We start from the raw sequence: 144,179 nt of genomic DNA, 5'->3' as shown, positions 1-144,179 counted from the left end.
TAAACATAAAAAATCCTCCACATTTTCTTACCATAGCTTTAAGAAGTAGATCAAATTCAAAGAGAAGGGAAGAACTTGGATGCATGCTCAGGCCCTCCTCAGTCAAAGTGTGCCCTGTAAAGATAAGAAGGAAGTCACATGTCAGGAATGATAAAGTCAAAACAGCAACAAAAGAATCACAGAAACAGTAACAAACGCAAAGAGACATCCTGGAAAAACCCAACAAGCTGTTCTACTTCACAGAACAAGTCATCCCTGAAAGGCACTGGAGAAAGATAAGAAACTGGAAAGGATGAGGAATAATTCCTCAACCGAACTGTTTGCTGGGAGGCTAGGTGTGCCAGATGCAGTGTATTTAGCATCCAGCTGCCTGGGGGGGGGGGGGGGGGGGGGGGGGGGGGTAAGCTGCTCCCTGGACTTCCAGTCAAAGTCAGCCAAATGGTGCCCTCACCACTGGGGTCAAGAAGAGGAACCTTCCAGGTCCCTGCCTCTCAACCCTGGTTATCTGTACCCCGGGTTTATTTGCAGACCAGAGAGAGTAAGCAGCCACATGAGAGAGGACAGATTTTTTAGGACTGTCTACTTTAAAAATGTCAACAAAACTGATAATGTCACTTTGATAACAAATGTTAAGGTAGTAAGCAAGAGAGAGCCAGTTTTACTTGAAATTTTAAGAGAACACACGCATTTAAGGAAACGTCATGATTTGGGTGGGCTGGACTTTGTTCCCAGACGCCCAGAGATCCATGACCTTCGGTGGGAAATAGTGAGGCATTCAATGCAGGTTGTCTAATACTTGTGTCAGATGAACTACCCATCTCCCACTCTCAAATCAGTCTTAACCACCATTAACTGACTTTCATCCTAGGCTAGATATCCTGCCAGGCTGTTTGAAGATTAAGAAGACGGTCCATGTAGCAGGCCCTCAGATATGTCCGCAATAACCGTAACATCATGTGTTCATTACGCTAGAGTGGAGGCCTGTGGAAAGAGTAATGGGTACTCGGAGGAGGAGTGATTAATTTTACCTGGGAGAGGAGCCATCATGGAAGACTTTGCAAAGAAGCTGAGGGGGAAGGACTCTGCTTTGGGGCTGTTGCTCATTCCTGGCAGCGGAAGCAGGGAGCCCTGGGAAGTGTGTGGTAGATTCGGGCAGCAGGGACTTCACTGCAGCTGAGTGTAAGGAACGTGGTGGTGAGTATGGTAAATTACTAGATTCCGATCACAGAGGCCTCGAATGCCTCTGGGCATTCAGAATTGGTGAGAAATACTATCAAATTGGTGTTCTAGAACATTAATGGAGTTGGGGATTGGCTTGGAGGGAAAAGGTCTTGCAGTTCAGGTTTCTGGAGCCAACTATTGATGTCTATCCTGAAACCAGCCACTAGAGTAGCCATTCCTGTCACATTCTAAGGACAGAGATTCAACACATTTCTGGAACCCAATAACAGAGATTACACCCATTTATGGTATAATCTCCCCATAGGATAAATGCATATATTGCTAGATAACAATTTTGGGTAGCTTTTTAAAAAATTTTTTTAATGTTTATTTATTTTTGAGAGAGAGAGAGCAAGTGAGCAGGGGAGGGGCAGAGAGAGGGAGACACAGAATCCAAAGCAGGTTCCAGGCTCTGAGCTGTCAGCACAGAGCCCTACACAGGGCTCCAACCCACTAATTGCCAGATCATGACCCGAGCCAAAGTCGGACGCTTAACCAACTGAGTCACCCAGGTGTCCCTTGGGTACCGTTTTGATAAATGCATTTTAATATAATTGGTTTCCTCTCTGTACTCCTCTGTGTTTTCTTTTATGCACTTAAAAATATTATCCTGGGAAAGACTCCTTGGACTTCATCAAACCACCAAAGGGGTTTACAGATTAAAGCCCTCAAACATTTGAAGGTGTTAGTGGGCCAGCCATCTTTCCATTCTCTGCGTGTAGTGACTTTCCAATTGAGTGAGCATTTTAACCAAAACTTCACACACACTCTGGGCTGTGTCAGAGGCTGTTCTCTGGGGATCTGGAACCAGGCTGCCTGGGCTGGAATTCCTTGAACCTCCCAGTTTCCTCCTCCGTAAAATGAGGACAGTAATGGCGCTTATTTCATGCAGTTGTTGTGAGAATGAAATCAGTTCATGTGCAGGAAGTGTCAGCACAGCGTCCAGCTCCCTGTGCCCATGGGTCCAGACTGCTGTGTGTTTAGAGTATAATTAGGGAGGCGTGATAAGCTCAGGTAAGACTACTTGAGAAGAGAACCACAATTTGGTACAACTCTTTCTAGTGGTTACTTTTCTCTGAGTCGTCTGCAGGATGACCCAGAAAATTCTGCTAAAAAGTAGTAATATAGTCCCTTTTAAGTCCATACTTACCTAAAATTTCAATAGATGTTTTAGTTGGACTCTCCCAAAAAGTGGACCCTGAAGCAAAGGATTTGGGGCAAGTAGTATATTTGGGAAGTGACCTGGGAAGCAAGAAAGTGGGGAAGGGAGCTGGTGAAGGGAGAAAAGCCAACTGCCCAGGTTTCCTCGGAGGGCAGCTGGGCCTCCATCCTGCTGGGTCCCCTCTGTGAGGCTGTAAGGAACACACCTCAGGTGCTCGACAAAGGCTGGGGGCCCTGAGGGATTTATCTTCAACTTTTGAGGGGAGTCCTGAGGGCACTACTCCCTGGCATTCCTGGCTCGCCTTGCTTGTGGGCCCAGCATGCTGCCAAAAGCCTGAAGGAATGGAGACACGGGTGCCTAAGGCAGAGAGCCAGTGTGCTGAAGGATTGTCTTCTAACAGCATCTGCTTCAGTAGGGTAGGTGAGTGAAACACACCTGGCCACAGTAAGCAAAGAGACAGGAAGCAGATGACTTTATTTGATTAAAGATGTGATTGAAAGGGGCACCTGAGTGTGGCTCATTGGTTAAGCTCCGGCTCTTGACTTTGGCTAAGGTCATGATCTCATGGGTTCGTGAGTTCAAGCCCCTTGTCGGGCTCTGCGCTGACAGCATGGAGCCTGTTTGGGATTCTCTCTCTCTCCCTCTCTCTGCCCCTCTCCCACTCTCTCTCTCTCTCTCTCTCAAAATACATAAACTTTAAGTAAAAATAAAAATGTGATTGAAAGAGGTTCAACCCCAGCCTGGATCTTCCAAATTCTACCCCTCCCACCCCCACTTGTCACAATCTGTGATTTTCACGGGTGGTTTTCCTTTAGCAACTTATGTGTGATTCAGTCTTTAAGGGTGTGTTTATCAGAAATTCTCACCACCTACTCTTTTAAAGTCCACATATTATTATGGGTAAACTTTTCAGTGATTTGAGAGGGGGCAGTGTCAGAAGATATTCATTATTTTGGTATCTGCTTATTAGCCAAGAAAATTGAGTTCCTGGAGTGTTTGTCTTTAGCTATTGTCTGTTAATCAAAAAACACCGTAACTTGCACTGCAAAATCTTAGGACCATGGGATGTTAGATTCATCTGGTTAGATTTCAGTGTAAGCACAGCCATTAAGAGCTTGCACTTCTTTGAATACATGAAGAGCTGTCACAGTGTTAAATTCCATAAAAAGCTGTTACATCTGCTCAGTTTCCAGGTGAGAGAGTGTGGATTCTGGAGAGTAAATTTACCATCGTTTAGAAAATGTATTTGATGGTGGGGCACCTGGGTGGCTCAGTCGGTTGAGCGTCTTACTTCAGCTCAGGTCATGATCTAGCAGTTTGTGAGTTCAAGCCCCACATTAGGCCTGTGTTGAGAGCTCAGAGCCTGGGGTCAGCTTTGGATTCTGTGTCTTCCTCTCTGCCCCTCCCCTGCTTGTACTCTCACTCACTCTTCTCTCTCTCTCAAAAATAAATAAACATTAAAAGATTTTTAAATACTTTAATTTATAAAAAAAAGAAAATGTATTTGATGGTAAAGAAAATGTAGAATGCTACATCTTTGTCTGCACAATGAGTACAATAATGTATAAATTATGGAAATTTATAGGCAAGAACAGGAAGGTAAAATGGGGAAATGAATACTGTTTTGCCAGTACAATTTTCTTTAAAAACGGAAGAGAAATCGGCAGTGTCCTATACTCAAATCCCAGTGTGACATGAAATTTTTAGCATGCTTTTAATTTGCTTTTGCAACTTTTCTAGGCTCAGACCACGTTACAGAGGAATTGTCCCCAAATTTCCTACCACCAATTTGTGTTTCCTCTAAAAGTAGGCAAAAAAAAGGGCATTTTAGTAACAGTAGCACTATGAACATGGATGAACCTCAAAAACAGTATGCTAAGGAAGCCAGACACAAGACATTCATTCTATTGTATGATCCCATTTATATGAAATTTGTAGAGCCTCACTGGCTCAGTTGGAAGAGCATGTGACTCTTTTTTTTTTTTTTTAATGTTTTATTTATTTTTGAGAGCAAAAGAGACAGAGCATGAGCTGGGGAAGGGCATAGATTAAGGGGAAGACACAGAATCTGAAGCAGGCTCCAGGCTCCGAGCTGCCGGCACAGAGCCTGATGCAGGGCTCGAACTCACAAACCACGATATCATGACCTGAACAAAAGTTGGCCGCTTAACTGACTGAACCACCCAGACTCCCTTCATGTGACTCTTGATCCCAAGATCATGAGTTTGAGCCCCACATGAGGTGTAGAGATTACTTAATTAAATAAAACTTAAAAAAAAAAAAAAGAAATTTCTTTTTAAAAAAAGGCAAAGCTACATATACAGAAAGGAGATCAGTGGTTACCGAGTTATGGCTGGGAATAGGGATTGACTGTAAATGGGCATAAGAAAAATGTTCAGGGTGATGGAATTGTCCTGAAACGGAATTATGGTCATGATTGCATAACTGTGTAAATGTAGTAAAACTCAAACTGTGAGTTTCATGAGATGTAAATTATACAGTAAAACTGTTAGATGCACTGCCACACTGTTTCTAAAATACAAGGAAATGTTGGAAAAAGGATTTCTGGTTACTGTGGGATGGAAAAGCTCCTTCCCTCGCATATAACCTCCAGCAGCCCCCACAATTAAACCTCCCCAAATATGCACTGTAGGGGAAAACAGCACTCGCTTGTTTCAAGGCAAGCCTCCTGGCCTCCCTTCTAACAGAGTGCCCCCTAGCACCTCACCCCCACCACAGACAGGCCAGACCAGCACTGTCCAGCAGAAATACAATGGGAGCCACGCACCTGTACTTGTGAGTTTTCTAGTGGACACGTTAAAATGTGAACAGAAACAGGTGAAATTAATTTAAATATTTCCTGTACCTCAGTGTGCCAAATATTATCATTTCAGCATATAATTAATATAAAAAATTTACTAATGAGATGCTTAACATGCTAAACCTTCAAAATCTGGTGTGATTCTTACACTTAACAGCGCATCTCAGTTGAGAGCAGCTACGTTTTCAAGGGCTCCGTAGCCACAGGTGGACAGCACAGGCCTAGGGGCATCTAGCTTACTGACTGTAATCCAGACTTCAGATAATCTGTAAGGAGGGAAGCATGCTTTCATGCAAGTAGCCACTGCTAATTAAAAAACCAAACATGTAAAGGTATATGTTGAGTTGTTCTGTGAAAGCACACTCATCTCTGTGCACCTTACTTTTTAAAAAAATTTTTATTTTCTTGAGTGTTTATTAGTGTAGAAACCTCTGTTGAAATCCCTCCACCTCCTTTTATCTGGTTTATTTTATTTATTTTTTTTTTTGAATTACATCCAAGTTAGTTAGCATTCAGTGCAATAATGTTTTCAGGAATAGGTTCCAGTGATTCATCCCCCATGTATATGATACTCAGGGCTCATCCCAGCAAATGCCCTCCGTAATGCCCCTCACCCCTGTAGCCCATCAACCCACTTCATAACCCCTCCAGCATCCCTCAACTCGTTCTCTGTATTTAAGAATCTCTTCTGTTTTGTCCCCCTCCCTGTTTTTACATAATTTTTGCTTCTCTTCCCTTATGTTCCCTTTGTATGTGAGTGAAGTCATATGATATTTGTCTTTCTCTCACAGACTTACTTCATTTAGCATAATACCCTCTAGTTCCATCCACATTGTTGCAAATAGCAAGATTTCATTCTTTTTGATTGCAGAGTAATATTCCATTGTGTGTGTGTGTGTGTGTGTGTATACACACATTTATATTTATAAATATATAAATATATAATATATAATAATAAATATATAATATATACATATATATACACATATACATATATATACCACATTTTTTTTATCCATTGTCTTTGTACCTTTGGGCTCTTTCCATGCTTTGACCATTGTCAATAGTGCTGCATGGGGTGCACATACCCCTTCAAAACAGCACACCTGTATCCCTTGGATAAATACCTAGTAGTGCAATTGCTGGGTCCTAGGGTAGTTATATTTTTAACTTTTTGAGGAACCTCCACACTGTTTTCCAGAGTGACTTCACCAGTTTGCATTCCCACCAGCTGTGCAAAAGAGGTCCTCTTCTTCTGCATCCTTGCCAACATCTGTTGTTGCCTGAGTTGTTAATTTTAGCCATTCTGACAGGTGTGAGGTGGTATCTTACTGTGGTTTTGATTTGTATTTCCCTGATGAAGAATGATATTGAGCACATTTTCATGTGTCTATTAGCTATCTGGATGTTGTCTTTGAAAAAGTCTCTATTCATGTTTTTTGCCCATTTCTTCACTGGGTTATTTGTTTTCTGGGTGTTGAGTTTGATAAGTTCTTTATAGATTTTGGATACTAACCCTTTATCTGATATGTCATTTGCAAATATCTTCTTGCATTCCATCAGTTGCTTTTTAGTTTTGCGGATTGCTTCCTTCACTGTGCAGAAGCTTTTTATCTTGATGAGGTCCCAATAGTTCACTTTTGCTTTTCCTTCCCTTGCCTTGGGAGACATGTCGAGTAAGAAGTTGCTGCAGCTGAGGCCAAAGAGGTTGTTTCCTGTTTTCTCCTCTAGGATTTTGCAGGCTTCCTATCTTATGTTTAGGTCTTTCATCCATTTTGAGTTTATTTTTGTGTATGGTGTAAGAAAGTGGCTGAGGTAAATTTTTCTACATGTCGCTGTCCAGTTTTCCCAGCGCCATTTACTGAAGAGACTGTCTTTACTACATTGAATATTCTTTCCTGCTTTGTCAAAGATTAGTTGGTCATATGTTTGGGAGTCCATTTCTGGTTCTCTATTCTGTTCCATTGATCTGAGTGTTTCTGTGCCAGTACCGTACTGTATGGATGATTGCAGCTTTGTAATACATCTTGAAGTCTGGGATTGTGATGCCACTAGCTTTGGTTTTCTTTTTCAGGGTTGCTTTAGCTATTCAGAGTATTTTCTGGTTCCATACAAATTTTAGGATTGTTTGTTCTAGCTCTGTGAAGAATCCTGGTGTTATTTTGATAGTGAATGCATTGAATATGTAGATTGCTTTGGGTAGTATTGACATTTTAACAATATTTGTTCTTCCATTCCATAAGCATGGGATATTTTCCCATTTTTTTGGTGACTTCTTCAATTTTTTTCATAAGATTTCTATAGTTCTCAGTATATAGATTTTTCACCTCTTTAGTTAGGTTTATTCCTAGGTATTTTACGGTTTTTGGTTCAATTATAAATGGGATCGATTCCTTGATTTCTCTTACTGCTGCTTCATTATTGGTGTATAGAAATGAAACCAATCTTTGTGCATTGATTTTATATCCTGCAACCTTGCTGAATTCATGGATCAGTTCTAGCGGTTTTTTGGTGTAATCTTTTGGGTTTTCCATATAGAGTATCATGTCATCTGCAAAGAGTGAAAGTTTGGATTTCCTCCTTGTCGATTTGGATGCATTTTATTCCTTTGTGTTGTCTGACTGCTGAGGCTAGGATTTCCAATACTATGTTGAATAACAGTGGTGAGAGTGGACATTCCTGTCATGTTCCTGACCTACGGGGGAAAGCTCTCAGTTTTTCCCCATTGAGGATGATATTAATGGTGAGTGTTTCATATATGGCTCTTATGATTTGAGGTATGATCCTTCTATCCCTACTTTCTTGAGGGTTTTTAATCAAGAAAGGATGCTGTATTTTGTCAGATGCTTTCTCTGCATCTATTGAGAGGATCACACAGTTCTTGTCCTTTCTTTTATTGATGTGATGTACCACATTGATTGTTTTGTGGATATTGAACGAGCCCTGCGTCCCAGGTATTAATCTCACTTGATTGTGGTGAATAATTATTTTAATGTATTGTTGGATTCATTGGCTAGTATCTTGTTGAGGAGTTTTGCATTTGTGTTCATCAGGGAAATTGGTCTATAGTTTTCCTTTTTAGCCAGGTACTGCTGGCTTCAGAGAATGAGTTTGGAAGTTTTCCTTCCATTTCTATTTTTTGGAACAGCTTCAAAAGAATAGGTGTTAACTCTTCTTTAAATGTTTGGTAGAATTCCCCTGGAAAGCCATCTGGCCCTGGGTTCTTATATTTTTGGAGATTTTTGATTACTAATTAAATTTCCTTACTGGTTATGGGTCAGTTCAAATTTTCTATTTCTTCTTGTTTCAGTTTTGGTAGTTTATATGTGTCTAGGAATTTGTCCATCTCTTCCAGATGGTCTCTTTTATTGGCATATAAGTTTATATATTCTCTTATTATTGTTTGTATTTCTGCCATGTTGGTTATGATCTCTCCTCTTTCATTTTTTATTTTATTTATTTGGGTCCTTTTTCTTTTTGATCATACTGACTAGAGGTTCAACAGTTTTGTTAATTCTTTGAAAGAACCAGCTCCTGGTTTCATTGATCTGTGCTACTGTGTGTGTGTGTGTGTGTGTGTGTTTTTAATTTCGATAGGATTGATTTCTGCTCTAATCTTTATTATTTCCCATCTTCTGCTGGTTTTGAGTTTTATTTGCTGTTCTTTTTCCAGCTCTTTAAGGTGTAAAGTTAGGTTGTGTATCTGAGACCTTTCTTCCTTCTTTAGGAAGGCCTGGATTGCTATATACTTCCCTCTTATGACCGCCTTTGCTGTGTCCCAGAGGTTTTGGGCTGTGGTGTTATCATTTTCATTGCTTCCATGGACTTTTTAATTTCCTCTTTAATTTCTTAGTTAGCCCATTCTTTCTTTAGTAGGATGTTCTTTAGTCTCCAAGTACTTGTTGTCTAAATTTTCTCTTGTGTTGATTATGAGTTTCATAGCATTGTGGTCTGAAAATATGCATGGTATGATCTCGATCTTTTTGTACTAGTTGAGGACAGATTTGTGTCCCAGTATGTGATCTATTCTGGAGAATGTTCCATGTGCACTTGAGAAGAATATGTATTCTGCTGCTTTAGGATGAAATATCCTGAATATATTACCTGTTAAGTCCCCTCTAGTCCAGTGTGCCACTCAAAGCCATTGTTCCCTTGTTGATTTTGTGTTTAGATGATTTGTCCATTGCTGTAAGTGGGGTGTGGAAGTCCTCTACTATTATGGTATTATTATCAGTGAGTTTCTGTATGTTTGTGATTAACTGATTTATATATTTGGGTTATTTCACATTGGGGGCATAGATGTTTACAATTGTTAGGTCTTTACTTTTTTTTTTTAATTTATTTTTGAGAGAGAGAGAGAAAACATGAGTGGGGGAGGAGGAGAGAGAGGGGGAGAGAGAGTCCCAAGCAGGCTGCATACTGTCAGTGCAGAGCCTGACCCAGGGCTTGATCCCATGAACTGTGAGATCATGGCCTATGCTGAAATCAAGAGTCAGACGCTTAACCTCAGCCACCCAGGTGCTCTGTGCCTCATTTTTTAAAAATTAATTTCTCATATGATCCTGAGGAATTTTTTACTGTACTCAATGGTTTTCATTTTTAGGTCTTGGTGGTTAAGTTCTATGGTCAGCACCTAGAGTGGTGTTTAAAATTTACATTGCAGAGCCATTTCAAGATTAGGAATTGAAACAAGACTTTGGTTTAGATGAAAGGTTATATGTTATATCAGGAAACTGGGTACTGTCCTCACCAAGGAACAGCTGTGATGATCTACAGTTCGTCTGGTTATCATAATTATTGAACTAAAGCTACCAGCAACCATTTAGAAATTATAGTGTCAAAGATAAAGACTTACAGCTTGGGGGAGTCTCGGGTGGGCTTGTTTGGTTGGGTCTGAGTGTAGGGTGGAGGTTGTCCAGTTTGAGATAATACAACCATTTGAAGTTCTGTCAAGATTCTTACCCTATAGATGCAGTGATGTGTTCTCATCTGCTGTCTCCATTATAGGCGAAATCTGGTTTATTCAACAGTATTCTGTGTTTCACTTTCACACTTGTAGCCTACCACGCAGCTTTCTTGTGGAACTAAAGTTGTTCTGCAGCTGTAGCACCTGGAAGAATATTTCTTTCCTCAGAAATCCTGCATTTTCTCAGTAGACCCACAAATCCAAATACAAAAGCACCTTCATAAGATCAGCAGGAAAGAAGGCAGGTGATTGTTTGATTTCTCAGTTCTTGTTCATTGTTCCTGGAAGTGCCTCTTTGCTCAAGGCGACCTTTCCTTTTATTCTTCCTTTCCTGTGGGTTAAAATCGTGCCCTTGGGACATGGGTATCTCTATTGGGCCCAGCTGCTTTTTACTCTGTCTCCTCTCCATTGCCATTTCTTTTCCTCCCGTGAAGATAGATTCGCAGCAAGTGAAGGTGTTGTTCTTAGAGCCAGGGGATTATTAGCGACATTGGTCCCTGGAGGATCTCACACAAAAGTTGGGATGGGACAGAAACTTTTACCTTGGCCTTCACCTTAGGTCCCTGCAATTAATCTAGATCACTTTCACTTCACAGTTCTGCTTTATCCACTTTGTCCTCTGACTCTGCAGCCTCAGTTCAGGCTCCCAGGCCTCCCCTCTCTGCTTTGAATATTTATTTGTCTTTGTCTCAACCCACAGTTTTTTCCCACTTACACATCTGCCTCCAGCCCCCCGCACTACAGAATCAGAAATACTTCCACACCCAGAAGCAGCCAGACTACTCCTCCTCCAGCCACCTGGCCTATGTTCACAGTTAACTTGAAGGCTTAGTTAGCCTTGCTACCAGTGGTCAGAACTGAGTTCCCACTTCTTGCGCTTCTAAGATAGCTTCCCTTTTTGCTCTTTAGCAAAGGAGCCCCTTTATTTCTGAATGTTAAAGAAAACTAACTCCCATCATCCTCCTTGATGTGTGTTTTACTTAAGGTTCTCTGTAAAACAAAACCTCAGATAGACGTGGTCTTGGGTCCAGGTAGCCATTTTGGGAGGGGAGTCTGGGATTCCAGAGTAAGGGATCGAGGAGGGTAAAAGGAGAAAAAAGCTAGTGAGGGATGTGTTAATCCACTGGTTATTGTTGTAGGCAACTGGGCTCACTTTTACTGGGGACCCTCTGAGGAAGTGATGGAAAATACCCTCTGAAGAACCAGAGACTGGGGTATTCTTCCACTGAATCTCTGTTCCTCCAGTGGTTGAGGGCTGCCCTGGGGGTGATAACTCTCCCTTGAACTTTGGGCTGCCTGTGTAAGGGCTAAGGGAACCACCAAAGCTTTAAACAAGACAAAACCCTGAGGAAAAGTTGAGGGACTCCACCAGTACCTGAGGTGGATACTGCCAGTGTGTGTGGAGGATGTCCACCCCGGCCACAGCTAGAATCCCAGAGGGGCCAGGGGATGCGAACACAGAAAGTATCAGCTGCTATTCATGAATGATAATCGAAAGCTATCCTCCTCATCCCCCTCAAAAAACAAAAACAAAATGTGCTGAAATGGAAACATCCCTGAGACCTGAAATAACCTCTACAGCTGTTTCTTCATATCAAGAAGATGGAAAACTCAAAGCCAGCCGGCTTCCATGTGGGCAGGTCAAGGCCAATGCAAGGGACCCTTTCACTCACCTTATTTTACAGAGCCTGTGTGCTTCTAGCTAGTGAGCTAAAGTCAGGTGAAGAAGGATCATCCCCAAGCCCTCTTGTCATTCTTCATCAGAGACATTTTTTTTTAATGTTTATTTATTTTTTGAGAGAGAGAGAGAGAGAGAGAGAGGAAGGGGCAGAGAGAGAGGGAAACACAGAATCCAAAGCGGGCTCCAGGCTCTGAGCTGTCAACACAGAGCCTGATACGGGGCTCAAACACACAAACTGCAAGATGATGACCTGAGCCTAAGTCAGACATTTAACCAACTGAGCCACCCAGGTGCCCCTCTTCATCAGAGTCTTTAGGGAGCCAACTCAGAAGTATGTTGGAGCTTGGGGATAGAACCTTTCCCCTCCTGTGCAATCTGAGGCTTTGAGATTAGGCTGCAAACTGCTAACTATGGGATTCACAAAGCATCAAGATCATTCTAAACAGACAGGCCGACAATCTGGTCAATGGAATAGGATAACCCAGGAGGTTTGGAAACCTATGTCCATGACATAGGCTGACCTTTTAAATAAGGATTTGTAGGGGCGCCTGGGTGGCTTAGTTGGTTAAGCGTCCGACTTTCGCTTAGGTCATGATCTCGCGGTTCGTGGGTTCGAGCCCCGCATCGGGCTTTGTGCTGACTGCCAGCTCAGAACCTGGAGCCTGTTTCAGTCTGTGATTCCCTCTCTCTCTGACCCTCCCCTGCTCACGCTGTCTCTCTCTCTCTCTCTCCTAGAAATAAATAAAAAATATTAAAAAAAAAGTTTTAAATAAGGATTTGTATCATAGAAAATTTATTCTTCATGATAATTACTATTTATTGTACTCAGAATAGGTATGCAGACCTTTATTTACATTAGCTTTTTCTAACTTTTAAAAGTTTACTTGTTTATTGAAAGAGAGTTGGGGGGGAGGGCAGAGAGAGAGGGAGAGAGAATCTCAAGCAGAGAGAAAAGAGGGCAGAGAGTCTCAATCTCTCCCTCCCAAGAGAGGGACAGAAAATCCCAATTCTCCCAAGAGAATTCCAAGATACAGAGCTCTATCCCACGAACCATGAGATCATGACCTGAGCTGAAACCAAGAGTCAGACACTTAACTGACGGAGTCACCAGGATACATTAGTTTTTTTTTCTTTTTTTGGTTTTGACAAATGTATATTTATTGACCCTTTGAATTATATATTATACATTATTGCTAAAATACATTAGCTTTTTCTAAAAAGTTTATTTATTTTGAGAGAGAAAGAGAGAGAGGCAGAGAGAATCCCAGGCAGGCTCCGTGCTGTCAGCGCAGAGCTGGACACGGGGCTTGATCCCACAAGGCCTGAACCGAAATCTAGAGCCAGAGGCTTACCAGAATGAGCCGCCCAGGTGCCCCTACATTAGCTTATTTAATACATAACAGAAAAGTAGATCTATTATTATCAGTTGACAAAGGCAGTCATGATTCAGAGGTTAAAGTCTCAGCTTTGCAAAGCTTCATAAGGTGCAGATCCTGGATTCTAACCTAGTTTGTGGACAAAGACAGAAATATGGCCCTGCGATGATTCTATACACACGTTTTTATAGATCCAGGAAGACAGGCAACCTAACAGGCCAGACTGTACCTCTATAAAATAGAATAGCGAGTGGTTCAGAGCTCAGATTTTGTGGTCAGATGATCTCTTTTGATGACTATCAGGGAACAGAATTAGATACAAAATTATCTCCATGTCTTCCTTACAGTCTGTGATTAAATAGACTTCAAAAAACATTTTTTTTCTAAATAACAGTAGATTCTATGTGCACGGTGTGTTTAGTCCTAGATATTAGTCATGAGAAACTCTACATTTTCCAGAAAAAGTAACACATTTTTTTAAACAAAAATGATAACTTGTATCCTTCTACAAGATGTATTTGTGCCCTGATTCCAAAAATCTGCTTATTCTTTGGGTCACACATTTATATTTGGCAGCAAAATTCAGAAGTTTGCATGAACAAGCTTCCTTGGGCAAGTGTGGAAGGAAGAGGGTGTGTGCACACCCAGCAGAAATGAAACTGCTGGCTTTATGGGTTTGGAGGTCTTCCTACAACTTGGAGAAAACATTTGAAAATCTACACTTGCCTCCCCATGCCTGCAAGCTTTCTTTCTCGATTTGTTTTTTCTTGAAGCTCTAAGCATGGATTTCTCTTGTGCTCAATCCAACTTCTGCGTGAGCCATCAGGAAGAAATTTCTCATCAGGAGTGCCATCAAGTAGCGAGCTGGCACATAGTAGATCCTTTGTGGAGTCAAAGATTCTCAGGATTGAAAGAGACTTTAAAGACCATGAGCCTGTAATGGACATCTGTAGTTTTGGTCCATTCATTTTGCAGCAAAACTTCTCAAAAAAGGTCTCTGTGTTTGTTGGGTCCACTTACCCACACCCGTGTCAAACCTGCCCAGCCATGTTCGGTATCCCCGCTTGCTGAAACTGCTCTAGCCAAGGTTTCATAAGGACCTCCTCTCACTCAATTGGGTGGTCATTTCTCTACTCATACCTCTTCCTCTGCCACCCAGAGGCATTCCACCCAGGGACTACAAGTCTGAAATATTCTTTTTTTTTTTTCTAGCTTTCATGAACCCACAGTCTCCTGGCTCCTGCCTCACCAGCCTCCTCCTTCTTCTTTTTTTTTTTTTTAATGTTTTATTTATTTCTAGGAGAGAGAGAGAGAGAGAGAGAGACAGCGTGAGCAGGGGAAGGTCAGAGAGAGAGGGAGTCACAGACTCTGAAACAGGCTCCAGGCTCTGAGCTGGCAGTCAGCACAGAGCCCGACCCGGGGCTCAAACCCACGAACCGCGAGATCATGACCTAAGCGAAAGTCGGACGCTCAACCGACTAAGCCACCCAGGCGCCCCTCATCAGCCTCCTTCTTAATCCCAGTTATTGAATTTTAGGTTTTGTCCATCCTGGGGCTCTCTCCACACCATCTCCCTGGTGTTATTCCCTTCCAGGCTTCTGGTGTTCAATACTGTCTTTTACTGATGATCCTCAGATTTATGTTCTGAACTCTGGACTCAAGTATTCAACTGCTTACTTAACATTGCCTTTTGGATGCCTGGCAAACATCTCAAACTTGCTATGTGCAAAACCCTCTCCTCCCTGGATCTTTCTCTTTTCAGTTAATGGGATCACCATGAACCCAGTTGCTCAGGCCTAAAGCTTATAAGTCATACTTGATTTCTCTTTTACTCATCTCCCTATGTGGTGGCTCAGCAAGTTCTACGGGCTTCCTCTCCTCAGTATATGTGCTGAATTCATCTACTTCTCTCGCCTTTCCACTTGTCCATCTTTCTATGGATGTCTGCCATAGCCTGCTCCCGGTCTCCCTGATTTCACCTCTATTCTCCTGTAACCCATTCCCAGAGCAGATCTTTTAAAAATGGAGGTCAGATAATGTGGCTCACTAGTTTAAAACCATCCAGTAGCTTCCCATCACTCAGAATGAAATTTAAATCCCTCAACAAGATTTATAAGGCACCTGTGACTTAGCCCTGGGGTCGGCAAACTTTTCTGTAAAGGCCTACATAGTAAATATTGTAGGCTTTGTGAGCCATATTGTCTGTGTTGCAACCACTCAGCTCTGCTGTTGTAACAATATAGTAGCCATAGACAATATGGTAAACAAATGGATGTGGCTGTGTTCCAATAAACCTTTATTTACAAAATCAGGCAATGGGCGGATTTGGCCTGTGGGTCACAGTTTGCTGACCACTATCTAAGTCCCTTTCTACCTTTCCAAATCCATCTCACACCACTCTGCCCTCCACTATGGTATCGCACTGGCTGGGAAAGATAGCCCTGAGGATGGCCACCCACCAGTTTCTTTGTCCTTATATACTAATGTCAGACGCCTTGAATATGCTGGCCCTATGACTCCTTTAGCCAATGGACTGTGGTAAAACTGATGTTCTAGGACTTCCAACGTGAGGCCTTGAGAAGATTGGCAACTTCTGCTTCCTGTCTTGGAATCCAGCCACCATGCTGTGAGAAAAAAGGCCACACAGAGAGTCCATGTGGAGGAGAACCGAGAAGTTCGGGGTCATAATCGAAGATGAGCCCCTGGCTTGCAGCATCGATGGCCAGCCATGTGAGTGAGCCATCTTGGAAATTCCAGCCTAGTCGAGCAGTCAGCTGGAATCACATGGAACAGAGAATTGTCTAGTTGAGTCCAGTCATTTCATAGAGCTGTGCAGGAGAAAATGGTTATGACCTTAAGCCATTAAGTTTTGGTGCTTGGTTTTACAGCAATAGGTAACTGAAAAACTAGTCTTCTTTCTGTTCCTCACACCTACTTAGGTCATTTCTCCAGGAGCGTCACCTACTCTCTCTGTCTGGAATACTCCTCCCCACAGATCTTCACTTGGCTAGTCCTCCTCCTCATTCAGGTTGGCCTGTAGCAACTCAGTATTTTTGTCTGGTGTTTTGTTTTTTTGTTTTTGTTTTTGTTTTTGTTTTATTTGGAAAGCTACCCTTGCTTTACTTTAGGCTGTGTGGCTTATCACCTTACCTCACCCCTTCTCATTCCACCCTTATCTTTACTCCAGGACCAACCTGTAATGAAGGCCAAGCCATTCGGTAATTCTATTCCTCTCCACCCCCAACACACCCAGCCTCGGTGATGGATTCAAGGATGGACATGGGACTCACGTCAGTTTAGTCAGAGTAAGTCCCAGGAATTATTGGTGAGGAGAGACTCTTGGTCAGGGTTGTTAAGCTGGGTTAACCCACTCCTGGAGCTGCTGGTGCCCAACTGTCCACCACAAGGGCTGGCCTGTCTGGAAGTAGAGCCCACCCAGAGGAGGGCAAGGAGGAGGGATGGAGAGAGAGAGACTCCTGGATCCAGGCATACTTGAAGCCAGAATTTCCCTGGACTTTTAAGTTACATAAATCAATACATCTCCCACTTTACTCTCACCCCTCTCTTCCTCTCTTTAAGCCAGTTTGAGTTGTATTTCTGTCACTTGCTCTTAAAGTACCATCAATGGCTTGACTCACCCTCCACCATTTTCACCAAAGAACAGGTTGAGCCGTATGAAATTGCTATTCTTATAGGTCAAAAATAACTGAATATCAGTAATTTTAAATGACTAACTTATTTGAACACCTCCAGAGACAGGAAGCTCACTCTCTATTGTGCCAATTCAATTAAAAATTAGACATACTTAACAAACAAAATTATTTTTCTAAAAACTAAAATTTGTATTTCTGATCTTTTCATAGTCCTGGACACTCTCCTCTGAACATATTTTATATCTGATGTAGACCTTGACTGAGAAACTCCAGGACAGTCTCCCTTAGTTAGAGAAAAGTGGCATTATCACCTCTTCATTCTAGACACAATACTTTTGGTAATGCAGCCTAAAACATCTAAATCTTTTGTAAAACCGTGATGTCTTAAGCCATGTCTTCTCTATCTTGTTCTAGTGTATTTCAAACTAAGTTCAGGACTTTATATGTAGCCCCAGTGAATTTCATTATGTTCTATTTGACTTGCTGACCCTTTCTTTAAATGCCAAGCTTCTGCCCCTGCCCATCCAGTCAAAGTCTTTGTCAACTATTTTCTGCATGATTGTCATGATACAGCAACATGATGAAAATTTAGTGCCAAAGTCAGGATTGTGCACTCCAGCGTACCCCTTCCAGGACCATGTTTTATGCAAATTTGGGAAGCGTGCCTTCTCTGTATTCATCTGAGTCATTACTATAGATGTTGGAAAGGATCAAGCCCAAAGGAATGTGTATGGTTGGGCAGTGACTCATTAGCCTTTAGTTTGGGTTGTCTGGTTGGTCACTGCTTCTCTGAATCTGGCGTGGGCTAACAACCACCCGTGTTTCTCAACTTGTCCATAAGAGCTTGCAGGATACCAGCTAAGGGTGTGGCTGAAACGTATAAGGGGCTCCTCATTACTGGGTATTCATTATCCTTTTCTTGAAGTTAGGTGGAGCAGGGTGCTATTTAAGAATAGGCGACCCACAATAACAAATAGACCCAAGGGTTAAATGGCTAAGTACAGTGGAATTTTATCTGTAGCTTAGATAACAGTTCAGAGTGCTCAGGTTGGCGGGAGCATTCCCCTCCATGCAGCCTCTCTCTCCTGAAGCCCTTCTCCAGGCACACTGCCCTCTGTTTCCAGCCACGGAAGAGGAGAGAGCGTAAAGAAGCACACATGGAACATTTTCTTGAGAGAGGCTTGAAAATGGCATAGCCCTGCTGCTCACTTAGTTAACAAAGCTGCACCTAGCCAACGATAGGTAGGAAAATGCTGTTGAGCCAAGCACTTTAAGAAATGGAACAGAGAGTCGTTCAACAGCCCACCGCCTCCTCTAAAGGCAACTACCATCACCATGTTACAGAAGTAATCCCTAAAAAATTGACTACACGGCACATCCCTTCCTTTTAATACCAAGCTTCTGCCCTTTCTTATTGGGTCAAAGTAGTTGTCCACTATTATCTCTCCAGTTGTCAGACTTCAACCACATAATGCAGATACAATGCAAATAACATAACAATTGATGGCAAAGTGAAACCATCAGCCTTGCAAGATAAGCAAGATTTCAGGAATAAGAAAGCAGTTTGGGGAAGTGCCCCGTCATTTGCAAAGCCATTGACAAATGAGGAAATGGCAATGTTAGATCAGAGGCAACGCAGGATGGTAAGGACCAAAAGGAAGTGAGAACGATTTGAACATCAGACGTACAAGAGGCACCCGGGACGATTAACAAACACGTCAGATATTTTTGTCAAATTATACTGTCTCTGATTTTGCTGCGAAAGTCAAATCTTAATTGAAGAATTTCATGTTATATGATCTTCAGTTGTATCAGTAAAATATGCCACAAGAGAAATCATCCTCAACAGTTGCCTGATGGTTTTTGTGGTGGTGGCTCTTCGAAGAATGAGCTGCTGGCGGGCCTCACCTGGGCCCTCCTGTGAGGCCTACCCTCTGAAGTGTTCACGTGCCCAGAGCCTCCTCCTGGGCCTCTTCCCTCCAGGGTCCCCCCCTTCCTAAGTGACCCATACAGTCCCTGGGCTTTAAGTATCATCCACCTGCAGCTGGCTGGTCCTGTGATGTATATCCTTCTGCCCACTCAACATCTCCACTTGAGGGTTTAGAACTTCTCTTGCTTACATGTTTAGAAACACACCTCTTGACTTCATACCTGCTCCTCAAGCCCTCCCTGCCTCGCTCAGTAAATGGCAGTGTCCTTCCGCCTCTTTTCAAGGCAAAATCTCGAGTCATTCCTGATGTCTCTGACCTGTATCCTCCCACGTCTAATGTAGTAACAAGAATGGCTGGGCAAACCTTCCCAGTACGTCTTGAATACGCTCCATGCCGACTCCTCACCACGCCACCACCTCTCACTGGAGACCCCCATGGCAGCCCCGTAATTGGTGTTGCTGTCCCTGCCTGCCCTTGCTTTCATGGCCATCCCATGTGGGGATGCCACATTGCATGTGGCAGGCACAGTCAGCCTTTAAACATATAGATTGGATCACATCATTCCACAGCTGAAATCCCTCCAATGGCTTCTCATCACATTTATAATAAAATCCAAACCCCTTCCCATGGCCTCTCTGGCCTCACATCATCAGATTGGTGCCCATATCTGGTACATCAATTTCAACACCCTGTCCTCCTTGCTCAGTCTCCAGCCACTGTGTCTGCTGTCCGGCGAGCTCCCTCCTCAGAGTTCCCTCTGTCTGGACATTCTTTCCTTTTTCCTGTCTGACACCTTGTCATCAAATCTCAGCTAGAAAGTCATGTCCCTAGAGGCCTTCTCTCCTTCCCTTCTAAGGCAGACCCACCCTCCAGCCGTCTTTATTTGGTTTTTTGACTTTTTCCCTCATAGCGCTGTCATTATTGCTAACTGCAACTATTTTGCTTATTTATGGATTTAAAACATTTTCTCTATCTTCCCTTAGACTATAAACCCCAACAAGGGCAGGGATTTTGTCTAATTTGTTCACTGCTATCTCTTCATTGCCAGAGACCTAATAGATGTTCAGTAAATATCTATAAACTAGTTTTTGGAATAGAAGAAAAAACATTTCATAATTTTAAGTTTCATTTTGCAGGGTAAAGTCCCAATAAAAACCTTTCTCATGATTTAATATGAATTCTTGGTTTCCTTTATAAGTGGATTTATTTAAGGGGCCTTTTCCTGTATCAATTCTCTTTGAACAATAAAGATCTCCTGTTTTGCGTATTTCCTTCCTTGCATAGACTACTAATAAACTCATGGAATAAGTAAAGGAGGGCAAGGCTGACATGATTTGTTCTCGGTTAACCCAAGCTGGGTCACAGTGATCAATCACTTTTCTTCCAGGGACACACGATTGCCTTTTCCCCTTAAAGTCCATTCTAGAATCATGCTGCAGTTTGCTCTGCTCACTGGTTCCCAGGATATGAAACACACTTTTTTCTTTTTAATGGAATACTTTTTCTGTCTCCAGGATTCTAGCATCGTTTAATTAATTAAATTATTTTTAATGTTTATTTATTTTTGAGAGAGACAGAGACAGGAGTGCGGGTGGAGAGGGGCAGAGAGAGAGGGAGACACAGAATCTGAAGCAGGCTCCAGGCTCTGAGCTGTCAGCACAGAGCCCGATGTGGGGCTTGAACTCACGAACTGGGAGATCATGACCTGAGCCAAAGTCGGATGCTTAACTGATTGAGCCACCCAGGTGCCCCAGCACCATTTTAAATATCTGCAGGTCCCCTAAGATCACAGATAAACACTGAAAGTCTCTTTCCTGGGTTCTGTAAATACTCTGGCCTGTAATTTATCTGAACCCAGAAGCTTGAGTGTAATTCGATTCAGGACACAAATAAACGTTCTCATTAGAGGGGAGTGGCCACAGTGCAAGACAATTTGGCAACACACTGATGTCATTGAGTCGCGGAATTAAACAGATGCCTTGTTAATGATGAAGCCCTGATACCTTTCCAAGAACTGGCTTCTGTAGCTCTTTGAGTTCTGACAACCAGTCATCTGGGGCCAAAAAGTAGTGCTGAAGGGTTTGGAAGCCTACTTTAAAATTTTCTTCCATCTTGCCACATGCCATAATCCTTTGGGGTCCATGGGGAGAGAAGAGGGAGTGGGAAGAAGGCAGAGGGAACCGCCTGCCCACCTGGCTGCTGGGGAGAGGTGGGGCTTCACCTGTGTGCAGCCTGCTGGTAGAAGCGAGGCTGCCAGTAGGATTCCGAGGTTCACTTGAGAGAACACACCTTTTTAAGAGGTCACCCACTCTTCGTGTCGCCTTCAGACTCTTGCCAAGCAGAGAAGTCTGAATTTTCATTTGTATTGCTTGAGTTTTAACTGTGGGCTCAAATATTTAAAGCACTGTGTCAGCCAGACCACACATGTCCTAGGGTCCGACCAGTAGCTCCCAGTTTGCAATCCTTGGCCAAAGGCACCATGTGGAGATTACAAGTTGGCCCAGAGAAGATGCTGATTGCCAGTGTCTTCAGTCATTGCTACCAGAATGTGGTGTGCTGTGAGTTCAGATTTGTTTCTTTTTTAACATTTTTAAATTTTTAAAATTATTTTTATTATTTTTAATTTTTAAAGCCTATTTATTTATTTTGAGAGAGACAGAGACAGTGTGAGTGGGTGACGGGAGAAAGAGAGAGACAGGGAGAGAGAGAAAATACCCCAAGCAGGCTCCATGCTGCCAGCACAGAGCCCGATGCAAAGCTCAAACCCATGAAACCATGAGAGATCATGACCTGAGCCAAAACCAAGAGTCAAATGCTTAACCAGGTGAGCTACGTAGGCACCCTGGAGATTCATTTCTTTTTAATTCAAGAGAGCAGTTTTCTATTTTATAGGGGTTAAGGAGCAGGTCCAAAGCATACGGGGGTGGAAGGAGGTGGAGAGAGAGAGGGAGAGAGAGAATCCTAAGCAGGCCCCGTGCCCAGCACAGAGCCCAATACAGGACTTGATTCCACAACTCAGGATCACGACCTGAGCTGAAATTAAGAGTCAGATGTCCAACTGACTTTGCCATCCAGATGCCCCTAGTTCAGAAGAGAAGTTTTCTATTTTATAGAGGTTAACAAGGAAGGGCAAAGCATTAAAAATAAAAATTGGTGTCGCAGGGAATTTTCCTTTAGTGGCACTAAAATCTGACAGAAAGTGCCTTAACTTCACACTGAGGGATTCATATGGTTGCACAATTTGGGGGCACAATTTTGGGGGGCTCTGTCTCCCCAGATAAGAAGACTCTATGACTTTATCATCTACATGTTTGGTACCTGGAATAGTGTATGTAGTAGGTGCTCAAAAACATAGTGAACTAATGTTGCTGACCACTTTAGCTTGCAAATTTCACTTTATTTTTTTTTAATATATACATTTTTTAATTTCTAGGAGAGAGAGAGAGAGAGACCGTGTGAGCAGAGGAGGGTCAGAGAGAGAGGGAGACACAGAATCTGAAGCAGGCTCCAGGCTCTGAGCTGGCCATCAGCACAGAGCCCGACATAGGGCTCGAACCCACAAACCGTGAGATCATGACCTGAGCCAAAGCTGGACATTTAACTGACTGAGCCACCCAGACGCCCCTGCAAATTTCACTTTAAAAAACATTTTAAAAGATCTGTGTAAATACCTGATTCCCTTAGGCTTGAGGCATGGGGCAGAGGAGGAGAACAAAGACAAGAGAATCATCATGAATTAAAGTTTTGTTATGTGCCTATAATTCTATAAATATCATTTCATCTAATCTTCATAATGTCTGACAGAGAGACACCAGTGTTATTATCTTTATCGGACAGGTCGGGATACTGAGGTTCAGAGAGAATAAACAACTTGTCCAAAGTCAGCTCATAAATGGTACAAGCTGGCATTTGAACCCAGTTCAAATATAATTCTTGTTCCCATAACCGTCTGTGAGCTTCACGAAAATGTCCCCCCACCCCAACCCTGTGCCTCTGCTTCCTGGAAGGCACCAACTGTCAGAAATACAACCTGCATAATCCTCAAAGAGCAGACGAGCTGTAACACACTGGCTAAGGCAGGGAGGTATATCGAGGTAATGAGAAAGAACTTCAGGTGAGTTTTGTTCAACCTCCAGATAACCTGGATCCCAATCACCAAATACAACAGAGAATCGGGCTTTCATGGTTTTTCTTTTCAAATCAGTGGGTTTAAAAAAAAACAAAAAAACAATTGGGTATCCTCCCAACCAAAGCCTTTATAGCATAGGTCCTAATTATGGTGTCATCCAATCACTCAAACCAGAAACTCTGGAATCATCTTGAACTCTTCTCCCTCCGGGTATTATTAGCCACCAACTTCCACACAGTCTCAAATTCATTCCTTCTTTCTAGCCCTTGATTCAGGGCTTCATCATCGCTCCCTGGTATTTTATGATCTATCCCTCACCCCCTCATGCCTGCATTCCCTATTTGATCCAGTTTCGATTCCATGGGCCGTCATTCAAGTTGTTACACCTGTAGTCGCCCTTGACCGCCATAAGCTTCTTTCCCGCCCCTCCCCCCATCATTGTAAGAACTTGGTTAAATAACCTCAACCCTGGTTAAACCTGGTGTTCCCACTACTTTCCACCTGTGTCCGGAAGCTGAGCTTTGGTGGGAAAAACCACCCATCCTTGCAGTCAGGTCGCACTGAGCATCCTAAACCACAGGTGGGTCCTTGGTACAGCCTGGAAATTATAACGTTTTATATTTATAACTATACAATTATAGTGCACCCACTTTCAGCTCCCCTGGACAGCTGTTTCCATGTCTCTCCACCAGCCTCCCGTGCTGTTCCAGGCTCACCCTTATTCTCAGCTGCTGACTGTGCTGGCAATTCTACTGGGAAAGGGAAGCAACCAGCGGGGGCGTCTCCCCACCCCCGCCATCACTAGACCATCAGCCTAACTCATCTCCTTGTGTCCCTAACATTAACCAGAGCGACTACATGTTGCTCACTCAGTGCAACCCAAGCTCCTTGCCAAGGCATGGCCTTCCTTGGTCTACCCACCTCCATGTCTCAGATTCTGTGTCCCTGGCTCGCTAGCACCTGAGGCACAGTTTCAGCCAGTGGGGTCTGCACATGCAGCTTCAGGGGGTGGAGTGCTCTCCCCGTGAAGGCATGCGGGGTTCACTTGGTCGTTTCTCCCCGGTCTTGGCTCAAAGAGGCCTTCCCTGTAACCACAAAAGCCCTCCACAGCTTGTCACCCTTGGTCATTCCCTGCTTCATCGCCTATGCGCTTACATACCTATATATATATATATATAGTAGTGCTGTGATTTATTTAACTTCAGAACGCTACTGGGATTAATGCTATGACTGGCCCAGGCCTCCTAAACATACAACAAAAAATGTTCTAGAGCAGTTTCCACATTTGTGGTGGCAGTTGGAATCACTCTATTGCTCTTAGATCTAAGCTTAAATAGGAATGTAATTTGGAGGTTGCTGTTTGGAACGGTAGGTTGGGGTCCAACCAATTGAGTCAGGACTGACCCCTTTTCTTGTTTTCAACCTCTGTCTCTCATTTCATTACAGCTAGGCTAGACCTGCTCAGTTACAGCTCAGTTCCAGGCCATCGGGAAAACAATGGCGGTTCTCTTGTCCCAAAATGACCCTCAATGGCCATCTTGTCCCTGCCTTCATCCATCCCTGGAAAATCAAAAGCAACTATGTTTTTAGCAAGGGGTTTTAGGACTTTACTCAAAGAATTGTTGCCTTTCTATTGATTTTAAGAACGATGAACAGGTCTGACTATCTTGGAACCCAGCCGCTGGCATGCACCTGGGTTACCTCCAGGACACGGAACCAATCTCCTTTCCCCGTGGACCGCAGTGCCAGCACTACATGCAGGCTGGCGCCAGCCCAAGGAGTCAGTCCCCCAACGTAGCTTCTCATGAAGCCATCATGAGCAGGCTTTCCAAAGGTGGCTTTAAAGATAGGCTCTCTGTAAGCTTTGTTCTCAAGCAAGTGTACCCTCCGAACTCACGGAGCTAACGGCCGTTAGCCTCTGTATAGAAAGTGTGCACATTCTGTGTTTTTGTTGTGAAGGAGACATGAGCAGTGGCCAGTGGCAATGTCCTTGCCTGCTTTGCTAAGGTCATCTGAACCTGTGCTCCCTTGACATCACAGTGGTCCTGACATTTCATAAAAGCACAGAAATGTCCCTTCCTTCTTTGGCTTCATGATGTTGGGTTTGCCAGGCAAACTCAGGCTCCCTACTTGTTCATAAATCCCTGGATGAAGTGTGTCCGTTATCAGGGGGTTCCACCTGCCGCCGCCTGGGGAAGGCCGTACCCACCCAGCCACATCCATGATCATCGCTGGATTTTCCGCGCTTGGTGGCTATTCAGGTAGGCCATTCCCACAACGGTGAGAGCACCGGTGTTTGGGGGATAGAGCTCTGCCAGCGGGGGCCGCCGAGCCTTTGGACGAGGAATCCATGCACGCACGTGCACCTAGCTTCCCCCTTTGTACTTTTGTGTCTACGTGAGCATGTGTTTCATTTCCCGTTTCGGGCGGAACCCTCGAGGACACACAATTCCCCGGGTTCACCCAATGGGAGAAACGTGCTGCGGAGGTATACAGGGATTCGAGCGAGTCTTGAAACGGGTCCAGGGTCACAAGCTTCCCGAAGTGACTTCAGACCATTGGAAATACCCCAAACTTTCCTTCCGTACAGTCAGTCGGCCTCGGCTGAGGAGGGAGGGAGCGCTCCCCCGAAAGCAGGCGGCCAACGATGCGTGCTCTGGGATATGCCGGGCTGCTAGGCTGACAAAGCGGGAAGGCTCTCCTATTTCACCACGCTGAAGGGGTTCAGGGAGCTGGGGTTTTTGTGACGGAGACCTGCGCGGCTGCGACTGGCGGCGGAACAGTCCGGCGCCGAGGGCGGCCCGCCGGGGCGAGGGCGGAGCGGGCGCCGCTGCGCTGACGGCCGCGGCAGAAAGGGGGCGGCCGCGCCCATTTCCTCCGCTCAGCCCCGGCCGGCGCGATCCGCAGCGGCGAGCGGCGCCTCCCTGCTGTCGGCCGCGGCGCCTCCGGACTGTGCGCGGCTGGGGCGAGTCGGCTCTGGCCGAGCCTGCGGCGACCGCCGCGCCTCCGGACGCCCCGAAGTCCCCCGCGGTTGGCGTTCCGGCTGCCTGCATGGACGCGGCGCTGAAGCGGAGCCGCTCCGAGGAGCCGGCTGAGCTGCCGCCGTCGGCCCGGGACTTGGAGGAGGAGGAGGAAGAAGGGATGGAACAGGGTCTGGAGGAGGAAGAAGAGGTGGACCCCCGGATCCAGGTAGGGCGCGCGGGGGGCGCCGCGGGGGTGGGCATCTACACTCGCACTCGCTTCGCAGCCCCCGGTGCCTGAGGGAATGGTGGCCACGTAGCTCCGGGGGCGAGAAGAGAGGGTCTGAATTCCCGGTTTTACCGGCTTCGTGGGGAGGCTGCGGTGCCCGCGTGGATGCGGCCTGATTGTATCGTGGGGATCCCCCGCAGACCCCCGGCAGGATCTGGGGGTCGCCGCAGCGTGCCCAGCGGTTCGGGCGGATGTACAACAAAGGGAAATAGGGGGCGGGGGCACCATGCGGGTGTCGGGGTCCCCGGGGCCAGGCTAGCGGCGGGTGTCGCGCGGCCTCGGGGCTGGGGGCGGAGGGGTCGCAGGTCCGCGTGGGCGCTGGGCGCCGTGGGCGTTGTCCGCCCCTGCAGCGTGGGCTGGCACCCGTGGCCGGGTCGCGAGTCCTCACCTGGCGGAGGTGCGCGGCCTGAGCCATCTTCCACCTCCTCTGATTCATTGTTAGCAAAGGGCTTATTGTCAGCACAGACTCAAACCTTCAAACCTCCGCTTGGCTTTGAAGGGTTGAAAACCCAGCTTTCCCTTGTTATGAGGTCGGGGTGTGAACAGAAATCAGGGACAACTGATGCGCAAAGCTGGCGCGGGGAAAGGGCGAGGGGATTGGCCTGGCTCTCTGTGCCTCCATTTCTGAGGGAGATGATTAAAAAACAATTTCCAAGCCAAGGTCTAGGAGTGACAGCTTAACCTCCTCACCCTATAGGCAAAAAACACAGCAAGTCCCTTTGCAAGACTGGTTTTTCTACCCTTTTCATAAATCATTTTATATATATATATTGCTTTTAACCATGCGCTACAATTTCTGGAGCCCTAACTGGGTTTTTTAGTGCACAGATCAGTTAAAAGCTCATTTAACTCAGCTGTTGCCATTAAATGACTTGTTTTGGCAGATTAGCAAGATAAAGATCAAGTGGAAAAATCTTTGCATTAGGGCTTCTATTAATTAAAATCACTAGTTTGAACTACTAAATCTTGTTTTCCTGGTACGGGGTTTCTGTTAACAAAATCCTTTGTTTGCAGAGTAAAATGAGTCCACTTGTGCTGGGTACTTTTTACAAAATGTCGGTTTATAAGTATTTTAAGGATCAGGATTAAAGCTATTTTTGTTTTGTTAAAAACAGCTAGGTAGCTTTAATAATTGGCAGTTGAAAAAGATTTTCATCTCTAGAAAAATAACCACTAATGAGTTAATGCCAGAATTCTACCCTTGACTTAAATCATTTCACTGGGTTTATAGTTTTGGCTTGGCGTTATTTTCCTTTATTGTCTTTCTGCAAAATTCTTGCTCCAAGGCAGAAGATCCTGTTTTGATTTGACTTCTGAACCATTTGTAACAGGTGGGCTTACCTGAAGGCACATATCTGCAATAAATACTTGACCTTCTAAGAAAAAAATTCCTAGGACCTTAAGACATTTTTGAAAGGGACATCGTTGAGAAAAAGGTTTCAGAAATACTGACATTCATTTGCTCTTCCATCCAAGGCTCAACTATTTTTCTGAGAATGAATACTGACTTGTCCCTCTTCCTACAAACTGTGCTGGAGTACTTTTGCAGAGAATGAGCTCAGTCCTACTGGAAACAAAAGACAGATCCCTTCAATCTTTAACCCCCCCTCTTTTCTTCACTAGGGAGAACTGGAGAAGTTAAATCAGTCCACGGATGACATCAACAGGCGAGAGACTGAACTTGAGGTACGGAAGGCTGGGTCCCTGTTCCTGGTGAGGTGGTGTCAGTCCTCCTGACGTGAGGCTGCTTGATTTTGTTTTAATAGCTGGAGGATGGTTGCTGGCGTCCCCTCCATGGAGTTGAGCAACAGCCCGCTGTCTGACAGAATAAAATACACTGCTGAGCCCAGCGTGTGGGTGGAACACATGTGGATCCTATTTCACATGTTTTTCATCATGGGAGCTCCATGGGGCCCAAACTAGGGGCTGTGTGGAGCCCTGAAGTTCATGTGTCTGTGGAAAAGCTTGAAAGGATTGAGGGGAGAATTAGCTGGAGAAGACCGAATGAGTTTGCAGAATCCCATAAATATTTTAGGGGGTTCCTTACGTTTGTACTTGGAAATGTTGTGTATTTCCTTAGACTTCTGCCGTTTTTGACTTTCTGTCCTAAAAATTCTCCCCTCCCTTCCCCTGCTCATTTCTTTATTGTCTGCTTGCATGTAGAATATAATTATCTTAATGGTAACGAAAAGCTGTTTAGACTAGAAGGGCTTTCCTGCTGGGAAGAATCTTGGGAGAGACTAGAACTTGATTTGAATTTCATGAGCATCTTCCAACGTGAGTGTAAACAGATGAGCATTCTTCACAGCTACCGATTAGTCCCCGGCCCTTTTTAGTAGTGGTTGGTTTTACCATCCATCAGCAAATTTGAACAAGCCCCGCATGTATCTGAGAGCCTGTGAATGATTCTGTCAGAGAGTGGAAGGGATGCAGGCAGCTGTTGGGAGGACCCTTTCTGTAGCAGGAGAAATAGCAGGGAAGGTCACCGGGAAGGGCAGGAAACATCTGGTCCCTAAGAATGAGGGTGGGGGAGATAGGAATCATCTACTGGGAATACACTGGCAGCCTTGATTTCTGACTGCATGGCTAGGTCCCTGAGGCACCAAGTCTGGGTGTGGCAAAGAAAAGAGATTAAAAGCTTGTTTTCTGAGTTGTGTGTGAAGGGTTATCTCCAACCCCTCTATTCTGATTGTATGTATCCATGAACCCTGACTGCCCTTCTCCCACAAATGAAGTAAAGCTGCATGTTTATTTGAAATGTTTTGACTTCTGATGAACCAAGGCTCTTTAGGCGATTGAAATCTCTCAGAATCTAACATTTCTAATAATATTCGGCGACAAAAACTACCATTTCTGTAGGGCTGGAGAGTTTACAAGTGTTTTTAGAAGCTGTATCTCCTGTTATGGCAGCCTAGCACAGTGCTGGCCAGCGTGGTAGGCACTGGCGTGTGTGGCTATTTAACTTTAAATTAATTAAAATGATAGAAGATTAAAAATTCAGTCCTCAGAGTAGCCGCTCCTCAAGAGCCTGGTAGCCACCATATTGGACAGAGCAGAGAACAGTTCCATCATCGTAGAAATTTCTGGAGAGCACAGTCCTGGAAGGTGGGGATCTACGTTTTCTCTGGATGAGGATGTGCAGGTACAGGGTCTCCCGGTTCAGTGATAGGACAGAGCCACTTCACTTTCACATGCCTTCTAGCTCTCCTGTTCTTCCATTCCGAGTTGTGAGTAGACAAGTTGGAAATAGCCTTTTTTGTTTTTTGCACAGAGGATTGCTTTCTTCAGAGACACATTTGTCTGCCTGTACTCCATTTTTTTGGGTCATGAAGAAGGAAGCCCCATATGGTGCTTACCTTCTGAGTGTAAAATTAGTTCACCTGATAAACTTTGAGCTCTGATTTCACAGTCGTCTTTCTGAATACACTTAAGTATTTGTGACAGGAAGCTGCAGGACAGGTGTTTCCTGCCTTGTTCTGGAGATCACTAGGCAGCGGTGAAGAGGTGGTCAGAGCTGGCTCGTGTTGCCGCCTGACCTTCTCTTGGTGGTGGTATAACTGAGATGGACTCACCAAAGTATAACGCCAGCTGTGTGAGGCATTAAAACTTCCCTACTGGCCACATTAGAAAGTAAAAAAAGGACTGAAATGAATTTTGATCTATGTTGTTTAGCCCAGAATGCCCAGCATCGACTTTCAATATCAAAACAAGTAATGAGATGCTTTACGTGTAGTTCTGTAGTAAGTCTTCAAATGCTCGTGCATATTTTCCACTTAGGGCATATCGCAACGTGAACTGCCCACATTCGCTTGCTTAATAGCTACATGTGGCCCAGATCTAATAGATGTTTCCTGTCGACTCACTAAGGAGCACTGAGATTTCACCCTCCGTGCAGGCACCCTGACATTTGTCACGCTGCCGGAGCCTGGAGGGAAGAGGATGTGTCTGGGGGGGGAGGGGGGGAGCGGGGGGGTGCGGTGAGGCTGTGTTCTATGTTCCTTCAGTCAAGAGCTGGGCACTAGCCTTGGGGTGGGCGCTCTGTTGGCCACTGCAGAGACGTGGGTGAACAAGACAAAGGCCTTGCCCTTGGGGAGTTTAATTTTAGCGGAGGGTGAGGAACGGAGAGGTAGATAATTGCTGATTGTAGTAACCGCAGTCAAAGAGGGGAGGAGTGGCTGGAAGACACCTGAGCCGGAGCCTGCAGTGCAGGAGAGTCCCTGTGCAGAGGGAAGCAGATGGAGTGAGCAGTGGGGGTGGTGAGGGGAGTGTGCCAAAAGAAGTGGGACAGATAACAGCCATTTTAGCATCGGGGTGGTTCTCATCTTCGTGCTGTTTTCTGTAAAGTCGCTGCGATCATTCACTTCCGTGAATACTGAACCACTGCTCCTAGTGAGGTGGGGCGGGTGCAGAGTGTCGTGACCAGAGATTTACAGGAACCTACCCCTGTGTTACGCTCCTGTGAGCCTCTGGTCGCAACGTTTTTTTGTCAGCCGATCAATATATTACCTTGTTTATGTGTGTTTCTGTTTAAAGACAGTCTGTTTAATGTACGTTGATTCATTAGTGTTGGACTCAGAGGCAACAGCACTGTGGCTCATGCCTGAACAAAGCTTGCCTAACACACGGATTTTCTCCGTAAGAGCCAGTTGCAGCCTTCTTAGTGTCAAGAATGCTCGCCAGCACTTCAGCACTGTGCTTGGGGGCATCTGACTCTCGAGTTTGGCTTCAGGTCATGATCTCACTGATCTCGAATCTGAGCCCTGAGTGGGGGACAGTGTGGAGACCGCTTGGGACTCTCTGTCTTCCTCTCTCTCTCTCAAAATAAATAAGTAAACTTTAAAATAGAAAAAAAAACCGCTGACTCCCCAACACAAAGTGCAAAGTGCAAAAAGTGTGGCACTAAACAGCCCGTGAGCGGACACTTGTTTGCAGCATGAGAGCTGAAACAAGGCAGAGCGGCACTTCGTTCAGCCTCCCTGGGCACATGCATGTTGGGCAACTGCAAGTCTGGCCTCTTTGCATGTCCATGAATGACTGCAAAGCTCCACCAGTATTGATTTTAGAATTACAAATTTTAATGAGTATGGAATCTGCAAATAATGAGGATTGATTGGACGTAATTTCAGAGCCTCTAGGGGAAGAGGATCTTTGGCTTCTGCATTTCCTTTCCCTCTGCTTTTTACTTATGGTCTGGAGCGCCCAGCACCCCTCCTGACTTTGACTCCGATAAGAGCAAAGTGGTGATGAGGTTTGTTAGCGGCTACTTCACTCAGAATGTGGCACCGTTGTCCCTGGGCAGCCGTGGGCTGAGGCGCGGGCCTGGATTCACCACCATATCCCGTCCCTTGTGCTGGTGGTTGAAATCGGAGAGTTCCAAAAGGCGTTTGGATGCCAGCCACCTGCCATGTTGTCACTTGGATATCTGCCTCTTCCTGCAACCACGGTTCACCTCTGACATTGTTTAAACAAAGTCGTATCCCCTTTGCGCTCTGATTTCTATCAAGAGGGCCGGTCCTTCCAGGCTGTTGATGGGAGTAACCTTTTAACCAGGGAAGCCCTTGGATATGGGCCTGATATTTCAAATTAAGAAGCTGTATTTTTTCCCAGACTTTTTCACTTAATGTTTGTTTCTTTTTGAGAGAAAGAGACACAGAGTGAGCAGGGGAGGGGGAGAGAGACAGAGACAGAGACAGAATCTGAAGCAGGCTCTAGGCGCTGAGTTGTCAGCACAGAGCCTGATGCAGGGCTTGAACTCACAAACTGTGAGATTATGACCTGAGCCAGAGTCAAGACGCTCAACTGACTGAGCCACCCAGGCACCCCCCTCAACGTGTTGATTAGTCAGCTTGAATCATTGAATACTTACTGAGCACCTACTGTGTGCTGAGAGCAGCTAAGGAGAGAGCAGTGGAGAGAATGGACAGAGAATTCCAGTTAAATGATGAAAATACACAGGTTTTATGGTGATACGCCCTGATCAGAAAATAAGGCAGGGAGGGTCCTGGCAGGGTGGGTATTTGGGAGCTCAGAGGATGCAGTGTTACATACAGGGGGTTTGAAAGGCTTCCCTGAAAGCATGTCTGGAGAGAATGCACCTCAGGGCCACGTGTGGGAAGAGCATTCCAGCTAGAGCTAAGCTGGGAGTTGGGCCTGGTCTGACAGAGCACCAGCAAGGGGGGCCCGGTGTCCTGGGGGTGGGGTGAGCCATGGATGCTGGAGTCAGGGAAATGCGTCATTCAGTGTGCAAATGTGCCGATGTACTTCTGCACCTCATGGTGTACAGAACTGTCTTTTTTCAAGTGTTTGTTAAAATGAGGATTTCTGAAGCATTGTCATCAAGATTTGCAGTATTCCACGACAGTCATTTATTTCGTACCGTGATGTGTGGGGTTTTCATGCTCTCCCTGCTTGTGGGCTGGTCTGGGGCTGGGAAATGGTGAGAGAGGAGGAGGAAGGACATGACCGGGGCAAGTTGGCCGTGGACAGCTTTTCTGGCTACAAGTAATCAAAAGCTGACTTTTTCAGCCTGCCCTTCCCCCAGGGAGGTAGAAGCAGTTAATTGTAAACGTTCAAGCTCTTTCTCTCACTGCTTGGGTTGGGTGCTTTGAAAAAGCATTTGATTCTGGCCAGCTGTGTTCCCCAAATTTGCATAAGGCCTGCACCTAGAATCTGCCTTTTTCCCCCTTCCAGAAACCAGCAGACACTTTCTCTTTAAAAATAAAACAAAAAAACCCAGCTGTTGTGTCCTTGGAAACACCAGGGTGGGAGAGGAAAGGCAGAGGTGAATTGGAAGCAGCCTGGCCTCTCTCTAATGAATTGTTCGCCCAAGTCAGGGGAAGAGAGAAGGTCTTTTCTGAAAGGACAGTGTTGTCACGTCTGAGCACTTTCTCCTTCAATGTGTGTGTGTGTGTGTGTGTGTGTCTGTGCGCGCGCACACGCGCGCGTGTGTGTGTGGAGAGAGATACATACATGAGTGAGTGCACGTGTGTACTGGGGAGAGCGCTATGAGACTCCATTTGTGCTTTGAAGAAGGTCCATGCCGGGACTTCTGTACCTCAGTGAGATCTGGTTTCGGTAGACACTCGTGTGACAGTACTGGGCACCCCCCCATCTGTGGGTTGAGTCCTGTGTGGGGCGCTCAACACAGCCTCACACACGCCCCCTGCCATCTCCCAGCTTGTGCAGTTACCTAGTAAAAGGCACATGGGTGGCCTTTGGGGAGCCAGGGGCAGCTTTGTTGGAGTGGAGGGACATCAGAGTTGAGGCCTGGAGACACCAAGTCCTCTGGGAGAGTCAGTTAACATCCCAGGGGCCTGGCCGCAGAGGAGAAAGAGAGCTGACCAGACGCACCTCAGCTTGGGCAGCACTGGGGAGGTGGGGTGGCTGCTTGTAAAGATAAACACACTTGAGGACTTCTCTGGGTGCCTCTGGGTGACTTGAGCTGGAGCAGCTGCTGTCCTCACAACTTTGGCTTGAAGTCTGGCCATCAGCCTGGTAGGATTTAGGGCTTCCTGCTTCAGTGACGGTTCCCCACACGGCTGCCGGGATGTCAAGGGACAGTAACTTTTGACCCAGCGATTGCACATGTAAGAATTTATCCTTAGGGAATAACTAGGCAAGGACACAGGTCCATTAATGTTCATTGCAGCATTGTTTAAAGATATTGGAAAATTATGAATCTAAATGACTATCAATAGGGGATCCGTAAAATGAATACAGCGCACAGGCAGTGGCTGATAGCCTAGGCCTTAAAACGATGACGTAGCTTGTCATTAACATGGTAAGAGGTTTGGATGGAAACAGGTTCTGAAAGAGCACAGTATGGTCCTATTCTAAAAATCATGTTTATAGGCATAAAAATGCCTGGAAAAGATCATACGCGTTTGAGAAATGAGCAACATTCACCGTCTCTATATTTTTCTTTCTATCTTTTCTTTTTTTTTTTTTTTTGTTTTAGTTATTTGCATTGAATTTGTATTACTTTATGGTCAGGAAAAAGTCCAAACCCAAAGTCCTGGGGAAGTTGCGGGCTGAAGGAAGACCGGTCTTGGTATCGGCTGACACGGGTAGAATCTGAGGTCTGGTGACATTTAGAGACACTTGGCTCATTGGAAACTGAGTCACCTCGTCTGTGAATTGAGGTAGTGATTCTTGCCCAAGTCACGGGGTGGCCTGGAGGGCAAGAGGGAGTGCTTTGATAGCCATGCGGCCTGCATGAAGGAGAGGCCTCGTGCATGTGGGACAGGCAGACCCCACTGGGTGCTGATGCAGAGATGTCTCTGACAGGATGTCCGTGGGAGCCAGGCCTGCCGCGGGCCCTCCTCTACGCTCGCCACCCCCCCCACCTCCCGGTGACATTTCTGTGTCAGAGGCTGGACAGAAGAGAGGGCCAGAGAGAGGACTTGTACAGGCAGGACGGACTTTGCTCACTGGAGCAACAGGGCTGTCCTCTGTGGCTGGTCCGCTGGGGTGTGGGGGTGAGTGTCCCGAGGGAGGCCTCCTCTGTTAGAGCATGTTCCCTCCTGGGATCTGTCTGGTACTACTTGTGGTGCCCAGTGGCTATTTGGGTGGGCGAATAACAATAGGTTGCCCCTTCATGGCTTTGGGCTAGTGACTTAATGTCTCTGGGCCTCAGTTTCCCCATCTCAACGATGGTGCATAGTAAGTCGCCAATGCATATTGTCGCTGCTGTTAATGAAGCAGGGCAGATGTGGGCTGTAGTGTGGTTCATTCGTATTTGCAGGGAAGACTTCGGTCCATCCTGGGCTCTCTTCCCTGCCTGTTTTTTGTCTCCTGACTGCTCTTCAGGAGGCACGACAGCTAACTAATCGTGCCAGGATGAGCCAGACTCTGTTCTAAGCACTTCAAACTCACTGAGTCCTCAGAACAACATGATGCAATAGACATTATCACCATTTTGCTGATAACAGAGTTCAAGTGTCTTCCTCTCGATTAATTGCCCTGTTGTCCACCAAGCATCTTCCAGACTTGAGAATGGTCCCAGAGGTGCGAAATGGCCCCTCGTTGTGAACCAGTGCCCTAGAGCCATGCCATCCAGGTGTGGCCCCTGTGCCAGCTGCCTGTGCCTGACAGAGGACATTGTTAGAGTTGCAGAGTTTTCGGCCCTATACAGACCTGGGGAATCAGAATTTCTGGGAGTTGGGCCCAGGAGCCTGTCTTAAGCTGTGCCTATCTTATACATATTCATCAGGCTGTATTCCCGGCATTTATTTACTTGTCTGGCACCCCCACTAATCTGGGCCCTGGGGGGAGGGGGCTGGGGTCCCATCTTTGTGCTTCAACATCTCCTGCAGTGGCAGAACGCAGGTACCATGAATGTCGGAATGGATGGATGTTAGTGTGTAGTTAGAATCAGAGGTCCTTGTGGACTGCTGGCTCTTTGACATTGTCACGCAATGCATCCTACAGAACCGCTCCCCTTTCCCTGGTGGCCACTCTGGAATTGCATTCGTCCCCTGGCTGTTCCTAGGCTGGGCCCAGTTTCAAAACTGGCAGAACACAGCCTGCGCTCTCTTCCCCTTCCTGAAGTCCCTCACTTAGCAAGGCCTTAGCTTGTGAAAGTTTACAATTCTGCCCTACTTGGAGATGCTAGGGGTTTGTTTGCTTTTATTTGAAGTACAATTGATGAATATTATCATTTCATCAATTGCTAGTTTTAGCTGTAAGATGCAAGGGTTTCAAGAGTGGCCTTTCACAGTAAGAGGGTGGCATGTGTGATTAGAGACAAGTGGCCATGATCGATTGAGTGGGGAAGAAATTCAGTAATAAAACTATACGTAGACCGTATGTCCAGTGACGTACACCTCCAGTAATGGAATCTGCATCTGAAAGAAAAAAGGTCTAGTGTGGTCCATAGACTGTGAACTGCTTGTTACCAATTAAGAGGAAGTAAATACAGAAATTGAGGGTAAGACTTTGGAAACTTTTTAAAAAATGCAGTTTGACATTGCTGTGACGGTCTCATAGCATTCCACTTTCCTAGTTTGTTTTTTATTCTACAGAAGCGTTGATTCCTGGTGGGTTGGGGGAAAACAAAGATCCATTCCCATGTAGTTTGAGAAGCCTGGCTCTAGAAAAATGTACCCCCAGATGTGACTAGTGGTTATTGCTAGTTGCTAAGAATGCCGATGATTTTTATTTTTCATTTCTTGGTATCTTCTCAATTATTTACAATGACCATATTTTATCACTTTCATAACCCTTCATAAGCAAGGGTTGGGGGTGGAGAATGAAGCAGGATTATAAAGAGATGTCTTTATGAGTCAAAGAAATGAATTTCTATGAAAGGAATCTTAGGAACTATGAAGGCTGGTGGGAAAAAATGTTGAGACTGGTAGTCCCTGCCCTTAATTGTAGATAAACCCTGATGTTGGTGGGTTTGTTGATGAATTACTGTATTGTTAAACTGTCATTGTGGTAATTCATGGAGGGGTGAAAAGTGCCATATAGGCATTTTAGGATTCTCTATAGCCAAGAAACCCTCATTTATACACTTACTGTAAAACACAAAAATCACCAAGATATCATGGTGGGAACCATTTCAAGTATTAAGAATGTTTAGATACTGAACCTTAGTTACTACATGAATTCGCGTCACTATATGAATTTTAAGTGGATGGGGACTGTGGGCACATGGAGGCTGCTTTGCCCCATCTCACTCCCTGGAGCCCCATTAGCAAACTGCTGTTCGCATGGGCTGCTGGCTAGAGTACAGAAATAGCTATCTAATACTGGGATGGACTCTATTGCCTTAAAAAAGATCTGCTCTGTCTTCCTTTGAAGCTGTAAAGACCGGTGAGTTGATACATAAACTTTGCTGGCCGCTCAGCTGGAACCCACCATAGGAACGTGGGCCCTTGTAACAAACGAACTTTTCCACAGTGACATGACTGTAACCTTAGGTTTTCCAGGACGCCATCCCTCTGCCCCTGAGCTGTCACAAAGTGTCTCCACTTCAAAAGAAGACAGGCTCTGGGGGTTGATGGATTTGTTGCTGTCCCAGTGGTCGATAGAGCTTCAGGTCCCCTCATCAGCAGAACAGTGGTCACCATGGACTGTCTGTCGCCTTTTCATATAGAGCTGTTATTTTCCCTTCTGAGCATTTATTTTAGGGATTTCTAACGTAGGGTGTGAGTGTGTGGGTGGCTGAATTAAACATCTATTGAACTTTATCCCTTGGCAAGTATCCCAGTTTTCTTTGCCTATCCCTCCTCTTTGAGGGTTACTTTATCTTGCCTGTCCTCACTTAGATGTTTCTAGCAGTAACAACTGTATGACTTTTATGCAGAGCATCCTCACCAAGGGTCTCATGATAATTTGCAAAGCATGTCTTTGAGACCTTGGAGAATCCCCACCCCCCCCTCTTCTTTCCTCACAACTAAGGGAGGGGCAGAGAGGGAGAGAGGGCATTCCAAGCTCTGACAAAGCCTGATGCGGGGCTTGAACTCCTGAACTGTGAGCTCATGACCTGCGCTGAAATCAAGAATCCGATGCTCAACTGACTGAGTGACCCAGGCACCCCGAGGATCCTCCTCTTTCACTTCCTTAAAAGAAGACGGAAAAACACTTTTTTCTATTCTTGCCTGATTTTTCCTTCACCATGTTCTGCTAGATTATTCAACAGATATTCAGGTTTGTTCTGACAGAAAGAAACTGCTAACGGGGAGACCACGAGAGGAACATCCACCGTTTCTTAGAACCGCAGACAAGCCCCCTTAATGTAAACACTTCCATTTTGGACATCAGGCTCCGCCGAGGCATGATGAATGGGGTTTGGTTGTCGTCGTCCACGCCACCCTTTCGGTGCCGGCCTGTGAGGGTCCTGCTTCCTTCTGAGAGATCTGAAGCCTGCAGACTGGACGGTCCCGTCCCCAGTTTTTGGCTTTACTGGAAGACAAGTATAATGGGGTGTTGTCCTTCTTCATTGTTCTGGTTACCATTTCCACCTAACAGATTCCCCCAGAGCTTCATTGCTTAGAACAACTGCTTTGTTTAGCCCATGACCGTGGGTCAGGGATTTGGAGAAGGCCCAGCTGGGCGGCTCTCACTCGAGGGCTCGCGTGCAGTTGCAGTCACCGATGCAGCTGGGGCTGTGGTCTTCTGAAGGCTTGACAGGACAGGACCTCTGAGGAGGCCGCTCCTGTGTCCGGTTGTGGACACTGGCTCGTGGCTGAGAGCTCAGCTGGGGTCATGAACCAGAGTGCTGAATGTGACCTTTCTGGCGTGATGTCTCAGGCACTCTGGCCTCCTGATGGTGTCTGGCTCCCCTGACGGTGAGCACCCCCCATAAGCGGTTGGCAGCATCCTGGCCTTTTCTGTCCAAGCCTTGGGAGTCCTGGTGCGGCACTTGTGTCACATTTCTAGGTCCCGGCAGTCGTGAGCTCACCCACAGGAGGAGGGAACAGATTCCATCTGTGGAGGGGAGAGTACCAAAGAATTCTGAACCATGTTTTAGGGGCACTTGTGTGGCTCAGTCAGTTAAGCATCTGACTGACTACGGTCATGATCTCATGGTTTGTGAGTTTGAGCCCTGTGTTGAGTTCTGTGCTGAGCTCAGAGCCTGCTTCAGATTCTCTGTCTCTCTGCCTCTCCCCTGCTCACATACTCTCAAAAATAAACATTTTTTAAATGAAGCAAAATACAAGGAATTTTGAACCACAGTTTAAACTGCCATGCTTCATGGGTTGCCTGGGTGGCTCAGTCAGTAAAGCGTCCAACTTCGGCTCAGGTCCTGATCTCACGGTTCTTGGGTTCGAGCCCCGCGTCGGGCTCTGTGCTGAGAGCTAGCTCAGAGCCTGGAGCCTGTTTCAGAGTCTGTGTCTCCCTCTCTCTCTGACCCTCCCCTGCTCATGCTGTCTGTCTCTCTCTCAAAAACAAAACATTAAAAATTTAAACTGCCACGCTCCCAGTGACGGTGCACAGGGACCCATGTCGAGGCCTGCAGGATGTCCATAGTTACTTCAGGAGCAACCACATTTCGTGGTGCCTCGTTGAGTTGCTCTAATGGTTAACCAGCAAAGCAGGGACTTTGGTTAGCATTCTCCGTGATCCTTAAACCAGCAACAATAAAAGCAAAAGGGTGCTGTGTTTGGCTGTACTATGGGTCTTGTTTTAGGGACAAGTTGCCACTTCGCACATAGTGCTGTCTTACACATTTTGTCTGAGAGAAAATTATGCTCTGCCTTCAATGCCTGTTAGAAACAACTAGTGGACCCTAACGCCAATTGTGCAGTACCGAGGCAGGCACTTTATAGGCTCAGGGGGAAGGTTCCAAAGCTTCTTGGGCAGCTCTTGACATGCTGCGCTCTTTCCTCGCCCCTAGTTTTGCTAGCATCCCCAGTGGGGGAAATAGAATCTTGGTATTGCATGCATTTGCTCGAAATTGGATCCAGTCCCCAGGTTGGAACTTGTTAAAACAAACCACACTTTAATGCTATAAAACGTAAGGTCAAAATGCGTAGGAGAACTTGTTGCAGAGCAAATAGATGCTTAAACAGCATAGCCTGGGATCGTGGAAAGCACGGGCTTTGCAGTTCTGGAAGGCTGGATTTGAATTCTCCCTTGGCCTCTTCATAAACTGTACATTCTTTTCTGGGTTGGGTTTTCTTCTTTCTAGAATGGGAAAGGCAGTACCTGTTGTGCAGGGCTGGTAAGGATTAAGTGGGGTGATGTTTATGAAGTGCCTGCATGGTACCTAGCACGTAATGTTCCACAAGTGTTGGTCCTTTCTACCTTTTGTCATTTATTGAGTAACAGTACCTACATAAAAAGCATTGTTTACAGAAACCTTATTATATGTTCAGTATTGTGTTAAGTGCTTTGTATGCTTCGTCCTGTCCTCACAACAGCTCTTGAGGACATTGATGACAAATGGAGGCCGTGAAAAGGTTGAGCCCTTCTCTAGGTCGCACGGCCAAGTGACCTGGTTGGGGAGCCGAGACTTGAATCCAGGAGTCTGAGGCTGGAGGCCATGCCCTTGCGGAGTTTGGGGATGTGTTATGGATGTGGAGGAGGTGTCTTCCGAGGTTCCTACCAAGACTACAGGTGGAAGAATGCTGGTCTAGGACTTAGGGGACCAGGTTTCCAACCTCTGCTCTGATACTTACCAGGTATACATCTTTGGGAGGGGAAGTATGCCTCCTGAGGCCTCAGTCACCTCGTCTGTGAAATGGGTGCATCTGAGCTTAATGATCGGCAGGGCCCTGAGATTTTGACTTTCATCTAGCCACATGCTGAATGGATTATGACTCCCCCTCCATCCTGATGACAGGGGAAATACAAAAGCTCTTTGGTCATTCTATGCTGCAGTAGACATAAAATTTTAGTTTTACTGAAGAGCGACATGCACGCAGTTAAGGAGAAGCCCCTGAGAAGTTTTACTGAGAATGTCTTCTGCCTCATTCCTTCCCACCCCCAGTTCTCCCCCCAAACAACCGCTTGTAATGTTTTTAGCCATTTCTCCTGGTGGATTCTTCTGGATGTCTGGTCATAGCAGTGGATTTTGACTTTGGTGTTTTTCATGCTGTTCTCTCCTTTCTTTGCATTCGGAGCAACTGTGGGCAGTGGGGAGGTTCTCCAAAGGTGGCAGGAGAGCCAGCTTGCCCAGAGCTCTGTGGTGGGTGGGGTCGCGCTTCCCGCAGAGGCTGCGTGACCTCCAGAGCTTTCCAAGGATACGTGAATTCACTATATTGCCCTAATTCTAAAACCCGTGTTCAGTACAGAACGGACCTTGTATTGTGTCCCAGCTTAGGCGGTGGCTGAAACATTAGCCCTGACACACATGCGCATCAATGGCATAGTGCGTCCAAAATGTAAGGTTTGTGAATTTTTGAAAAAAAAGTGTGTCTTGAGGTTGAGCAAATATGTGAAGGCTTTTGGTGTAAACATGGAAATAGTTCACTTGTGGTTGAACCCAGGAAAATGCCACAGTTTAAGCAAGTCTCTCTCCTCTTACACAAAGAATCCTGTGGGTTTAAAAACCCATGTGTGGCCATGAATGAAAAAGCACTGGGACCCATCAGTCTTTCTAGAGGTAGGGGGGTGTGTGTGTGTGTGTGTGTGTGTGTGTGTGTGTGTGTGTGTGTGTGTAGGGTTGTTATGTAACTTTAGTCTTTCCTCCAGGGCCTCCTAGGACTGATCCTTCTACCCCAAGATTTAAAGGGCTGTGTGGTTTTTTCCTTTGTGGTGTTTTGGACCTTGGGCTGTTTAAACATGCTTTTCTGGAATTGGTTACATTCCATTCCGGTGGCTCATGCACAAGTCACATCAACAAAAAAGATGAATTGAAAGTGAGTCGTTTCCAAATTGACATTCTACAAACTAACTGGCTCATATTATTCAAAAATATCAAGGCCACGGAAGACCAAAAAAGACTGCAGAACTGTTCCAGATTAAAGGAGGCTAGAGAAATATGACCACTAAGTGCGAGCTGGTGGTCCTGGCTTGGATCCTTAAAGATTTTGTTCTTTTACTATAAAAGACAATAGTGAGACAGTTGATGCTCTTTGAATGAAGTCCTAGACCAGATGCATTGGATTGTATCCATGTTGATTTTCAGATTTTCATCACTGTACTCTGGCTATGTAAGAGCGTGCCCTTATCTTTGGGAATGATGAGCTGAAGTATTCCAAGATCAAAGGACATCATGTCTTCATCTTCCCCTCTGTTTTTCCAAGTCTGAAATTATTTTAAGTTTACTTTTGAGACCGAGAGAGAGCAAGGGGAGAAGCAGAGAGAGAGACAGACAGGGAGGGAGGGAGAGAGAGAATCTCAAGCAGGCTCCATGCTGTCAGCGCAGAGCCTGATGCAGGCCTCGAACCCACAAACTCTGAGATCATGACCTGAGGTGAAATCGAGAGTCCGACGTTTAACCGACTAAGCCACCCCGGTGCCCCTGAAATTATTTTAAATTAAAAAGCTCCTCATTCCCAGATCTACCAACTGCCTTAACACACCCTCCAATGGCAGGGCCTGTGGGATTTTGACCTTGGCCGGAGCGTCAAGGGAAGTTGCACGGTTAAGGCTGGTGGGATAGCCGTGGAGGGCTGTGATGTCCTGGGCGAGGCGACGGGGTGCTTACCTGCATGTCTGGAAACAGTCTACACTGCCGTCAGCGCTCTGAAACAGAGCCTTTCTGGGTAGGAGGAACTTGGTTCCCGTTGGGCCTAAAGAAAGCTCTCAGACCTCTGTTAACCTCAGAAGAGAAGAACTTGCAGCAGGAAATCCTATTGACCACCTATTTTCTTACTTTCCTTTCTCCCCTCTTTTTTTTTTTTTTTTTTAATTTTTTTTTTAATGTTTTATTTATTTCTAGGAGAGAGAGAGACAGCGTGAGCAGGGGAGGGTCAGAGAGAGAGGGAGTCACAGACTGAAACAGGCTCCAGGCTCCGAGCTGGCAGTCAGCACAGAGCCCGACGCGGGGCTCGAACCCACAAACCGCGAGATCATGACCTAAGCGAAAGTCGGACGCCTAACCGACTAAGCCACGCAGGCGCCCCTCCTTTCTCCCCTCTTGGTGGAAGGAAGCTCTTGGTACTTCAGACCCAGGACAAGTGCGATGCTGTGAAAAGAGGAAACGGCACTTGGTCTTGTCACCGAGGCTGCGTAGGGCCTGCCCCTGGCTCGGGAGCTGGGCAGTGCCTGAACTGGGGTTAGAATGAATCCCTCACACTGTGTCCCACAACCACTCAAACAGCTTGAGTAAAAGGAATTTCTGCAAGGTTGGAATCTTTCCTGGAACCCAAGGGAGAGAAGAACCATGGGGCCTTAAGTATAGAGAGCCCAAAAGTCCCAGTTTGGCTGGACAGACTCACTTTATGCCTGTCGTTCCAGCATAATTATTAATAGTGCTCTACCTCACTGTCAGAAGAGCCTTGGTTTGCGTGATAAATTGTCTGGCCGTGTTCATTGCGGGATTAGTCAGGGACCCAGAGAATCTCTCACAAGCCTTCCTCTCCTGCCTCCTCATGTTCTCTCATGGGCTTTTGCTCACTGTCTGCCCTCTCTTTGTGTCGCCCTTTGGCTTCCTCTGTTCCCTGAGAGAGGCTCTTGTATCAGAAACGTGGCTGCAAGGTTCTACCGGATGCGGGGGTGGGGTGGGGTTGGGAGGGCGGACAGTCCCCACAGAAGGAACTAGTGGGATTGGCAGACACCTCACTAGGCCTCTGCTGCTCAAGTCCGGGCTCAAGGCGGAAAAGAAAAGGACTCAGAAGGGAGAGGAGTTAGGTACCTGGTCCTCAACAATGACTGGCTTCTTCCAACTTGAAGGCCCCTTTCTTCCCCTTTTCCATGCATGTTTCCATTCCATTGGAGCCATTTTAACCAGATTCTTCTGGTGGGATGAAACTCGCTGATGCAGGTTTGGGCCGGCACAGCGAGTGGATGGGGAGTATTGGCTAGAGCTTCCTGCTGCTCTTCTGCGCACCCCCCCCCCCCCCCCCCCCCCCCCCCCCCCCCCCCCCCCCCCCCCCCCCCCCTGCCCCAGCTCAAGCCTTGGCCTTGACAGTCTAGCTCTCTAGGTGCTGGCTCTACCCTGGAGCAGTCTTTCCAGTTCTGCCTCTGCTGCAAAATTCCTGAAGGAGAAATGAGATAGATCTTCCCGCTCCCCTCCTCACAGGCTCGTGAAAGCCACTCCCCATGGGAGTTGGGACTGAGGGACTGAGGGAAGGGAAACCAGACAGAGGCAAGGAAAGAAGGCCCCTGGAGGGCCCGAGGAGCCAGGTGTGGTCTCTCAGAGTGGGAGAGTGGAGTGAAATCCAGGGCCTGGAGCTAGGCCTGTGCAGTCCAGTGTAGCAACCACTAGCCACGTGTGGCTGTTCAAGTTATAATTTCAACATTAACATTTGATTAAGAATCCAGTTAGTTGTACTAGCCACACTGGAAGCTTTTATTGAGCCATAAGTGGCCGGTGGCTTCTGCACCGGACAGCACAGATACAGAACATTTTTATTCTTGCAGAAAGTTCTGTCAGACAGCCCTGAAGAGCACTTACCCTTTTCACCCAAGCACTATTTCAAGTGCTTTCTTTGTGTGTTTTAGTAGCTGCCACAAGTACTCTTAACGAACAGATTGGAGGGGGTGAAAAGAAAACATGGCATGTAGTAAACATAAAAACATTTCAGGTACCTTATAACAACTGGTCAGTAAGTCAGAATATTTCCAGTGGTCATGTAATTCTAGAATGTTCCTGCAAATGGACACTACATTTTTGACTTGTTACTCTTCTGCCACTGGCATAATTTTTCCCTTATCCTAGTTCTGTATGATTCACATTTTTACTTCACCGTGTTTGAAGTGGAGACTTCATGACTGTAAGTGAAAAGCTATCAAAAGGACATACTTTTTTTTGAGGGAGCACATGTGTGTGCATGTGCACGAGCAGGGGAGGGACAGAGAGAGAGAGAGGAGAGAGAATGAATCCCAAGCAGACTCCATGCCCTGCACAGAGCCCAGTGCAAGGCTCGCTCTCACGACTGTGAGATCATGACCTGAGCCAAAATCAAGAGGTGGATGCTTAACCAACTGAACTACCTAGTCTCCTTGGAAATGTGTTTTTTTTTTTTTTTAAAGCAAGCTTTCTATTAAGTTTTTAAATCCAATATAGTTAACATACAGTGTTATATTAGTTTCATGTGTACAACATAGTCATTCAACAATCCTATCCATTTCTCCGTGCTCTTCATAAGTGTACTCTTAAAGGAAGTTTTTTACTGAAGAATTTTCCATGTATGTGCAAGTGCCCAACTCGTAAGCCCAAACTCACAGCTTGGTGACTTTAAAGGCAGTGCTGTTTTATTTCCAGTGGATTTGTTTTGCTTATCACATTCTAGCGGATTCCCCTCTCTATGGAAGGCTCGGAGCTAGATTAGCTCCCCCTTTCTCAAAATGGAGATTAGCAAATGTAAAGATCTGTGAGGGTGCTGTGGAGACATGGGAGCACCCAACAGGGCTCTCTCCTTAGACAAAATCAGAAGTATTCAAGAAAGATCTGAGCAGGAACAACTGCTTCACTGTTACTGAGAATATATGGTGTTTCTAGTTTGTGAATGTCTGCAGGGCAGGCTCAGGGAGAAGAGTATGGCTTAGTCTACACACCAGACCTGATGCTTCTGGTCTCAGGTTTCCTTTACACTCTTTTTTTTTTTTTATGTTTTAATTTTTTTTAATGTTTGTTTATTTTGGGGGAGGGGGAGGGGCAAAGCAAGAGAGACACACAGAATCTGAAGCAGGTTCCAGGCTCTGAGCTGTCAACACAGAGCCCGATGCGGGGCTTGAACTCAGACCGGGAGATCATGACTGGAGCTGAAGTCAGACACCCACCCGACTGAGCCACCCTGGTGCCCCTCCCTTTACACTCATAGAATCACTGAGCACTCCAGAGAGCGCTGTGTTTGTGGGTAAGATCTATTTGCTGTATTGGAAAAGTTAACCTTGGTGGCTCAGTTAGTTAAGCGTCCGACTCTTGATTTCAGCTCAGGTCATGATCTCACAGTTTGTGGGTTTGAGCCCCACATCCGGCTGTCTGCTGTCAGTGCAGAGCCCCCTTCGGATCCTCCGTCTCCCTCTCTCTCTCTCTGCCCCTCTTCTGCTGCTCACGCTCTCTCCCCCCACTCAAAAATAAACATTAAAAAAAAGTTAAAAACTTGTATTAATTCATTAAAAATTACAATAATAAGCCTATTACATGTTGACATATATTTTGTGAGAAATAAGTATTTTCCCAAACCAAAAATAATTTGTAAAAGGAAGTTAATTATTTAATGGATTTTTGTTTTGTTTTTTTTTTGTTTTACAAGTCTCTTTCTAGTCTGGCTTCCTAGAGGAGCTGAGTTGTCTGCTTCTGCATTCCGTCTTCTACCGTGCCTCACACTGAGTAGTCTCTGGGAAACGCCGCTGAATACTCGTGAGAGAATGAATGTGAAAAGTTAAATAAGTTCAGTATGATTAGGAAAATGGTTTTGACCTTGCAGACTCCCAGTAAAGGCCCCAGGGACCCCTACGGTAGCCTGGTCCCCTGGGCCACACTTTGGGAACCTACAGGTGAAGTGAAAGCCACTGGATGAACAGATGAAAGGTGTGTGCTTCTGTCTGAAGTCTGACACACACTGGCATGTGACCACAGGCCCCACAGCGCTTCACCGGAGATCCCTGTAGGCTGGGGACTGTCATTCTTGCTCAGCCTGTCTTACAGGGTCATTGTGAGGCTCAGATAATGCCTGTGAGATCTTTCTTCAAGCAGCAGTGTATTTATAAATGGCATTACTAAGGCTCTTCTGAAGCATGGTGTCATCTTGAATTTGTAGGACAGTTATTTTTAAAAACCAATGTCCTGTCTTAATCTCTCTCGGTTCTGGGGACACGTTTGCGGAGGAGAAAGGCTGTCATTCTCAGCTTACAGGTGACATCATTGAGGCTTAGATGAACAGATTGGCCAGAAAACAGACTTGTCCCTAGTGGGGTGACTGACTCCTGGCACGCTGTCTCCAAGGCACATTGGTCCTGGCCGCTTTGGTTTCGCTGGAGTTCGTAGCTGATAGCGGCCTGTATTTTTGACACACCCGTTCAAAACAGGGAGTCTTTGCCACCCTCAGCAGTTCTTGGAATAAATTGCCCTCAGTCTGAGTCACCTAATGGAAATGACACAGTTTTCAGATTTGGCGATCTGAGGGATCCCAGCTGAGGGAACCCACCCCACCTGGTAAATGGCTTGTTTTTCTCAACTGTTAAAAGGTCTTGCAGGCTCTCCCAAGATAAGTTTATACAGAAGTGCAGCATGGAGTGTTTACTGTAGGGAAAATAGTCCACTTTCTCTCCTCCCTGGGCACTCCTGGAAGCAGCCCTCCGCTCTGATCTTGGCAAACATACCTGCCTGTCATTGTAGGAGATGGGACAATCACGATCATTATGTCCTTGATCTAGAGAATAAGGCAAAAAGCACAAGGTCAGTTGCAGCAAGCTGTCTGAAAGAGGTGGCCAACTGGCACTCATGTGGATTTAGAGAAATGCTTTGTACAGGTTATTTCCAGATTCTGTTCCATATAAACATGGCTTTGCTGTCCGGGGAAGAAGCCCCCACACTTAACCACATTTAATTACTAGTGCTTTGTCATAGTACAACTATAGACTGACCCTCTACTCCCTGTCTACATTAATTATGACTACCTTAGGGCATACTTGTCAGTCTTTTTCATGTAAAGGTTTCACTCAATTGCAAATAACAGAAATCCAATTCAGCTACCTTAAGCAAAACATAAAACAGCTGGGCGGGGGGTGTGTGTGTGCTGTTTTGGCTCTGGGGAAGGTGGAATATAGGGTGAGACTGTAAAGCATCACTACTTCCTACTTCCGGAAGCTCAAAGCGTTGCTGGCTGGGACTTCTTCCCTCTCTCAGGCTCTCCCCTCATGGTGCCAAGATGGCTACCATCTGCTCCAGGCTTTCATTCCATTTTTTCAGCCATCTCCCTGGAAAACAGTTCCTCTGACAATATCAGAAAAGTCCCAGAATGAAGTCTCATTGGTCCTGATGGGTCACATGCTCTTCCTCAACACTCACTGAAGCTAGATGTATCCAAATCTGATTGGCTAGACCTGGGTCACATGACCTCTTCTGGGACTTGGGTGAGGCCCAAGAAAGTCAGGGCTGTTCTTAACATTGGGCGGGCAGAAAAGATTGGGGTTTGTGGGCCCTCACACTCCAGTATTTGTGGAGAGTTGTTACTCCAGTGGCTCTGATTTTCTGTGGAATGGTAAAAGAACTGGGTCAGCTTTATCTTCTCAGGGAGAAGACTGGCTCTGTTCAGCCTTTAACGCATCTTGGATGAATAGGCTTGTTGGTGGTTGGACGTCAGCCAGCCATGCATCATCGTCCCCAGCAACACAGCCTCATTTATAGAGTAAAACGCTGATGTCAAATCAAGTCCTTTGGGTGCAATGCCCTTTGATGGCCACACACTTACCTGGGTTGGTGGTCCCAGGGTCTGCCCACCAGCCTCCCCTGAGAAGCCCTGTTCACTCTTTGGCAAAACCCACATCTGATCCGGTCATGCCTCTGCTTAAAAATTCACCATAGTATCTTACCACAATTTTTAAAAAGGCAAAAACAAAATACACCGGTACTAGCATCTGGTCCTTCTACCCCACGCCATTTTCCCCTCCCTTAAGGGCAGTTTGATCAGTTGAACGTATTTTAACTGATTAGCTATTAACTTCTATGACTTTAAATGGGGGGGCTTTGTGTGGCTGCTTGTTGATTTGTCAGTTTCAGTTACCATCTGCCAGCATCCCTCTCGGAAGAGGAGATTTTAATTTCTTTCCTCCCTCTGTCCCCCCAAACCACCTCCCTTTCTCACTTCCTTTCCTCCCAACAGAACCATCTTGTATGTCACTGCAACGTTGGAAGTGCTTCCCAGTGGAGCCTCCCAGTAAACTAGATTACTTTCCTTTTTGTGCAAGAATGCATTCTCTGGTCATTTCTGACAGGGGCTCATGGAAGTAAATTGTGATTTACATAAAAAGAAAAAAAGTCCCCCGATGTCTCCCCACTGTGCATGGGATAAAGTTCAAACGCCTTAAGGCAGCACTCACACCCTTTCTTGCTCCAGCCCCCACGGTCCCTCCCGCCTGCCATTCTTGGCTCAACCTTCTCCCTCTGCTTCTACTGCCCCTCTCTCCCTGTCTGGTGAAATCCCCTTTCTTCAGGGCCTGGCTGGGGTGACACTCGGGTGGCCTTCCCAGTTGTGTGTCTGCTGCGCAGGGTATATAGTAAGGTCTTCGTATTTATCACGGTGCATCGTACTTATTTATTTACTGCTTGAGTTTAAATCTTGGCTCTGCCTTTTCCCAGCTCCATGGCCTCAGACATGTTACCTTTGTGCCTCAGTTGTCCTCTTTGTAAAATGCAAATAACAGCAGTATAGAGCACCTGCCTGATGAGGTTGTTAGTGATTGCACAAGTTGATGGAATTAAAGCATTTATGACCGCGTCTGCCACATAGTAAACTGTCCATCTGTGCTCTGCGTCCCTCTCCCTCCCTCACAAAGGCAGACATGGTGGGCTATATTCACCAGTGCCCAGAATAGCTTTTGGCAAATTAGAAGTCTCCGGGGGCTGGGCTGGGCACCTAAATGAGCCATGCAGGCAGGCTGTGATTCAGCAAAGGGCAGGGGGGAATGGAAAGGGCAATCAGTCTCTTCCATCCGGGATGTCTCCTTCTCCACTTCTAGCCAGTGGTCGCCAGGTAGGAATGGGAGCCCAGTGTTGCTAGATTATCAGATTCTTTTTGTGAGACAATTGAGAATCTACCTTAAAAAACAAAACAAAACAGATTTTCCTGACATTTATGGACCAAAGGCACTAAGCCTACTGGCCCAGGGGCCACTGGTTTAGGGCCCAGTTCTCATTTTACAGAAGAGACCCAGAATGACGATGTGATCTGCCCTGGGTCACACACAGACTGACAATGCGATCTACCCTGGGTCACACGCGGACTGATGTCCCTGTTTTCTCACTTGTGGTCTGGACATCCTACTGGTGCTGCCTCTCAGGGGCGGGGACTTTGAGAATTCAGTCATGCTTGTGAGCTTATTTGCAAACCGTCTATCTACACACACGGTGTAACAGGTTGTTACTTCCGTCACGTCAGCTCCCCCTGCCTCAGAGAGACCTCCTTGGTGTTTTTAAAATAGGATCGTGGGTCTCTCTTTATGCTGGGTGGTGATGGGAGGTTGCGTGCATTTACTGAGCATGTGCTATGTATCCAGGAACTATTAGTTGTGTTACATTTGCGTTCTCCTTTATTCCTTTTTTAGAATTTTTAACATTTATTCATTTTTGAGAGAGAGAGAGAGAGAGAGAGAGAGCGTGCGAGCGAGCATGTGCAGAAGAGGGGCAGAGAGAGAGGGAGACACAGAATCTGAAACAGGCTCCAGGCTCTGAGCTGTCAGCACAGAGCCCGATGTGGGGCTCAAACTCAGGACCGTGAGATCACCACCTGGGCCAAAGACGGATGCTTACCCGACTGAGCCACCCAGGCACCGCACTCCTTTATTCCTTTTAACTGCCCTCCCTGTGAGAGTAACACCTAATTGGTAGGGAAAATAATTAGAAAAGAAGTTGCCTGATTAGGTCCTCACAGAGGTTTTTTGGAGATTGGATCCATTGGATCTGATTAAAAAAAAAAAAAAGAATCTTGGGCTTCAGACAACTCGCTGCCTCTGACATATTGGAAGTTCAGCCTGGCAGAAGCTCAGCGGGGCTAGTCCCCAGACCGCCTTGTGCACCCACGCCACTTCCTCTCGAAGACAAACCTAGTGTCGTTCTTGGTCTCCAGAAGCGGTAGCAGGGGACTGCAGGCCTGGCCAGAGTGAAGAGAAGGCAGGGATGATGATGATGATGATGATACAGGGCTAGCAGAAGGGACCAAGGCCAGTTTCAGGAGTAGGATGGGGCTCGGGAGCCGAGAAGCTCCCATGGGAGGCAGCGGCGGTACCCTCGTATGCTGGAGTGCTGGCATCATTTTCAACCCACCCAGCAAGCCCTGGTGCAGTAGGATAGAGGGGATGAAACAGAAGTGGGCAGAGGCTCTTTTACCCCCAGGAATGCCATTGGCCCGGGAGGCCCCTACAGTTCGATGCTTAGAGAAAGTCTTCAGGTAGTTACTCCTGAGGCGGGCCCTCTGCAGCCAGTGGAGCATATGTGTTTGTTTGTTTTTTAAATGTTTTTCATGTTTGTTTGTTTTTGAGAGAGAGCAGAGCAGGGGAGGGCCAGAGAGAGGAGGAAACGCAGAATCAGAAGCAGGTCCCAGGCTCTGAGCTGTTAGCACAGAGCCTGATGCAGGGCTCAAACTCACGAACCTTGTGATCATGACCTGAGCCAAAGTCAGCTGCTCGACTGACTGAGCCACCAAGGCGCCCCAGCACACGTGTTTTACCAGCAGGGTGGCTGCTGGGTCTTGGGGCAGCCCCACGGCTGGTGTTCATGCATTGTTCCTTCTTCTCTATCTGTTTCCCCTCTCAGTTGCTTGACCCCACCCCACCCCCACGCCTATGTGGCTGTTAGACAAATGCCTGAGGGAAAAGGAGTTGAGGGGTGTAGGGTCTGTGAAGTACTAACCCAACCCTCCAATATGTCATTCTAGACACTGGACCAAGTTTCTTCTTTTTAATTTTTATTTCCTTCTTGTGAAGTCCGTGGATCTGGGTTTCTTGAGTTTGACAATGTGGTTAAGCCTAGAACGGCCCACATGCCTCTTCGTTCCTTCCAAGCTCTGCGGAGAACCATGGTGCTTATAGCTGCCTCCAGGATGGGTGGCCACCCATCTGTTGCCATTTCCCGGCTTTCAGACTGCTAGATCCACTCAGACCATGTCTCCCCCCTCCCCTCTCGACTCAGTATGGTTCCTCTACCTGCTTGGGGTTTGGTATTCCCTCTCCCTCTTCCCCAAGTGACCATTCACGCTTCTGGCTTCTGTGTAGATACTGCCCCTCTGGATGTTCTCCAAGTCTCCTTCTCCTTACCCCCTCCCCCCTCACCAGGCCTCGTGAGGTCCTCTGCTCCTGGGTTCCCTGACGCATGTATCAGTCTCATCCTGGCATGGACTTTTCCGAAATGGCTATGATGCCTGCCTCAACTACCAGACTGGAAGTGCCCTGTAGGCAGGAACCAAGCCCCATGCTCAGCGTAGGGTCTGGCACGTGGGAAAGTTCCTCTCCATGTTTATGTGGAGGACAACAGTATGCGGTTGAGGACTCCATGCGAGTGTAGGAAATGGTGCTATCATAATGGCTGGCTGCCAGGGGTGGCTAGACCGGACATCTTCCTCTGAGGACAGAAAGCTTTTAGATCAAACCTGAGCTGTCCACCTTCATAGAGTAGTCACCGGCCACACTTACTTCTATTTTTATTTCTTTTCATTTTTTTTTTTAACATTTATTTTTGAGAGAGACAGAGTGCCAGTGGAGGAGCAGAGAGAGAGAGAGACCTAGAATCCAAAGCAGGCTCCAGGCTCTGAGCTGTCAGAGCCCCATGCAGGGCTTATTTTTAAAATAGAAATATTTAATTAAAATTAAATAAACTGGAAACACATTTTGTCAGTCTCATTAGCCAATTTTAAGTGTTCAGTAGCCAAATGTGGCTAGTGGCTACCGTACTGGACAGCGTGAGCAATAGAACATTTCCAGTATCGCCGAGTTTTGGATGGTGCTGCTTTACACCAAAGGTATTAATTTAGGAGTTTGTAGGTTGCGTGAAGGCCCTCCTTGGTGCTTGTGGTTGGGGAAAGTGGATTTTCACAGATTCCTCCATAAGCCTCAGATGTTTCCTCATTTTCTCTTGGCTGCAGGATGCTCGTCAGAAGTTCCGCTCCGTTCTGGTGGAAGCAACTGTGAAACTGGACGAGCTGGTGAAGAAAATCGGCAAAGCCGTGGAAGATTCGAAGCCCTACTGGGAGGCGCGGAGGGTGGCGAGGCAGGTAAGATAGTCCCACTGACTGTCTCCCCTGCCTTGGCCCCCAGCCATGTTTTGGATGCGCCTTCTGACTTCTGTGTCTCCGGTCAAAGGTTAGAAACGTGAGTCCCCAGGGATGCAGAGCCACCAGGACTTTGTATACAGCTGCATTTGAAGACAGCCTCTTATTTTTTCCTTCGCTCTACCATAGCTGCTCCATTCCAGCTCTTGATGCTATTAATAGAGTGTGGGTACTGGCATTTTGCTGACCCTGGGAGTGGGTGCTGCCTGGACACTTGACTTGGTGCCCGCATCCGCGCCTCCAGCCGGGCCAGCTGGTGTCTTCCTCTGCCCTCTCTGGTCATCGCCTGGCAGGCAGCAGGTGAAGACTCCCTCCCTTGCAGTGTCCTCTCTGGTTTGAAAGGAATTTGCCATTTGCTTCTCTTGAGACATTGGTTCTTTGCCCTGAGAGCCCAAATGGGCAGCTGAGGATCCGACACCAACAAAGGGGTGGTAGAGGGGAGCTGTGGTTGGGAGGCTACTGGACGGTGTGGGACCTGGCTCTGGTTTCAGAGTGTGTCCCCCTTTGTCTCCACTGATGTGCAGGGTTCTGCTTGTGTCCCTGCCCAGCCTCTGACTGCCAGGCCCCATGAATGGGGTGGGAAAAAGCCCCAGCACTCACCAGTGTGTGCTGGGTGCCAGCCCTGGGGCTGGGGCTTTCACACACCTCCGCTCGCTCTGGCTTCCCGGCGCCACGTCTCTTCGGTGTGAATGGCCACCCAAAACAGGCCTGAGCAGTTGGTCCAGAGCACAGGGCCCATCCCTGTTGGGTGTGTATGTGATGGGAGATGCGATGCCTGCCAGTAAAGAAGTGTTTGGTGAGTGGCAGGTGTGTGCGCACGCGTGTGGTTGGTCTCGGTAGGCAAGGGCAGGGTGAACTCTCGGGAGATGAAGCCTCAGAAATCTAGCAATGTGTTCTGACCAGACCTATTGAGGGTTAGGGGCCAGAACTCGGGCATTCTTCCTCTTTGCCCTGCCCCCACGGACCTCTCAAATTTCTCCTCAGGGGCTTCCCTTGATGCTTTAGTGGCTCTCCTGAGATCCTGGCTGTGTATGTGGGTTCGTACTCTGAATCCTCAGCTGAGTTTCTGTTAGGAACTTGCCAGATAGGTTGCCTTATTGCTAGACAGAATGGCCGCCTGAATCCTTCCTCCTGCCCTGGCCACTAAACTGGGTTGGTCAGCATCCGATGCCAGTAACTGGTCTGCAGCGAGCTCTGAGCAGCCAGCCCTTCTTTCAGCCTCTCTCTGGGCCCCACCCAGGCCTCTAGGTCTCCTGGGAGATGAAACCCTTCTCAAAAGGTGCTCCAGAACCCTGAGATACTGTCTCCAAAGTGCCTGTGTCTCACCAATTTTTAAGGGACCCCCCAAGTTGGGTATGTGTCACCCCCTCTCCCATGTAGCCCAGAGTAGCAGTATTCTTGACCTAAAATGCAGCAGGAAAGGTTTGAGGAGAAATTTCTGATAACTTAACGTAACATTGATCAGTTCCAAGGAGGTCATGAAATCTCCTTTTCTGAAAGTCTTCAATACTCAAGTTTACTGTCCTCTGACTCTTTGGATCCCACAAATGTCAGATCCGTTTATGTGCCCGTGCCTCAGGATCATTGGGAGTGGTCTGTTAAGACAACTCTGCCCTTGGAGTTGTGGCAGTGGTCTCCTCGCTCGGTCCCCTGAGCTCAGGCTTCGACACTGAGCTGGCAAACAGGACCTGTGTGTTCAGGGGCCAGTGGAGGCTGGCCCATCAGGTTGCTGGCCCCAGCACGTGGGAGGTGTCCATCTTTGGCTGTACTCGTGTCAAATGTGCTCCTACCTCAGAGTCTTGGAATTTGCTGCTCCCTCTGTTTGGCATTGTCTTTTTTAAAATATTTGTTTTGAGAGAGAGTGGGATCCCCAAGCAGGCTTCATGCTGTCAGCACAGAGCCTGACATGGGACTCGAACTCATGAACCATGAACCATAAACCATGAGATCATGACCTGAGCCGAAATCAAGAGTCAGACGCTTAACTGACGGAGCCACCCAGGTGCCCCTCTGTTTGGCATTGTCTTAACCCAAGAATCTGCATGGTGCTCTCAGTTGTCTTCACTTTTCTGCCCAAATGTCACTTTATCAACAAGGCTTTCCTGGGCCACCATTTAAAATAACTGCCACTTGCCATCCCCACCACCTCCATCCCTTGTTCCTGGATGTGCTTTTCCTCCATTGCACACTTTCCATCTGACTTGTTACTGTTTGTTTGCTCATAGTCCCGAAGCTCCACGAGGAATAACTGAACAAATGGGTGGACCGTGCCTTGACAGGCCCCCAGCAGAGCCACTGCTCCTCCCGGCCCTTCCTTGGCATTCTGAGCATTTCCTTTGTTGTCCCTGGACTGCCCAGCCCCCTCTGGCTTTCCTGCCGCGGGGCCACAAAAGTGCAAGGATAGGAACACAGCTGGCAAATCCGTTCATTCAAATCTCATTTGCTGGGTAGGTCCTCGGTTGTCTGTGACACATCTGGGATAGATTTCACACCACTCTCTTCTTTTCCGTCCCCAAATCCTCTTTGATGGGAAAAGAAGTGGGAGGGACCTGGGTGGGCAGAGTCCCACTGCCCGCCAGCTGTGAGCGATGACATTGCTCCTTCCTCTCTTCCTTTCTCTTGGCTAGTGGGGCTAGTGATCATGAGAATTAGGGAGTCCCTGGGGTGAGCCACTGAGTCATCAGCTCTCACAAGATAATAGCCAGACCCTGGGGGTGACTGAGTGACTCACTGTCAGCTAGCAGATGCCAAGAAGAATGTGAAGGGAACCCCAGCCTTCTTGCAGGTGGGGCAGGAAAAGAAAGGCGGAGAAGTCCCCAAGGGGCCTGGTTGGTGTATAGCCGAGGAACTGGAAGGATGCTCAAAGGGTGAGGCCGGGCACGGATGTCACATTTCATCTGTGCACGTGGTGGGCTGTCTGGGCTTGGGCCAGGTGGCCGAGGCTGTTTGTGTACCAGCATCCTCTGACCTTCCCGGTGGGTGTAGGGGGTGGGGCTCAGCTCTGGCGGCTGCCAAGTGGGGCTTCCTGTTTTCTTCCTCTCTCTGATCCCCACCCCCTTCCCCTCTGTATTTACAGTCCCCTCTGGCTGTGTACAGCAGGGACGGTCTCTGAGAGATGCCTTCAAAGCATCTCCTTCAAGTGTGTATCGTGAGGCACTGCGTTCCCAGAGCCTCTTCCTTCCGCCTCGTCTAGGAAGCCAGATGGTCACGGGAGCTGCCCCGGGAGGTTGTCTTCGGGATGTCAGTGAGGCGCTGTGTTTGACAGTGGGGGTCCCGGCATGAGTTTCGGTTTTAGCCTCATTAAACAACTTTTTTGTTGTAGAAAAATTCCAAAATATAGGAAATGAAGAAAGTAAATCCCAATATCTTCCGTTAATATTTGATGTGTATCTCCTTTTTTTTTTTTTTTGATATGCGATCATCCTATAGTGGTGGTTTTATGATCTGTCTGAATGCATATGTCCGTCCAGAGCCCCAGTGCAGAAGAGACTTAAAGAGCTTGGATTTCCATAAAGAGTTTACAAAGATTTGTAATTGTTGGGCCAGTAGAAATTGTATTTGCTCATCAAAAATTTGCATTAACTTTATTGTCCCTGATGTCAAGATGGATCAGGAAGGAGTCAGATCCAGTTTTACGATTGTGGAAACCCAGGCCAAATTCTGCCAAGAGGAGGCAGAACGTAGCCCCCCCACGCCCAGCGGGAGTGGGAGCAGGGAACTGGCTTTCATTTATTTGAGGGTTTTTGTCCTTGAGCCAGAGTGTGTATTTAAGGCTGCTTTGGCATACCTGTCAGCCCATGTGGCCTTCAGTATGTGGCGGGGGACTTTCTGACAAGGAGGTGGGACCATGTGACTCAGGAAACCTGAACCGCTGAGTGTTGCTCACTGGCTTTGCTCCCTGGTCTCTGACTGGTCTGGCGGTGGCCCCGAACCTGTTGTTTTTATCACTGCCAGTCCCAATGCTTCTGCTTTTTTTTTTTTTCTTTTTAAAGTGTGATAAACTATAGAGAACATACATTTGCCCATTCGAGCCATTTTGAAATGTATAATTGAGCGGCATTAAGTACATTCATACTGTAGGGCAGCCTCACCTCCGTCCATCTGCAGAACGTTTCCCTTTCCCCAAACTGTGTTAGATGCCAACTCCCCACTCATCCCTCTGGCCTAGCCCTTGGCAACCATGGTTCTACTTTCTGTCTCTGGGAATTTGACTACCTTAAGTGCCCTGTACAAGTGGAATCGTGCAGTATTTGTCCTTCTGTGACTGGCTGATTTCACTTTGCATAACCTCTTCAGGATTCGTCTGTGTTGTAGCATATGTTAAAATTTCATTCCTTTTTAAGGCTGAGTAATAGTTTGTGGTATGGATATTTTGTTCATTCATCTGATGATGAACATTTGGGCAATTTTTCTTTTAAGTTTATTTTGAGAGAGACAGAGACAGAGATCACAAGCAGGGAAGGGGCAGAGAGATCCCAAGCAGGCTCTGCACTGTCAGCGCAGAGCCTGTATGCAGGCTTGAACTCACGAACCATGAGATCATGACCTGAGCTGAAGAGTTGGATGCCTAACCGACTGAGCCGCCTGGGGCCCCAACTCTTATTTTTAAGTGGTTGCAGTGTGTCAGGAGACTTTCCAAACCCGAAGAACAACATAAATACAAAATAGGGTCATTCAGTGCGGGAAATTGCCTGTAGTGTGCTTCTGGGGCCATGTAAGTCCATGTCCTACACTTAGCCTCCTTTGGGGAAGCAAGTGACAGGAGAGACATTTGCAGCTTGTAGAGCGACCTCTGTAGGACAACTGGCAAATCTTGGCCTCTGAGCCGAACAGATTGGCTTTGAATCCCACTTTACCATCTAACAGGTGTGGGACTTGGGTGGGTTACTTAATCTCTGTGCCTCAGTTTCTCCATCTATAAAATGGATCCGTGTATGTTAGCGTTTGCTGTGAAACAAACCACCCCAAACCTAGTGGCCTAAAACATTTATTCAGCTCATTATTTTGCTGGGCAGTTGTTCTGATGTCAGACGGCTTTATCTGTCAGGCACTCTCTTGGCCTGTTGTCAGCAAAGGCATCCTGGGTGACTGGACCACATGAGTCTCAGCCAACAGGCTGGCTTCTTCCCGTGGTGTTGGGATTCCAGGAACTAAAAGGACAAGCCCTTTTCCAGCCTCTGCCTGCGTCACATGTGTCCATGTTCTGTTGGGCAGAGTAAGTCACACGGTCAGTCCAAATTCCAGAGGTGGGAAGAAATAAACTCCACCTGTAAAGCACCGTGAACTATTGTAGCCATTTTTGGCAACTTCCCATAGTGATGGAATTAGTACATGTAAAACATTTACATCAAAAAAAGAATCTAAGTTCTAATTCCAGATGTATTTTGCTATCAAATATTGTGTCTCTCTGGTGAATCTGCTGCCCTGAAAATGAAAGACTACCATACCAAGAACCTCTGGGTGGAAGAAACAGTCCTGTGCTGGCTGAGAGGAGATGGGTAAAATGTCAAGAATGTGAGGACAGGAGGGTGACCCCAGGCAGTCGAGGAAATACCGAGTTGTTTGTGGGGGTAACATGTGACAGAGGAATCAAAAATGATGCGGAGGGAGTTACTTCTTCACTGATCGCAAACACTCTGAGCCCTCACAGACAGTGTAGTAAGGGCCTTGGATAGATGGATGGGGAGTCCTGCTTCCCACGAAATGAAGCAGGTCAAGTGCATCAGATAATCCCTTACATTCTTAAGTTAATCATAGAGGAGCAGAGCATTGTAGTCTTTTTTTGGTTGGGAAATTCTAGATGCTGATCTAGCTGGCGGAAGACCTTCCTTATGTGGAGAAGGAGAGGGCCAGGTCCCACAAACTTGGGACGTAAACTCGAGGATGTGTCAAATAGGGGTTCTTGCTCTCTACTCGTTGGGCTTTTTTTTTTCCTTCAATTTAATTTCTTTTATTAACAAATGTTTACTGGGTTCCTACTAATTGCCAAGTGCTGTTGTAGCCACTTGTCAAGAACAGAAAAAGACCTTAACTTTGAGGAGCTGGCTTTCCCCTCTTAGTCTTATAAAAAGCATGTTGGGTGGGGTGTTCGGGGGCACAAGTAGAATCTTTGTTACTGATCTGATTTAAAGTGTGGGGTTCCCCCCACCCCCATTTGAGAAGTAGAGTAAGACCACAGATTACAGTAGGCTAGTGGATTGGTGAGTAAAAGCGTTTCTGAAAGTGTTTTCTGAGCATCTCCCCTTTTTGCTGGCCGTTGTGGAGTGTAAAATGTGGCCTGTGTCATCCGGGAGCCCTGTCAACATATACGAATAAGATGATTTTAAGGCATAGGTAATTACAGTCCATTGTTATTATTCACGGTAGTTATGCTCTTCAAAGTCACTGCTGGGGTGCCTGGGTGGCTCAGTTGTCTGACTCTTGGTTTCGGCTCAGGTCATGATCTCCCGGTTTGTGAGATCATTGGGGTCTGTGCTGACAGCATAGAGCCTGCTTGGGATTCTCTCTCTCTCTCCTCCCCTGCTCATGCACAGGCTCTTTCTCTCTCAAAACAAACTTAAAAAAGAAAATTGCTACCCCTGCTCAATTAGAGAGGCACTCTATTGAGGCATTGCTCATAGGAGAAATAGAGGGTCAGGTTCCTGAGAGCCTCTGATCACATTTTCATCAACTGACCCATACTTAGCCTTGTTTTATGTATGTTTGTCTTTAAAGGCACCTTATTTAATATATATTTCTTAGAAATAACTAATTATATACAGTACTTCCTTATAACAAAACACTAGCCAAAGAGGGTCAAACATTTTTCTGACCCTAGGTGACAAGATTATAAATTTACTTGGCTTTGAGCATCACACAGTGCTTTTTAAATTGGTCATGACCTCCCATGCATCGATACCAAATGGGGTCCATACATTTAGCCGCTTTTCCATAGCTTCCTCCTGCACTATGGGCTTGAATTTAGCACTTACTGGAGCAGCCTCTTGTAGAAATCTACAAGTTTCCTCTTTGTTTTTCTAGATGTACTCTACTGTTGGTTCATTAACATTGAACTCCTGGCCAACAGCACTATGACTCACCCCTGAATGAAACTTATGTAAGACATGTATTTTCTCCATAAGGCACATTGGAGCCTTACACTTAGAAACACTGGACAGCACTGTAATACTAGCCTTGGGGACGAATTTAAACAGCTGAATCAAACAAAACACAAAAATGTGAGAAACGTGGCACTAAGCAGACAGAGACGGACAGTTGTTTACAACACGAGAGTTGAAACAAGGCAGAGTGTTGGACCTCAGCTGGGAACATGCATGTTGAGTGACTGAAACGTTTTGCTTCTCTGTGTGGGTCTAGACCCTGAAAGTGCCATAAATGTTGATGTTGGGGTTACAAATAAGTTGTAGCAAGTAGACAGATTTGCAAATATGGGAGCCGAGAATAATGAGGATCATTTGTAATGAGGATCTTCACCAAGTAAAGAGCCCGATGGGTGAGGCTCATTGCTTAGAGAACTGAACCACACAGCACAGAGGTAGACGTCATGTGGAAGAAGCCATGGTGGGTGAGGTCACTGTAAGGGCTGGGGCTGGAAACCTGAGCAGAAAGGCACACCTGAGCCCTAAAGTGCAGAAGTCTGGGTAGAAAAGACAAAAGGGCCGAGATCTGAGGGTGAAGTCAGTGTGGACATAACCTGGAGTAAGTGCATCAGCTCAAGAAGGCTGTGGAAAGGAAGACTTCCGGGAACTGAAGAGCCAGATAGGGAAGGAAGGGTGGCCAGCTGAGCGAGTACCTGATACCCTAGCCTGGCCCTCACACTGGGTTGAGACACTGCACAGCAGCCATAGTGGGCTCTTATGTGGGAGGTTCTGCTGTTTGAGATGGTGATTAGATTTTGATGCCAAATATTGTGTCTTCCACTAATAGTGGCATCATCTTTTGAGATCTATGTGCCGGGTACCATGTGTACTGCTCTGTGTAGGGGAGAGCATTTCTCTTTCCTGTTTGTCCCCATATTACAGGTGAGGAACCTGGTCTTAGAGCCAAAGACCATTACTTGGGTCTTTGCATAAAGCCTTCTGGTGTCATGGCTTAGTCTGAGAGAATGCGAGGGGAAGCTTTAACAAAAGGAGTGGTTAACGGGCAGTCAAGAGTAATTAACCAGGGGGTGCCTGGGTGGCTCAGTCGGTCAAGTGTCTGACTTGGGCTCAGGTCATGATCTTCTGGTTCGTGGGTTCGAGCCCCACGTTGGGCTCTGTGCTGACAGCTAGCTCAGAGCCTGGAGCCTGTTGCAGATTCTATATCTCCCTCTCTCTCTCTCTCTCTGACCCTCCCCTGCTCATGCTGTCTCTCTCTCAGAAATAAATAAAACATTAAGAGAAAAAAAAAAAAAAAAAAAAAAGAATGAGTCACTGGGAACTCCACGGTTTTGACCTGAATAGCCTGAATGCCAGTAGGAAGTTGACAGTGGGGATCCAGCTTTGGGAGAAAGGGGTGCACTCATCCTCCTGAATGTTAGGCCACGATGGGTGGGGATGTCATGGGCAGGGATGCAGGACGGCTTGGAGGTGGGGAGCTGGGAGTCATCTCTGGACAGTTTACTGGAAGCGTGTGTGTTGAAAGACTGAGTCAGAGATTTGGGATGGAAGGAGAGAGAGGAGAGGAATTTTGGCACTCTGTACCGGGCACTTTTCCACATGCAGGAGGGAGATACTTTTGTAGGTTTTGCAGAGTGGGAAACTGAGGTTTAGAGAAGTCGAGTTACCCAAGGGGCCCCCACAGTCCTCATTGATTGAACCATCTCTAGGTGCTCACGCCTGCAGTAACAGGTCCCTGTATGCGTTCTCTGGTGCAGTCCTCTCTGCAGAGTTGAAGGTGGCATTCCTGTCGTCATATGGAGGGGGTTAATGGCTGAGGCTTGGGAGGTACATGGTGTCCCAGATCGCCGACCTTCTGAGGCGAGGAGCGGAGGTTTGAACCCACATCTACCTGGTTCTAGTGACCAGGGTCTAGTGACCATTGGAAAGCCGGCACTGCACCCTGACGCATTTTAGGGGAACGGGTTTGAGAAATCACTGATGTGGAAGGCTCAAAGTAAGATGTTGAGCTCATCTGTGCAGTTTCCCTGCCTTTTCTGCTCAGGGGGTAACTGAGGCTCTTGTTCCAAGCAGTTTGAAAGGAGTTGAAACTCCTTTCCCCTGTGGCACGCCCTCCCGGTTCCCCTGGGACTCAGGCGCAACCTCATCATGCCTCCCTTCTTCCCAGTCACTTTTCATTTCCGCTGGGCCACTCGCCTGTCTGGGTGGCAGCTCTCACGTAGGACTCGGGTGAGGAGGTCTGGGTCACTGACGTCCTTCCCCATGGCCCTGATGACATTCCCACTGGGCGGGGGAGGCACAGGCCAGTTCCTGAGAACCGCGTCACCCCTGCCTCACAGGGTAAGGGCAGGCAGTGAGTGATGGGGCACCTGCCCCAAGGCAGAGCCCCTGGTGATTTACAGCCGGAGAGGAGAATGGACTGTTCACTCTCCCTCGCCTGTAAGACCACATCCTGCTTTGCAGTCGTGCTTGGAATTTTTGAGGAAGAAGCAGATGCATTTTGGAAGGCTAGATGCTTGGTCAGGATGGGAGCGGTAGGAGGGTTGAAGGCTCTGAACAGAGTAGGTCTTGGGGCTTAGGTCAGAAGGGCTCACCTCCCTGGAGTCCCTGCACCTCGTGCGTGGCCGGCTGTGCATCGGGCATCCTGTGCTGGGGCTGCAGCAGGGCACGTCGCTCATCTTGAAGTTTTCTCCTCTGGTGGTGCAGTGGGCACTTGCTTTGACCCTTTCCTGCTTGGGAGGTGTCAGGAAGCTACCAGTGGGGGTCTGGTGGCAACAGAGTCCCAGCCCAGCAATATCCACCCCCGCTCCCCATTACCTTGTAAGTTGGGAGTGTTGTCAGGGCCAATTCCCTTTTCCTTGTCCCCTTTGTCTTTCACTGGGGACAGGGCTGATGCCCGGTTAAGTGCTGCTCGGCGGGCAACATGCTGCCCAAAGCGGACAGAGGTGGTTTGTCAATGCGGTTTAAAGGTTAGTGGGAGGTATGGAGTTTTGTACCGTGTCTGAAACCATGAAGCTCCTTGGATGTTTCTCTTCTTTCCTTCCATCTTCAATAAAATTACTGCTTTCACATGGATCATCCCTTCCTTCCCCCCTCTGTGAACCACTCTGGAACAGTGGCGGGGTGACCAAAGTCTCAGCTGAAGAAAATCAGACCATGGGATGTATTTTTGTTTTGTAAACAGGGCTAGGCCTTTTTACGCTGTCAGGTAACAAGGTTTGGTGATGTTTCTCTTGAGTGCTTTTGGCTCACCTTTCTGCGCCCTTTCCTCACCTTGCAGATACCCTCTGCCCCCCCTGCTTTCCTTCTTTTCTCCTCCAGTCCCGCTCCCAGTGTGACTTCATAGTCTCCCCCTTTCCATCCGTGACAACCTGCCCTGAAGAAGTGGATGACCTTATTCACCCTAAGAAGTAGATGAGCGAAATCAGAGGAAGACAGATACCATATAATTTCACTCATGTGGATTTTAAGAAACAAAACAGATGGACATAGGGGAAGGGTGGGGGTGGGGAGAGGTGAGAGGGAAAACAAACCACAAAGACTCTTAAGGACAGAGAATAATCTGAGGGTTGATGGAGGGGATGGGCATTAAGGAGGGCATTTGTGATGAGCATCGGGTGTTACATGGAAGTGATGAATCACTGAATTCTTCTTCTGAAATCACTGTTGCACTGTATGTTAACCAACTAAAAACAACCTCAAAAGAATAAAATTAAAGCAATGTAAACACATGAATCTAAAAAAAAAAAAAATGAATTAGATGAGTGGTAAGGCTTGGAGATCTACAGGCTCTGGACATGTTTAGAAGCATTCCCCCATGCTGGGATACACTGCTTCCTGCGTGGGACTGCGGATTCCCAGCTCGGGTTCTGTGGTGCAGACAGAGCTTCCTGACGTGTGTGTGAAGGAAGCACCCCATTCCCAGGATGGGAGTGTGTGGTCATTGCCACGTGGAGCATAGACCAGAGGCAGAGGCAGCAGATCGAATGTAGGATGCTTGGCTAAATGTGAATTTCAGATAATTTTTTTTAAGGCTAACTCTCTCCCGTGTGATATTTGGGACTTACATAACTAAAAAAATCAGTTGTTGTGTACCTGAAATTCAAATTTAACCTGTAGCCTTGGGCAGGTACAAGTGAACAAATATCTAGTGGTGTTCATTACAGCTGAGAGTACTCAGCATCTCACACTCCAGCTCTGCACTCCTAAGCCTCATGTTTCCAGGAAGAAATGGGGTTTCTAAGAAAAGTGGCTGAGTGTACCATCACCACCTCCCTCAAACTTACCGGCTTCATTGCTGAGAGCTGGCCAGCTCCAGACAGAATTCTGAAGGGCTCTGTGAACCTGGCCACACAAATGAGGTCTCTTTTTCTTTCTTTTTTTTTTTTTTTTTAATTCTTTTTTAATCTTTATTTCTGTGTGAGAGAAAAACCGACAGATAGAGTGTGAGCATGGGAGGGACAGAGGGAGAGGGAGACACAGAATCTGAAGCAGGCTCTAGGCTCTGGACTGTCAGCACAGAGCCTGATGCAGGGCTTGAACCCATGAACCATGAGGTCATGATCTGAGCTGAAGTCAGACGCCCAACTGACTGAGCCACTCAGGCATCCCTAGTGGGTTCTTTTGAGAACAGTTGGAAGGAAATCATGAGATGAAGGTGCTGTATAGAGTTTATCCAGATTCCTCTTCTGTCTGGCCTCATTGCAACACCTGAGGCCATAAGAAGATATAAAGTCCCATAGCCCGAAATTCTGAAATTTACATTGCCTTATGCACAGAACAATGACCTCATCTTCTATCAACCAGGAATTGCATTTGGTTGCAAGTAACCAAGGACTCTAGCCATCACATCTGCATTTCAGAACAGAAGGGATCAAACGGGAGTGGGGAAGGGACATACACTTTCTCTATTTGAAAGAGTCTACTCAGAATTCTCAGACACCACTCTGCCTCCATTTTACTGCCAGAACCCAGTCACATAGTCATGGGAAGCTGCAAGAGAGGCTTGGCTTGGAGTTGTTTTTCAGCTAGTAGGGTTGTTTCTAAGGGTGGAGGGGAGGATAGATACTTGGAGGCAGCTAACTGATGGTGCCATGTCTGCGCTGTTGGTTTACCTGTCTCGTAGAAAGGCTCTGCGTTGGAAGGAGTTAGAGGTGAGCAGGTGTGACCCCCAGAGCAGACCAAGGACTCCTTGGAGTAGGGAAATGTTCAACCCCGTTTCCCTCTGTTGTGTCACTTCCCTCCCTTTGTGGTATGTGGAGAGACTTCCTGTCCTTTATATTGTGTCCGAGACCTAGGAGGAAATTGTCGCTTCCCATGAAGGTGTAACTGTGTGTGTGTGTTGTCAAGTCACAGAATCCATTCATACTTTCTTTTAACAAATCGTAATTAAGTGACTCATTTCCTACTGACACTTCTTTGGTAGAAGCCCTGATGTCTTGCCAGGATAATTGAAGTAGCCTTTCCCTTGGTATTCCTGCCTCTTGGTGCCCCTCCCCTACCTATCCCCACTGCCTCCCCACTGAATCTTGCCAGAGTCAGTTCTGCTGATAGTTCTCAAAACCTTTAGTGTGTGTGATGGTTGATTTTATGTGTCAACTTGGCTGGACCGCACAGTGCCCTGGTACGTGGTGACACATTATTCTGAATGTTTCTATGAGGGTGTTGATTGGATGAGATTTACATTCAAACTGGTGGGATTTGAGTAAAGCAGATTGCCCTCCGTAATGTGGATGGGCCTCATCCAGTCAGTTGAAGGCCTGGATGGAACAAAAGAGCGACCCCTACCCCAAACAAAAGAGCATTCTGTAGCAGATGGCCTTTGGACTTGATTGAAATACGTACGTACGGGCTGTTCGGGCTGTTTGCTGAGTCTACAGCCTGTTGGCCCACCTTGCAGATTTTGGACTTGCTAGCCCCCAGGATTACGTGAGTTGATTACTTAAAACTTTTTTCTTTATAAACAGACATACTCTGGAGATACTGCAGGTTTGGTTCCAGATCACTGCAATGTCCCAATAAAGCAAGTCAAATGGTTTTTTCCCCCACAGTGCATATATAAACTGTGTTTATCTTGTACCGTAGTATGTTAAAAGTGCAATAGCCTTATGTCTAAAAAAGTATATGCCTTAATTTAACACTCAATCAGTAGGCTGAGCATCTAACTCTTGATTTCAGCTCAGGTCATGATCCCAGGGTTGTGGGATTAAGCCCTGTGTCAGGCAGAAAGTTCTCTTGGGCAGCTCTACTTGGCTTTTCCCCTTTGCCCAGTTAAAATGAGGGCACGGGTAGCTGCTGCAATTGTCCTACAGTCCCCTCCCTCACTAAGCCTTCCTTCAGCTTTGCTTCTTGAGAATTTGATGAAGGCCATAGGTATTACCCTCTGAAAACCTGTGCACATGGGTGTATAAGTTACAAACATAATTTCAAGGTAGTCATCAGCTTCCCTTAAAGGTCACCTGTGTCTTGTGGGTTAATAGCTGTCAACTAATACTGCTCCTGCTGCCTGCTTCTGTAACAGCTGACATCTTCTGTATGGCTTATTATGTGCCCATTCTGAGCACTTGGCATGTGTTCACGCGTTCCTCAGTGCAACCCCGTGAGGGAGCTTCTGTTGTTACCTGCATTTTGCAGATGAGGAAACCGAGGCACAGAGAATTACAGTGCTTGGGACCACCCAGGCAATGAGTGGCCTGGCCAGGATTTGACCCAAGCAATCTGGGTTCCACTTCTGCATTCCTCACCTCTACACCCAGGGCTGAGAACCCTGCCCTAGACACCTTAGCTCCTCGAGGACAGAAATTGTTCGTTATCCTTTGCAGATCTTCACGATGCATGGAGCACAGTGAAGGTGAAGCGAATGCCTGATGAAAGGAATGCTTGGGATTGAGTTACACAGGCTTAAGGTGTGGTCATCTTGGCCCTGGGGCGTTTGGATTCTTCCGCAGGGTGTCTTATCCTCTTTCTTAGTTTCACTGGCTGCAGTTTGTTTAGAGCTGGGAGAGCAGCTTTGCTTGGCAATAGCAAATGGAAAGGAGAGGGTTTGCCAGGAGGCCCCACTCGCTTGGAGCACCCCTGCCACGCCAGCTAGTGCCGCCCTGGCGCCCTTGAGCTGGGGACCCAGCTGCCACCGTGCCCTGTCATAAGGCCATTCCTGTCTTTTCCAGAGATCCCTAGGTGATTCAAAGTGGCACCGCTCTAGCAGCCGGAGGGGCCCTGAATGCCTGTGCTCGTGTGTCCCTTTCTGTCAGCTCCTGCTGGGGTTTGCGGACCTTAACCTTGTTGATATCTTTGCCTTGTGCTGCAGCAGACCCCTAGCTTTTCCATACGCCAAGCTAAGCAGGGAGCTAGCTGTGTTGTGCTAACTCTGGTTTATATCAAGTGCTCCCTTTTATCTGAGACCCCCTGACCTTGCACTCTTTTGGAGATCTTACTGCAGGTAGAAGTTAAAATTAAGCCAAGTCATGCTGACCCAGAGATAGAAGAGCGGCTAGACAAAGGGGGTTGGTATTTCAGTGAATTGACTGTTCCTCTGGCTGGACTTAGGTGTATCTGGTAACGAATAGTTCCAGGTGATCCAGGAAAGCCTGAACCTCAGAGAAGGTGGGACAAGGTAGCCAAAGTCTTAGGCTCAAGAAGGTTTTGGAATAGTCCCTGTTTCTAAGTGCAGAGTCTGCATTATCCTGGTCGTAGTTGACTCGCAGAGGTACAGAACGTGGTCGCTGCCTTCAGGGAATTTGTAATCTTGATAAGACCCAAATGAAGATCAGAATAATCCAAGAGACGCGTCTTTCATGTGTTCAAATATCAGGCAGTTTCCAAAGTGTTTTTCCATAGCCACTATCTTATGATGCGGCAAAGTGCTGACATAAGTATAGAAACTTGGTCCTGTGGATTATTCAGAGGGGGTAAAATTTTGCCCGGGAACACATTTTCTGAAGACCCACCGGGACTTGGGTTATATATCTTTTAGCTTGGAGGAGGCAAGGTAGCGTGGAGGGAGGAATTATTTCGATGTTGAGAGAATGGCATTCATGCCACACAATTTAGCACAATTTAGTATATACAATTAGGCCATTATTCAGATGAGTTTGCACATCATGTAAATGGGCATTTCCGAGGATAATTGCACCCACAGAGACATTAATCTGATTGTGTGAGCCACAGAAAAAGAAAACCACAAGGCATATTAAAAGACTGACCACAAGGGAATTGTCTGTTGGCTTATCGTTTGTACCCTAACTTGGTACCTTAATTAAACACACATTTCTTAAACAACTGCAGCCATGGGCCACTAGGCTAGGTTTGGGGAATTTAAAAATTCGGGCGCCTGGGTGGCTTAGTCGGTTAAGCGTCCGACTTTCGCTTAGGTCATGATCTCGCGGTTTGTGGGTTCGAGCCCCGTGTCAGGCTCTGTGCTGACTGCCAGCTCAGAGCCTAGAGCCTGTTTCAGTCTGTGACTCCCTCTCTCTGTAACCCTCCCCTGCTCACGCTGTCTCTCTCTCTCCTAGAAATAAATAAAACATTTAAAAAAATAAAAATAAAAAAAATAAAAATTCAGTAACATAGTCCCTGTTCTTCTAAGGCTCCCTGGGTCACTGGTGATGGTGCTGTAGAGGTCATAGAAATTCCATGCACCATGCAGAAAGGAGACTCTGTGGGTCCTGGACCTTTTCTGCTATAGCACCGACTCCAAGGATCCCAGTCCGGGTTACTGAACAGCAGGTGTGTCTTGTCACTTAGCATGTGGCAGCGGCCCTGTTTCTTCTCCCTTAGCTCCCTTCAGGCCCCTTTGGTGGGTTTCTCCTAGGCTTCCAGATCAAGAATAGAAAACTTTGAGAACCTTCTTTCCAACCATCCGTTCCAGGTTGCCAAGTGAGTTAGTGTTAAAGGAAGTCCCTTTGTCTAGAATGGGTATGTCCTCTGCTTTGTTCATGGCAGCCTCATGGGACTGCTGGCTTGTGAGAGACCAGTGCTGATATAAGGAAGCTCTCTAATTGAGAACTTCTTTTTATAGATCCCAGCTGGCAGGGAAGGGGCCATCAACAGATGCTCCCATTATTGGTCTCCGAGGCAGGAGGAACGCTCATGACTTTGAACCCATTTATTTTATTTATTTATTTTTAAATGTTATTTATTCTTGAGAGCAAACAAAAATGCTTGAGTGGGGAAGAGGCAGAGAGAGAGAGGGAGAGCAAGAGAATCCCAAACAGGTTCTGTGCTCCGTGCAGAGCCCAACTCAGGGCTCGATATGATGACTGTGAGATCATGACCTGAGCTGAAATCAAGAGTTGGGAGCATAACCTACTGAGCCACCCAGGTACCCCTGTTTTAGTCATTTTAGAAAGCAGCCTCCAAATGGAGACAAGTGGAGCACAGGTAGCTGGTGACAGTTTGGTATGTGGCATGCGCAGCAAGCGGGCAGGGGGCGAGGAGTATGAGTGGAGGTCTGGCGGGCTCTGGAATCCAGAGTTAGCCTCCTGTGGTGTGCTTATTGACGTCACACTCTGTCATTGGTTGTCTGTATCACCTTAGATTAGTTTCTTAATGATCCGAATGTGACTTGAGGGAGTTGGGAGTCTTTATTGTTTTGGGAATGGTGGGTGTGTCTGGAACCAATCGATGGTAGACTGCTAATCAGTCTTCCTACCTGTGTCAGCAGGGCAGGATCATGACCTGCCTTAGCAAAATGGGGTACAAGGAGCCAGGGATGGACAGTATAACCAGAGTGCCTGGGAGAGCGGATCTGGGTGGGGACGTGTGTTCATTCATCTCTGTGCCAGTCTTTGTGCGTGGTAAGGTGTAAACCACACTTCCTGCCCTCAGGAAGGTTTTATTCTGCAAACTTTCATGTGCCCAGCTACTTTGGGGCCGTGCAGGTCACCCTGACTGAGATCTCCATCAAGGGTTGGAAGATTAATCAGTGGGGGTTGAGAAAAGAGGGAAAGTTGTATGTCCTAGAAGAATAGTTCACTGTGAGGAAGAGGCTGAAGGATGACAAGGACTTTTTTTTTTTTTTTTTTTGCCTATGAAGTATCCTAAGAAAGAAGATATGATTATTGAACAAATGAGTCTAGCATGCTACAGGGAAAAAAGAATTCACAGAAGATGGGGTATTTGAGATGGGTTTTAAAGGATGAATAGGAGTTCCCTAGGTGGAGACAAGGATGAAGGGCATGTGTTGCTGGCGGAAGGAATGGGACATACAAGAGTAAGGAGTGTTGAAGGAGTGGCGAGTGGTTGGGCATCCCTGGGTGGATGGGAAGTGAGAACCTGGGCTGTTGGTGTGGGGAGAGTGGTAGGCAGGGAGTGACATCATCAGATAGGTACTTCAGACAGATTACCAGGTGTCCTGTGAGACTACATGGATGCCATGAAGAGTTCCAATGGCTGTTTGAGATGGGAAGCTAGAAGACCAGTTGGAAAGCTTGTAAAATAATCCAGGTAAGAACTGATGGTGGAAAACATCCACTGAGGTTTCCTTAGGGCGCATTTGTTCCTTGGTGCAGAGCTTGGGGAGGGGTAGCTTGGGCAGGGCTCGTCAAGCCTCTGGACGCTCTACAGAGAAGATATCTTGGCCATAGCGCTCGGCAAAGTGGGTGTGCAGATGGTGTGGTGGAGATTGTTTACCCACCTGAGGGTGGCCCTTGGGGTCCTGTGATTTCTCATCCGGATCTAAGGAATCAGTTTTGGAAGTTCCTTTGGTTGAGAAGTGAGTAATACAGGGCTCTGTTTGTGCTTTTCCTTTTTTTTTTTTTTTTAATGTTTTATTTATTTTTGAGAGCGAGAGACAGAGCATGAGCAGGGGAAGAGCAGAGAGAAAGGGAGACACAGAATTCAAAGCAGCTCCAGGCCCTGAGCTGTCAGCACAGAGCCAGAGCCTGACACGGGGCTCGAACCCACGACTGTGAGATCAGGACCTGAGCTGAAGTCGGACACCTAACTGACTGCACCCTCTCCAGGTCACTGGAGTCAGAGGGTTAGGGTTTGGGTTTCCTGTCCTTTCTTTCTAGCATGTGACCTTGGACCAGTTTCTTAACCTCCGTTTCTTTGGATGTGAAATGGGTACAACAGTACTTAACCAGTAGGGGCCATAGGCTCGATTCCGCGATGGGGGGGACACCTGGCACACAGCAGGATTGAGTAAACACCCCTGCCTCAGTTCCTTTGTCCTTACTCCCTCAGGGCAGTAGAGATGCAGGGAGGGACAAGACTTAGCCAGATGCCTGCAGTGTGATTTCAACCGCTTTGTCGCTTTTTTCTTCTCTGTCTCTGCCAGAGTCAGAGAAAGAGCTGAGGGCTCTAAGTCCTAGCAGATGAGATCTTCTGGACACTCGAGTGGTTTGGCCACTGGCAGGACATTCGGGGACCATGTTGGACCCCCACGTTTTGATGCAGCTTAAACATTGCACATGGGCAGGGGGGGCTTCGAGGGATCCGGAGCCCTTTCAGTATTAGAAACTTGGCTCTCCCTTGGACGGCATTCTGACTTTTAACTTTCCCTCCTTGACAATCTTATTGATACTTTTGTGGTTTTATTTATTCCTTTGTTTAAATTTTGCCTTCAGTGAGGATAGCCTTTGGCAAATATCTTTGGTTTCTCTATCATTTCAGCGAGTAGCGTTTTCTTGAGTTTTGTGATTATGTGGCAGGTAAATAGGCAAGCCTTCAAAAAACATTTCTTTACCATTTTTTATTATGAAATGTTTCAAGTATGCAGCAAAGGGGAGAGAATAGTCAGTGAACCCTCCCCACCCGTCACCAGCATCAGCAATTAACATCTTGCCAATAACATCTTCTCCACTCTGCTGTTTTCTTATTTAAGGTTTTTTTATTTTTATTTATTTTTTTTTTTTTTTGAGAGAGAGAGAGCAAGCAAGCAAGCGGAGGAGGGGCATGGAAAGTGGGAGAGAGGGAGAATCCCAAGCAGGTTCTGCTCTGTCAGCGCAGAGCCCTATGTGAGGCTCGAACTCCTAAACCCATGAGATCATGACCTGAGCTGAAATCGAGTCGGATGCTTAACCAACTGACACATCCAGGCGCCCCTATTTTCTTATTTTAAAACTAAACAGATATCCTATCACTTAAACGGTAAATACTTAAATATTTTATCTTTAATAGATAAAAGCCTATAAAAGATCATTTTCACACCTAAGAAAATTAAAGTTCTTGTAATTCTCTCTAGTACCCAGTCTTTTTTCAAATTTCCCCAGTTGTGTTAAGTTTTTCTCACCATTGATTTAAAGCACCTGACCTGAAACAGCTGTTCTATTTTGACTTGACAGTGTGGACCTCCCCTTAGCCCTTGCATTATGCTATTGCTCAACCCAGTGACATAGTTTTGAGATAGAAAGAACTATGGGGTAGATAGATAGCAAAGTGATAGCTGAGTAATGCATAGAGAAGCAATTTTGTAAACTTTTTATTTTGGAAAATTTGCAAATATGCACAATAAAAATGATGGCAAAAGTGAAATAGCTCGGTCATTTAGCTTCCCTGCTGATTGTTTGCACCTGGCCAGACGCTGCATTCCAGAATGACCTTGTGAGTCTTGCCGTAATTATGTGTCCTCAATACTGAGAACACAGCTCCCTGGTAGTTAACAGAGGCCTGGCATTCCAGTCTGAGAAGTCTGATGACTTGTTCAAGGTTGTAGACGCAAGACAATGGCCATTGTCAGTGCTAGGAATTGACCCTTTCACTCCCAGTTCTTTGGACATGCTGTGCTGCCTCACAGTGGCCCAGCCGTCCTGTTAAATCAGCTCTAGCTCTGTGCAGGGCTTCGGAGCATTTCTTTTGTTGCTACTGTGGTCTGTTAAGAGCTGGAGTCCCTGGGGTTGGAGAGTTGCAAGGAGGGCCTGTTTGTCCCCACTCTGTTCCTGGAGGAACCGCCTCTCTGGAGGGAAGCCCCTGGAAATGCCAGCAGCTCTTTGTATAGTTGCCAGTAGAGAACGCTATGCCTGCGGGGGCAGAAGGGGTGGGGGCAGCCGGGTGAGGACCCACCAGCCACTTGGCTCCTCCACTGGAGGGGAAGGAGAGGAGGAGGGAATCAGAGCTTTGCCCCAGGGGCACCTCATGGCTGCTTCTAGCCCTTGACTCCCCGGCTGTGGCTGAGGGGAGGGAGATGCTGTTCCCAGTTCTGGCACCCCAGTTCTTCATACGCCCACCTCTTGGCTTTTCCATCCTCCTCACAGAATGCAGCAGCTGCTGACTAGCGAGAGAGACTGTCATGAGATGTAGTTACAGAGTACATGGTTGCTCTCCACATGCGGGGTTCTGGTTCGCCCCCCGCCCTGGAGCATAAAGCAGCGTTCTCCACTCCCTCAGGATGCAGGGTGCTGATCAGGCCACGTGTCCTGTCCTGTTGTGGCGCAGGTCTGCATGGTGTTTCCCTGGGAAGGATGACATGACTTCCCTGGTTGGTGTGTGTGTCTCTGGCCTTGGTAAGGGGGGGATACGCATGCTTCGTGTGTCCTGGGAATGACAGCGTGGGAGGCTGGGGCAGGGAGGGAGATACATTTGCATGGATTTGCAGAGAGGAAGGTGCCGCCATACTGAATTTGAGGAAACCTTCCACAGCCAGGGGAACTCTGAGTTAGCACACGTTTGAAGAATTCAAGAGATGAGGTACATGACTTGTGCCCTTGAGCATGCCGTTTTACTTGTTAGGCTCTTGAATTTTCTTCTGTAAGATAAAATGATTGGTTTACATTGTTTCCATCTCCTTGAGCCCGAAGACTGGGTGATTTGATTCTGTGGACCAGGGATCAAGATGTGGTGGTGGCTCCTGGGATAGTGTTGGGTCACACGGGCCGTAACTTCAGGCATTGCTGCCGGCCTCTGCCTGGGGCCTGGCCCCAGCTCTTGCCCGTGCTCCAGCCCAGCCAGCATGTGTGTGACAGCAAGAGAAAGCCCATGGAGGAACGTGGATGTTGCCTTTCTGGTTGGGGTGGGTGGGACGGCTAGACACGTGCAGCTGCAGAAAGGATTTGGTTTGGGCCCTGCAGGGAGGTGCATTCATGGCTGATGGGTCTCGTAATCCGCTGGTAGTTGAGTGGGTTTGGAGTATGTGAAGGGGCCTGAGACTGCTGGCCGACCAGCTCGGATGTGCTGAATTGGACTAAGTAGCCCCTGGTGCCCTGGGGAAATACAAGGCCTGTGCCTTCCTCCTGCCAGAAGCTTTTGGCTGAACTGGGAGATTCGGTAGGGTGACAGTGGTGCCACCCTAAAGCAGAGGGACAAATGATGCATGAGTTGATCGGAAGCCCTTTGGTCTGATTTGGATGCGTATGCTTGTGTCCAGAGGTGAGTTGCGAACTGATGCCCAGCACAGAAGACAAGGGTGGTCTGAAACCCTTGAGTTAGACCCACCTCTGGTCAGCATAAGGCCCTGGGTGACTATGGGGAGTAGGGGGTTGTCTGGCCAGAAACTAGGTCACTGCATCCTGTTGGGCAGCTAGGCCTTCCCCATATCCAGGGTCTTGCCACATTGTATCCTCTGGTTCCTTTATTATGGGTTTAAAAAAAATTTTTTTTCAATGTTTATTTGAGAGAGAACGAGAGCGAGCAAGCACAAGCAGGGGAAGGGCAGAGAGAGAGGAAGACACGGAATCTGCAGCAGGCTCCAGGCTCTGAGCTGTCAGCACAGAGTCTAATGTGGGGCGTGAACCCATGAACCGCGAGATAATGACCTGAGCTGAGGTTGGAAGCTTAACTGACTGAGTCACCCAGGCACCCCATATTATGGTTTTTTTTTTAACGTATGATTATTTATAATCTAAAGCAGGAATGTGGATGCCGTTTTAATGAACACAACAAATTCAAGATTACAGATGCTCGCTGAGATTTTTATTACCCTTCATTTCTCTGTTGCACAGTATCTAGGCCAGCACTGTCCAGTAGGATATTTTGTGATGCTGGAATGTTCTGTATCTGTACTGTCCAGTGTGGGAGCCACTAGTCACATGTGGCCGTGGAGCACTTGAAATGGGCCTAGGGCATCTGAGAACCTGATATTTGAATTTCTTTCATTGTAATTAATGTAAATAGCTACATGTGGCCTACTGCCTCCTGTATTGGTGAAGTTCTAGAAAACCCTAAGTGGGCAATTGCACATGATGGTTTTTTTTTTCTTTTTTACTTCTTATTACAGAGTATTTCAAATAGAAAGCCGAGTGAATAATGTAATGGAGCCCCATACATTCTTCATCCCCTACGTTATATCTCCCATAGCTGCATGGTTTCCTCATGGTTTTCATAGATCCACACCATAGACCTTTTACTTAGAATCTATATCATTTACTATATCCCGTTATAGGCAATTTACTGTTAACTGATCTGTTAACTGTACATGGTGACAATTGGGACTGAGTGAGAATTATTGTCCCATATGCTCAACTGATTCTTAGATGTATACAGAATTGATCCAAGAAGACTGAGTTGGATAGAACTGATGAAAAGCTCCCTGGCACAAGTGGCATTTAGTAAAGTTTGATATGGATGAAACTGTTCAGTTGATCGAGCCTATTGATTTGAAATAGGAAAGAACTGATCCTAATACAAATAACTTTGACTAAAAGAAAAATGAAACAGATTAGGAACTGGGTATGAAAAATGACCAAGGACCTAAATGGGCTTAATGGAATTTTCTCTAGAAAATGCTCTCAAATGAAAATGTATCTTACTCTGGGATAGTTCTGATTAAAATGTTTGTATCCGAAACAGCCTCATAAAACAGCCTCGTCAAAATGGCCGGCACCCGTCTCTGGCCAGACAGAAATTTTTGCTCAGATAGAGGTTTTTGTTTTTTAAAGTTTATTTTGAGAGCATGGGCTCACGCAAGCAAACGGGGTAGGGGTAAGAGAGAGAAGGAGAGGGAGCATCCCGAGCAGGCTCTGTGCTGACACAGAGATCGAACCCACGAACCGTGAGACCATGACTGGAGCTAAATCGAGAATCAGATGCTTAATGGACTGAGCCCCCCAGGCGCAGCTCTCTACCCCCTCAGAAGTTTGAAAGAGGAGTGAAAAGAGAGGAAACTTTCAGAATGGAAAGACTCAGACTGTCCCGTCAGCTGCTGAGGAGGAGGATTGCTCAGAACACACACAAAAAACTAGAGCTTGAATCAAACTGAGAACGGATGCCGCTGTCTGTTGTCCCCTTTGATGTTCATCCCGGACGCGCCTCCCTTCCCGAGGCCAGCGTGGTTTTTGATCCTGCTTTCAAATGTTTTCATTTCCTCAGGTGGCCTGGAGAGGAATCTGGGACTTTTCTTCATGAGCTTCTAGCTGAAAGATGGGTTCTTTCCAGCAGCACATAGAAGCACATACAAGAGGCAAGGACAAAATTGTATCAAATTTAGAAGAAGAAAAAAAAAAAAAGAAAAGAAGACCACAGCAGTGGGTTTCCTGCCGGTGGTTGCTCAGTGCAGTGACCGTGTCCTGACGCCCATGGGGTTCGGGGCCAGTTGGAGCACTGACCTGGCAGGAATGCTAGACCTCCCTTTCCTCAGTGGCCTATGGCTCCATGTTTGCTGCAGGGTCATTGCTGACCTCATTCTTGGGCAGCATCTGCTTAACCTCCCCCCGACCCCCATCCCGGGCTGATGTCCTCCCGACGCTCTTCCATTTGATGCCCAAGTATGAAACCTCTGGAAACCTCATTGTCCTGTGACTTCCCACTTCCAGGAGGGCCTGGACCTGGGGTGGAATGGAATGGGAGAAATTCTGACCGCCCCATGCTTCCTTGTGTCTCTTCCATCCTCCTCCCTCCCCTGCGCGTGGGACCCAAGTCGTTCCCAAGAGCAGGTAGGGAAGAGGCGTTGGGCTGCAGGAGGAGTCATGCTCAGCGTTCAGGATCAGCTTCCCGTCCCCGCTGTCTGCACGCTTGGCTCCTCACTGTGAACGCTGTGCTCTGACAGCAGCGGCCTGTCCCTTGCCCGTACTCTTGGGGGGAACAGCGTGCTCCCCTTGATGGTTGACCTGTTTTTTCCCTGCAACCGCCTACCTTCTCTGCTCTATGTCGCAGTGGCCAGTGTGGCCTTGATTAGGGTGAAGGAGTAAGACCACACTTAGCTTGACCTCTCAGTGAGGAGTTGGTAGCCCCAGCAGGTGGTGGTTAATAGAAATCTAGAATGAAGACTCAGGGTTTGAACCTTGACCTCACCCTTGGTAACTGTGTGATTCGGAGCAATTTGTTTAACCTTCCTGAGCCTTGGTCTCTTTTATAAAGTAGGGGATGATCACCTGACCTCATCGCATAATTTTGAGATTGAAATGAGGCACTTTTCAAATGTTATCTGACTCAAAATAAATGCCCAAACAGCACCTACTGTGATTATTGTCCTAAAGCCATCTGTATCCACCCTTAGGAGTTTGCTAGTAGGCAGGTGCAAGATTGGTCTCATCGTGGGGGCTTTCTCTGTGACTTGGAGCCATGCCATCCCCAGGTGGAGTATGGCTTTGGGAAGCCATGTGACAAGACTCCTTCATCTTTCCGGTTTCCCTAGCTGACCGGCTGCTGTGTTAGGATGCCTGCATGAGCCACAAGCGGGAGGCAGCCATCTCACACAGCAGTTTGAAGTCCCATCTCATCTTTGGCCCCCTGAGCAGCTCTTCTTGCTCCAAGTCGTTATAGTTAGACTGTCCAATTGTCCAACGAGTGTGTCCTTGCCAGAGTTCTACATCTTGGCCGACACTGCCTGTGGAGCAGAAGCAGCCTTGTTTAGGGGGCAGAGGCTCTGGTTTCCTGGCTCTGGCCAGACACTAAACAGCTGTGTGACATTCAACAAGTTGCCTTGCATTTCTGGGCTGTCTTCTGAAAAATGAAAATGAAGGTCTTGAACTGGATGGTCTGTAAACTTCCTCCTACCCTGAACCTTTGTTGCAACTGCGTAAATGTCCAGATACTCTTGTTCCTTCCTGAGATCAAATATGGGCTGGGGTGGAAGTTCAGTGCAGCCTCTGTTTTCTCCAGGCAGCCTCAACTGTGGTGGACCTCTTCACTCACGCCCTCCTTGTTGATGACACAGAGGCCATAGCTTCACAGTCACAGCTGGCCCCAGGCCAGTCTAATGAATGTCACTATCAAATTCATTCATAAGCAGCCTTTTAAAATTCTTTCCAGAGAGCTATTTCCATGAAAGTCCCTAGTAACCCTGAGTCATGAAGACATTTAAAATTTTCCTGTGTTGCATCTTACAGCTAACACACAGCTCCCCCAACGTTTTCCTCGTCAGTGCTCCTCTAAGCAGAGCCTCAGCTGGTTTGCTAACCAGGTTTCTCTGTTACGAGAACCACTGCCTGATTTGTGTGTACACTAGGGAGTAATATACTAATAACTAGAGCTTGAGTCTTTTTTTTTTTTTTTTTTTTTTTAAGTTTGTAGGTAAACCTGTTGGTGTTGGTTGTGCCAAAGATTTCTGGATATCGTCTTTCATACATCGGTGAGAATCAGATAGTCAGCTCTTACTCTCTTACTGGATTGCTGAGTCAGCTTCTGATTTTGGAAGTCACATGTCCCCTTATGGCGCTGGGAAGCAATCTTGGAGGTCAGTCCTCCCCAGTTAGATATGTGGGTAAACTCATGGGTGCCTCCTATATTTCCACAAACTAGTCTGGTACCTCCCCCTCTCCTTTGATGAATCTTCCTTAGGAAGCCTTTGGCACATCATTCTCTCTTCCCTGTTACCCCGTAGCACTTCATACTTCTGTTACTGTCATGATCTGTCTTGTATTGGAGTTTATACTGAACGTTTGTTTTCCTGACTGACTTAGAACTCCTCGTTTTGGTGTGGGTCTCTCATTTTGTTGTGGGCCCCTCCCTTCCAGAAATTAGGCTTCAGGAGGTATCTCAGCAGTGTTGAATGGAGTAGATCCTACCAGCAAGGGTCCAATAGAATGTTCCTTCTTCTCGCATGGGCACCTGTCTGTGAATGTGGTTTTAGAAAATGTTTTATGAAATGTCTTACAAAGAGGCTATGGGCTTTGGGATTCTTTAGGAACCCCCAAAAGGTTGGTTCCTTGGGCTTATTAGTAGTTAAATGGGCTGTGAGCAGCCAGAAAGCAGTTGAGGGAGATTTGACCCGTCTGTGCTACTTGCTGTAGTCCCTTCTATCAGGTTTGCAGAATAGCCCAGCTGTATAGAAGGGAACGTATGATCACTTGGGTTTAGTGATTTGACTAAATGTAACAAAAAACTGGCTTAAATATGAGCCTTTATCTATTTATTTTTCTGCCATTTAAAAAGTCAGGAGGTAGGCAATCCAGGGCAGGGACCTAATTTACTTTTCCTCTATCCTTAGAAGAGTTGCCTCCTGTTCCAAAATGGCTGTTGAAGCACCAGCCATTGTGTTAATACCACAAATGGAAGAACAAAGAAGCCCTCTTGGAAGGCTCACTCCGTGTCCTTTTACATCCCATTAGCTAAGTTAGTAACTGGAGTCCCAGCTAACTTGACGGCTGTGAAGTACCGTCTTCCCTGGGCACATTGCCTCGCTGAGACACAAAGGCGCTCTCACCAGGGGAGATGGAGAGAACAGACAGTTGTCCCGAAGAGCTGCCCAACACTTACTTGAATAAATGAGTAGGTAGGGAAGTGATGGAGAGATGCCATTCAGTTTCTGTGGGTCAAGTGTAGACTGAAGCCTCATACTAGACCTTCAATATGACAAGGGCTGCACATTTCTGATACTACCACGTGGGAGAAAGAGCCTTGAGGAAAATTCAGAAACTCACAGACGTGACAGAGAGCGTGTTCTTCTAAAGGCCCCTTCAGAGGGGCCTCCTTTTTCCCTTCTTTGTGGAGATCCGCTTCCCTTATTTTGAACTCCTCAGATGCAAGATAGGCGGAGAGGTGCGGGTCTGTGAGACAGCGGCCACATTTCAGCTGTCTGTTTGTTGGAAGACAGAAAAGTTTTATAATTCAAATGGGGAGACTTGGGGGAAGAGAGTTGCTGACTTGAAATACACTTCCTTAAAAAAGCAACCACAAATGCAAATGCCACATTGGGAACGGTTTGGATCCTGTGGATTAATGATCGTCTCTTGGTGTTGGTTCGAAGCCCCTAGGTGATGTGTGGGGCGGGTTGGGGGCAGCTTTGCAGTGCCAGGTCCCGGTGCTTCCCACCCTCCTCCCGCAGTGCCCCTGGCCCAAAGGGGATGGGAAGCCACCAGGTTGTCCTCTCACGGGAAGCCCACGGACTGGCCTAGAGGCCTGGGGTCTGGAGGGCCGTGTTGTGTGCGAGGGTGTCCGCGCATGCTCAGTTGGTCAGTTCTGTAGGGCCAGGCCCCTCGTCCCCGTGTGTAGCTGAGGCACACCTGTGTGGGCGTGGGGCCCGGCACCACACAGTGGTCCACAGCAAGCAGGCCCCTGGGCTACTGGCTGAAGCATTAGCCAGACGTTCACTCAGGCCCACACACTTGATTCCTTTTGAAACTTTTTTAAGTTTACTTACGTATTTTGAGAGAGAGCGCATGTGAGTGGTGGAGGGAGGGGCAGAGAGAGAAGGAGAGAGAGAATCCCAGGCAGGCTCCACACTGTCAACACAGAGCCCGACATGGGGCTCCATCCCACAAACCCCAGAGATCACGACCTGAGCCGAAATCAAGAGTCAGACCCCCAGCCGACTGAGCCATCCAGGTGCCCCTGTGTTTTTTTTGATAGCAAGATACACATTTTTATTTTAATTCTGGTGTGGTTAACCCACAGTGCTGTATTCGTTTCAGGCGCATGATACGTGACTCAGCAGTTCTGTACATTACCCTGTACTTGTTCAGGCACACGTGCTCTTACATTTTGATGTTTTGAGCCTCATCTTTGTCAAGGTCTCCTGCAGATTCTGTGTCTCCTGAGGCCCCTTCCTCCTGGCCCCCCACCACACCTGAATTTTTCAGGTCATCTTGTCCTTCAGTCCTCAGTTCCGGATCAGCGTGTTCTCAGAGGTAGCCCTGGAGTCCCTCTTCCAGAAGGAGTTTCTTCTTCACGCCCCGGTACCGTCCGCCTGTCCCTCCCTCCTGCAGCACTCTCCTGCGCGGCTCTGTAGGACAGACTCTAGACGTCCACTCCATGCCTGTTTCTGTTCCCCGACCGGATTGTCCTTGCAGAAGGTGGGGTTGGGGGGGGGGGGCGGTGCACGGCACGTGTCCACTGTTTGCTGAAGGGTGGAGAGGGGCGTCTGTGGGGTCACAGAGCTGTTCCTTGCCTTGGGGGCCGGTGTGTTCCAAGTCTGCTTTGTTCCCCTTAACCATCTTTGTCTTGTGGTTCCTGAAGACTTCCTCTAAGTCATGTGAGACTGGCTCAGGGGATGGGTGGAGATGGTTGTTCCCCTCGCGCCTGTGCCCCAGGGACTGCCCCGTGGAGGTCCCCAGGGCTTGTGTAACTGATCTGGCTAACCAGGGGTGGGTGGGGACGATGCCGCGTAGGCCAGCAGGTGGCAATGGCTTGCTTGTGCTCTGCTGGGAAATGCAGAGTGGTGTCTGGAGGGTTTTGTCGCTGGTCCCTGATGCAGTCTTGTGGGCCACTCTTGGGGAAGATGTGTTTATTGTCCAAAAGAAATAGAAAGTGAGCCAACTATGTAATTTTAAAATTTCCCCTTGTTTCATTAAGAAAATAAAATCGAAAGACAGGTGCAGCGAATTAAGACATTATATTTAACCAACTATATCCAAAATTCTATCATTTCATCATGAAATCATTCTGAAAAGTGAGGTGGTCATCCATTCTTTTTTTGTATTAAGCCTTTAAAATTCTGGGTGCTTTAGGGGTGCCTGGGTGGCTCAGTCGGTTAAGTGTCTGACTCTTCTTGGTTTTGGCTCAGGTCCTGATCTCACAGTTGGGGAGATTGGGCCCGCGTCAGGCTCTGTGCTGACAGTGTGGAGCCTGCTTGGGACTCTCTCTCCTTCTCTGTCTGCCCCTCCCCTATTCACTGTTTCTCTCAAAATAAGTAAATAAATAAACTTTAAAAAATAGTACAGAAAGGTACCTTTAAAATAAAATTCGGGGTGCTTGGCACTCAGTGTGGATTAAGGACCCTTTCAGATACTGGATAGCCACGTGTGGCTGGTAGTGGTCTAACATAGGGTCCGCCACGATTTCTGTGCTTTCTCCCACTTGATGTCCCTTGAAAGCTGGGCCTGTGTTAGGACACTTCAGTCCTTCCCTTCACCCATCGCTGTTGGCAAGTGTGAACTGGGTGAGGGCCTGCCTGGCAGAGTGACAGCACTTAGTGGGACTTGCAGTCACTGGGGTCACAGCACCTGTAGAATGAATGAAGCCATTGGACCGCAACCCCCCTGGGGCCCCTCTGGTTCTGACCTGCTTGCAGGGAGCCACGGGCCTGGGCAGGGACGGGGCTGGGAACTGCTGTGTGCACCTTGGCATCGTTAGCAAGTGAGAGCTGCTCTATGAGAGGTCACAGCTGGCCACACCTGTCTTGTGAGGGGCTGGCCTGCCACCTCCAACTGACTGAGAGCATATCTGGTCTCTTGGGTCCTGGACTGTGAAGATCATCCGCTCCTCTACCTGGTGCCTGCCCCCCTTCATCCAGCATTTACAAGGCCCTGCAGGTGCCAGGCTCTTCCCCACATGGAAAGGCAGAGGTGGACAGGGCAGCCCCAGGCCCTCATGCAGCTCATGTGTTGGAGGGTGTGACGGGCCAAAGGGAGCCCCTGCCGTTTCCTGAGGCCTCATGAGGGTTCCTTCTTGCCCAGGCTCAGCTGGAAGCTCAGAAAGCCACACAGGACTTCCAGAGGGCCACCGAGGTGCTCCGGGCCGCCAAGGAAACCATCTCCCTGGCTGAACAGCGGCTGCTGGAGGATGACAAGCGGCAGTTCGACTCCGCCTGGCAGGAGATGCTGAATCACGCCACCCAGAGGGTATGAGTCACAGCCATGCGCGCCTGTGTGTGTGTGTGTGTGTGTGCGCGCGCGCGTGCCTGGTGTGTGCGCATGCGTCCACCTGTGTGTTTGTGTGTGTATGGGTGCCTGGTGTGTGTGCATACGTCCATGTCTGCAGGTGTGTGTGTGTGTGGTGTGCCTGGTGTGTGCGCATGTGTTCGTGTCTGCAGGTGTGTGTGTGTGTGGTGTGCCTGGTGTGTGCGCATGTGTTCGTGTCTGCAGGTGTGTGTGTGTGGTTGCCTGGTGTGTGCGCGTGCATCTATGTCTGCAGGTGTGTGTGCGTGCGCCCGTGTCTGCAGATGTGTATGTGGGTGGGTGCCTGGTGTGTGCACATGCATCCGCCTGTGTGTGTGTTGGGGGGGGGGTGTGCCTGGTGTGTGCGCGTGTCTGTGTCTACAGGTGTGTGTGTGCAGGCATCTGCGTCGGTGCCTCCCCTTTGTGGGTGGGGTGTGGGAGCATCCTTCACACTTCTCCTTGTCCGGGCGCTCCAGAACACCCCCCTCCACCCCAGTTCTCACAAGCTCTGTGTGCCCTGCTTCTCCTGGCAGAGGCGTGGTGCCTAAAAACACGCTCTAAGAGTCACAGGGGTCTCTGCTGGCCTGTTACTAAGCCACAGTCAGAGTGACAGTCTCCCAGTAATGCGTACAGCTGTTCCTTCCCTGTGTCGCTTGAGTTTGTCTGGTTCAGATGGTCTCTGAAGGACTTGACTGTGGATTGGCCTTCCCAGAGGGACCGGGTTCTTTTCCAGGGTGTGTTCTAGGGAAATGGTTGACTTTAGAAGCCAAGGTGGAAGACCTTGGTTAGTGGGGTCTGGACTCTGTGTGTGTGTGTGTGTGTGTGTGTGTGTGTGTGTGTGTGTGTGTGAGAGAGAGAGAGAGAGAGAGAGAGAGAGAGAGAGATGTTGGCGGTAGAGTGACAGCCGTGGTAGATGAGACCAGTGTCCAGTGGGCACTCTGGCCTGGCCTTTGGGCTGGGATTCGAGGAGGCAGCATGGGAGCAGGAAGTGGGCCGCATTTGATCTTTACCCCATTTTGGCTCCTAGGTTTTATAGCCATTATTTGGGTCTTTAACAGCTCGCATGACCTGCGCTCTGCCCACTTTGCTCAGAATCCAGACAGCTGCTTGGTTCATTTGGACTTGATACCTTTACCTAACTCCCCTGGGTTTTCTAGGAGTAACACCAAATATCCTTGTTACCCACCTCCCCTTCTCCAGGCTGATTTGCTGCAAGGGGTTGGGTGGGTGAATTGACATGTGGCTTTGGCAGCTGCGACTGAAGCCTTAGATGGAGGGGTGATGTGGCGGGGGGAGGGTGGCTGCAACTTCCCCTGGTCTTGCCACCTGTGGGGCTGGAGAAGTCAGGAGTTAAGGCCAGCAGCCTCTCCTTTTTCAATGTCACCTGCCACAGTTCAAGTCCTAGGGGATCTGATAATTAAAGATGGCCTTGTGCTTCCCTAAATAGAAAGCCTGACACACAAATAAATGACTTCAGGTCAAATCTGCATTGACTCTGTACCACCTCTCCTGAAGCCTGAGATGCCTGGCCCAGCTTTCTGTGGCTTTGGGCCTCCTGCCCCCTAGCGGACACGATGCTCAGAGAGCCAAATACAGGCTGAACTCACTTTTCTGGGTCAGCCCGTGGAAAACCAAAGTAGAAGTTGGAAATCTTTGAAAATTTACAAGCCACAGTCTGACAGACGTGGACAAGACCAAAACAAAATGAAAAAGGGGAGGTTGGGGACGACTGGGTGGCTCAGTCAGTTAAGCCTCTGACTTCAGCTCAAGTTATGATCTCACAGTTTGTGAGTTTGAGCCTGGAGTCGGGCTCTGTGCTGACAGCTCAGAGCCTGGGGCCTGCTTCTGATCCTCTGTCCTCCTCTCTCTCTGCCCCTCCCCTGCTCGTTCTCACTCTTCCTCTCTCTTAAAAAAATAAAATAAGAAGGGGGGAGTAGTTCCTTATAAGAAATTAGCTAACGGATGTTTCCTTTTTGCCCTCCCTCCACCCCAGCTGGAGATCTAAATCAGCCTTAAGAAATTATTTCAGAAGCTATTTGATCCATCCTTAGAAAGGAACAAAACATGTTTATGCTTTTATTATTTAAAAAAAAAAAAAACTGTTTTGTGAGTCCCAGGGCCCTAGCATGGATGGGGAGTGGCTGGTCATGTGTCCCTAGGACCTCTACGTCGCACACCTCCTGGGAGCACTGTTCGTGCCATCATCTTTGAGAATGATGCTTCTTGGGGTTGTGCAGTGTGTAACTTGTGGAGCTGTATAAGAAGGCAGTGAGGTCACATGGGCTCCTGAGGGTCTGGGGAGAGTTGTCTGATGTGTGCCCTCCCTGAGGCCCCTGGAGGTTTCTAGGCGTGGGGATAACTACTGCAGATTAGCAGGTACTCTGGGTCACAGGCAGGGATTCCTCACCCCTGCCCCGGACTCCTTCACAGCTGCACAGGTTTGAACTACTGAGGGAGAAGGAAAGTTCAAAACCGAAACCAGCAAGAGACAGAGCTGGTGGCAGAGGCTTCCCCAGCCATGGTCCTGCGTTACTGAGAAACTTAGTCTGGAAGGGGGTACGTGGAATTTGATGGGGGTGGCAGGCCCTCACTTTCAGCCTGGCGGTGGCTCTCCCGCTGGATGTAGCACGTCGCCAAGGGGTGCTTGTGTTGCCCGCTCCCCAGACCTCATGGGGCTGGCCCACCCGCCCTGCTGCGTGCTGGGTGACATAGACAGTGAGGGCTGCAGACCGTGTTTCCTGCCTTGTCTGACTTCCGGATACTCCAGGAAGCCCATTTCTTCAGGAGAAGGGAACTAGCTTCATCTCCCCTCTTCTTCTGGGGAAAGTGCCACTTGATGGTCTAGTCAGAGCTCAGAAAGTTCCGGCTGTCTTGAGGAAGTGGCTGTGGTTTGGGCCGCCTGATTCCCTCCCCCCAGACAGTGGAGGAATGTTCCTCGCCCGAGGCTGCCAGTGTGTGCCCTTTGCTCCCTTCAGGCTTCTTCTGGCAACATGGGGCAGCCACACCTTAAATCCATGCCTGAAGCCAGCATTCCAGGAGACCCTGAGCAATGCCAAGAGTCGCAGTTTCTCTGTTAGGCCACATGTAATGCCAGCCAGGGACGACGGGACAGTTCTCTGCTCAGTGCGGGGGTCACAGAGGGCCTTACAAGACGTAGCGGGTGAGGCAGAGTGGCTGAGCAGGCTATGCCTGTACTTAAGTGGCCTGGGTCCCTGCTGCTCACCATGTGGGGCTTTGGGCAGCAGCCTCGGCCCTCCAGCCTCAGCCATTTTGGCATTGAAGCAGCCTTTACGGGAAGGGGATAGCTTTTCATCAAATGGGGGAGGAGGCCCATCATCTGAGGGGAGAGGAATTGGTTTTTCTGATTGATATCTGTTGAAAGAGAGCAGATAGAGGAAGGAGCTGTGCCTTGGAAATGGGGAGGCATTAACGTTGGTGAGCAGGCAGCAGGTGGCCTCTGGGGAGGTGAGGGCTCAGGGCCGGTGTCTCACCCCAGGTTGGGGTGCGTGGAGACTGCCTGGGTGCGGGGATCCAAGGTACATGCGGAGCCGGCGAGGCCAGCCGCCCTGGGACTGCTGAGTATGCTCTACCTGTCTCCCACAGGGCGGTGAGCAGCCGTCCCCGTGGGCAGCCCCCTCCCCCCCCCACCCAGGGACGTGGGCCCCCTTGCCAGGGACGCAGCAGAATCAGAACCAGCCTGAACGAGCCGTCTGAGGTTCTGAGGACAACGGGAAACCGCCTTCCCTGGGGAGGGGAGAACCCTGATCTTTGCTCTGGGACATCGGGGGTGGTGGAGTGCGGGTGGAACGCTTCGGGTTTGAAGAGGAATTGAGGAAAGCTGGGACATGGGCCATGAGGGGCCAGGCCAGGTAGATGTCTTCCGGCCAGTGGAGGTGGTTCTGCAGGCGCGGGGCCCACAGGGAGGCTGTGCCCGGTCCAGCCGGCATGCCTGCTCAGTGCCCATCGGGGTCCACAGCACGGTTCCAGCTGTTTGAGCAGCTGCGTGTCCCTGTGAGCAGGGTCCCTAGGACCATTGGGACCCAGCTGCCTGCCTGCCCTGGGGGCACTCCCGGACTCCCAGACCACACCTGTTTCTGTCCTGCTGACCTAGGAGGAGGGGCAGTTCTTGGGCATTCAGGACAGACCCTGAGGTGAACACAGCCAGAAGGTCATCTCCAGGACTGGGCCCTCTCTGGGGAGACGGTTCTCAACTATCCTGAGAGTCCAAGACTCTCTTCCTGTTGAACAGTTACTTCCTTCAGGAACCTTCCAGCTCCAGCAGAGGAGGTGGGAAGCCCAGCACTGCCTGTCTTCCTTTCTTGAGTCCTGCATGCGCATCCCAGTGGGGGTGGCACACGGGGCTTGGGGACGTGTGGGAGGCAGGGAAGGACTGCTGCCCGTGCTGACCCCCTTTCAGCCAGCCTTGCTTCCTCCCTTCATATCCTTTACCCCCGCTGCCCACCCTGAAGATATCTCTCAAGTGTCACCTCTGCGCTGCCGTGGCCCTCCTGACAGCCCAGACCCCATGCTGCCCTGAACTCTGGCCACTGCTGCTGGACGCGTCTAGACCTGCTGGGCTGTGGGCCTGAGGTCTGGTGTGCAGTGTGCCCTGTGTGCACCGCAGGTGTGTGAGTGCTGTGTGCAGCTCTGAATGCAGTGTGAGTGGAAGCTGGGGCCAGTCTGTGCAGAGGTTAGACTCAGGACCAAGTAACTATCAACCCAGGCTTGGAGGAGGGCAGGGGTGGCCCCGGGAAGCCCAGGGTGATGGTGGCGTGCACCCCAGTTTGAGTTGCACCTGCCTTTTGGGTTGCTCAGCCCAACCCGCGGTGGCCTTAAGGCCCCGAGGGACTTAGTTGTTTCTTTCTTTCGTGGCTCACCCGTGTTCCCTGTGGCTTCAGCCTTCCTAGAAGAGCCCTGTACCTGTGCTGCCCTGCGCTCCCTTTCCCCCCCACTGCAGACCTCTCATGCCTCATGCTGGGCTCCAGATGCGGGTGCTCCTTGGTTACCATGCGGGTAACTTTCTCCCTGGAGGCGGAAAGATGAGTTCGGGGTTGAGGGGGTTCTCTTCCAAGAGCTGTGGGTTGTGTGTCTGTGGGGGTGCAGACACAGCCTAGTACGTGGTAGGGGTGAGTCAGGGGACACCGACACGCCTCCTCCTCAGTCTTCACTGGCAGTGTTGCCAAGTGCTTGGGGCTTTCTGAGTGTTTAATTTCAGATAGACTTGGCTGTTTTTTGCAGACTAGGGGCCGAGATAGACGAGGGCCTGTGTGCAGCTGGTGTGGGTCCTGCTTCTTGTGGGGACTTTTCCCATTCTGTAGCCACAAATCCCAGCTTTTATGAATTGGTCTATTTAAAATGCTTTCACCCATTCCTTTAAGAGCAGCCCTGTATCACATCCGGGGCAATGGAACAGTTCTCCACCGGTACAAGTCTTCATCTGCCCGATAAACTTGGGGTTTGAGTCCTCTTGAAGGTCACACTGGTAAATCCTTAGTGCTTTCCATTTAAGACAAGGCTGAAGAGTTACTGCTGTCTCCCTGAGTGCCCAAGTGTGGGATAGTTTTTGCGCTCTTCACTTCAAAATTGTGAAATCTTTGGTGTTTGAAGCAGAGGGAAAGGGGTTTCTTAGCCTCTTGGGCTTGGTTGAGGTCATTTTAGGAAGCATGTCACCTCCTGCCCACTTAGCTTGGTTCCTCATACTTCCCTTCGTTGACGTGGTTTTAATTCTGTTGTTTACAAGTATCTCAAGCATTGAAGCCTTTGCTAAGATACGTATATTTTTAAAAAGAGCATAACTGATAAAGTGTTCAAAATTTTCTTTAACTCCCAAATTAAGGGGGACACTAATTAGATGTTACAGTGATTTCAAAGGAGAATTTAAAAAAAAACGCATCAGGAATGCTGAAATGAATTTACAAACAGGCAAAATTGGTCAGCATTACAGGGCAATCAGTAATCAGATCCATCTCCACTGGGACATAATTCATCTTCATTTCTAGGGAGAAGAATCATTTACATTACTATTAGTTTTGACAATGTACAGGGTTGTAAAATAGCTCCAAGATTGTGAAGGCCCAAGATCCCTGCAAGAGAGGACACCCAGTAGTTTTTTATGCTCATTTGAGTCTTTCATAATTTTTTCTGACACTTTAAAAAAAATCTTTTTTTTTTTTTTTTTAAGTTTATTTTTAGAGAGAGAGTGAGTGAGCACAAGTAGGGTAAGGGCAGACAGAGGGGGATAGAGAGAGAATTCCAGGCAGACTCCGCACTGTCTGCAGCCAGTGCGGGGCTTGAACTCATGAACTGTGACGTCATGACCTGAGCTGAAATCAAGAGTCAGACACTTAACCGACTGAGCTACCCAGGTGCCCCCAAAATCCTTCTTATAAGTAAGTGTATAAACAGACTCTCTCAGGGCTTACTGGCCACTGACAGGAGGAGGTGGTAGGGCGTCAGCAGCCTCAAGTTAAAGGCATGGTGGTGCCTCCCTAAAATTGTCCTGCTGGGGTCTGAGGGAGTGGACCCATGACTTGAGGGCCCTCTTGGCTCTTCTCTGATGCCCTTTGGGTAAAAAAATAAGTGTGGGCCTATAGCCTGACCTTGACCCTGCCTCCAGTTGACTTTGTTCTTAATTTTTTAATGTTTATTTTTGAGAGAGAGAGAGAGAGAGCACAGCAGAGGAGGGGCAGAGAGAAAGGGAGACAGAACCTGAAGCAGGTTCCAGGCTCTGATCTGTCAGCACAGAGCCTAACACGGGGCTCGAACTCACAAACCGGGAGATCATGACCTGACCCAAAGTCGGTCAATTAACTGACTGAGCCATCCCTGCGCACCCCTCCAGTTGACTTGATAGCACATGTGTGAGCTCAGGAAGATGGAATAGAACTGGTGAGCTGGGCACGTGGCCTCAGCTGCCTTTCGTTTCCTTCATCCTCTCTCCTCCAGGCTGGCCTTGTTCTGATTTCCATGTGTTAGGGAATGCGCCTTCCAGCCACCTTGTTATTGGCCATTGATGGCCCCTGATTGTTGGCTTTTAAAACTCATTTTTATCAACAGGCTCAACAAAATGTTCCCTCTGGAATTTCCTGCCAGGATGCTCACTGGTCTCCTGGTCACGAATGTCTGTGAACCTCAAAATATGATACGAATGACTTGATACTAATTTGTTTAAATGTAAAGTTTGACCCTTCTGGGTCCTGGATTCCTTAGTGTCCATTGGCTGCTGCAGGCTATTTGGGAAAGGGCCGACAAGCTGAGATCGTGATTGCCTTGCTATTCTGAGGCGGTCATTCCTGGTTGTGCTAGGTGTCCCCATTCCTTGACATCTCTGCTGGTGCTACTGGCCCATTTGCATCAGCCTGTCCCAAGGCAGGAGCCCAGGAGCCCATGGTGACTACGTAGTGCTAAGAGGTCAGAGCATGAGGAAGTGGCCATTGAGTCATAGAATGTTTCATTTTTCTCTGATCTTTGTTTTTCCTTGTTTTCTTTCCCAGTCATTGCCACAGCCAGTTTGGCTGTTTAATCTCGCCTGAGGAGGCTTTTCCAAAACAGATTAATAGAGAAAAGTGACCCTCTTCTATTTGGAATTTAGTTTAATCGTAGTCTGTCCACTAAATCCCTCAAGGAATATTTTTAAAAATGATATAAGCAATACTCCAACAGAGGACTGTCTGGCTAGGCTGACATCGGCTGTCGTTTGAAGGTCATGGAGGCGGAGCAGACCAAGACGAGGAGTGAGCTGGTGCACAAGGAGACCGCGGCCAGGTACAACGCGGCCATGGGCCGCATGCGGCAGCTGGAGAAGAAACTCAAGAGAGCCATCAACAAGTCCAAGTGAGTCGGGCCGTGTGTGATTGTCCTCATGCATCGTGTCCACCTTTCATGTGCCATGTTCTCAGGGACCTGCCTCATCAGAGCCTACTGCCTAAGGCTGTGTCTGCCCCCCAGGTTCTATATAACCCCCAGAGGCGGGAAGTGCGGCTCCAGACACGACCGACCTGGGAGACAGAGAAAAAGCAATTTCAAAAGCAGACTGTTGTGTGGCTCGTTGGCTGGGGCTTGGGGCTGGCCTTTGGGAAACCCTGATTGTGCCCTTGGCTCTGTGGTAGCCATTGTGGACGAGCTTGGTCCTTCATTTTACCAGTCGACATATTGGGGATGAGCTGTGTGGACCAAGAGCTTATGAAATGACACAAGACTGGTTTTAATGGGGGTTTTTGCAAACTTCTCTCACTACTTCTCCTATATGTTTTTATGTAGTAATGATCTTGGGGACATGCCCCCTGCTTCAGTCACAGTTGCTGGGCCTCCAAGCAAAAGCGCTTTGTAGCAGGTGAACAGCTGGAGAAAAAAGCGCTGGTCTTCTCTTAATGCTCAGACACCGAAGTTCCTAAAAAGTTCCTAAAAAAGTTCTTTTGATCCAGAGTGTGGGGACTAGGAGAATGTTGGCATTTGTCCTCTCTCTTGCCCATGACCTGGCCAGGTCTGCAGACCGTCTGATACCTCTGGTTCTGCACAGAATCCAAGAGGACCAGTCTGTCACGCCACTGTTTCGGTGGGGGAGGGATGGCGCTTCTCCGTTCCCTGAGTGACCTCAGCAGAGAAGGGTGTGTGATGAGGCAGTCCCCTCTCCAGCCCCATCTAGTCTTCATTCTCAAGGGAGTCAACCCCCTTCGGAGAAGGGATCCGGGCTGCCTCAGCTGCTGGGCACACCCTGTGTGGTCCTGAACAACCTCGTGGAGAGGGAAGCGAGCCAGGGTCCAAGGGCCCCGGGATGAATGTTCAGGAGTGTGGGTTCCGCCGGTCTCGAGGCGGCCCTTTGGTCAGCTCCGCCCGGTGAGCCCAGCAGCTCTGACTGGCACGTGTCCCCACCTGGCTCCAGAGCCGGGTGTGTCCTCTTCATCTGATGGCCTCATCAGGGTTTGCTAACCCCTGGACGGGTGGCCTGCCAGCTATGGCGAATGCCTCCTATCCACCCTATGCTGTCTGCGGTGGCCATCGTATTCTGTTAGTCTTACGGCTGTCCTTTGTGTCTTCCACAGGCCTTATTTTGAACTCAAGGCGAAGTACTACGTGCAGCTTGAGGTACGTGTGGCCCTCTGGCTTTGCGGTTGATGGGAGTTTTCTGCACTCAAAGTCCCACTTTTTGTGGTAGCGGGCTTTCAATGGCACGTTTGCCACAAGAGGACAGTGGGCAGAGACACGTTTTTGACTGAGCGTTCAGTCCTCAAAATGGTCTTTGTTGGGTCTTCAGTGGTCTCTGAAGTTCTCTTAGTCTGCCGTTCAGCCACTTTCTGTATCGTGCTGTGGCGGTGGCTCTCAGTGGCTCCTCTGCCCAGCAGCATCAGCATCCCCTGGGAGGTGCGAATTCCCGAGCCCCACCCCAGATCTACTGAATTGGAAACGGTAGGTGGAGCCCAGCCAGAGGAGTCTTAGAAAGGCCACCAGGGGATTCAGAGGCAAGCTCAAGTTTGAGAACCACAGTACAAGGGCTGGGATGTGTGTTTGACACCCACTATCGTTACTCTGATGGGGTTTATTCTGTCAGTGGTAGTTTCTGGTTATTAGCTGGGGTTTGTCACCGGCATGCGAGCTGGGGCTGGTGTGTGGAGAGAAAATCAGCTCAGCAGTCACGTCTTAAGAAAGTCGGGGGAGTGGAGTGCTGGGCAGAGAATGTGCTTGAACCTTGACCTTGATCCCCAAAGCCAGTAGGGGTTGCCTCCACTCACTGAGCCTCCTGTCCTCCTGACCAGCAACTGAAGAAGACTGTGGACGACCTGCAGGCCAAACTGGCTCTGGCGAAAGGCGAGTACAAGACGGCCCTGAAGAACCTGGAGATGATCTCAGACGAGATCCACGAGCGGCGGCGCTCCAGCGCCATGGGGCCTCGGGGCTGTGGTGTGGGGGCCGAGGGCAGCAGCACGTCTGTGGAGGACCTGTCAGGGAGCAAGCCTGAGCCGGATGCCGTTTCCGGTGAGTTGGGGGCTCATGCACATCTGTGAGATGACGCAGCCCGTGTGGTCTGATTCCAGGGCCATCTCGCCATCGTGGAAGGGCCTGAGAGTTGGGCACGCCTGAGGGCTATTTCTGGCGGCTTCCCATGTTTTGGAACTCGCTGTTCATCAGGGCGCTACTGAGTGTTCCTCAGAGTCAGGATTCTGTGGTGCATAAGTCCAGAAAATGCTACATGTCCATCCCTGACATTCAGAGTACATATTAGAACATTTAGGGCTCTGAGAAGTATGGCAGGAAAGAGGAGTTGCCTAAGAATAGGGACCATGCAGTAAGATTCAATTCCAATCCTGGCTTCCCCAGAACACATGATGTGGGCAAGGGCTTAACTATAGGTTTCTTTACCTGTAAAATGGAGACTATGAGTATCTGCTCTCCACTGTGTAGAGGGGAGGTCAGCATTAAATGAAATAATGCTGGCACCCAGTAAGCAGTCTGAAAATGGTGGCTCTCACTGGTGTCTAACTGTGAAGACCTTTGTTTCCCAGGGGCATTCCTTGGGAAACTGATACAGAAGTTTCCTGTGCCCCCCGCCCCTCACTGTATCATTTTATTTCTTTTCATCGTAATAAATGTACTCTTTAATCCCCATCCCTCCCACCCACCTCCCCTCTGGTAACCATCAGTTCTCTATAGTTAAGTCTGTTTCTTGGTTTGTCTCTTTTTTCCTTTGCTTGTTTTGTTTCTTAAATTCCATATATGACTGAAATCATATGGTGTTTGTCTTTCTCTGACTTATTAGCATTATATTCTTGACCTACATCCATGTTGTTGCAAATGGCCAGATTTCAGTCTTTTCGATGGTTGAATGATAATCCACTGCATGCGCGCGGCACACACACGTGTGTCTTTGTGTATTACCACATCTTCTTTATCCATTTTTCAGTCCATGGACACTTGGGCTCTTTCTGTAATTTGGCTATTGTCGATAATGCTGTAAACATCAGGGTGCATGTGTCTGTTCAAATCAGTTTTTTGTGTCCTTTGGGTAAATACCTAGTAGTATGATTGCTGGGTTGTAGGGTGGTTCTATTTTTTTGTTTGTTTGTTTGTTTTATTTCTAGGAGAGAGAGAGAGAGGGACAGCATGAGCAGGGGAGGGTCAGAGAGAGAGGGAGTCACAGACTGAAACAGGCTCCAGGCTCCGAGCCGGCAGTCAGCACAGAGCCCGACGCAGGGCCCGAACCCACGAACCGCGAGATCATGACCTAAGCGAAAGTCGGACGCTCAACCGACTAAGCCCCCCGGGCGCCCCGGGTGGTTCTGTTTTTAACCTTTTGAGGGACCTCCATACTGTTCTCCACAGCGGCTGCACCAGTTTGCATTCCTACGAGCAGTGCACTTTTTCTCCTCCTTGCCTACACTTGTTTCTTGAGTTTTGATTTTAGCCCTTCTGACATGTGTGAGGTAATATTCTCATTGTACTTCTGATTTGCATTTCCCTGATGTTGAGTGGCATTGAGCATCTTTTCATGTGTCTGTTGGCCATCTGTGTGTTTTCTTTGAAGAAATGTCTGTTCGTGTTTTCTGCCCATTTTTAAATTAGATTGTTTTCTGGGTGTTGAGTTGTACCAGTTCTTCATTTTTGGATACTAACCCTTTTTTAAGATATGTTATTTGCAAATATCTTCCCCCCATTCAGTAGGTTGCCATTTAGTTTTGTTGTTTCTTTCATTGTACAGAAGCTTTTAATTTTGAACTAATCCTACTAGCTTATTTTTCCTTTTATTTTCCTTGCCTCAGGAGACTTATCTAGAAAAATGTTGCTATGGCCAATGTCAGACATTAGCGCCTGTGGTCTTTTCTAGGATATTTATGGTTTTAGGTCTCACATGTAGGTCTTTAATCCATTTTGTGTTTTTGTGTAGGGTGTAAGAAAACGGTCTAGTTTTCCCTCTGTTAATTAAGAAGCCCTTTCCAGATTGTCTTTAAACACTATCTTTCTTTCCTTGTCTGTGAAATCATTCCTCTTGGTGCTCCCCGAAGGTTTCCCTCTTCAGGAGTTTTTAAATTCCGTCTACAAATGTTTAAGTGCCAGGCCCAAAGGAAAGGAAAGTAAACTAAAATTTAAGTAAAGGGTCAGTGATGTCCGAGGTACTCTAAAATCCATTCTTTCATACAGAGAGGAAGACAGAGCTCAGAGAGGTTAAGTAACCTGACCAAGGCAACGAAGCAAGTAGTGGAAACAGGATCCGAATTCAGATGGGAGCCTGTTTTCTATTCTCAACATTACAGTGCTTCTCACTTATGGTAGTCCTCTAGGGGACGCTACCAAGGCTGTTTCTAAAGATGAGGGAGGAGGGAAGAGTAGAACAGGAAAGCTCTAGTAACAGGATTGTGTGTAGGCTGAGGGGAAAATAAAGTTGAAGTGGCGTTCACACCACAAGAATGACCTGTCTGAGCCTCGGTTATTCCAGTCCACAAGACGAGTGAGGCACGAGCCACAGGGTATTCATTGTAAAGGAATTTTGTTCTTTTGCAGCAGATGGTGATATAGCTAGTGAGGCTCTGAGTTTGTCTTTTATGCAAGAAGTTACCTGGAAGATCCACAAAATCCCGAGACACTCCACACAGGACTGTTTCTTCTAGCAGCTCCTGCTTCCCCCGTGTGGAAGAACGCTGTTAAGTCTGACTGCCTTTGTTCGGTATGCGTCATGAGGCGCCAGCTCTCTTCATGTGTACGTGTGGCTCTGAGTGGGGGCCAGGGGTGGAGAAAAGGCCCTGATCCGTGGCTGCGTTCATCTTCCACCTTTAGGTAGTGTCGTTAGGTAGCAGACACTGACTTCCAGGGCAGGAGCTAGCAAGTTACTGTAAGGACACGGATTATCCCTGGGATCCAACCGCTTCCTTCCAAGTTGTTTTACAGCCTGCAGGCTCGGGAGGACGCACGCGGTGGCGAGGCCTCGGCAGGCCCCTTGCCGTGTGGCGCTGCTGGCCGGCGGCGGCCACTTCTGGAGGTGTCCAGGGAGCCGGGCTGCTGTCAGGCAGAGCCCGTGACTGGGGTCCTCTCTCCTCCTAGTGGCCTCCGAGGCCTTTGAAGACGACAGCTGCAGCAACTTTGTGTCTGAAGATGACTCAGAAACCCAGTCTGTGTCCAGCTTTAGTTCGGGACCGGCGAGCCCGTCAGAGATGCCGGACCAGTTCCCTGCGGTCGTGAGGCCTGTCAGCCTGGATCTGCCCAGCCCCGTGTCTCTGTCAGAGTTCGGGATGATGTTTCCGGTGCTGGGCCCTCGCAGCGAATGCAGCGGGGCCTCCTCCCCGGAATGTGAGGTAGAACGAGGTGAGTCACCGCTGGCGAGACAGCCGCTGGCGCCCATGCCGGACGACTCCCTGCCTCGGCAGCCGGCTCTGCACCGTCCTCGGGGACCCCCACCCAGTGCTGTGGTACGGGGCTCGGGGACTGTGCTGCTAGGCCGTCAACATGGATCCCGGAGGTTCCAGCTGCTGTTCTGGGGCACAGGCCCCGCTCCCGAGCACTGCTTCAGAACGCACGTTGGGTTCTGTGTCTGTCCTCACAGCCGACCTCTTGACAAACACAGGCTAGAGAGGTTTGTTTTCTAGCTGTCAGATGAGTGTGACATGTCATCTCTAAAGATAACACACAAAATGCCTTGAGCAAGAGAAGCAGATAGAGGACGCTCTGTGACAGGCACAGTTGGGCCGCACCAGGAGATCCCAGAGGGCGGAGTTGGCTTGGGCCCGGGTGACTCTTAGAATTGTCTGTACTCACTTAATAACCTTTACGTTTCTGTAGGAGACAGGGCAGAAGGGGCGGAGAATAAAACAAGTGACAAAGCCAACAACAATCGCGGTCTCAGCAACAGCAGCGGCAAGAGCCAAAGCAGCGGCGCCCGCGAGGGCCAGGCCTTGGAGAACAGGATGAAGCAGCTCTCCCTCCAGTGCTCCAAGGGAAGAGACGGGATTATTGCTGACATAAAAATGGTGCAGATTGGCTGACCCATCCAGAGCCCTGGCCCAAGTGCATATCAGTATTTATACCTGAAGCTGTATGGAGAACATTGTGCCAATAATCATTTAATATATGCCAAATCTTAAGCGTTTACTCTTAACTGCACTAATGAAGTTGTGACCTTGAGGGCTGAAGAGTTTTCTTCTGGGAAAGCGCCCTTGGGCTGGTTTTTCAGAGCAGAGGCGTTGTTGCGGTGGACTGTGACCAGGGTCACAGCCCTTGTGGAATATTACCTGTGACGGTGGTATGGAAGCAATAACTAGTTCCTGTGAAAGAACCAGAGGCAGGAAAGGGGCTGGGAAGCTGAGCCGACCCGGGGCCAACAGCCTGCTTCTCTTTCCCTTCTCTTACCCTCCCGCTAGGAAAATGGAGATGGTCTCTCCTTATCCCAGGGGGCCTAAATGAAAACACACAAGAACAAAACTCACATCTTCAGAACACACCTTTTTGACCCAGCAAAGGCTTAAAAAGAAAAAGAAAAAAAGAAAACCCGAGAACGCGATTCCTTTTCACCACCTCTGGTATTCAGAAGGGGCTTTTACAAAAGCATATATGCTGGGATACCCATTAGAAACGTTTTCTAAAAAGGTTGCCATGAACTGCACTTTTTGGGGTGGGAGAGGTGAATGCCAACGTGGGGATGGGAGGGATGGAGGGTAGCAGGGACATACCACGGAAGGCAGTTTGTGGCTGTGGGAGAGAAGAGTCTGTAGCATAAACCTTATCCTTCCTGCCAGCCAAGGGACTTAATTCTTAAGAGAAGTGCATGTGAAGAACGGTTGCCATTGTTATATCTAGACTGACAAGGTGTCAATTTCTCTGTAGGTTGTGACTTTAAAAATAAATTATTTAAGGGTTATGCTGCATTAGTATTTCTTAGAGGGAACTGTTCCTTAAAAGATAGGAAAGGAAGTAGGCATGTGTTGGCACAGGCTGTTAAATAGAAGCAATGAAGTCTGTTATGCTAATAGTAGTGTTAAGATTGCTTTTCTTTAATGTTTTCATGGTTACACATATTTAGAGCACTGTATTTTATTTGTCCTTTTTTTGTTAAGAAAACTTAGCATTTCTAAAGGGAAAAACAAACCCATTTCAAGTTGTCTGTGAATTTCTACACAGCTTATCTATTTTAGTCATTTGTAAATCTCTTCATACTGTAGTGTCTTCTCCTTTTTTAATGACTGATCCAGTATCCTAATTCCGAGGTTATTTTGTACTTGTCTTAATTCCTTTGAATGTAATAAAAATGGCTTCAGAAAATGCTTATCTTTCTGCGTCTTCAAAGAAACCCCGTGTTGCCCGTATCAACCATTCTAAGCAACCTGCTTGCCTCGAGGGGCACAGAACGCAGATGGCCATCCATCCTCCCTCATTTCCGGTTAAGGTCCCGGGACCTAATAAAGCCCGGATTACCAAGGTGTGAGTAGGAATTCTCCGTGGGCTGCTGCTAACGCTGAGCAGTAAGGAGACACAGCATTGGGGAAAAAGAAAGGTGATGGTGGTGGGGAAATGCATCTCCATCTCTGCCACACTGGGATCTCCTGGGAAGCTTAAAAAATACTGCTCTCTGGTCTTAACCCTAGAAAGCGGTATTCTTAATTTGGGGTACACCTGGGTATTGAACTTTTATAAAGCTCCCCCCAGGGGATTCTAATGAGCATCTAGCTGAGAATCAGACTTTCCTATGTTGGTCCAGCCACTAGTCTGCCATGTCTGTAGCACCTTGTGTGGAGCTCTAGTCTAGAATTCGGTAGTGTATTAAATTGTTCATACGTAGGTCTTAGATTTTTGAAGGCAGAGTTCAGGTCTTATTTCAGTTTGCACTCTGTACAATGTAGAGTAAAACCTTGGATTGTGAGTAACTTGTTCTGTGAATGTTCTGCAAGATGAGCAAACATTTCTAATGAATTTTAACTTGATAAATGAGCGATGTCTTGCAGTAGGAGTAGTATGTGATGCCGAATGTCATGACAACAACTGAGCCAATGGTGGTTCTCTCTCTGCGGGATTGTGGGTGATCGTCTCCCATGCTGTGTCTCAGGCATGGTGTTTGGCAGAAGTCAGTGACTTTTCAGAACATTCAGAGGTGCCTACTACCACTGGCACTAGTGTATTTTTTCTCACTTCAAAGCACCTATGGGACGGTCCTTTGCTTTTCTTTACAAGGGTAAGCTTAGCAATCCTTTGCTTCATTCTAGGTCAGGCTGCCTGCAGATACAGACCTTTCCTCTGCTGCCTTATTGCCAGTTACGTGAAATACAGTAGATGATGAGAGATAATACTGTAGTCAACATCCATGCAAATGTATACAATGGCCCCCATGCAGAAAAAGGTTGAAAAGAAAAGGGGTAAGAAGGAGGAGATGATTACGGTAGAAGTCATTGAGAAGTACGAACAAGGTAAGTGAGCGGCCAAAATTCAAGATTTTAGAAGTCTACGTCTGCTTCTTGTCTGCTGAGGAGAAAAAAAAAAAAATCCCTCACTTCAAATGAGATTAGGGAGGTATGTAAAATGTGGAAACTGCAAAATTTTGTAGAAAAGCACCACTCGAATAAGGCTGTAGCGGTGCAAGTGATGAATCTATTTAACAAGGCAATGCCACATCTCCATAAAATCCTTAAAAGGAGGCAAAAGCAAGTGTCATTGGATGGGTCCCTTGCTGCACAAAAAGAAAAAAGAATCCATTGAGCCAGTAGATAGCAGTGATCCATTTTAGTGAAAGTCGTCCTACACAATCACCACCCACCTCGTCTACATCACACCAGCCAGAAAGGTTTCAAAGGTAAGTGCAGATTTTTTCTTTATATTTGGTATTTCATTATTTTGTATTAAACTATATAAACATTTTTATAGGACTATTTTTGGTTTGTGGAATGAATCACCTGAGTTTCCATTATTTCTTACGGGGAAATTCACTTTGAGGTACAAGTGCTCTGGATTACAAGCATGTTTCCAGAATGAAGTATGCTCACAAATCAAGGTTTTACTGTACTGAATATAAAAGGTTCCAATCACGTGTTTAAAATCTACTTGATGCTATAAATTTTTCTTTAAAGAGCTACAGAAAATTAATCCACCTAAAACTGAAAGCACAAAATAGTTACCAAAGTGTAATTGCTGTGCTGAATATGAAACAGATTTTTTGAAGCATGACTCTTCATTTAGATGGAATGTACTAGATGAAGTCCTTTAATAATTTCTCTAGGTTAAACTATGCAGTTTTCATAAGTATAAAGATTTTATTTCAATTAAAGGAAGTAGAAATACAAAATAAGTTGTGACAATTATAAAGCAGAGACCGTGAAAACTTCCACCTTATTTTCAGGTGTTTAAAACCTTGAGCATTATTTCTGCTCCCGATGGGTTTTTCTGTAAACTGGGAATTCATACACAGCAGTAGTATCTTGGAAGTTGCTCCAAATGCAATTTCAATTACTATATATTAAACTGTCAATTGTATTTTTTTCAGTGTCACCATAAGAACAATTTAAGATTACTACCTTCAGTCAGCCTGATAAGCATTCCAATAATGAATTTATCTCAATTCTCTTCACATGAATTAATGGAGGACAGGTACCTAAGTTCAATGACCTTCATTGTTAACTAAGTTAAAATACTTCTTAAAGCTTTATTCTTTCATAACATCTGGGCCACAAGCATTGAAAGTCATAATACAGAATTAAAATCTGTTATGGCGACATGATTCATTTGGTAATTAGTTGCCCAAGATGTAGTCACAACACAAGCAAGTTTAACTTACAACATGCTCTGCGCCAAAAGATAAATATAAATATTTCGGGACTCTGTCAGCCTGCTGTTCTACCACGTGAGTGGATACGTCCTGTCCCTCCTAGCTGGTCACAGCTCTTTCAGCACAGGCATCTCACAGTGCTGAGTCTAACCTTTAGTCATCGGCACGTGCTTTTATACGAGGTGGCCCTTCAATGCAAACCAACTCCTTATACACACCAAACCACAGAACTAGGACTTCTAAGCGATTTAGGGTAATTCTGACTATATACAATTCTAAACACTGTGACCCAAGCACCAGATCCCACTGTGACATTTTTAGAGATTTAATTCTATTCTGAGGATTTCTGTCTTCATCCGAAGAGTTGATGTTTGTTAAGTACAAAATCCAGTAAATGCTGAAATCCTCATCATTGAAGTTGTGTTGTCTTGATAGGGATAACACTATTGAAGTCCAAGAAAAAAGGTCCTTCTTGTTTAGGCAAAAAAGTACTAGGAATGATATTGTAGATCCCAGCAGGTATATTTTCTAATTCCAGGTAGCAAAACCCACACCTATATGCAAGGTAAATGAGAAGTAAGTTTTACTTTACTTTTTATTGCATTATCTTCCTTACAAATTAGATGCAATCAAAATGCCAACATTACCTATAGTCACCGCTTGATTTCCTCTGAAAGCCATGGGGACCAGGATCTCCCACCACGGAAACTGTTACAACCTCAAATCCAACACTATATTGCCTGGCAACAACAACAAAAAAACAAACAAAAAAAAGACACCAGTTACTACTTAATAGTAGTATCAAATACATACCTAGAAATAAAGCACAGGTATATTATTAAATCAAGCACATGCTTTCTAAGCTTTAGGAGGAGGAAACCACTCTGAAAGGCATACTATTTTTACTCTTAATTATACAAAACATCATTTATATTTTTAAACTGAAGCTATGGAGATTAATATTAAACTTACTTTAGAAGAAACTTTTTACCACAGGCTCTCAATTTACCACTGTGAAATTTCAATGATAAAATAGTCTTTGTATGCAGAAAAAGTGGAAGGAAAGAGAAAGCCCTGAAATAAAACCTAAATTTACAAAAGTAATAAGCATACGAAAGGCATGAAATTCCAAATCAGTAAAGACAGGAATGATTTATTTAGATGGTGATGAGATGACAAATTTAGGGGGAAAAAAAACTGTCAAATTGTATTCACATCAAATATGCACTCTATGTAGATGTTAACAGTAATCCCTAAAAGAACTAGAAAAATACGGTAAAAATTTGATATTGGGGTGAGATTTCCTGCCCATAGCAAAATAAACCAGAAGAGATGAGTTTTACTTTAAAATGAAAATTTTTCTCTATGAAGAAAAAAAATCTGGGAAAAATACTTGCAAATTATCCTTATTCATGCTTACAATTAAGAAAAATGGGCAAAAGATAAGAACAGGCAAAGGAAAAAATACACACTATCAAACACTTTATCAACAAATTAAATACAAAAGGGCAACTGAATACCTTAACTCACCTATCAAACTGTAGAAAAAGAGCTTAACCACATGTAAAGGATTAGTTTTTTAAATAGTTTGTAAAAAGAAAAAAGGCTAGTTTTATTTAGAAATAAGTACTATTTTTATACTGTGTTTTAAACCTTTTTAAGTTGAAAAACAGAACACAATGTACACAGAATACAGTGCGTACAAGTAACCTGTGAATGAACACACACACAGGCTTCCACTATGTAGAGACCCTCTTGGCACCACAGAAACCCCTGTACAATCCTTTCCATTACAAATCCCGTCCCCACAAAGCTAACATTTAACACTTTCTTGCCTTTTTTTTTTAAAAAAAAGTACAATTGACATACATTATATCAATTTCAGGTGTGCATCAGTGGTTCGACAGTTCTCTACCTCATCCTCACCAGGGTAACTAGTCACCACATGTAACAACAATACCATATTCTCTGTGTTGTACTTTGCATCCTTCTGACTTATTTTATAACTGAAAGTTTGTGCCCCTTAATCCCCTTCACATATTTCACCCAATCTCCTTTCTTGCTTTTATACAGTCAGATAACCCAAGTGTGCCTCTTTCAATAGTTTCGTTTTGCCTGCTCCTGACTTCACAGAACTGGACTCAGATAGTTGACATTCTGTTATGTGTGGCTTCTGCTCAGCATTGTTTTTAAGACTTCGCCATCATGTTGTGGGTGGTTGTAATTTATTTTCGTTGTCATTCTATTATCTTCAGTGCCCCTGATGAACACTTGACTGGTTACAAATGGTTGGATCTTATAATGGCTTATTAGCCATTTGGGACCATTCCTCTTATGTCATTCCTATTCGAGTTATTTTTTTTAAACTGGATTTTTTTTATTAATGTAGCATATTTATAAATCTATGTGCTCTTTGTGTCTTGGTTAAGAAATTTTGCTTTATCCTGTAGTCATTAAGATAGATTTTACGTGAGAAAGCTAATGACGTTTTTAGCACACGGATACTCTATTTCAGCACGTTTGCTCAACACACCATCCTTTCCCTACTCCTCTGCAATGCCATCTTTTTGATTAATCAAGTACCTGTTCATGCATAGGTTTCAAAACCCTACTCTGTCCCACTAAACTCATTTTTAAGAAGATATTAATTTAAGAAGGTTACTTAATCACAAACCTTGGTCCTCTTAGCTCAATGAGTAATGGCCCGGTCTTTTCTATATGAAACTGGTAGATGGGGTTATTTTTGTGAGTTTCCTGGAAATTTCCACATCCTCCAGCACTCTGACCACTCCACTTTCCATTAATCTAATAAAACAAAGTTTCTGTATTAATAAAACTTCTCATTCTCCAGTTCTACTTTAAAGACTTTAGAAAGGGAATGATGTTGCCAAGCTGACAACAAAGGTTCCTTGTAGTTTGCAACCACTGATAAGGACAACAGCAGCTATTTAAGAACAGGGCACCACTGAAAGAATCCTAAACATGGGGGTGAAGCTGCAGCACCCCCTGCACCACAGAGACCAGGACAGACTGCCTTACAAGGAGAAGAGAAATAGACCCATGTGGAGGCCACGGTCTCAAGGCCAGCACAGCGTGGACAGGTCTCCCCTGAGTCTCCAATCCCTCCAGTGGCCAAGCAGTGTCCCCCAGTACTGTGGACTGCTCTGTAGAAGCCCCTGCTCTGATCTCACACCAGGAGGACTGCAGGGGAATCTGCAGCAGAGGAGGGGGTGGAGCTTGCAAAAACCAGTACATGGACCTTGGCAGACTGAATTCATACCTGCAGCGTCCAAGTAGTAATCTGCTCATCTCCAGAATCAAGTCCGGGGCACACTGTGACCAGGGAACGTGGAAAGGTGCAGATCCGCCTGATTTGGATGCTCAAACGAGTTTTGCCAGCCCTATAGCCTGGTTTGCCCATACCCACTCAAGGAGCGGAGTCACAGCTCCAATGCTGTAGAGAATGCCTTCCAGCCTGATCTGATCAGAAGGGCTGGTGACAACTCCTGGATGCTGTGCACTCTAATGGCGCTTTAGCCAAGTGGTAGGCAGAACCAACAGCTGTGAGAGCAAAACCAGAGGCCTTGTTTGGTTATGGAACTTGGTGTAGAGGTTGGCTTGTGTTAAGACAACAAAGAGCTGCATCTCCTGCTGAGCCCAGGCATCATCACTGTCTATAACCTTCAGGCTGTCTAACTAGGGAATCTAACTGGAGCACATGGAAGCTGCCTAACCCCATACCCCTGCTCACAGTGTCACCTGAACAAAGCACAGCTTGTGGCTTGCCCATCTGCAAAGGAAAACTGGGGGCCCTCTCTAGCCTAGGGAATTCAGTGCACATCCTGGCCTGATTCGGGTCCCCATATGATAAGCTGCACAATGCCTGGGTCCTGGCCTGTTGTCTAGCCAAAGCAGGGAAATGAATTCAGAACTGTTAAAATCTACTACTGATTATAGTAGTCCCCAGGTAGTAAGTAAACTTGACCCAGAGATCTAGGCAGCTGTGCAGCCACTTCCACAGCCTCATCGGGGAAGGGACCGAGCCAGCAGTCCTACCCAACTGTTCACAGCTAGTGGCCCAACGACCATCCCTGTCCTCAGAGGTCTAACAGCTGCTCTGCCCAAAAACAGACCATCATAGTGGGCCCCAATCTGCCAAAGGACAATACCAGCAGACACAACCAGAAACCTAAACTAAGCTAACTGGTAGAAAACTGTCCCTGCCCAAGCAAAGCTGTAAAAGTCTGCTAGAGGAGCCTTGATTACTCAAATGTGAATATTCACAAACATAAGAAATCAAGAACCACAAAAAAGCAGGTAAATAGGACATCACTATAAAAACTAATAATGTTCCAATAACCCTAAGAAAAAGGAGATCTATGAACGGTCAAATAATGGACAATCTTTAAGAAGTTTAATGAACTATTAGAACACAAATGATAGTAAGAAAACAATAAGTTTGACAAGGAAATCACAATCATCCAAAAAAAAAAGCACCAAACAAATCTTAGAGTTGAAAAATACAGTAATAATACAGTAATTGAAGAAATAGAGAGTTTCAAAGGTAGACTCAATAGTGCTGATGAAAGAATCAATGATCTACAGCATAGGACATTGGAAACTACCCAGTCAGAGGAACAAAAAGAAAAAATAACAATAAAGAGTGAAGTAAGCCTATAGGAACTATAGGACACAATGAAAAGAAACAATATTTGCACAACATAAATTCTAGAAAGAGAAGAGAAAGTATATTTAAAGCAAAACCTTCCCAAACCCTCGGGCAAGAGAGGAATATCCAGGTCCATGAGGCCCAAGTACTCCAAAGAGGTGAAACCAAACTGGGCTACACCAAACACATTATTAATTAAACTGTCAAAAGTCAAGGACAGCAAATGAAAAGAGAGAAGTTACATACAAGGACCTTCTGTAATAATCCTGGCATTATCTCTCAACAGACACTTTTTAGGCTAGGACAGAACAGGATGACATATTTCAAATACTAAAAGAAGGTAGCAATCAACCAAGAATTCTATACCTGGTGAAGCTATCCATTAGAAATGGAGGGATAATGGATTTCCTAAACAAAAGGCGAGGGATTTCATTACCCCTAGATCTGCCTTATAAGAAATGCTGAAGAGAGTTAAGTGCGAGTAAAAGAATGCTAATATCATAAAAAAATGAAAAGATAGTGTAAATCCCACTGGTAATGGTAAATATACAGTCAGAAAGTCTGGAATATGGTGATAGGTGATGCATAATTCACTTACCACTGCAGTTTAAAAGTTAAAAAAAAACTTTTGATACTACATAAACTTTTGATGCAGTATCAAAAAAATCATGTAAATTGTAACAGCAATAACCTAAAATGTGAAGGGGAGAAGTATAAAACTCTGAATTCCACTGTTATTAAGTCGTTATCAGTTTAAAATAAATTATTCTAAGTTTCAGATACTTTATGTATGCCTCATGGTGACAGTAAGGAAAAGTAATTACACAAAAGAACCCAATAAAGAAGTCCAAGCATACTTATTTTATACTAAAAGACTTCAAAACACGAAAAAAAGACAAGAGGATAGGAAATAAGGAAGAATGGATCTATAAAGCAACCAGAAACAATAAAATGACAAAAGTCCTTACCTATCAACAATTACTGTAAATATAAGCATTAAATTTTCCAAAATAGACACAGAATGGGGCGCCTGGGTGGCTCAGTCAGTTAAGCACCTGACACTTGATTTTGGCTAGGGTTGTGATCTGTTAGTGGGATCAAGCCCCACATCAGGCCCCACTGACAGTGTGAAACCTGCTTAGGATTCTCTCCCTCCTTCTCTGCTGCTCCCAAGCTTCTACATCCTCCCCCTCTCTCAAACATTTAAAATAAACAAACAAAAAAAAAAAAAAATAAGGAAGATCCCAAATAACCTTACTCTATGCCTTAAGGAACTAGAAAAAGAACAAGCTGAGCCCAAAGTTAGTGGAAGCAAGGAAATAATAAAGATCAGAGCAAAAATAAATGAAACAGATAACAGAAAAACAAAACAGATGAATAAAATTTGTTCTTTGAAAACATAAAACTGACAAACCCTTAACTAGACTGAACAAGAAAAAAAGGACCCAAATCAATAAAATTATAAATGAAAAAGGCTACATTACAACTGATAACACAGAAATTCAAAGGCTCAGAAGAGGACACCTATATGCTAACAAACTAGACAACCAAGAAGAAATAGAAAATCTGAACAGACCAACTACTAGTAAGGAGACTGAATCTGTAATCTAATGACCAATGAAAAAAAAGCCCAGGACCAGTTGACTTCACTGGTGAATTTTACCAAACATATAAAGAAGAATTATATCAATCCTTCTCAAGCTCTTCCAAAAAAATCAGAGAGAGCACTCCCAAACTCATTTTACGAGGCCAGCATTATCGGGATACCAGCAACAAGAAAGGACACTACTGGAAAAGAAATCTACAGGCTAATATATCCCTGATGAATACAGGTATAAACAATTTTTCTTAAGTTTATTTATTTTGAGAGAGCACAAGTAGGGGAGGGGCAGAGAGAGAGGGAGAGAGAAAATCCAAAGCAGATTCCATGCTGCCAGCACAGAGCCCAACATGGGGCTCAAACTCATGAACCGGTGAGATTATGACCTGAGTCGAGATTAAGAGATCACAACTGAGCCACCCAGGAGCTCCCCCCAGATATAAACATTTTCAACAAAATACTTAGCAAATTGAATTCCACTGCACATTAAAAGGATCATTCACCACAATTAAGTGGGATTTATTCCCAGGGATGCAAGGATGGTTCAGCATATGCTAATCAGCCAATGTGAGATGTCATAATAGAACTAACGAAAATCTTCTAACCATCTCAACAGATGCAGAAAAAGCATTTGACAAAATCCAACAGCCATTCATAATAGAAACTCTTCCTCAAGAAATGAGCCATAGACGGAACACATCTCAACATAATAAAAGCCATATATGACAAGCTCACAATTAACATACTAAATGGTGAAAAACTGAAAGCTCCTCTAAGATCAGGAACAAGACACGGATATCTGCTCTCACCATTCCTATTCAATATAATTCTGGAAGTCCTAGCTAGAGCAACTGGGGAAGAAAAAGAAAATGTATTAGAATTGAAAAGGAAGAAGTAAAATGGTCTCTATTTCCAGATGATATATTTTTATATATAGCAAACTCTAGAGACTCAACCAAAAACTTGTTAGATCTAATCAACAAATTCAGTAAAGCTGCAGGATAAAAATTAACATACAGAATATTAGTAGCATTTCTGTTAATGAATTTTCTGAAAAAAGCTGATCCCATTTACAGTAACATCAAAACCAGATCCTCAGAAATAAATTTAAGGAGGAAAGAGCTCTCATCTGAAAACATTCTATCTAATAAAAGAAATTAAAGATGAGACAATAAATCAAAAGGTATCCTATGTTCATGGACTGAAAGAATACTATTAAAATGTCAATACCACCAAAAGCCATTTATAAATTCAATGCAATCCCTATCAGAACTCTGACTTTTTTTTTTAATACAAACAGAAAAAAACACTCCTAAAATTTACATAAAACCACAAAAGACCCTGAATAGCCAAAGAAATCCCAAGAAAGAACAAAGCAGGAGATCTTAAACTTCCTGATTTCAAGCTATACTATAAAGCTATAGTTATCATAACAATCCCAAACATATTTGGTCAATTAATATTTGACTAGGGAGCCAAGAATTCTTCCTCAAATCTTCCCAACACATCTAGCACACTCTGCAAAACCAGTCTCAAACTCTACTTTCATCATCTACATGATGAACCCTTCCCTAATGACCAAAGTTTGCATAATCTTTCTTTGAACTCCAGTTCTTCCCACAGAATCACTAAATGTTATTCACTAAAGATATCATATTCCAACCCAAACTGCAGGCCACTTACATTTCCCTTGGGTTACTATCAAGGCCAGAATGTTTAATTGTCAAATGTGAAGAATAAAGTGAGAAAAGGAGAAAAAGGCAAAGGAATTTTAAGATTTTTCTGAGATTATGACCCACAGAAAGAATTCTCTTACCTGTTTTGATAAGGTGTATGGTGAAGGAATCTTTGAAAAAGTAAAGCTGCAGGCTGAATATACCTAAATTAAAAAAAAAAAAAAATTGAAAAAATAAATTTAAAAACATTTTGTACTGATAAAAGTATATACTTACAAAAATACCAAAACGATAAAAGAATGTATTGGAAGACTGAAAAATTAGGTGGCACACATAAAAGTCATGATTCTGTACACAGCCTAGTTATCAAGTCAAGTTTAATGAACTGGGAACTGAGCAGCTGGGGTTCTTGTCCTGGCTTTCCATGTGTGTGACTCAGGGCAATTTCCCTAGGCCTTGGTTTCTGCATGTGAAGAGTAAAGGGATGGAAGCAGTTCCCCAGTGTCCCTTTCATCACTAAAAATCTATTCAAACTAAGCTCCCTTACTGATGTGTGGGGGAAAAACCTATGATGCAGAACAAAATTATAGCAACCTTCCCAGCTACATGAGAACAGTATATTTATAAGCAATTGATTCCCTTTCACTAAGTTCAAAGTCATGTTTTTTTGTCAATGAAAGTATTATAGAGGCTAAAGAAGTTCTTAACTGCTTGCTCTGAAATAGAATTTATTAGTCCAACATACCACATTATCTCAGGACGAAACTATTATTTTGAAAACTAAAATGTTCATTCAAAATAAAAACATTACTTTTCAAAAGCATTACTTTCTGCAGGAAGCATCATAATTTAATACTGAATTGATATACAGATAAACACACAAATTTATAGAGGACAATTTTCAGATAGATAGTTTTTCTATAGCTAATCTCATTTATGAAGCTGAGCATATTATGTACGTTTTATTACCGTGTTCTGCCACTGTATGTTGGTTTACTCACCCGGACAGTGTAATGGATTGTATTCTGTTTTTCATACTGAGAAACCACTAATGTAAAGGTATGGGTCCCAGGCGTGGTCAGCTTTATCTTAGTCAAATAATGAGGGCTGTTAATTCGAATGCCATCAATGTATGGAGGTGGGTCACCTACAAATAAGTAGGTTTACAGAAAAGGACACTTTAGTTTCTGCAGTTTTTAAATTTAAGTTTTATAATTCATGATAGGAAAAAAATGGATGGACATCCCCCCTTAATTGATTCTATCTTTAAAATATAATGGTACTAAAGAATTTAAATTTCAATCTAAAAATTTATAATTAAACAGTTTAAAACTTTAATTTCTCGTAAGTAAAAGGAATCTTTTGGAATACATTCAACGAGGTATAAAATAATCCCTAGTAAACCCTATGTTGCATTTTTCTCTAATAGGGGATTTTAAAGTCAAGATTGGCTTTTTTTTTCCTTTGAGGAAATGTTTTAAGATACAAAGAAGTATATAAAAATATACTTCCCACCAAGAGATATAGTCCCCACCATTCATAACTGAATTCACATTTTTTGTCATAGTAGATTCTTTATAAAACAAAGTCCCTTTTAAACACCACCCTTAGTCCTACTCTGTTCCGCTCTGATAGATTAGTGGTCTTGTCAGATGTTAACACACACACATCCCTAAAAATGAATGAATGAATGTTATTTCTGTGGGAATATATCTTTAAAAAGGACAGCTTATGTCTTCTTTTAAAGCTTTCATTTTTCATTCAACATGTTTTTAAGATGCATGTTGTTCTATATAGATATGGTTTATTCCTTGTAAAACTGCCTGTATGATATTCCATTATATGAATATGACTTATATATATCCCCATCTAGTTATTCAACCTGATTATCTAATATTTTGCTATTACAATGTTACCTGATATATTCTCTGATTTCTCATCAAAGCCAATACAAAAAAATTATTTCATGCATGTCAATTGCTACATGTCATTTAAAATCAATACTGTATCATTTAGCTTATTTAGGAATACTGAGTATTTGTAATGTAATCTATTGAAATAACTAAACATTTTACTATCTGAAACAGGCAAAATCTCTAATGCTTACAGTGATGTGATCTAGTGTGAAGAGAAAAAGAAAGGGCCTTTCTGTGATCTTGGACAAGGTTTCTAACCTTTCTATGTCTCAGTTTACTCTTCTGTCAAATGAGGAACAATGTGAGAGCATTTTTTACATTTTCTTCAGTGTTGTGATGAAAATTATAAACCAGAAAATATACTCTCTTTTGAAAAGGCAGTATCATTACACGTAAGAGGGAGCATCATTAAAAAAAAAATCCAAATAAAAAGAGTAACAAAAATATTTTTGAAATTCAAAAGCCCTATCAACATTTTAATGCTAAGAACATACGGTCACAGTGCTTTTTTGGTTTGTATAGCGGCCAACATACGAAAAGTAGAAAATCTGGCTGGTTTAACTTTAATCCTTGGACATACTATGTGTCTTGCCCATTCCAGAACATGTAGGGTTATTGACTGATAGGAATCAGTGCCTGTCTCATGATCCTCTCAGTGTAACAGGAACGAGGATCATTTTCCTTTGATTAAAGAAGACTTAACAAAACTACTTTCGATCTCATCTCCCCGTCATGCCCATTTCTTTGCACAGCCTTTTTAAAAGAACTGTCAATAATTGCTTCCTTACTTCCCAGTCTCTCCTCTGGGCTTCTAAGTCCAGCTGTCCACCAACTCTGTTCTTGTTAAGGTCAACAACGTCTGCCAAGATGCTACGTCCACTTGTTTCTTCTCTAACCTAAACTTACTGACCTCTAAAGTAGCAAAAGATGCAGTTGCTCACTCCTTCCCTCATGAAATATTATCTTCCCCTGGGTCATGTGAAACCTTACTCTATTTCATCAGGTACTTCGTTCTAATTTTTTGCAGTAACATTCCTCTGCTCAACCTTAAGATGTCTGAATCCAAGAGTCAGGTCCTGAGTGTTCATCTCTGTACCTACAATTCTCTCCATTGATAGTGTATACAGTCCTGTTTTCAAATAGCATCTATATACCCCTGATTGCTTTAATGTGTATCTATAATCCTAACTTTATCCCAGAACTCTTCCCAAAAATCCAATTGCTTTGTTGGTTTCTACACCTGGATATCTAAAAGATATCTGGAATCTGCAACAAAACCACAAAATTTGCTTTTGATTTTACTCCACAACAAAACTGGTCCCTCTCCCACCCCACCAGCTCTTATCCTTTTCAGTAAATGTTACAGCAGCTTTTTATGAATTAAGCCAAAATGACAGGAATCAGTCCTGATTCCTCTTTGCCTCTTATGCCAACTCAAGTCCTGATAATCCTACTGAAACCCAAATCTGTCCACTCCTCTTCATCTGCACTCCACTCCTACTATACTAAATTCAAGCCACCATTATTTCTCACATAAAATCATGTAATTTGTTTCTCTGCTTCCATTTTTTTGCCCCCTCCAATATATTCTACAATGTTCTTTAAAAAAATTTTACATCAAGTCATTTTCCTGATCAAGGCCCTCCAAAGATCTCCTCACACTGAGAACAAAATCCAAACCCTTGTTGTGGCTTGGAGAACATCGTGTGATTTGAGTCTGTATACCTTTCTGACTTCTTGGTATCACACCACCCTTGGCCTACTGGCCTTTTTTCTGTTTCTAAAAAACAATCTTTGTCTCATTTTAGAGTCCTTATACTTTCTAACCTCTGCCTGTAATGCTTTTCCCTCTCTTTCTTTACATGACTGATCCCTTTTTGTCATTTAGGGTTCCTCTTATCTTTTCTCAAAGAGGCCCTCCATGGCCACCTAACCAAAGCAACCAACCAGTCACTAACACGTGACCCTAATTATTTCTTTACACACATATCACTATCTGGTATTTTTCTTGTTACCTATTTCTCCAACAAGAACATAAACTAACACCTCCAATCATTTAATATGAGGTAAACTTTTTTTAAAATGTGAAAGCAAAAACGGTTTCAATACAGTATGTTAAATGCCTCAGGAGTCCTGCAGAGGGAAAGATTCACTTTGCCTGGCAGAAAGGTTACCACAGAGGTGGAACATATGAGCTGGATCTTAACCACGTTCATTACACAAACTAGGGTAAAAGGAATAAATGGGTAGAGGACAAGGAGAGAGACACTTAGGAGAAGAAACTATGAAAAGAGAGGAAACAAGGGCATGGTATGTTCAAGAGTAGCCAGTACCTCACTGAAGGTACTGTGAAAAGCTGAAGCACGAGATAAAAGGTGACAGGAAGGTTAAGGTCAGAAATCAAAAGGCTTATAAACCATGCCAAAGAGCTTAGATTTTATCTAGGAGTCCATGGAAAACCATAGAGTTTCTGATCAAAGAAAAAGATGTAAGCTTTAGATATAAAACTCTGACAATAATATACAAGAATATAGGAATCCCAAATTCCTGAGGTCTCTAAATTAAAAACAAATCAAAACAAAACACAGTAGTGTAAATACCACCTTGTCTGTTTGAGCGGTTTTTATTAGCCTATCAGCATTATTATTTCTGCCTATTATCTACATAAAGCTTGTCATTTTAAATTTAATCAGGTAAATAAAATTTTCATTGTTTGTCTGAATGTATGTCTACATACCTGGGTAATAAACTTTTTTCCCATCAGTCTTGTATACAACCATTGTGATAAATTCTCGATTATTTGCAAAATCATCCTGCAAGTACAAAGAATCCAATGTAGTTAGGAAAATGGGCTCACAATCCTCTTAAGGGGGAATAAAATTCAACTTTTAAGAGCATTTCAGCTACTTAATGCTATACAAAAATCTTTTCTGAATTAAATTCATTTCAATGATGACCACACTGTATAAAGTAATGTATTAAATAAGACTCTGAGGCTACTAAGATTATGGTAGTTACCCTTTACAGAATCAGGCCTATTGATTTAACATTTCCAACCCCCCTTCAGAGTATCTTAATGTTAATACTCTTAAGACCTAAAGCATATATAATCAACCTCAAAACCCTCACTGAAAGCATTAACTCCCATTTTTCTTCAAAGATGATTTCTGAACAAGATCTTAAGTATATAAATGTCCTTAGAGAAAAATATTTATCTAATACAATGCTATTTTCAAGACACTTATATGAACGAAACAGGCTGGTGACCAAATTACATATCTTGTTCATGTTGGTCTAATTACATTTGTAAAAGTTTCTGTATGGGATAGGGATCAGTACCTTGTCTGTTATGTGTCTACTGAGCAAAACCCAAACTGCAGCGCCCCCTTGTGGACACTGCACCTCCAGTTTGTACTGGGGGTTGTTGGCCAGGCTATAGGCATCTTTCACGGGTCCTTGCTTAGCATCCCAAGTACTAAAAGATAAAGTCAACAAAGAAAGTAGTAATTAAATTTCTCATTGAGCTAAAGTATAACACTATTTTAAAAAGTTTTGTGTCTCTAATACAACTAAATTATCAGGAATTTTGTTTTAATGTTTAAAAATTTTTTGGCATAACCAAGAAATACATAAAATAACTATTACATGGCAGTCATCTGTGGGCATGACAAAAAGAATGTTAGTCTTCATAAATTATATAAAATATATAAATGAATGCTTAATAAATAAATCCTTATACATGAAACAAATAGAGACTACCATAAAGCATATTCTGAAATGTGCAAAAAAGTTACCTGTGAATACACGTTGATTCTTTAAAAAGACCTGGATTCCAACTCAAATAAATGACATCATAATACTGGCAGAGATCATCCCATGAAATCCAAAATATTCCTGAAAATTAGATGTCTGTTAATCTATAAAATATCTTAATGATAAATTACTTCACTTAAATACCTTTCATATTATGAAAGCATGTTATTTAAAGATCAAATGGTATTAAAATTAAAAAGATACTTACCATTGTCTATCTTCTGAGCTGTTCGAGGATCAAAGTTTAAATATTTTTGTAACTCTGGGGTCCAGTTTTTTACATCATTTTCACTGTATCTTCCTTTCCAACGTAAATGACTCCAAGGATTTTTCAGTTGGATAAATCGTAGCCCCTATTAAAAAAAAAAAAAAAAAAAGACAATAAAGTTGCAAAAGAGTTTTACCCTATTTTTATCAGTTATATCATGCATTTCCTGAGAATGCATTTTGAAAACTTTTCCTTTCAAATCCACTTGAATTATTTTTTAATCAACACTTTCACTAGGTCACACATCTGGTCAAAACCCGTGAGTGGCTACCTACTCCCGAGGGCTTTGCTGTCCATATGGTAGTCACTAACCACAGGTGGTAATCAAAAATTTTTTAAATGTAAAAAAATCAGCTTAGTCACAAAAGCCACATTTCAACTGTTCAAGGACCATGTGCAGCTAGCAGTTCATGCGCAGCCCAGACACACAACATTTCATCACAGTAGGAAGTTCCTTTGGACCATGCTGCCTTAGAGCATCAAGAGTTTCCCATCCTTTTGAAGCCTACTCTGCTCTGGCCCCATCTTATTTTCTAGTACTCTTACCTTGTGTATCTTTGGCTCTTTCCTCTCAAAATCCCCACAAATAATCCTTATTCAGTTTTACCTCTAAAGGGAGGTACCCATGCTGTCTCTCTTCCCCGGAAGGCCCTCTCTGATCCCTTGTGACCACCCTCCTTCAGATCCTGTCAGGTCCTCCTTAGCTTTTTCCTCCAGTACCATCTCTCAATGAAGACAGACAGTGAAGAGGAAAAGAACATGGACTTTGGATCAGAATGAAATGGGACCAGGCGCCAGCTCTATGAGTTTTATGGACCTTGGGTGGGGGTCATTTACTCTTTGAGTATTTGTTTACTCACACGTAAAACGATGAATACAACGGCTCCCAGAATACTGTTGTGAGGATTAAATGAAGTAATGTATGCAAAATATTTACCAATTAGTAATTTTCTTTCTTTCTTTTTTTTTTAATTTTTTTTTATTTATTTCTGAGAGACAGAGAGAGACAGTGTGAGCAGGGGAGGGTCAGAAAGAGAGGGAGACACAGAATCCGAAGCAGGCTCCAGGCTCGGAGCTGGCAGTCAGCACAGAGCCTGACGTGGGGCTCGAACCCACGAACTGCGAGATCATGACCTGAGCCGAAGTCAGACACTCCACTGACTGAGCCACCCAGGCGCCACACTAACTCTTCTTTAAACATAGTGCTAACACTCTGTATTAGTTTAAAACAAATTAATTTCCCATTGTATCTTGTTTCCTACTTGAGCAAATGTACCAGCCTTGACTCCCCAATGAGACTATAAATTCCCTGAAATGGTAACACTATTGTCCTTTTCAAAAGTCTCCAACTGAGTTTATAGAACATTGTTAAAGTTATGGTAAGTGCTCAAATACTGGGTGTGTCTACAGAACTGATTACATGGACTCAGAAAATCAAAAGAGCCTATAAGTCCAGAGGAGTATTTGTCTTATTTCAAGTAGTCAAATTATGGAACAGTATTAATTTTCTAATAAAGTCATACTGTTTGGAGGAGGTTTTTGAAAAACACCTGTCTGTGCTATTTTTATGTGGCAAATCATGCCCTGAGATAGATGTGATTTCTGGACATAAGACTCACTCCTCTCAGAAGACTTCAAATTCCATTCCTTTTCTCAATCTCTTCTTACCACTCGTCCACTCTTGCCCTTGCCATACAGATATTTAACTCTAATTTATTACTATTTTTTTCATTAAATCTAGTTCTACATAAGCAGGAAATGTGCCTTATTTCAGAACTCTATCACTTTTTTAAGTTTATTTTTTTGAGAGAGAGCGAGCACACAGGTGCACGAGTGGGGGGGAGGGCCAGTGCAAGGAAGAGAGAGAGAGTCCCAAGCAGGTAGTACAGAGCCGGACATAGGGCTCAATCCTATAAACCATGAGATCATGACCCAAGCCAGAAATCAAGAGTCAGATGCTCCACCAACTGAGAGACCCAAGTGCCCCAGAACTCTAACACATCTTAAAAAAGGAATATAAAGGAGAGGAAATTGCTGCTAAACTTTTCTGGGGCAGGTCCGAGTAATCACTGACATTCAAAGACACTAAGATAAAGCTGTAGATTTTGTTTGGATAGAGAGCCTATAAGCCAGAGGTCCTAAATAGGGGAAGAAATGTTAGACTAAAAAAGGATCTGGTTTATGATGAAACATCCCAATTTCAAAGTTATTTCCAGGTGGCATCAAACGAAAAGACATGGATGGATTCAGAAATCCCTTCGTGAGATTTGCTGCATTTAGAGACAGCCGCCTGAAACTGAGATGTATCTTCATAGTAGACTGTGGAACATCACCTCGAGGAGGAGACAAAAGTGACCCAAAGGACTGCTTAGACTAAAGTGAAGATCTTAGAAAATTCAAACAAAAGAAGGGCGCCTGGGTGGCTCAGTCGGTTGAGCGTCTGACTTCGGCTCAGGTCATGATCTCACGGTTGGTGGGTTCAAGCCCCGTGTCAGGCTCTGTGCTGACAACTAGCTCAGAGCCTGGAGCCTACTTCCAATTCTGTGTCTTCCTGTCTCTCGCTGCCCCACCCCACTCGCTGTTTCTCTTCCTCTCAAAACTAAATAAAAAACATTAAAAAAATTTTTCAAACAAAAAGGATAACACTTTCACACAAGTGTCCATAAAATCTTACTTAGTGAAGAAACTCAGAAATGATAGATTGGCAGTAGCTTTATGATTAGGTCTAAAGCATAAAGCATGAGCATAAAGCACCACTCCAGATGTTCTAGAAATTAATGCATCAGTGAGAGAAATATTTTTGGAAATACTTTTTTTTTTAAAGTTTATTTTGAGAGAGAGAGAGGGAGGGAGGAAGAACAAATACGAGTGCGGTAGGGGCAGAGAGAGAGGGAGAAAGAATTCCAAGCAGGCTCTGTGCTGACAGATTCACGAACCGTGAGATCATGACCTGAGCTGAGACTAAGAGTTGGATGTTTAACTGACTGAGCCACCCAGGAGCCCTTGGAAATATTTTCAAATACAAGTCAGAACTAAGGAATGATCTCAAAATATAGAGAGCAAAAGTAACATGAAAATGACGAACCCAGGAAACTAATCAAGTATATAACCAGTCAAAGATACTAGAGAAAACCCCTATAAATTTTAACACAAGAAGAAGCCTTTAGATAAAGATCAACACTGACAACAAAGAGTTCACGTAAGCAAAAGGAGAGCAGGGTCAATCCACAAGGTGAGATGTCTGCTCAACCTGGGTCATACTGCTTGTGACGTGACCGGGGATTGCACAGAATTAAGACACGAGCATAAAGCACACTTAAGAACAGAATGAAGAAGCCTTGTCTTGAGGCCACAGTTGACTCCACCTACACATGCTCTAGAAGCCTGATCTCTACAGAAGAACTGCCATGTGGAACGGATACTATGTGAATAATGTTTCTGATTTTTTTAAAAAAGGCTATTATTTGAAATTCTTTACCGGCCTTCAGTAAATTTTTTAAATGTTTTGTTTTCAGGTCAAACCACAGATGCCTCATTCTCTCATAAACATGTTATTTGTCTACTTTCCTCTGAACAATCAGAACAAACAGCCTTATAAATGATACAACCTTCAGAGAAAATCTCTTCAAATTCAAGCTTAACTTCCATATTGACTTTCATGATCTAAACCTGTCTTGCCATTACCTCACTATTTATCACCTATCAGGATGTTTTAACAATAAAATAACATACACATAGTACTAAATAACAGCACCTGTTATTCCTAATACTTTGATGTTTGTGGAAAATCACATTTCTAAAACACATAGCTCTCAACTTATTCAATTTCACATATTTTTTTTTTTTTTTTTTTTTTTGCTTTAAGTAATCAGGTTTTATGCTACTTTTAAAGGAATACACAATTCTTTACGATATGGTTAGGGATACAACAGCGGCTGATTTAAAAAGCCCTGAGACTATAAATTGAAAAACAAAGTTGCAAAAGGTCCCTACTATCTTCATAATTCATAGAATTCCCTGTATCATCTAAGAAAATCAATCTAATTAATACACAGTGGAACACTGTCATTGCTGATTGATAACTACTTCCTGATCTTTAAGTTTAAGCAGAGGAAGTAGAACACACGGCTAGTTAAACTTTCCGGTGACCTGCATAGCTCAGGTCCTATATAACATCAGGGAAAATGAATCCTCCTGTAATCATCTCTGTATTTTCTAATCCATAGCACAGATCTAGTTTTCAGTTAAAAATAACTAATCAATAACCTGAGAAGTAATGCAGTCAACCTATTCCAACACCTGAGCACAGGGCAAGGGTCTGAAATATGTGAGGGCTGCTAGGAAGAGAAACATATGCAAAAAATGGCATGTTTTTCTTTCTCATTCACAGATACTCTCTTATTTTCTGTCCTTTCATAAATATTTAATGAATGTCTACCATGTCTACAGCCTAACACTATGACCGACCCCAACACCAGCAGACAGCCCAGAAACTTGAGGGCTGTGTATGTACCACAACCCTTTACTTTTATGAACAACAAATAAAAAGAGGCATATAGCATTTCTGTTTTGTCATCAATATCTGTCCTTGTCATTACATTTTCCATCTTCTGATTTAATAATTTCCAATGGTGAGGTCAAATTATTTAATGTAATACAGGCAGAATCATTTTTAAACTTCATCTAAACCTTGACTTGTCAGTATTCCAAAGTCTATTATGCTATTTGGGATTCTTGCAATGTCTTACTATCAAGTAAAAGAAAGGAGAGAAAAATGTAAAGCAAAACCTTGAACTCTCTAATATCCAAAACAGCATATGCGTGTGTGGGAACCAGACCCCACTTCTCTCCTTCAGCTTCAGTCATCATTCCAGTGGATGCGGTGATGAGGACGTCCCCTTTGTGAAATCTGGAATGACCCCGACAGACAAGTAATTAAAGAAAACATTTCTGTAACCTCAGATCACACTTTCTTTTGGTCTAAAGGTTTACATGAAAATTTCCACAAATTTGAAATCTTTTGTAAAATGGGCTATTCCTGACACCCTTCAAAGAATAAGTACACTTCTATCTCACAATGTATCAGATAAATTATCTTACTGCCCCACCCTCCCCCAGTTTTAGTCAATCATCAGGTAGAAACTTATCAGTGAAGGAAAGTAAATGCTAAATTTTCAAATGATTTACAAATAAAGTTGAAGATGTGAAATACATTTTGTCAGATCTCTGAAGTTTTCTTGTTTCACTAATGAATGTGTATTATTGTACAGACAATTTTCCAGTGCCTACATGTGGATTATTCTTTTAAGGCTTAAGCTATCTTCCTCTTTATATATTCTCAGACTTTTCTTCTTCCACCTTTCCTCAACTGTAGGTACTTAGGAAGTACAAAACAAGTTGTCCATATGACATATTCCAGATTCAAATGTTTTGGGATTATTTATAATCTAGATTAATTGTGACCATCGGTGAGAATGACTGAGGGCTGGCTGCAGCAAGTACATAAAGTGAACTCTATTTTAGAAACACAATTCCCCAGGGTGCCTAGCTGGCTGTTGGTGGAGCATGTGACGCTTGATCTCAGGGTTGTTGATTCCCAGCCCCATGTTGGGTGTCAAGATTACTTAAACAAACCAAAAACAAAATAAATAAAATCACAATTTCTCTAAATAATAATGCTTCCTCTGCAATCTCTTCTATAAATAAGGCAAGAAGTTTTAAAATAGCCTCTTTTACTACCAAAAAAAAAAAGAGCGAGAGAAAATGTTTACCTTTGATAAAGCATTCTGAAAGAATTATCCTTACTAAAAGTTTGGCTATCTGAATGCATAGCAATCCTCTCTGGTATCCACCCGGTCAGTGCATGAAGATCAATATTCTGTAACATAAACACATTTTCAGGACTGTCTGTATTGTTATCAAACTCTTAAATAAATCTCAAGTGTAGCTATTAAATCCCACTAATTTGATATATTATTTTGACAGAATAAATCAGAGGGTAGTAAGCTGTTTTCTACTACTAATAAATTTCTTATTTAACTCAAATTCCTACCTGGACTTAAGCACAAGTTTACTATTCCTTATAATCTCTGTTGCTTTCCCTGAATGCAAGAATTGTTTTACTAGTAAATATGATGAAAAATCAAAACATGTAACAGGAAAACGCTGCTTTAATAATGATGGTGATTATCATTTGCCATTTAGGGAGTCCTATGAGAGTCACTTTTCTAATGTTTTACATATATTCTCATTCTCTAGGCTGCACTGGCTAAATTAAAAGGCACTGAATTAGAAACCTAAACTGAAAATATTTGAAGGACACAACAACTGAGTATGTAGGCTGAGAAAATATTTTAACATCCTACTGCATATGTCTATCACTTATACATTCTCTGCCTAATATTATAAGAACCAGAGAGTGAAGGAGGCCTGTACCATGCAGGGATACTAACCAGCTATGAACGATGGATGATTTGCATACATTATTTCATTTAGTCTTTACAACTCTGAGAGGTGGGTATTATTCTCATATTATAGATAAGTAAAGAGGCTTAGAATGCTTAAATACTGTTTCTAGGGCTATAGGCTGGTTAGTGCCATAATTCAAAGTTATACTAATGTGACTAATCTAAGCCTAGTTTACCTCATACAACTAAAGGATACTGACACACACTGTTTTATAGGCTAAGTAATGTTAGGATTGGGAAAAATTAAAAAACAAAAAACCTGAATGTGAATTTACAAATAAAAAAATACATGTAAGGATGACAATATGATACATCCTTCGATCTGGAGAGACTTCCTTTGAAAGGTACACTATACCTAACTGGTTTTGTATCCCAACATGACAGGAGACATACAGTTTAGGCTTCCCTGAATACTGTGTCTTTACAATGCTCTATCCTTATGAAAGAAAATAAGTACTTCCTTAATACGGTAATTGGATCAACAATTTTCAGGGGTTGATATTGTTTTATTTTCCTTTAAACAAACACATCTTCTATAATCTCTCATAATAGTCCTACTGGATAGCATAAGTCTGTGTCTGTACATTCCTGGTACTTACTGAATTGGATCCTGGGAAATCATATCCTCCCATGACCTTCATATATGCTTTTTCTATGAGAGAAACCCATAATTCACTTTTGTTGTTGGAATAAGAACAGAGCAATTCTCCCTTATGATCAACAGGTAACTGATCATCAATTATCACCTGGAGAAAGAGAACATTAATTTCCTTAGGTGGTACAAAATATTTTAAAAGCCTTCCTATCAAGGAAAAAAAAATACCTTTCATACAGATGAAATAAAAGGCACAATATGCCTATTATAAAAGTAATGATAGTTTCAGATTTCTAGAATCTGATCAATTATAAAATGTTATACATATATGTCTTTATTCAGTTTTACAGGCTAATCTCCCTGTGAGGTGATAACCTTTGAATTGACTGGTTAAATGGGTCTACCATCAAATTTATTACAGATTCCAGAAATGTACATTATATCTAAAATATTACAAAAGGGCTTCACTATTAAGGTAAATAACAATATTACTACCTGTAATTTTAACCTAAACCTGCAAAAAGACTCATGTACAGTTGTAAAAGTAGAATATGGCTAAAAAATATATTTAAGTAGGGGAAAAGATCACCACAAATAGTTTCTAGTTCACGTTATAAAGTGATTTGGGAAACGAGGATAGGAAGAATTCTGATCTAACACTAATATGAGAATCATGCAACTACATTTTCAAAGATTCTTTAAACAAGGGGTTAAAGATTACAGTTCAGAAAAACTAGTCTCAATAATTTTGCTTGATTTTTAAGTAATCAGCTAGAGCAGCAGTTCTCAAAGGGTGTTCTAAGCAGCATCTGAGTCACCCAGGAACTTGTTAGAAATGCAAATTATGGCCCCACCCACAATTTCTGAACCCTATACTCTGGGGGTGGGGCCCAACAACCTGTGTTTTAACAAGCCCTGCACATAATTCTATACACACCAAAATGTGAGTATTACTGAGCCACTGAACAACTCAGCTTCTCAGACTGAAAGGACTGTTTAAATGCAGATTCTCATTTAGTAGGTTCAAGGTGAGGCCTAAAATTCTGCAATTCTCCTAAGTTCCCAGGTAATGCTAATGTTGATCCACAGCTCTAGCTAGAGAAACACAACAATGCCAGGCCATCACAACAGGTTCACAGTTCTTGAAGCAAGTAGTGTAATTTAAAACTGTGTATATATTTCACAAAGGAAAACATAATCTTAAAGGCCTCTTAGATCTGAAGTTATGATAATACATATAAACTCTTGTGACTTAAGAGATTTAGTTTTTCTCATTTCCTTTTCTTTTTTAATCAATTAAGAACTATCAGATTAAAGTTTAAGCATAGTAATCATTAGCTCACTATTACTTTCTGAAACTTTCCATAAATTTCCCAGAACCATTTTTAAAATTACTTTCTTGATTTTTATATTAACATATGATGTTATTGGTAGTAATATGCATAACACCAAACTCAAAATCTTTTTAAATGTTTACACAAGTAACATTTCTTAATGATTCTACCCAATATTCAAAGGTGGGGAAGGGGAAGAGAAGGGGTTAGGGTGGGGAGAGACATTATTCACCTTTCTTGGGACACCATTGAGGTGAAGTTTTACCATATACTTTCCACATGGATTGTATTCTGGCTCACCATCCTTATTCTGAGGGTAAATTATGCTTTTGTAAGGAAAATAAATATTGAAATACCAAATTAATATTCAATATAAACTACTAAGCAGGATATTATGTTTTATTTAGACATAGGTCTTAGCAATTTTATAAAAACAAACTTGAGAATATTTTCAATATTTATGGCTTAGAAAAAGAATTTCATGCATGTTTAATACAAAGAAAGTATTTTATGAGATCATACAACAGGGAATAAATTTCACAATACTCTGAAAAATACTAAGCTTTTAATTATATACTGTAATAAATTTTCTAAGTGGATATATTTTAAGTCAGTTAAAATAACTGTCTATCACTGATTGATTGAAAAGAGACCATTTCAATTAACCAGAACTACTTCACTACAACTCTGACAGAGATAAAGTTACACAAAATTATCCAGTAAGACACTTGTATCAGTATCAATTTTATTTTACACTACATATTAATTATTTATATGATCTATTTATCCAAGATGGTAAATAGCTTGAAACTAAGATCTGTATTTAATTCATCTTTGTAATTTCAGGACTTACACAAAAACCACTCAGGACAAGTTGTATGAAAAAATTATAATGCTTAATTTTTACAAAGAATGATTTTAAGCTAATAAAACTTTTAAAAATTGAGAGAAAAAGTATTTCAGTAACATTTCAGTACATTCTAAAGCAGTTCTAGCCAACAGAAATATTTTATATTTTTCAGGAGGATATTAAAAGGTGAGATTTTAATATATTTTATTTAACTGAACTTATTCAAAATACTATTTCAACGTGTTATCACTATAAAACTTTGAGATTTTTTTGTGCTTAGTTTTCAAAAATCTGCTGCATTTTACACTTAGCAATCCATTTTGATTCAGACTAGCCCATTTCAAGTGTTCAATATCCACATGTGGCTAGTGAATACCATACAGTATAATTATGATTTTATTTACCAATTTGCCAATTTCTTTACTTCAAAATAGACTTTTATATATATATATATATATATATATATTTTTTTTTTTTTTTTAACATATGTGCATAGGTTCTTAGACTATTTTAGGAAATCTTTCCACATTCACAAATCATCTGCTTAACATACAGGGTCACATATTCTAAGTGATATGCCTTCTTCACTTTCTATGCAGATAAGACCTAAGCTATTAATTTCTAGTTAAGAGACAATTACATGAAAAGGGCTAAAGGGACAAATACAAAATTTTACCTGGTAATCAACTTCTTATTAAATCGTCTTTCATAAGCTGCACTGATAGCCAGTGATGCCACAAAGGAACAATCTGATACTATTGTCTGTTAATAAGAATTTATTAATATATCAGTTCGTTCATTCATGTAATTTCAACATTATTTAAGCACTGCACCTGAGCACCAACTTTTTATACAGAGTATCCTAACTGTTGCTTGAATACTAAAATAATAAATAGAAAGGTTATGCTGCCAACACATACAAATTTTCTTCAAACAAATCCTAGAAAAACTGAGTAAAGTAGTTCTATAAAGTTAATTTAGAATACATACATTCATATCCATGTATTTCTTACATGGATAAAAGCATACTTCACCAAATCCACACATTTTTAATAATTTCAAGGTATCTTTTAAAAAGATGGTTTATTATAATATGACCAATCAAGTGAATATACACATGAAAAGATTCTTGAATCATAGTATTTTAGGACCACTGTTTTTATACCAACTGGAAGACATCTGTACGTCAAAGCAAAACTTATTGATAAAGCTTGCGATAAAGCCATATTGTTGTTCTTCCACTGAAGTGTTTTAAATAAGCCTAATACCTCCCATTTTAAAAAAATATATATTCTCTAAATAAAGGTGATGTTCAGATCCTCAACTTTCTGATATTGAACATACTGATAAACAGGGTCTATACAAAAATCCATAACTGCTCAAAACACTTAAGTATGTCTAAGTCAAAGTGTGCAGAATAGTTTTTCCAATTATACTCATGTACCTCAATATATATTAAAAACTAAGAAAAAACCCAAATCTACATTTAAATTACTTTAAAATGTTAGCTTTCATATAAAATCATATAAAATATTTACCTGCTTTATGCTAAAACTGGACACAGTATAAATCATTGTAGGATTGTTGGTGAGGTCTTCTGGTCGTACCCATTTGGAAAATGTAGCTTTTTGTTTAGGTGATAATGGTAGCTTGCCCCATCTATCACTGAGGAAATAATAAAAATTAAATACTACTACTACTAACAAAATTAATCTTTAAAAATAACACAAAAACAAAATTAAATTTCCTAGAAATATTTTTTTTGGAGAGGGATAATGATCATAGCAATTCTTGTATCATCCTAAAATGCTCTGCTCAAATCTAGCTCTTTAAACTTAACCATGAATCCAGTTAATGTCATCATCCTCCTCAGTTAAAAATATAAATATAGAATTGAAAACAGAAAAGAAATTCGTTTATGTTTAAGAATATAAAAGTTTAATTTAACAATATTATATTCAAGAAATTCAGTTTAAATAAAATGGAGCCATTAACTACAATACAAACTGATTCAATTCAAAGGAACCTAGGAAGGTACAGATCCTTACCATGGCTCTTGACAAACTCTTCTCTATAAGGCTAACACTGAGAGTAGCTAATTACTAAATAATAACCATGTGATAGGCATCATGCTAAAGTATTTTACATACACGATTCATTTAACCTTTACAACAATTCCATTAAAGCAAGTATTTTTGTACATGGCTTAAAGTGATTAACTTGCCAAGGTCATACAGCTAAAAAGTGGCAGAGCTGGCATTTGAATCCAGGTCTCTGGTGCCAAATCCATCATTCTTACCCTTTACCCTATAACTCACTGTGTGTTGGGAATATACTGTGTAGAATTTCTTTAAAAATTAGTATATAGCACAAAATTTAAAACATCTACCTTTCCTTAAGCCTCTTCTAGAACAAGGGTAATAGTCTTCAGGTTTCATAAAATTTCTAGGATAGTACAAAGTTTATGATACACCAACTGAAGGCAATATAATATGCTTTTTGCAAAAAAATACTGATAGTAGGAGAAAGGTTTTGTGATCAGGTGTGATCTACAAACCCCTACACTGTTTTTTTCATTAGAGGACTTTTTAAATGTTTAATAAACCAAGGTTTATATAAATTTCCTAGACTACCATATATAACACTTCTCAAACTTTTTGATGATCATCTCACAGAACCACTAATGTTCTAGGTAACATTTTGGTACCTTAGTTAACAGTAGCTGATTGTTAATGGAAAATGAGCTGAATGAATTAAGAATTTAAAGACAGCCATCACAAAATTTTAGGGGAAAATATAAAGTTAATTCAAACCCACAGTCTAATTACTTTGTATTATTAAACTGCTGTATGATAATATAGAGTAAATCCAAGATTCTTTAATATCTGTTCTCTCAAAAGTCCCCCCAGTTATCCAATTCAATGTTTTCTTACAACTTTAAAAAATCACTCAACCATTGTAGCCAAAGATTTACAAATTGTGGAGCCCTTTTTCATCAGTCTATTACCGTTGAATTTTGAAATATTTATGGTTACTTTTTCTTCTGATTACTGGAGCCTAACTTAATTAAAATAGACATGTTCTATGTCCTTAATGAAACTTAAAAGCCACTGTGGAAGCCTGGCATTAAGCAAGTAATCTTTTACAAAACATGTAAAATTCCAACAGTGACAAGTGCTATGCCTAAAGTAAGAGGGTTTGCATGGATTATATTTTACTGTTACATGCTTAAAATTATAAGCATTTTCCCATGTTATTTAATTTCTTAAGAACATGTTGGTTCATGGTTATATAGTATTACTCTTATAGACTTTGTTGCACGAGCACTAAAAACATGATTTATCTTAACTTGTTACACAAAAATTGGAACTACAAGTTTACATCTCTCTACTTGGACATAACCATATTAGAATAACTGATTCACATGTTCACAATTACAATTACTGATGAATACCTTTTATATAAATATTTTACTACATCTATAAACACTTTTTATAACTGGTTTCCTGAAGTGAAATTATTGGTCAAAGGGATAAACTTTTTTTTCCTTGTGCATCGTAAACACTTTGAAGTGTGTAAAATGTACAACCAAACTTTGTAATGTAATTTAGTATTTAACAAGGTAATGATTTTTCTAACAGTTAACTCTTATTATATAATAAGCACCATTAAACGCCTTATATTTTATAACTAATTACAGGATCACTCTGAGGCAGATTCTACTATCATTTTAAAATCTGAGACAGATTTAACAACTCGACCAGCATCATATAGGATATGAAACTGGATAGTCTGGCTCTAGAATTTGTGTGCCTTAACATCGATCAATACTATAGAGCCTCTCAGATATAAAAATGTCTTAGATTCCAATCAGTAACATGGTTGAGTGAAAAAAATTAAGTTGATAACTCATTGGCTTGGAGATGCCTAACTTTTGCCCATCTAAGGATAACAAAACACTAGAAAATTAGAAAGAGCTCTTGTGTTCTTTACAGAGCCTTTTATATATTCTGTATATAATTAACATTCAACTCTGATTTTTTTTCTAATACAACATGCTCATTACAAAAATTTTGAAAAATTTTAAAAAGTTAAATCACCCAATTTTCCCATCAAGATAACCATTGTAAATATTTGATATGTACCTTTATATCATTTTTCTACATATCTATAAATACATAAAAAAATATATACTTAACATCCAAATTTTTTAGTTTCAAATTTACTATACTGTAAGCATTTTCCCTACCTCTTTCAAAGACGTATTTTTTATTGGTAGCATAAATGTTTATTATAATAACATAGATGTGCCACAATTTCATCATTTCTATGCTTTTGGAGAGTTTGTTTCAATAATGTTTTGCTATCACAGATGCTTTGATGAATGCTTACTATACACATCTTTAGCCAAATTTTTATTCCCTTAGGATTAGAAGCTGGAAGTCATGAACCAAATAGCAGTTTTAAGGCTCTTAATATAAGCTGATACAGTGCTGGAAGGCTGTGTTCACCACCACTTTCAAAATTAACCCTTTCTTGAATCAGATTTTAGTAAACAATGACATTGTCATTCTATAACTTTTCCATTCAATTTCTCTACTGACTTTGCTGCTGTAATTCAAACACCAATTTGACAAATATACACCGAGTGCTTACTCTGTGCCAGGTACTGTACTAGTGTAATGGTAGCAGAAGACTCTTATATGCCCATTACCAAGCAAATGACAACAGAGATACTCTTGCTATGTTGCCTTACCTTTTCCTCACAGCTGTACCTCTCTTCCAAATTTTTGTTACCAATTATAACTTCAAGGCTATGAATTAAATTGGATTTCAGAGTATGAAAAAATTACAGAAAAATTAAAATGTTCTTGGAAGTAAAAATTGCAGTAATACTTACTTACCAGAAAGGCATTGGATAGGCAAAACGTTCCCTCAAATCGATACTCATGAAAGGAACATATTCAATACCATTTATTTTTGATGTTGTCCTATAAAGCACAAGGCAAAAAATCTAAATGTTCAAGTTTATTTTAACTACCAATCTTACTTAAACGCCTTCAAGTTATATGACAAGGTATGGCGCTGTAATAAAATTAGTGTTGTCACTTTAATGTTGATTGCTTTATTTGAATGCCATTTTCACAAAATAGTTGAATACCAAAAATAACTGATTCAATTCAATTCAGTGAGAGTTATACTTTTAAAACTAATTTCCTGGGGTGCCTGGGTGGCTCAGTCAGTTAAGCATCTGACTTTGGCTCAGGTCATGATCTCACAGTTCATGGGTTCGAGCCCCACGTCAGGCTCTGTGCTGACAGCTCAGAGCCTGGAGCCTGCTTCAGAGTCTGTATCTCCCTCTCTCTCTGACCCTCCCCTGCTCATGCAGTCTCTCTCTCTCTCTCACACACAAATAAATAAAAACATTAAAAAAAAAAAAAAACTAATTTCCTTCACAACTAAACCATGGTCTCAAGATAAGCCTATACTAACGACCAAAAGCATCCCTGACACCAAGACACATAATTTAGGCTTCTATCCTAAGCCTAAATTATGAGAATGAGTGATGGGTTGTGCAAGAGGAACCTATGGTCGTTGACAAAGAAATGTTGTGGTGCCTGGGTGGCTCAGTCAGTTAAGCATCCAACTTTGGCTCAGGTCATAACCTCACAGTTTATGGGTCTGAGCCCCGTGTTGGGCTCTGTGCTGATGGCTCAGAGCCTGGAGCCTGCTTCTGATTCCGTGTCTCCTTTGGATTCTATGTCTCCCTGTCTTTCTGCCCATTCCCTGCTCACACTCTGTCTCTCAAAAATAAATGAACATTTGGGGTGCCTGGGTGGCTTAGTCGGTTAAGCGTCCGACTTTCGCTTAGGTCATGATCTCGCGGTTCGTGGGTTTGAGCCCCGCATCGGGCTCTGTGCTGACTGCCAGCTCAGAGCCTGGAGACTGTTTCAGAGTCTGTGACTCCCTCTCTCTCTGACCCTCCCCTGCTCACGCTGTGTGTGTCTCTCTCTCTCCTAGAAATAAATAAAACATTAAAAAAAATAAAAAATAAATAAATGAACATTAAAAAAATTTTTTAAACAAAATGGGATTTGTAGTAGCTTTGCATATTTTGTGTATGTGTTTGTTTGTATATAATGACTATTCCCTTCTGTTTCTTTCCCTCATTTTATTTAGAAGTAGATTCAGGGTAGCTTCACAATTTAGTCTTGACTGACTTTGAGGACTAATTAATACAGTAAGCAATGGCCACAATGACTGTGTATTCTCATTTTGAGAGGATGAGAACTTTTCACCTGTACGAAGGATAGCTGAATTCTGTTAGGTAGAAAGGGCAGAGTTGTTTTGCTGTAGCATGAAATTCAAATGTGTATAGAAAGGGGCATATGGATGCTGAATAGCCTCAGTGTCAGACTGTTACTTATGGTCTCTCAGCTCCAAAACCGCCCTTCTTTGGCCTGTGTGTTGCGCTGGTTCACGTGCCATTTTTCTAGGCAAAATGAGTCATGTTAGTAGAAGAATGAGAATCTTCAGTAGGAAAAAAAACTGCCTTCTGGTGGCTGCTAAAAACGAAGGAAGTCTTTCAGTTCAATCTTAGGGAATTAAAAGTGACACTACATGACTTGCACAGCTCTGAGCACCTTGGATCTCCTCCAACTAAAGAAAAGCCACACTGGCTCCAAGATTTAGCCCATCTCTACTGGCTCAATATGCAATCACAAGGGTTTCCACATCTTTGTTGCTTTGCATTTTTAATATCCCCTCAGGCTACTTCCAGACCCTGAGTTGGCTTCCTAAACCAGGGATTGGCAACTGTTTTCTGTAAAGAACCAGACAGAACATCATTTTGGCTTTGTAATGAGGTCTCTATCACATATTCTTCTGTGGCTTTTTTTTGTTTTCTTTATTATAACCCTTTACAGACCATTCCCTTTGCTAACCCAGGCCTAAACTATTTCAAGGTAACAATTTTTTTCCCCATTAGAGCTCTGGTTACCAGCTGCATAGATTAGGAGTGGTCTACCATAACTCTATTTTGTTGTTTAACCTTTTTAGTGCTTGATTTTAAAGTATGCTAGGATTTTCAGAAAGATCTATCTAGAAATGCTAATACTAGAATATATTAGAACAAATTTTAACTATTTCAAGTTATGGCTATATGGCAATATAATTTATAACTGAATAAAAGCACAATATGCTGTAACAATGATGTAAATACAACTCAGCGAACCTAATGAAAGTAAATTTACCTGTGTTGATTATGTTAACAAAATTATTCATTACAATGAATCACAAACTGATTTACCTGAGAACTTCTATTTCTTCTGCTGTATATCTCTGTCCTTGTGCATCACATGACTGTGGACTTATAAAGGGTTGAGGTCTTTCAAGGAAGGGACTAGTCCCTAGTGGAAAATGTGCTCTTGTTGGTGGTGGCTTTGGTTTGATATTTGTTGACTTGATTTTACATAATGGTTTTGTTAATGGTTCACTCAATGCTTCTGCTCTATAATAGAAAAAGGTACAGAAAAATTGTTTTAGTTTTTAAGCTTTCCAGAAAATAAAATTTACTTCAAGAATCAATCAAGCATTCCTAATGTAAAATCAGTATATATAAGATTCATACATCCCAGTCAACAGTTCACTACTTAAGCTATATCCAACAGTTCACTACTTAAGCTACTTCCAAAGGTTAAGTATTTCACAACAGATAAACATTAATTGAAGAACATCACTGAGAACATTAATTGAGCATTTATTGCACGTCAGATACAATGCAAGGTAAGAGAGATATAAGAATGTAGAAAATGCAATCTCTTCTCTTAAGGTGTTCACAATTTTGTGGGGAAAGAAAGACCACTGCATCAAAAGTGACAGATGCTAGAAGTATTACATGCGAGTGAACACAGAGCAGAACATATTAACTTAATGACCAAGAAAAGAGGGTGAGTCAAGGGAGGTTTTTCTGAATTGATGTTTGAGCCGCAGAAGTCCACCTGAGAAGTGAGGGAGCATTCTAAGTAGAGAGAAGAGCACGTGCAGATGTGCAGGAGTATGAAAAAGCATAGCAAGTTAAAGATAACTTCAAACAAATGGATGAAGCTCCTATAAAAAGTGCAAATGAGAGGCAGAAGGAGATGAGATCAGGGGCAAGAATTGATCGTGGAATGTGTCACACGGTGTTCAAGGGAATTGAGGCTTTGTTTCGTCAAAGGTTCAAACAAAAGTTCTTAACTTGAGGTCCACACAGGAGCTTCAGGAATCTTGTGAACACTCTGAAATTACATGAGATGTCCACAAAAAAAAAAAAAAAAAAAAAAAAAAAAATTTATGTACATATTTCCTAGGAAGAGGATCCATAATTTTGAACAATTTTTTGACTAGTGAAATAAGTGAAAATGGAGAAGATATGTGTCACAATGGAGACACTATGTGTCAAGTGCTCATATCCTCATGAATCTGGAAACAAACGTTAGATGATGACAACAAAAAGGAAGGATGACTCTTATACCTCAATAAAAAAAAAAAAAGAAGGGCTGGGGGTGGTACAGCTACCTAGTCAGACCCTCAAAGAGAGGTAATTTTATTAATTCATAAATAAATGTAATTTACATCCTTTTCCTTCATCTATAACACCCTTTTGAAAGAAGTAAAATTCTCTTGTGCATATCTATTCATTCTCAAATATCCACTGAGCACATGCTATAGGTCTGACATTAGCTAAGTGAGGTGGTTTACAGCATTGAACAAAACAGACAAAATTCTCTGCACTCACAGTTTACATGGAGGGTTGGGGTTCAAAGGGACACACACATTAATAATAAACATGATAAAACTGGTAAATGTCACATACCTTTTAAAGTGGTAAGGGCTTTGGGAAAAACTTAGAGTAAACAGGATGAAAGTACTGGAGGAGATTCCATTTTAAATAAAATGGTTAGGGCAAGCCTTACTGGAAAGTTGACATCTGAGCAAAGAGTTGCAAGAGCTACACATACTATGTGCTTTGGGGTATGTGATAGTAGCAGACTGGCTCAATGTCAATTTCTCTAATTTTAATAGTAGTTCTGGAAGGCTCTCTAGAAATCTGGTATAACATAACAGAAAGGAGTCTTCCACTTCAAATATCATATTCGTTTCTGTTTTATACATTGCAAACACTAAATAAAATGTGTCTTGACTGATTTGTTACTTCTTGAATTTAAAGCAGGGAAATAGAAATCAATAAATTCACCCAGAGGAAGAAGGGAGACTTGCTCTAGATCTCAGGTTAAAGATGGACGTTTGTTACAATGAACTCTACAACACATTCAGAGAAATCTGTCAAATTTAAATAACACAGTACACTGCCATCCATGGATAAGAACTTGAGTGACCACAACTCACCTATCTAGTGCCTGTCGAGCCAACTGTTTCAGTTTATTTTGAAGAGTTTTATCAGCAGTTTCATAAGACTTAAGAGAAAGAGAGACAGATATTCTGAAGCATAATTTTTTCTTTGCTTGATCCATATTTCTAAGCAAAAAATTTATAATGCAATATATTTCATCAAATAATGAGAGAATAAACAAAGATGACAATTTGTTTTCATCCTTAAAGGTTCATTTAAAATAGCACTGAAAACTTGTTGCTGCAGTAAGCTTTAAGACCATGTCATGTGGTAAATGAACCACAACTGTACAAATACGGTGCCACGGAGAGCTGAGCGGCAGGAGCCTCGGGAGACCGGCACTCACCCTCAGTCTCAGGCTCCTACAGAACTCAGGCAAGATGGCTTCCCTGAGTAAAAAGCCAGTCCTCTGACAATGCTGAGAACACCACTCGATCATTCCACCTCATATTCCTATCAAATGCACTGCTCTCTCTCATGCCCTCGATGTCCCTTAAAGCTAACTGTCCCAACCAGGGTCCTCAGGAGACAGTAAAAGCTACTCAGCATATAGATCTTACTTTGCAACACAATAAAGCTCTCCTAAACCACTACCTTATATTTTAATGTATGAATTTTTTTTTTTAAATGGGGGGAGGTTTATTCTAAATTCATAGATTTGTGTTGGTGAATTCTTCCTATAATAAGTTAATTTCAGGTACGTGGGTTTAAACAGGTTAAAAAAATAATATCTAAAACTGAAAAAAAATTGCCTAATGATTCAATCTTAAAACTCAATTTTTTAACAAAATATTAAAATTCATCATTAATTATCTACTCTTTATATTTTAATGAAGAATGACTTGATTATATTTATTAAAGATACGGTAATTTTAAGGAATTGTTAAATAAATAAAATTCACTAGTAGGAGAAGAAATTTCTTAGCATAATCCCACCAAATTTAAGTAGTAGATATACATACAGTTTTCAGACAGAGATCTACGGCTTCAGTATACAATTCGATAGCATCTTCAACATTCCCTTTTTCATCTTCGTCAAAAGCTTGTGTAACAAGGAAATGAGCACGCTCTAAGTCCAACTGATGTTTTGATTTCAAAGGATCAGCACTCTTTGACTGAACTAGGATAGGAAAAAGGGCCATACAGATAAAATATTACTTTTATATGTATATATATGTATATCTCTAGGAAACACTATTTTAATACATTTAAGACTTTATCAAAACTTTGTAATTTTTCATTTTAAAAACTTAAGGTCAAATAATAAACCTTAAAAAATGACTAATTTCTCTCCTTTCAATCTGAATTTTAAAGACTAAAAAAAAAAGTCCCTACTTGTGTAACTCATCACACAATACACACGAGAGACCAAAATATCAAAAAATGTATTATTTATTAAAAAAGCTTTTTCCCCTGAATTTATCTTTGCCAGCACTTTCTTCCTTTAAAAAATAAAACCCCTTCCTCCTCACATACCCCTGCCCTGTCACCAAAGACAAAACAAAAAAATTTGGAAAGTGTTAAGTCTAAAGAAACTCAATTGTATTTTAAGGAAATTACAACAATTTTTTTCAATACAGACAATTACTGAGTGACACAGTATCTTAGGCCCTGATGATAAAGTTCCTGCGGTTTCCTATTCATCTGGATCCAGGTTAAATAATCATATATTTTTACTGTTCTTTGAAATAAGTATTTGTTTTTAATATAAAGGTTTATATGGGACTTATTTCAAGAATGTAGAAAACTCTTACAACTAAAGAATAAAAAGACAACCCCAATTTTAAAAATGAGTGTGATGATTTGTGATGATTAATCATATCAACTTGTGTCAACTCTACTGGGTGCCTAGATACTTGTCTAGACATGATTCCTAGGTACATCTAATACAGTGATTCTGAATGAAATTAACCTTTGAATTGGTAGTAAAAGCAGACTGTCTTCCCCAATGCAGGTGGGCATCATCTAATCCCCTGAGGGGCTGAACAGAATAAAAAGGCAGAGGAAGGGAGAATTTGCCGGGTGAATTTGCCCTCTCTAAATGATGGTTGTTTTTTTGGGGGGAGGTCTTTTCCTGCTCTAGGGACTGGAACCTGGAACTTACACCATCAACCTCCTTGCTTCTCAGGCTTTCTGACTTAGACTCAACTATACTACTGGCTTTCTTAGGCCTTTCTTGCTTGCAGACTGCAGACAGTGGAACTTCTTAGCCTTCATAATGATGCTCTGTTATGATTCAGTTCCTTATACTGAATCTCTTTACATCCTATTGCTTCTATTTCTCTGGAAACCCCTGATTTACATAATAGGCAAAATAGCTGTAAAACCATTTCTCCAGAGAAGATATTCAAATGGCCAACTGGCCCATGAGAAGATGCTCAACATTAGCCAGCAGGGAAATGTATATGAAAACCAAAGATGCCACATTTACACCCATTTGGGGGGCTAAAATTAGGAAAGAAAAAAATAACAAATGTTGACAAAGATGTGAAGGAAATGGAACCCTCATTCATTGCTGGTGGAAATGTAAAATGGTGTTGCTACTTCAGAAAACAGTCTAGCAGTTCCCTCAAAAAGTTAGACATAAAACTACCACATGATCTAGGAACTTCACTTCTGGGTAAATACCAAAGAGAACTAAAAACCTATGTCCACACAAAAACATAAAGTCGAATGTTCTAAACCGCATTATTCACAACAGTCAAAAGGTAGAAGCAAAAAAATGTCCATCAACAGATGAATGGATAAACAACACATGGTATACTGATAAAACTGCATTATTATTCAGCCATAAAAAGGAATGAAATATTGATACATACCACACAACAGGGAGAAGCCCTGAAAACATTATGCTAAAGAAGTCAGACACAAAAGGCCACATACTGGATGATTCTATTTACAGGATATGTCCAGAATAGGCAATTCCAGGGAGATACAAAACAGGTTAGTGTAGTGGCTGTTAGAGGATAGTGGGCAGGAGGAATGGGGGGTAACTGCTAATGGATAAGAGTTTTCTTTGGGGGCAAAAAAGTGTTCTAAAATTACTGGTGATGGTTGCACAATTCTGGAACTATACTAAAAACCACTGAGTTGTATACTCTAAAAAGGTGAATTTTATGGTATGTGAATTAGATCTCAATAAAGCTGTTATTTAAAAAAAAAAAAAGCTTTACATTTTGTCTTTTAAAGGTATGGTGGTGATTTTTTAGAACTGTAACTCTCAGTAACACCTCTCTAAAGTATATGCTCATTCCATTTATAAAATGAAGACACCAAATGTCAAAAATGTTAAAATATCTAGCCCAAAGTTTCTCAGCCACATATGACTGAACTGTTCAGAATAATTCTTTGCTGTAGATTGTCCTGTGCACTGGAGGATTTTTAGTAAGATCCCTGGATTTTACCAACTGGATGCCACAGTATTCTTCCCACCTCTCCCTATTCTAAAACTCCAAAAATCTCTCCAGACATTGCTCAAAATCTTCTGAGGTGCAAACTGTTCCCAGTTGAGATTGATCTAGCCTAAGGTTTTGTAGCTACAAGCTACAATTTAGTTCTTTTAATTCTAAGTCTTGAGCTCTTTATACTATACTGGTAAATTTCAAATTGTGTGATCCTTCCGCACCCAGAAATCAACTTATCTCTCAAGAGCCTCCTGTCAGCAAAATTTGTTTTAAACATTGTCTGAAATATTTACCTGAAAAAGGATTCCTTTGCTTAAAATGCTAATTAAACTATTGGATTCTCTACAGATTAAACTCCATTTGTTGAACAAAATGGGTCAAAAAGCTGGCAAAACAATTAAGGTACGTCAGGCTTTAAAATCCTTTTTGAACTCTACTTCTGTTTCACTAGCAAGTCTTTATTCCTCAAGAGATTAGAGTTGTCACAGTCCATGCCTAAATATCACATTTAAAAATATGTGATTTATAAACTTATTTGGCTGGGAAAACAGAGTTACTTTGAATTTCGTGGTATTTGAATATACGAATCAGCAGAACTTTGTATTAATCGAGGCCCTGATACACAGGCAGTTCACTTTTCAATAAATGCAATTTCTGGGCACTGTCTTAAACTAAACTACCTCATCCTTAAGAGGATTATCCTAACAAGAAATCCAATGATGGGATATCTACTACTTTTTCCTAACCATGTGCTAGTAACTGCTCTGATCTACCCAGAATGAGTGATAGAAAATAGCACAAAGTCCATCAGGAAATGCTGAATAAAGAGTCCTCTAAGCTGCTTGTGGTTCTATTACACAGTCACAAAAAAAAAAAAAAAAGAAGAAAAAAAAGGGTTAAGAAGAGCTCTTAATGAGATGAATCCATGTTTAAAACAAAATATCAGTAGGTGATCACTTCCTTTTCTACCATATGAACAGCAGATTTTGACCACATATCTCTAACTAGTAAAACTGTGATCATTGAGCCTGTGTGCTTGTTTCCCAGCATTTGCCATGCTGTTTACTATAAAAATAATACAAGTTGTTCCAGGTTTCTTCTTACATGTTGCTTTCCAAGATATGGCTTAAAAAAAAAAAAAGAGTTTAGTTAAGGTTTGAGATTGAAGATACTAATACAGAAGAGGCTACAAACACTGTGCTGAGATCATTTACCACTGAAGAGATGACCCCTGAACAATGCAGGGGTTAGGGGCACTGACAGAATCCGCACATAACTTTTTACTCCCCAAAAACTTTACTAATAGCCTACTGTTCACTGGAAGCCTTACACACTGATAAACACATATTTTATATGTTATATGTGTTATACATTATTTTCTTACAATAAAGTAAGCTAGACAACAGATGTTAAGAAAATCATAAGAAAAAATATTCAGTTCCATAAAAAAAGTCTGTGTGTAAGTGCACCTGCACAGTTCAAACCCGTTTGTTCAAGGGTCAACTGAGGTCATTTAATCTTAACATGTGACAGATATTTAAAAAGTAGACTTTAACAGGGTCCTAATCCTGACTCTGCCAATGATACAGTTTAAATATGGGTAATTCAGTATCTCTGTACCCCTGGGAAAATTAGAGGAGACTGGACTACATTATCCCTAAGGTTCCTGCCTATCCTATCTATCACTTATTTCCATTTTATGACTTATAAAGACATGATTACCAAAAAAGAAATGAGCAGCAAGAGTAAAGATCAAGATGCAAAAAGGAAAAGGAAAGAGCAACATAAGAGGCTATTAAACACTGTATATGTCAACTATACTTAAACAATAAAAATTTAAAAAAGAAAAAAGAAATATAGGGGGAAAGGATGTGACAAGAGAAGGAAAAAAATGACAATTAGTAGTCCTTTACTAACCTGCTGAATGCAAAGCCTGAACTCTTTCCAGGTACTCATTTATTTTTTCTTGAATACGTTCTAGGCTGGATCCTGCCATCTCAGCATAAATTAATGCTTGTGCAGCTTCCTAAAACAAAAACAAAAAAACCCAAAAGAATCTAATAAATGAATTAGAATTTGAATTTTCTCTACCACTTTCTAACTCACTACTGCTTTCTACAAATGACAAAATACAGTGTTTAAGACAGTAGTTAAGTAGGTTTTATATAACCCTTCAATAACTTTTCTTCAGTTCTCAATATTCAATTTTTTCATATGTTAAAAAATTTATGAACTCAAATATGAGAGATTATAAACATCTTCTCAGGATAGCTGTATCTTCTGTTTACTGCTTTCCTTTTTCTTTATGCAATAGTTCAGACTTAAAATTATATACCTTGAAAATATGAATTAGGCCTGAAAAGCATTAGAATAAATATATAATAGTACCTGTTACTACTGGTTACTACTAATAATCAATAGGTTAATGATAACCGATAAAATTAAATGTCAAAAGAGATTATAAGAAATTATAAAGCTTAGGGTGCCTGACTGGCTCAGTCAGCAGGCTATGCGACTCTTGATCTCAAGGTTCTAAGTTTAAGCCCCATGTTGAATGTTGAGATTACTTAAAAATTTAAAAAAAAAAAAAGGAAATTATAAAGGTTAAATATCTCACAGTGGAAAGAAAATCTTTTTCTCCATGGAAAATATTGCCAAAGGGGGTCACTTTTTTTTTTAAGTTTATTTATTTTGAGAGAGAGAAGAGAGAGAGATCAGGCCAGCTGGGGAGCGACAGATCGAGAGAGAATCCCAAGCAGGCTCTGCACTGTCAGCACAGAGTCCCATGCAGAGCTGGAACTCAAGAATAGTGAGTTCCCAAAATCAAGAATTGGACTCTTGGGGTGCCTGGGTGGCTCAGTCAGTTAAGCATCTGATTTCAGCTGAGGTCATGATCTCAGGGTTTGTGGTTTCGAGCTCCACATCGGGGTCTGTACTGACGCTCATAACCTGGAGCCTGCTTCAGATTCTGTGTCACCCTCTCTCCCTGCTCCTCCCCTGCTCATGCTCTTGCTCTCAAAATTAAACAAACATTAAAAAAAAAAAAATAAAACAAGAGTCAGACTCTTAACTGACTGAGCCACACAGGTGCCCAGGGTGGCACATTTTAAAGCAGATTTCAGTTGTATGGAATCAACTTATTTAAATTAAAACCTGTTTTCATCTTCCCCTTGTTTTAATACTCCCACAGCCACTTATGCTGTGGCTAGTGAGGGAGAGCCTCATTCTCCCCATTACCATTTAGGATAACAGGTTACAAATGCTATGGCGAGAAGGACCACAAACAGGTATCTCCAAGTAACACCACCTTCCTAGCAACTACCTAAGCATGTGCACTTTGCACAGACTGATGCCTAAATTGTCTGGATCCAAAGAAGCCAGCTATCTACTGAACAGAACTTTCTGAATACAGTTATTGGAGCAGAGGTTGTTTCACTGAACTTATTAACAAAATCAGTAAGAAAAGTATGGTTTTGATCCAAATGAGCATTTATTAAAAGGCTGTGGGGGAAGGAAGATGATTTCCTCAGATTCTGGAACTCAAGACATTTCACAGGAGAAAAAAAAATTACATGTAAACACTAAATATTTTATCTTATGTACTATTATCTAAATACAATACAGTTTATTTCAATAAACTTATATATGTATAAATATTTCACACCTCCAATTATGTTGCATACAAACACTGATTTTCAAATAACTATCTCCCTTAAAAAAAAATAAAGCCAACTAAAAATTGCTGATATCAGTTTTTTTATTCATTTAATCTATATATGAAAATAACCCTCACAGAACAGTATAAAGACAGAAAACGCTTAATATCTGGTAAAGTTTACATAAACAGTTGCTAAAAGCACACTTTTCTGACTTTCTCAAGGATAAAAAATTCTTCACGCATGCAATCTCACAGCAAAACAAGAGGCACTGTGTGGTATTTTCTTGTGCTTTAGACAAAGCTATTTTATATGGCACTATTTTGACCTATGAATATCTGTCAGTTTTTTCACAAAAGTAAAAACACACTGAATTTTAAAGAAATACCACCTTCACAAAATTGTTCAAAAAAAGTCCAAAAGGAATGATTCTGAAACACACCAAAAGTCTAAATATGGATTACTAAATGAAGGCAATAAATAATCTGAGAAAAGCAAACCACACATCACTAACAGCGTACACGTTTGTATAAAAAAAAATTACTACTACCGTATTACCAAAGTCCGACATTCTTTCTTTAAAAAAAAAAAAAAAAAGACTGTATCACGAGGATACAGCTACCTCCACTAGGAAGCAGAGGCCATGGCGAAAGCTGGAGGGGTGTATCTGCAATTCCTCAGGACTGGAGGGCAGAGGGTGGACTGTGGAAGATCATATTTAATTATTCTGCCCCCAGTAACTTAGGAATAAACAGCCAAGAAATGTGCAAACCATTAGTTATAAGGAGATTAATCGCACCAAAACCTAGGATGCTAAAAAATCAGAATGAACCTAAATGCCCATTAGTCTGTAAATAATTACGGTACATCCACATAATGGAATACTACTCATCTGTCGTTGATACGATTATATTAAACAAGCAACTTTAACGACTTTTGAAAGGCTCCAAAACAAAGAACAGGCTAAAATACTATCAACAGTACAATCCAAGTCTGTACGTACAGGGAAGTTAAATCACTATGTTGTTCACCTGAAACTAATGTTAACATTCCCTATTAACTCTACTCACATTTTGGTAAACGTGTGTACGCACATATGCGTAGACAAACATGCGCAAAGATGAATGCTACGATAAGAGACGTGTTATTCTTTTTTAAAACTTTATTTTCTTCAACGAACATGCATTATTTTCATGTTTACCACCGACTACTTCCCACCGGCCATAAATCAGAGCCACATGACAGCGAGAATTAGCTGGCTACTTAACCACCCATACCTAACTACTGTAAGTAGCTCCACGGTGGGCACTGGCCGTTCAACACTGTAACCAGAGAAGTGGCGGCTCCCAAACCGCGACCAAACCTCCCCACGGTGGCAGGAGCCCCGCTCGCCTCTCCCCTGCGAAGGAGGGCAACAGAGCAGGAAGAGGGAAAAGCAAAGCCCAGTGGGCCTGGCCGCCGCGGCACCTGGACCCGCCCCTTGGCTTCACCAAACAGTGCAGCGATCCGCCGCTCACCTTGTAGTAAAACACAGCCTCGGAGTAGCGACCTTCGTGGTCGCGCTGCACCGCCAGCCGGGCGAACTGCACGGCGTCCCGCTCCAGCGCCGTGGCGTCCATGGCGCCAAGGCCCGGCACCGGCCGAGGGAGGGAAACCCTCACGGACTAAGGCTTCTGGTCGACTTCCGCACCTGCCGGGGGGCGAACTCGAGAACGCCGCCAAAAGAGCAGCAAAGTTTATTTTCAGTGACTGAGGGAGGAGGGCAGGCCTTCCCAGCCAGGGTCCGCGGCAACGCCGAGCCGCCCCGGCGCCGCTCTGGCTGGCAGCCCGTACGGCCGCCCCACTTCTCAGCCACCGCATTTCCCCCGCCCCGCCCACCGCTTCCACTGCGCAGGCGCAGCTTGGCCCTCGGGAGTTTCTCCGGAGACGGGGCGGCCAAGGCCGGGCTCGCGGGAGTACGCAGGTGATAGGCGGGGCTTGACCTGCGCGGTGGCAGCGCGCACGTGATCGCCAAGGCTCCGGGGATTGGGCAGGCGAAAGCAGAGCGGAGTCCGGGTGGCACACCTCCCAGTGGTTTGCGGGAGTGTGACGATGCCTACCGCGGCTGTTGCTGGCTACACTTGGCAGGAGCGGCGCATGCGCCTTATGGACCCGTTTTCTCTACTTTTCGATGGGAAGGGCCATCGAAAAACGGTTTCCAGATTCATCTGATTTCTTAAAAATTAGAGACGTAAAATAAGGACATAGGATTCTCTTAAGGTACCCTTTAATAATATTTATTTTCTAAAAATTCAATCATAACCGTATATAGTACCCCCCACCGTGTGTGATATTAGTTGAACTGTCAACAAACAAGGTGATATATCTTCACTTGTACTTATCCTTTGTTCAACTTAATGCTGTTGTAATTAACGGCTTCATTAGGTGATTATTTGATTAATGTCTTTCTCACATGGCAATATGGATAAATGTCAAAATTGAATCATCATGATTCAAAGCAGCAAGACACAAGAGTACATACTGCATGATTCCGTTTATAAAAAACACTGGAAAGAACAAATCTAATCAATAATGCTACAAATCAATGATTGGGGAGGGATACAAGGGAAACTTTTGGGGTAACGGAAATTTTTTATGTCTTGGTGGTGGCGCCAAAATGTAAACGTTTGTCAAAACCCATTAAAGTCTACGTTTTAAATGTGTGACATAATTTTTTCTTAATAGTACCTTAATAAAAATTCTTTAAGTCATAGTCTTCATTTAAACGGAACTCTTCATCGTTTCTTTAATTCTTCCATTTAGTGAAGTTAATAATAACTGTCAACTGGGCTGTTGTAAAAAACACTAGTAAAGAATTGGACTCTGCCTGGAACAAAGATAGTTTTCATCATTAGCAGCTATATACAGTTTTATAACTGAAGCGGAGATGGTTTCTGTCTTTGCCAGTTTTATGCTAGTGCTGAACACAAGCCTTGGGCCACAGCAGGTGTTCAGCAAGTATTATAAAACATGAAGGAGTGAACTCCCCAATGTGCCCTCCTCCATCTTGATTGCTGAAGAATGAAATATAAATTCCTTAGCACAGATCAGAAGGTATTTCAGGACATGAGCTCAGGCCATATCCCAACGTATTTACAGTCACTATCTTGCACAAACTGATTACAAGCTACAGCAGTCAGTTTTACTCATAAGAGGATTTCTATGACTTATGTTCTTCCATTCATTACAGTTTTTAGATTCCTAGTCCATCCTGAAGGAAGTCTTTTCTAGTACCCCTAGGTAGTTGTGACCCCTTCCCGTACTTATTCATTTAGTCCCCTTACATGTAATCCTATTTCTTATTCATTTATTAAATGAACACTGGACACCTACTTTGTGTCAGAAATAGAGCTACACATTGAAAACACAAAAGCAAGGGTAAAAGCAAGTTGAGGATCCAAAATACCAGCAGTCTCAACAATGGAGTGGTTTTTTGTTTTGTTTTGTTTTTTTTGTGTGTGTTTATTGTCAAGTTGGTTTCCATGTAACACAATCCTCCTATACCTGCAAACATATGATATTTGTCCTTTTCTGCCTGACTTATTTCGCTCAGCATAACACCCTCAAGGTCCATCCATGTTGCTACACATGGCCAGATTTCATTCTTTCTCATTGCCATGTAGTACTCCATCTTATAGATAAACCACATCTTCTTGATCCATTTGTCCGTTGAAGGACACTTAGGCTCTTTCCATGTTTTAGCTATTGTTGAGAGTGCTGCTATGAACATTGAGGTACATGTGCTCCTATGCATCAGCATTTCTATATCCCTTGGGTAAATTCCTAGCAGTGCTATTTCTGGGTCATAGGGGAGTTCTATTGTTAATTTTTTGAGGAACCTCCACACTGTTTTCCAGAGGGTCTGCACCAGTTTACATTCCCACCAACAGTGTAGGAGGGTGCCCGTTTCTTCACATCCTCGCCAGCATCTACAGTTCTCTGATTTGCTCATTTTAGCCACTTTGACTGGCGTGAGTGTGGTTTTGATTTGTATTTCCCTGATGAGGAGGGATGCTGAGCATCGTTTCATG

At 44.1% G+C, this 144,179-nt stretch overlaps 2 protein-coding genes across 3 annotated transcripts; one reads left to right on the top strand and one right to left on the bottom strand.

Moving 5' to 3' along the window:
• Window positions 1-25,835: 25,835 nt before the first annotated feature.
• Window positions 25,836-97,978, top strand: SH3BP5 (SH3 domain binding protein 5). Its single transcript, XM_039242230.1, has 9 exons — window positions 25,836-26,129; window positions 27,813-27,875; window positions 52,547-52,675; window positions 82,536-82,700; window positions 90,439-90,569; window positions 91,778-91,820; window positions 92,489-92,708; window positions 95,766-96,026; window positions 96,501-97,978. Exons 1-9 carry the CDS (start codon window positions 25,992-25,994, stop codon window positions 96,701-96,703), a joined length of 1,353 nt encoding a protein of 450 aa, XP_039098161.1. The 5' UTR covers window positions 25,836-25,991; the 3' UTR covers window positions 96,704-97,978.
• Window positions 97,979-100,330: 2,352 nt separating this feature from the next.
• Window positions 100,331-141,819, bottom strand: CAPN7 (calpain 7). Of its 2 annotated transcripts, XM_039242228.1 has the most exons (21): window positions 141,627-141,819; window positions 138,371-138,479; window positions 134,012-134,169; window positions 133,046-133,113; window positions 130,965-131,165; window positions 128,560-128,646; window positions 125,194-125,320; window positions 124,332-124,417; window positions 123,038-123,131; window positions 121,476-121,622; window positions 120,181-120,287; window positions 119,198-119,318; window positions 114,350-114,494; window positions 114,123-114,222; window positions 113,668-113,803; window positions 113,066-113,141; window positions 109,414-109,559; window positions 108,553-108,615; window positions 103,142-103,272; window positions 101,115-101,207; window positions 100,331-101,021 (listed from the first exon to the last, which is right to left on the bottom strand). In XM_039242228.1, exons 1-21 carry the CDS (start codon window positions 141,726-141,728, stop codon window positions 100,877-100,879), a joined length of 2,442 nt encoding a protein of 813 aa, XP_039098159.1. In that variant the 5' UTR covers window positions 141,729-141,819; the 3' UTR covers window positions 100,331-100,876. The 2 variants fall into 2 exon arrangements, with proteins under 2 accessions (XP_039098159.1, XP_039098160.1); XM_039242229.1 differs by lacking the exons at window positions 109,414-109,559; window positions 113,668-113,803.
• Between the last annotated feature and the right edge of the window lie 2,360 nt (window positions 141,820-144,179).

The sequence above is a fragment of the Hyaena hyaena genome, unplaced genomic scaffold (genome assembly GCF_003009895.1).
Source record: "Hyaena hyaena isolate Hyena2069 unplaced genomic scaffold, ASM300989v1 scaffold_210, whole genome shotgun sequence".
NCBI lineage: Eukaryota > Metazoa > Chordata > Mammalia > Carnivora > Hyaenidae > Hyaena > Hyaena hyaena.
Note: the sequence above shows the minus strand (reverse complement) of the source record. Positions and strands in the feature narration are given on the sequence as shown.

Excerpts from the sequence above, each read along its gene's own strand:
- SH3BP5 (XM_039242230.1), top strand. The coding sequence starts at position 25,992 with ATGGACGCGGCGCTGAAGCGGAGCCGCTCCGAGGAGCCGGCTGAGCTG. Across the intron at positions 82,701-90,438 it reads TGAATCACGCCACCCAGAGG|GTCATGGAGGCGGAGCAGAC; the intron begins GTATGAGTCACA and ends TGTCGTTTGAAG. Across the intron at positions 90,570-91,777 it reads AGAGCCATCAACAAGTCCAA|GCCTTATTTTGAACTCAAGG; the intron begins GTGAGTCGGGCC and ends TGTCTTCCACAG.
- CAPN7 (XM_039242228.1), bottom strand. The coding sequence starts at position 141,728 with ATGGACGCCACGGCGCTGGAGCGGGACGCCGTGCAGTTCGCCCGGCTG. Across the intron at positions 134,170-138,370 it reads TCAGGCTTTGCATTCAGCAG|TTCAGTCAAAGAGTGCTGAT; the intron begins GTTAGTAAAGGA and ends TTCCTATCCTAG. Across the intron at positions 125,321-128,559 it reads GCCTATCCAATGCCTTTCTG|TGATAGATGGGGCAAGCTAC; the intron begins GTAAGTAAGTAT and ends TTATTTCCTCAG.